The sequence below is a fragment of the Megascapheus bottae genome, chromosome 24 (assembly GCF_031878675.1).
Source record: "Megascapheus bottae isolate mThoBot1 chromosome 24, mThoBot2.hap1, whole genome shotgun sequence".
NCBI lineage: Eukaryota > Metazoa > Chordata > Mammalia > Rodentia > Geomyidae > Megascapheus > Megascapheus bottae.
The window spans coordinates 4,767-126,662 of record NC_143532.1 but is presented as its reverse complement, the minus strand read 5'-3'; the positions used below and the strand labels follow the sequence as shown (position 1 = coordinate 126,662).

At 48.7% G+C, this 121,896-nt stretch overlaps 2 protein-coding genes and 2 pseudogenes across 11 annotated transcripts; 3 read left to right on the top strand and 1 right to left on the bottom strand.

The window, feature by feature from the left end:
• Positions 1-12,538: 12,538 nt before the first annotated feature.
• Positions 12,539-21,025, top strand: LOC150046721 (mitochondrial inner membrane m-AAA protease component AFG3L1-like; annotated as a pseudogene). Its single transcript, XR_016539518.1, has 7 exons — positions 12,539-12,808; positions 13,700-13,826; positions 16,710-16,820; positions 19,342-19,457; positions 19,941-20,141; positions 20,225-20,416; positions 20,595-21,025. The product of XR_016539518.1 is annotated as a mitochondrial inner membrane m-AAA protease component AFG3L1-like (transcript).
• Positions 21,026-23,527: 2,502 nt separating this feature from the next.
• Dbndd1 (dysbindin domain containing 1) lies at positions 23,528-34,376 on the bottom strand. Of its 3 annotated transcripts, none has more exons than XM_090357107.1 (4): positions 34,281-34,376; positions 26,596-26,727; positions 26,099-26,239; positions 23,528-24,731 (listed from the first exon to the last, which is right to left on the bottom strand). In XM_090357107.1, the coding sequence occupies exons 1-4, from the start codon at positions 34,309-34,311 to the stop codon at positions 24,574-24,576; spliced, it is 462 nt and encodes a 153-aa protein (XP_090213233.1). In that variant the 5' UTR covers positions 34,312-34,376; the 3' UTR covers positions 23,528-24,573. The 3 variants fall into 3 exon arrangements, with proteins under 3 accessions (XP_090213233.1, XP_090213231.1, XP_090213232.1); XM_090357105.1 differs by lacking the exon at positions 34,281-34,376 and adding an exon at positions 33,328-33,514; XM_090357106.1 differs by lacking the exon at positions 34,281-34,376 and adding an exon at positions 33,761-34,077 and having other exon boundaries at positions 23,530-24,731.
• Positions 34,377-44,857: 10,481 nt separating this feature from the next.
• Positions 44,858-67,974, top strand: Drc4 (dynein regulatory complex subunit 4). Of its 6 annotated transcripts, none has more exons than XM_090357069.1 (11): positions 44,858-45,049; positions 48,806-48,892; positions 51,585-51,782; positions 52,168-52,374; positions 54,882-54,936; positions 56,944-57,149; positions 58,284-58,451; positions 58,786-58,872; positions 63,864-64,073; positions 66,870-66,935; positions 67,697-67,974. In XM_090357069.1, exons 1-11 carry the CDS (start codon positions 45,047-45,049, stop codon positions 67,844-67,846), a joined length of 1,437 nt encoding a protein of 478 aa, XP_090213195.1. In that variant the 5' UTR covers positions 44,858-45,046; the 3' UTR covers positions 67,847-67,974. The 6 variants fall into 6 exon arrangements, with proteins under 6 accessions (XP_090213195.1, XP_090213196.1, XP_090213197.1 ...); XM_090357070.1 differs by lacking the exon at positions 44,858-45,049 and adding an exon at positions 45,653-45,702; XM_090357071.1 differs by lacking the exon at positions 44,858-45,049 and having other exon boundaries at positions 48,805-48,892; positions 51,527-51,782.
• Positions 67,975-99,577: 31,603 nt separating this feature from the next.
• On the top strand, positions 99,578-107,175 carry LOC150046718 (ubl carboxyl-terminal hydrolase 18-like; annotated as a pseudogene). The gene is made up of 8 exons (XR_016539468.1): positions 99,578-99,587; positions 100,767-100,846; positions 101,058-101,204; positions 101,788-101,881; positions 102,354-102,524; positions 103,619-103,750; positions 104,423-104,472; positions 106,673-107,175. The product of XR_016539468.1 is annotated as an ubl carboxyl-terminal hydrolase 18-like (transcript).
• The last annotated feature ends 14,721 nt before the right edge of the window (positions 107,176-121,896 follow it).

Here is a 121,896-nt window from a genome sequence, read left to right as displayed (position 1 = left end):
AATATGATCTGGTTTGGGTGTGCAATACCATTAATTGGTATCAGACAGACTAAGACTGAGCCTGCTCTCATAACATGTAAAGACATGGCCTGATTACTCTGTCTCTATCTGAGGTCTCGTGATTCCAGAAGCATTTGCACCGTGCCTCTCTTCTTTCTCTTTGCCTCTCTCTTTTTCCTTCCTCTATTTTCCTATTAATTTTTTTTCTGAACTTCAACAGATTATAAAAGGTAATTACAACTGAATTTGTCCATCTAATTGTCCAGTGGCTTTTTGTTTTGTTCTGTGCTAGTAATGGGGCTTGAACTCAGGGCCTCATGCTCTATGCTTAGGTTTTTCACTCAAGGCTGGCTGGCCCTCTACCACTTGAATCACAGTTCCACTTTTGCCTTTTTGTTGGAGATAAGAGTCTAGGATTTGTCTTCCCCAGGTTGGCTTTAAACCATGATCTCAGCTTCCTGAGTAGCTAGGATTAGAGATGTGAGCCACCAGCACCTGGCTCTCTCATGCTTTTTGTTCAGTCATTTCCTTTTTTTTTTTTTCTTATTGTGTAAACCAATGGGCTTTATGATTTTCATACCTACATATAATGTACTTTGATCATATTCATCTCCCATTACTGTCTCTTATCTCGCTACTGACCCTATTCCTTCTTCCTTCTACTTTCATATCTATTTTTAATAAATCTAGAATCTGACATAATTGAATAGAACTTTTGTTTTCCCCTGATGATACGACAGTTTGAACTCAGAGCCTCATGATTGCTTGGCTGGCACTTTACCACTTGAGCTACACTTCCACCTCTGATTTTTACTGGTTCTTTTGGAGGGTCTTGTAGACTTTTCTGCTCAGACTTCTTTCATACTGTGATCCTATCAGCTTCTTGTGTAGCTAAAATGAAAAGTATAAACCACCGTATTTGGCCTGAATAGAGGTTTCTACTGAATAGACTTCAGGTAAACCATCAATACCCCTTTCAAGTTGGATTCAAAGTTGAATGGAGATTGGGAATGTGGCTTAGTGGTAGAGTGCTTGCCTAGCATGCATGAAGCTCTGTGTTTGATTCCTTCGTACCATATAAACAGAAAAAAGCTGGAATTAGCATTGTGAGACTATGAAGTGGTAGTGTTAGCTTTGAGTAAAAGAACTCAGGGATGGTGCCCAAGCCCAGATTTCAAACCCCAAGGCTGGCAAAAAAAAAAAAAGTTGAATGGGCATGGTGGAGCACGTTGGAAATCCCAGAACTTGGAAAGTAAGGCAGAATATTCACCAGTTTAAAGATAGCTTTGCTACATAGGGAGACTCTAAAAAACAAAAATTATAAAGCTGATAAAATAATATACTGTGACTCTATGTCTTTCTCTGTACTGGCCCACACATAGACAATGGGAGGTAAGTCTATGTAGGGCAATGTGGGGGGGGGTGTTTGGGGTGCTGGTATATCTAGGAGGATGTAATAGTTCCCCCTTTTAGGTTTTAAGTTTTTGTTTTTGTTTTTCAGCATTTTCATTTTGGCAAATTTAGATTTATAGAAAAATTGTGAAAACTGCATTGCTCATCTCCTGGATTCTCTATATGTTAACATGTTGCTGTACTTGCTTTATTCTTTTTTTTTTTTTTTTTTTTTTTTTTGCCAGTCCTGGGCTTGAGCTCAGGGTCTGAGCACTGTCCTTGGACTTTCTCAAGGCTAGAGCTCTACCACTTGAGCCTCAGCACCACTTCTGGCTTTTTTTCTAAGTAGGTGGTACCAAGGAATCGAACCTGGGTCTTTGTGCATGCTAGGCAAGCACTCTACCGCTAGGCCAAACTCCTGGCCCCCTACTTTATTCTTTTTTATGTATATTCTCCAAAAATTTGATGTTCACCATTCAGACACTGCCTCTTTACTTACTACTTTACTTTTATTGATTATGTTCCAGTATTGAGGATTGAACCCTTGCTAGACAAGCCATCTACTACTTGAACCATGTCCCTAACACTTTTGTTTTTATTTTGCTTTTCTGAGATAAGGTCTCACTAACTTGTGAAGGCTGGTCTTGAATTCCTGCCTGATTCCTGAGTAGCTGGAATTACAGGCATTAATCATTATACAGGGCGATCCCTTTGTTTCTAAATGCTTATGGGTATTCTTTACTTTAAAGGGATGTTGTGGCTCACACCTGTTATCCTGGCTACTCAGGAGGCTGAGATCTGAGGATCAAGGTTCAAAGCCATCCCCAAGCATGGGTGAGACTCTTATCTCCAATCAACCACCAGAAAATGGAAAGTGGCCCTTTGGCTCAAGGGGTAGGGTGGTAGCCTTGAGCTGAAGAGCTCTGGGATAGCACCCAGGCCCAGAGTTCAAGGGCCACAATGATGACCAAAGAAAACGAAAAAGATGTGGGGTGTGTGTGCGCATGTATGTGCATGTGTGTTGGTCCTGGAGCTTGAACTAAGAGCCTGGTTGTTCTTCAGTTTTTTCACTCAAGGCTGGCACTCTACCAATTGAGCTACAGCTCCACTTCTGGATTTCTGGTGGTTAATTGGAGATAAGAGCCACATGGACTTTTTTGCTTGGGCTCGCTTCAAATAGCAGTCCTCAGATTTTAGCCTTCTGAGTAGCTGGGATTACAGACATGAGCCACTAGTACCTGGCAAAATATCTTCTTTCATGGCCACATTGCAACTATCAAAGAAAACTACATGTGGAATGACTTACCTGAGTATATGTATTTTCTTTTATTAGAGATGCCTCTTCAGGGCACAACCTTTAAATGTGAGTACTTGGAAGTGGAGATGTGGCTTAAGTGTTAGAACACTGGTCTTGAGCAAAAAAGTTATACAAGAACTTGAGGCCCTGAGTCCAATCCTAATACTAGCAAACACATGCACAATTTAGCAGTTAAAATGTGGTTGTTGGCTCATATTTTCTTAGTGTCAACTGCCCCTCCTTAAGTGTACCATTTTGCATTTTCATTACCAACTTGTCAGTTAATTTTCTGGTGGCAGTACTGGGGTTTGAGATCAAGGTCTCATGCTTGCTAGTCAGGTTTTATACCACTGAGTCATCCCCCAGCCCATATCAAAGTTCTTGCTACTCCATAGCCTCACCAACAGAATGTGTTGTCATGTTTATTATGCATATGTATGTGTGTATGTGTGTGTTATCCTGGGCCTTGAACACAGTGTTTCTGCTTGGTAGGCAGGGGCTATTGTCACTTGAACTGTGGACCTAACCATTTTTTGTGTCCATTATTATTATTTTTTTGTTCGGTCGTGGGGCTTGAACTCTGGGCCTGGGCTCTGTCCCTGAGCACTTCAACTCAAGGCTAATGCTCTACCACTTGAGCCAGTGCCACTGAATGTGTCTGGTGGTTGACTGAAGAGTCTCACCGAACTTTGTGTCTGGGTTGGCTTTGAACTGAGATTCTCAGCTCTCAGCCTCCCGAGTACCTGAGTAGCTAGGATTACAGGTGTGAGCCACTGGTGCCCAGCTTGCTTCCATTGTTTTTTGGGTAGGGTCTTGCTTTTTGCTAGGGCTTGACCATGATTCTAAAATGATAGAATGCTACCATGTAAAAGCTCAGGGACAGTGCCTGAGCTCAGGGACAGGCCTAGGGTTTAAGCCCCGTAACTAGCTGATGTGTGCGTGTGTGCGCACGTGTGCACGCGTGTGCGCGCATGTGTGTGCATGCATGCATGCATGTGTGTATATACACACAGAGGCATTTATTGCCAGTAATGGTATGATGTATATCTGCTATCTCAACTACTCAGGAGGCTGAAGCCAGAAGATTGCTTGAGCTTGAAGTTCAGGGTTAGCTGGGCAGCATAGCTAGATTTCATCTCTAAAAGAGGAAAAAAATAAACATTTTCCCATGTGTTTTTGTAGTACTTACATGATTAAATTTAGATTCCTGGTCAGTTTAGCATTTATTCTTACATGTAGTATGGATTTCAATTTTATCTTTCTCTAAATCAATACACAGTCATTTGATTATCACACTGTTTCACTTACAGGACTTTGTAGAGATCCCTAGTGTCTGGAAAGGCTAGTCTCACCTGTGTAATTTCTCTCTATTTATTTTTGTTAGTCCTGGGGTTAAAACTCTGGACCAGGGCTTGGTGAGCATTTTTGCTCAAGGTTAGGGCTCTACCTCTTGAACCCCAGCTCCATTTCCATTTTTTTTTGTGGTTAATTGGATATAAAAGTCTCACAGTTTTTCCTTCTTTGGCTGGCTTCAAACTCTGATCCTCAGATCTCAGCCTCCTGCCTAGCTAGATTTATAGGCATGAATCACTGATATCCAGGCACAATTTTTTGTCTTTAAATTTTTTTTTATTACTGGGGCGAGGAGTGTAGACTAGTGATAGAGTGTTTGCTTGCCTAGCATGCATGAAGCCCTGGGTTTGATTCCTTACTGCCACATACGCAGAAAAAGCTAGAAATGGCACTGTGGCTGAAGTGGCAAAACACCAGCCCTAAGCAAAAAATGTCCAAGGACAGTGCTCAGGCCCTGAGTCCAAGCCCCAGAACTGGCCAAAAAAAAAAAAAGTTTTTCTTTTATTGGTAGCTGGTGGCTCATACTTGTAATCCTAGCCACTCAGGAGTCTGAGATCTGAGGATCATGGTTCAAAACCAACCCAGGCAGGAAAGGCCCAGAAAACCAGAAGTGGTTGAGTCACAGAAAACTGTGACTCAAACTGGTAGAGCTCAGAGATAATGCCCATGGCCTGAGTTAAAGCCCTATAACTAACAACAAAATTTGCTAGCAGGGCACTCTAATCCCAGCTACTCAAGAGGCTGATAGCTGATGATCATAGCTCAAGGCTAGCCTGGGAAGAAAAGTCTATAAGACTGTTAATTCCAATTAACCAGCAAAAAGCTGGAAGTGGAGGGTGTGGCTCAAATGGTAGATTGTTAGCTTTGAGGGAAAAGGGCCAATAAGAACATGAGGACAGCCCCAAAGGGAGAAAGGCTTCCTGTTGTCTGTCTCTTCTTGTATGTGATCATTTTTTTTTTTGCATTTTTTATTGTAATTAGTAAAAGGGTTACATGATATTTGCCAGATAGAAGGTGCATTACTTCACGTACATTGATACCCTTTCACATGTCTTGGAATATGTGATCTTTTAAAAGCATGGATTTAGTTTAAATAAATTTTGATGGCAGAAGGGGATACTCCACTCTTGGTTATAGACTGAAACAAGCTAGAATCATTTCTCCATGGCCACTTCTCATTGCACAGTCCACAGTTCATTCATGAATTTTCTTTTTTTTTTTTTTTTTGCCAGTCCTGGGCTTGAGCTCAGGGCCTGAGCGCTGTTCTTGGACTTTCTCAAGGCTAGAACTCTACCACTTGAGCCTCAGCACCACTTCCTGCTTTTTTGTATATATGTGGTACCAAGGAATCAAACCCCGGTCTTTGTGCATGCTTGGCAAGCACTTTAACCACTAGGCCAAACTCCGGCCCTTTTTTTTTTTTTTTTTTTTTTTTGCCAGTCCTGGGCTTGAGCTCAGGGCCTGAGCACTGTCCTTGGACTTTCTCAAGGCTAGAGCTCTACCACTTGAGCCTCAGCACCACTTCCGGCTTTTTTCTATGTATGTGGTACCGAGGAATCGAACCCGGGTCTTCATGCATGCTAGGCAAGCACTTTAACCACTAGGCCAAACTCCCGGCCCCTCATGAATTTTCTTGACACTCAATTTCCATTTATCATTTGGGATGTTATCCCTAAGACTTTGCAAATTGGCCTCAAAAAGAAGGCTGCTGGCAATTCTCCTGTAGTCAATTGTGGTCTACTTTCCTCATCTTACAGACTGTTTCAGCTTCCTTATCCCTGTCCCAGCTGCACAACTGGTCCATCTCAGCCTCTCCAACCTCTTTGAGGATTACATTCTTGTCCAGAGTCATAATGTCTTTGATTGTGTAACAGTGTATCTCTTTTGTGTCTGGCTAAATCTTCCTCTACTTACTGTTGCTGTTGATGGTTTGAGCTCCTCTCAAGCTACTGAAACACTGTCCAAAGCATTCATGTTATAATTTCTCGAAAACATCTGGCCTGACCATAGTGTGTCACCACCATTCGTTACTTCTATATTATGCTCAAAGGTCTTTTCATTAGTGTGCTTCGAAGATTGAGGCTACATCTTGATCTGTGGATTGGATTGAGTCAGCAGAACTTTTGTGAATATACTACATTGTTGGAAAAGATTGCTCAAATTTATTGGGTGGCATGACATATTGTCTAGAATGAACAATGCTTTTTGTTGGTGAGACTACTCTTGGCATAGTATTTTTCAGTGGCAGGAGCAAAAAAAGTATGTGAACCATCTGTGAAAGATGCTCTGGTGGCTAAAGTTTTCTTGTTTGCATGTCAAATCATAGGTAAATTGTGTTTTTTAGTACCAGAAAGGGCTTCCACTTAAACTCAGCAGCATTTCCACCAAGAAGCAGCATGAAACGATCCCTGGATGACTTAAACCATGGCTCATTTTTCTGTTCTGTGGATACAAACCCTCCTTTAGGCATTCTCTTTCAATAAAGCTCAGTCTACATTTAAAATTGCTGGGAAGCTATATTCACCTTGTGCATTATGTGTGTGTGTGTGTGTGTGTGTGTGTGTGTGTGTGTGTGTGTGTGTGTGTGTGTATGTGTATGTATACAGGGCTCTCAAGGGAGTAACTACTTGTGAACTTGCCAGTTTTTTCCCCTCGATTATTTAGAATGGTTGCCATTGTAGAGACAGTAAGGCCTACGGTCCCTGTGTGTGTGTGTGTGTGTTGATACTGGGATACTGGGGCTTGTACTCAGGGCTAGGGTGCTGTCCTGGGGATTTTTCCTCTCAAGGCTGGCACTCTTCTGTTTTACCACTTGGAGCCACAGATCCACTTCTGGGAAACTGGACATAAGAGTCTCAAGGACTTCTTCCCCGCAGACTCCGAACCGGGATTCTCAGCTTCACCCACTGTGGTGGGTCTTAATGCTTCTAATTTGACGTCATTCTCTTGCACTAGAGACAGTCACATTTAAAAATCTTTCCCCAAATATTTTTGCTTCTGAAAATGCAAGTCACACTGGCCTCGGCGGCTTTAGGAAGGCTGTGGTGTGCTCCCGAGCAGACCTCGGGGAAGGGGAAAACACACTGACCCCCACACTGACCTCACACTGGCCTCATGCTGACCACACACTGGCCTCACGCTGACCTCACGCTGACCACACATTGAGCACACATTGACCTCACACTGGCCTCACGCTGACCTCACATTGACCACATACTGACCACACACTGGCCTCACGCTGATCTCACACTGACCACACATTGACCTTACACTGGCCTCATGCTGACCTCACACTGACCACACACTGGCCTCATGCTGACCTCACACTGGCCACACACTGACCACACTGGTCTCACACTGACCACACGCTGACCACACACTGGCCTCATGCTGACTTCACACTGGCCTCATGCTGACCACACTGACCACACACTGACCACACTGGCCTCACGCTGACCACATACTAACCACACACTGGCCTCACGCTGACCTCACTCTGACCACACACTGACCATACTGGCCTCACGCTGACCACACACTGACCTCACGCTGACCACACACTGGCCTCACGCTGGCCTCACGTTGACCGCACGCTGGCCTCACGTTGACCGCACGCTGGCCTCACGCTGACCACACGCTGGCCTCACGCTGACCACACACTGGCCTCACGCTGACCACACGCTGGCCACATGCTGACCGCAAACTGGCCACACGCTGGCCACACGCTGACCGCACACTGGTCTCACGCTGACCACACACTGGCCACACACTGACCACACACTGGCCTCACGCTGACCACATGCTGACCTCACGCTTACCGCACACTGGCCTCACGCTGAGCTCACGCTGACCTCACGCTGACCACACACTGGCCTCATGCTGACCGCACACTGGCCACACACTGGCCTCACGCTGACCGCACGCTGACCTCACGCTTACCGCACACTGGCTTCACGCTGACCACACACTGACCTCACGCTGACCACACACTGGCCTCACGCTGACCACACACTGGCCTCATGCTGACCGCACACTGGCCACACGCTGGCCTCACGCTGACCGCACACGGGCCACACGCTGACCGCACACTGGCCACACGCTGGCCTCATGCTGACCGCACACTGGCCTCATGCTGACCGCACACTGGCCACACACTGGCCTCACGCTGACCACACACTGGCCTCATGCTGACCGCACACTGGCCACACGCTGACCGCACACTGGCCACACGCTGACCTCACGCTGACCCCACACTGGTCTCACGCTGACCTCACGCTGACCTCGCACTGGTGTCGTTTTCTGAGGCTCCCGAGGATACCGGTAGCCAAACCAAAGCTCAGGAAGCAGAGCACTGCGGCAACACGCCTGGTTCCTTTATCCTCCCAGCTCCTCCAGGGGACTCGGCGGGGCGGGGCGGGGCGGAGCAGGGTCAGGAGGGGCGGGGCGGGTGGAGACTTGACACCCAAGGAGGACCCCTCGACGTAGGTGTCTTGGGAGACGCCTGCAGGCTCTGGGCGTCCACGGGCGTTCCTGCCAAGTCTGCTACTGGAGTGCGCGCGCGTAAGGCAGAACGACAAGCAATCAAGCCCTTAAGTGGACACCTAAACAAGGCCCCGACCCAGGGGTGCGGCTCTGCTGCACACGTGCAAGTCCTGCCGGGCCCCTCGAGTACGGGGGTGGGGCGCACTGTGACTCGTAAGGTGCGCATGCGCCCCCGGAAGGCGCGAGGTTGGGGAGGACGTGTCGCCCTGCCTGTAGGCGGCCGCTCGCCGTGCTGTGGCGATGCGGTGGCAGCACCGGCAGCAGTGGGACAGTCGGGACCCACATAAGGACGCAAGGCACCGCCTGGCAGGTGAGCGGGAGACGTAGCTCGACCTGGCTGAGCGGAGGGGCGAGGGGCTGTGCTTGGTACCGCGGTGACGCTATCGGTCCGCGCCAGCCGGGTTGAAGCGGCCACTTCCGGATCTCAGCCTTCGGCGCTGCGGTGACGCCATCCATCCGCGCCAGCCGGGTTGAAGCGGCCACTTCCGGGTCTCAGCCTTCGGCGCTGCGGTGACGCCATCCGTCCGCGCCAGCCGGGTTGAAGCGGCCACTTCCGGGTCTCAGCCTTCGGCGCTGCGGTGACGCCATTCGTCCGCGCCAGCCGGGTTGAAGCGGCCACTTCCGGGTCTCAGCCTTGGGCATGGCTGCGACCGCTAGCTGCCTTCCGCGAGGTGTGGTGCTTTCTGCGGTGCCGTGCCGCCTCCCGTGGCGCGCGCCGCCCGCCGCCGGTGCCGTGGCCCCCTGAGCGCCCGCCGTTGCTCTCCCTCTGTCTTCCCTGTCTCCTGGTCCCGCTGTGTCCCTTGTTTGCACACGCCTGTCCCCAAGCGCGCTGATCGGGTTCTGGCAGCCTCTCCAGTTATCTCCGGAGCCGGATCTTGAGGGGTTTTCCTTTGAATTTCTCTCCTCCTCGGAGCCCTGGGTTCTCAGACCCCAGCGGCAGTGAAGCGCGTCTGACAAATCTGAGGCTTACACCTGATTCACCACCCATCCCTGTGTGTGGCTCAAGTGGTAGAGAGCCACCCTTGAGTGAAAAACACTCAAGAACAGGATGAAGGCCCAGTAAACCCCAGACTCCGTTTAAGGTGATGACCCCGCAAACTAACCCTGGTTTCATAACCATCAAATATGTGCTTATCAAAGTTTCACAAGGTTTCTCAAAAGTAAGCTTGCTAACCAGTTTCACGAGGAGGCAGAAAAGAACAAAAACAGGGAAGAACAGTTTGTACGGAACACGTCTGTGGCTTTGGTCCGAAACTTCTGTCCCTGCTTACTTAAGCAGCCGTTTGTGGTTTGTGGTTTAAAAAGACCGTGTGAGACGTGACTATTAACTCCTCCCAGCCTCGCTGCGTCGAGGGCCTGAGGACCAGGTCCTGCCTGGCCTGGATCTCGCAATAAAACCTTGCTGATTGCATTTCGGGCACCTCGATCTCTGTGGTCTTCTTTGGGGGACCCTCCTCTGGGCACAACATTTGGGGGCTTGTCCTGGATCCCCCAGGAGCCCCACCCGAACCCTCTGGAGCCCGAAAGGTTTGTTGCCTTCTGACCGGTAAGAGCGCTCACTTGCCTACTTCCCGTCTGTGTCTGTGTCATTGTCCTTTTACTTTCGTTTTGTAGCGGTTGGTAGGCTCTCACTAGGGCAGACGTGTCTGGACAGTGACCCTGGAGGGAACGGGAGACTTCCCGATCCCCACTTTGGGCAGGGGTCTTCTGGACCCTAAGCAGAGGTGTCCGTCTGGTTTGATGACACTCCCCAGGGAGGGGAGGAAGGAGTCTCTCTGATTCCTCTTCGCACCAAGTGTATTTGGGCAGCTTCCAATCATGAGGAGGCGCCGTTTGGAAACAAAACCCAGGGACTTTCTGTCAAATTTGTTTGTCTAAACTTGTTTGTACTTTTTTGTATTATGTGTGGTTTTGGTTTGACTATATTTTTTGAGATGGGAAATACTGCTTCTACTCCCCTTGATTTAACTTTTGCTCATTGGCAGGATATACTGGAGACCGCCAGCAACAACAGTGTAATCATTAAGAAAAAGAAATGGGTCACATTCTGTTCCACTGAGTGGCCCATGTTCAATGTTGAATGGCCGGCTAGTGGCTCCTCTGATTTAGACACCATCCGAAAGGTTCAGGAAATTACCGTCTGCCCCGGAACAGGACACCCTGATTAAATCCCATATATAATATGGAGAGGATTGATAGAGAAAGGGGGGAACCCTACGCCTGGGTTAAGTCATTTTTGCCTCCACAGGTGTCTAATTCAACTGTTCTGGCCACTCGGACCAAGAGATCACACATTCGTGCTCCCATTCTCCAAGGAGGCACTAGCCTCCTTGGAAAATGGGCTGAACTCTTTCCCCCTCCCTATGGCCCCCTACAGGTTCCAATAGCTCTGGAGGAACCCGCAGCCCCAAGTTCACAGGGCTCAGATGAGGGCCCAGCTCCCTCCACCTGGAGTTATTTTTTTTTTTATTTTTTATTTTTTTGCCAGTCCTGGGCTTGAGTTCAGGGCCTGAGCACTGTCCTTGGACTTTCTCAAGGCTAGAGCTCTACCACTTGAGCCTCAGCACCACTTCCGGCTTTTTTCTATATGTGGTACCGAGGAATCGAACCCGGGTCTTCATGCATGCTAGGCAAGCACTTTAACCACTAGGCCAAACTCCTGGCCCCTCCACCTGGAGTTCTATACTGCTGGCCTTGTCTGTAAGTATTCAACTTCATAAGTATTACCTTGGCACAAAGTCATGTGATTCCCTACTAGTTTTTGTCTCTTCCAGCAAGACTCCCAATTGTTCCTTTCCTGAGGAAGGCTGCACTTAGGCAGACATGGACGGTGTTCAGTTTCTAATCACCTGAAACAGCAGGTGAGATGGGTGCATTCTCCTGCCTTCTAGCAGGAAGTGAGTTGCCTGGAGTGAAAACCTCCTTGCTTTGAGGTGGGAGAATAGGTCGATGTTGCATAGAGGATGGAGTGAACACTGCTTTGCTCTTTAAGAAGCATCGCCATTGTCCTGCCACCCCAGAGTAATTCTAGGCAAGACTGTGCCTTCATAGGATGTGTCTAGGTGTTTATGCTAGTTTTTGTACTTGGAAAAGATACCACTGATCCTTTGGAAAATTTTATTATCTCTTTGGTTTCAAGTTTGTATTGAGATCCCTTATACCGTCCCAGGTTTTAATTTTGTCAGGAGAAGGTATATGATTAGCTTGCAGTTGTACTTAGCTGTGGTCTATCATGGTGAAAGGACATGAAGTAAAACTAGCCAAAGGGGACAGCACACAGGGAGACCTGATATAGCTGTTGAAATTACCCATCCCCAGTAATGAGCTGTGACAGTATATGTTAGGGTAGTGTTAATCAGAAAGCTCATAACAGACCCAGTTTCCCTATGTTTTCCCTGGGAGCTGATCATTGACGGTACCCTCTGTTTGGCACAGATCATGTTCCAGTGTCAGAGACACGTCTGTGCCTGCTCCAGTCATTCTCAGAAGTAGACCTTTTTGGGGAACATCTTATACCTGATGTCAGAGACATTTCCATACCTGCTCACATAGTTTATTGACTTTAGTACCCAACATAATTAGGTTATTGCTGTGCTCTCTTCTGGAGAGCAAACCGTGGTGAGGAGAGGGATGTGGACACCTAGCCAATGTCGTTGTCCCTTTCCCATAGATGAGTTTCCCTGTTCTCTGCATAGTCCCTTATCTGTCTCATCTAGCTATTTTCCCTGGATCCTGCAAGCCTACTAAGAACTTGGGTGGTTGGAACCATTGAACACTGAAGGAGCAGAGAAAGTGCCATGTGATGTAAGGCTAGTAAGAACCATTTGTGTATCAGGATGAAGGATGTGCCCTGGGACTCATCTGTTACCCTAGTCCCAGGCTGTAAAGTTCCACATCAGCCACAGAAGGTCTGATTTCCTTCTGTGAACCAGAATCAGGCCTCTGTGAGTTGAATCTTCCTGGGCCAGAGCAGTTGGGCAGTGTCTCATGCCTGCTTTATGATCTCTGAAGTAGGGTCAGCACAAGGTAGGTGGAGCTGATATGAGCCCTGACCTGGCATATACAGAGAGATATTGGTACCTGCTTGGGCTTTCAGATTTACCTGCTTTTTATTGTTCAGGGTTTAATTCTACCACCAATGTGGTGGTGCTGGCACCAACCGCCCTGACATCCTTGACCTAGATTTGACAAGGCCTGGCCGGTTTGATCATCAGATATACATTGGTGAGTACATTTTGCTTAGGTACTCATGTTTGGGCCCCAATTTCTGGGATTAAAAGTTTGAAAAGAACATTGGTTATGAGTTTCTGGGAGATTTTGATAGGACTTTTGAAGTAAACAACATTGTGAGAATATGGAGATCCCTGAACTACCCATGTTGCTACTGGGCTCTACAGTTGAGTTCTGTCACAATATTACTGCAGTGCATAGCTGTGGGAATGAAGCAGCAGATGTTTCCTCCAGGTTTTATTTCCATACAGTTTTTTTTTTTTTTTTTTTTTTTTTGGTTGGTCATGGGGCTGAAACTCTACACCTGGGCACTGTCCCTGAGCTCTTCAGCTCAAGGCTACTGCCCTACCCCTGAAGCCACAGCACCAGTTCCTGTTTTCAAGTGGAGAGGTGTCTCATGGTCTTTAGTGCCTAAAGGCTCGGGTTGACTTTGAACCACAATCCTTAGACCTCAGCTTCCTGAGTAGCTAGGATTATACACATGAGCCACTGTATCTGGCTTTCATACAGTATTATAGAAACTTGATGATTTAGAATTTGTCCCTTCTCCTTGTTGGTCTTTCCCTGATGTTTTTCCATCAGAACACCTTGGTCCTATGTGAATAACCCGTGCTGTTCAAAGCAGTGCTGTTTTGCTTGCTCTTGGTTCTCATGGTCCTAGGAGTGGACTTTATATTGGTTAAGTTGTTAGGAAGTGTTTTAATGTGCTACAGAACTCAGCTTATGTGCACTTTGGCCTGGATTGCCATTGAGCCCTGACTCTGGTCAGGTAGTGGTCAGGTAGTACTCTGCTATTTGTCCTTGTAGTTTTCCAAAGCGGTGGTACTAAAGGATGACACCCTGTTTTAAAGTCCTACAGAGCACAGATCTTGTGTGTTTCATTAGGTCCCCCTGACATCAAAGGTAGGTCCTCCATCTTCAAAGGTCCATCTACATCCACTCAGATTGGATGAGACCCTCAGTAAGGATGTCCTAGCGCAGAAGCTGGCAGCTCACACTCCAGGTTTCACTGGTAAGTTGTGCTCCTTACCTTAACAGGAGCTGAAGATACTTAGTTGTCTGTAATTGGTATGTGATTGCTGTGCCTACCCATTTGGTCCTGGTAAATGTCTACCTTGTAGAACTTTGAGCCTCCTGAAATGTTTCAAAGGCCTCAGAGACCTTAGCTCATAGTCCTTTTTTTCTGTCCGTCTGTCTGTCTGTCTGTCTGTCTGTCTGTCTGTCTCTTTCTTTTTCTCTCTCTCTTTCTCTCTGGTTGAAACTGTTTGATTTTAGGGCCTTGCACCTGCTCAGCTGGCATTCTACTACTTGAGCCACACCTCCAACTCCTAAAGTCTATTTGTACCCATTGGATTTTCTGGTGTTTTCTTGTTTTTATGTTTTTATTTTCCTTGCCAGGCTAGTACTCTACCACTTGAGCCACAGATCTATTTCTGGGGGGTTTTTTTGGTGCTTAATTTGAGATAAGCATCTCACACACTTTCCTGCCAGTCTGTCTTTGAACCATGAGCCTCAGATCTCAGCCTCCTGAGTAGCTAGGATTACAGGTGTGAGCCACCAGCACATAGCCCTTCTCTTTTTCTTATATCCAGCATTAGATATATCCATATTTATCCAGTATACCCATGATTGGAGATAATCTCATGGGGACTTTTCTTCCCAGGCTGGCTTCAAACCACAAGCTTCACATCTCAGCCTTCTAAGTAGCTAGGATTACAGGTGTGAACAACTAGCACCTGGCGTCCTTTTTAATTTTTTTCAATGTTAGAGCCCAGAACCTCATGCCAAGCGCTCTACCAATGAGCCCCATTCAAGCCCTCTCTCTCCTTCAGTTTTGTTTAAAATTATAATTTGCATAAATTAATTGCACCAAGGGTTTGTGATATTTACATACATGTACATGATGAACTTTGATCAAATTTGCCCCATCTATATCCCTCTTCTTGCATGTGTGCAGTACTGGGTTTTGAACTAAGGGACGCATGCTTGCTAAACAGGTACTGTACGCTAACCCGTAGCTCAGGCCTGCTTTTTGCCAATGAATTTTTGAGTTAAGATCTCTCTTTGTGCCAAGTGCATGCTTGGACTGCATTATGCCTATATGAAGTATCCCATCATTTTTGGGATGATTTTCTGCCGTGGTTGGCCTGGAACTGCAATCATCCTAATATCTCTACTGCGGTTAGAATAGTTTCATAACTTGCATGTAAATAGACTCCTGAACTCTGCAAGGACAGATAACAAAGAACAGGAAGAACATTCTGAACAGGAGATTGAGATCCTTCACATGCTAGCCTGGAAAGAACACATCATTCATCACTGTTCCACAGACACAGGTAAACTTCTGTATGACTACAACCAGCCCAGTGTTGGGCCGGAAACTGCATGGAGCCAGGGCAATAAGGTTCCACGGTAGAAAGACCCGTGGGCAGTAGTAGTAGGTCACTATAGGTCAGAGTTCCTGTGAATGACTCAATACAGTGACCGTGAGGCACCAGTGACTCCTGAAGGGCTGTTTAGGAGGGATATGTACATCAGGAAGCCATTTTAAAGGTCCCACCCACTCAGAGGGTTCAGACCATTCTGGTAAGCAAATAAACATGCTAGGAATTAGAGAGTGGGTTCTTAGTAGAAAAACAAGTAAAAGAATTGCTCCTGCTAGGAGCTCAAACTCTGACTACAGATTAATATAACTCATCCCTACCTCAAGTGCTGTTTTGGACCTGCCACAAGTCGGAACAGAATTAAAACAGAAAATCAGGGCCGGGAGTTTGGCCTAGTGGTAGAGTGCTTGCCTACCATGCACCACATGGGTTCGATTCCTCGGTACCACATACACAGAAGAAAGCCAGAAGTGGTGCTGTGGCTCAAGTGGTAGAGTGCTAGCCTTGAGAAAGCCCAAGGACAGTGCTGAGGCCCTGAGTTTAAGCCCTAGGACTGGCAAAAAAAAAAAATAATAATAAAAATAAATGCTAGATTTGGGCTGGGAATGTGGCTTACTAATAGAGTGCTTGCCTACCATGTAAGAAGACCTGGGTTCCATTCCTCGGTACCACATACATAGAAAAAGCTGGAAATGGTGCTGTGGCTTATGTGGTAGAGTGCTATGCTTAAAAAAGCCCAGGGACAGTGCCCAGGCCCTGAGTTCAAGCAGCAGGATTGGCCAAAAAAAAAAAAAAAAGAGTCTTAATGGAGGATGGCTCACATTTGTAATCCTAGCTACTTAGGAGGCTGAGATCTGAGGAGCCTGATTCAAAGCCAGCCCAGGCACTAAAGTCTGCGAGACTCTTATCTCTAGTTAACCTCCAGAAAACCGGAAGTAGGGCTGTGGCTCAGAGGTAGGATGGTAGCATTGAGCTGAAGAGCTTAGGGCCAACGCCCAGGCCCAGAGTTCAAGCCCCACGATCTACCAAAAAAAAGTCTCAATGGCCTTTCCTGCCTGAGCTGATTTCAAACCGCAATCCTCAGAACTCAGCCTCCTGAATAGCTAGGATCCCTAAGCTCCCAGCACCTGGTACTACTCTATACTTTGAAGAGAATTGGAAGTGAATATTCAGATTTCTGCATACATGTACATAGCGTGTTTGATTTTTTTTTCTTTAGCTTTTCTGCTGGGCTTAAACTCAGGGCTTTTCTTGCTAGATTGTGGCAATCATTAACATTTGTAGAAAAAAATCAGTATTCATTAATGCTATGTGAATTATTGCTCAGTAAAGTTGTGTAACCAGAAAATCTGGCTAAAACTAATGTTGGAGCAGTTCCTTCCTCTTTCCCTCTGGTTCTCTGCTGAAGTTTATATAAAATTCTGCTAGAGATTTCCCCTTCAGCAAACTGACGTGGTACAACTCTGGTGTTCAGGAGTACTAAATTGACTCCTTTTCTTTTCCTGGGTCAGGTGCAGATATTTCTAATGTGTGCAATGAAGCAACCCTGATTGCGGCCCGCCACCTGAGCTCTTCTGTCCAGGAGCAGTACTTTGAGCAAGCCATGGAAAGGGTCATTGGAGGTAAGGTTGTAGCCCACGGAGAGGAAAGGCATGTTGGAGTGGCCCAGTCTCACTTTTGCCATGGAAACATGATCAGTATTCCAAACCAAAATTTGGGAGCAGTCACTCCCAGCAGTTTTTGGTGCCTTGTAAGAGTTATATGTAGTCCATTCAAGGGCCTTAGGAAAACAAGAGAGTTAGGGTTGGCTGTGTAAAGAAAGGGAATTCTCCAAAGGGAGAGAGGGAAGGAAGGGAACTGGGGCTACTCAGGAGGCTGAGAGTTGAGGATCTTGGTTCACAGCCATCCCAGGCATGAAAGTCTGTGAGACTCTTATGTCCAATTAACCACCAGAAAACCGGAAGTGGTGCTCTGGCCTTGAGCTGAAGAGCTCAGGGACAGCACCCAGACCCAGACTGTAAGCTCCAAGACTGACCAAAAAAAAAAGAATGAGCGTGATTGAACTTTCATTTTGGTGGTACTGGTGTTTGAGCTTATGTTCAGTAGGTGCCACTACTGGGTCTTGAACTCAAGGCCTAGGCACTGTCCTTGATCTTCTTTTGCTCAAGGTTAGCACTCTATCACTTGAGCCACAGCACCACTTCCAACTTTTTCTGTGTATGTGGTACGTAGAAATTGAACCCAGGGCTTCATGCATTCTAGGCAAGCACTCTACCACTAAGCCACATTCCCAGCCCCCCTGCTAGTACTTCTTCTTCTTTTTTTTTTTTGCCAGTCCTGGGCTTGAGCTCAGGGCCTGAGCACTGTCCTTGGACTTTCTCAAGGCTAGAGCTCTACCACTTGAGCCTCAGCATCACTTCTGGCTTTTTTCTATATATGTGGTACCGAGGAATACAACCCGGGTCTTCGTGCATGCTAGGCAAGCACTCTACCACTAGGCCAAACTCCTGGCCCACCCTGCTAGTACTTAAAAAAAAAAAATAAGGACCAGGAGTATAGCCTAGTGGTAGAGTGCTTGCCTAACATGCATGAAACACTGGGTTTGATTCCTCAGTACCACATACACAGAAAAAGCCAGAACTGGCACTGTGGCACAGGTGGCAGAGTGCTAGCCTTGAGTAAAAAGTGTCCAAGGACAGTGCCCAGGCCCTGAGTTTCACCCCCACAACTGGCAAATAAAATAAAATAAAAATATATATGTAATTTTATTAATATTAAGGTGTTGTACAAAAGGGTGACCATTTCATAAGTCAGGTAATTAATACTTTTTTTTTTTTTGCCAGTCTTGGACTTGAACTCAGTGTCTGAGCATTGTCCTTGGGTTTTTTTAAGGCTAGTGTTCTACCACTTGAGCCACAGCACCACTTCCAGCTTTTTCTATGTATGTGGTAGTGAGGAATCAAACCCAGGTCTTCATGAATGCTAGGCAAGCAGTCTACCAATAGGCAATACTCCTGGTCCATGAATACAATTCTTTTTGGACAATGTCAGCCCTTCTTTCACTTTTTCCTCCCCATCCCTGTCCACAAGTTGCATAATTCTTTTTGTTTTGTTTTGTGGTGGTACTGGGGTTTGAACTCAGGGCCTGGGCACTGTCCCTGAGTTTTTTTTTGCTCAAGGCTAACATTCTACCATTTGAGCCACAGCTCTGTTTCCAGCCATGTCTAGCTTCAAATCATGATCCTCAGATTTCAGTCTCCCAAGTAGCTGGGATTACAGGCATGTACCACAAATGCCCAGCTTACTTAGTCTCCTTTAGCTTAGCTATCTTCAGGTTCCTAGCTAGGCCAAATAGGAGGGACCTGGAATCTGTGGTGGGTTAGGGTCTCCTGCCACATCAGGAAATGTTAGATATTGTATTGGATGATCTAGGCTCCTTCTGTTGCTGTTCCTAAAGATGAGGTTTAGGCTGGTAATAGGCAATAGCTGACATCCAGCCTCACCTGAGCTTCAAACTTAGGTAGGCCAGAGGTAATCCTAGAGTTTAGTCTTTCAGTTTTTTGAAATAAAATATCTGGGGAAATAGATACAATGCTAACTCAGTTGCCCAGAGCAAAAGTCACCAGAACTTCTTGAGAGGAGAGCCAGCCATCTGGGGCTTTACTGAGCTGATTATTCATTCCGTGGTAGGCCGACATAGTTAAGCATATGCTGCTTGTTCTTGTCCTGTATCTTTTTGTAATCTGTGGTTAAGACACTGGGAGTTGTTCTTCTTTTGTCATGTTTGGGTATTGCTTCTTGTTATGCCACAGAAAATGATAGGTTCCTCTGACTCATATGTAGCTGTTTTATTGGCTTAAAGTATCCTTCTGAAGCACTGTATATGAGAGCTGTCTGAGTGGGTCATGGGCAGAGTGGATGAATGGGAAATCCTCTAGAGCTGGGAGATAGAATTTACTATAGAACATAAATCATCATGGAGCCAATGGGTCTTAACCCTTTCTTCCCTCTGATATATCATAAGAGATGGGCTTTTGGCTGAGCCTTTGGAATTGACAGTGTGACAGTAGATCCAAGCTTTCAGTCTATGAAGGGGTAGATTTTGAACCCTACCTCTTACTACCCTGGAAATGTGGTTTATAGGTCTTGAAAAGAAGACCCAGGTCCTACAGCCCAGTGAAAAGACAACTGTGGCTTACCATGAAGCTGGCCATGCAGTGGTAGCCTGGTTCTTGGAGCACACAGATCACCTGGTGAAGGTCAGTATTTCACACTGATTGGCCTTGCCAACTTCCAGGCTTGTTCAGGTGTCACCACATATGGGCACAGTATTTTTTTTTAACCGGTCCCAGAGCTTGAACTTAGGGTCTGAGTGCTGTCCTTGGGTTATTTCAAGGCTAGAACTACCCTTGAGCCACAGTACCACTTCCAGCTTTTTCTATGTATGTAGTACTGAGGAATTGAACCCAGGTTTTCATGCATGCGAGACAAGCACTCTACCACTAGGCCAAACTCCCAGCCCCAGGCATCGTATATTCACGGTCATGGGCCTTTACTTTTCAAGGATTATGTAGATCTGGAATTTGTCAAAGTTGCCTTTAAGAGCAAGGGGTGTTAGTTTCAAGCAGGGCTTTTCTTCCCTTCTACGCTTTTGAGCTGATCTTGAAGTCATCTCTTCTAGAGCTGGGCAAGGTGGGTCTGTATACACAGACCTGATGATGATGTCAGCTTCTGTCTTACAGGGATGGATCATCCCCTGGGGTTAGGGGCTTGGCTCTGCCCAGTATCTTCCCTGGGAGCAGTACCTACACACGAGGGAGCAGCTCTTGGACTGCATGTGCAAGATGCTAGGGGGCAGAGTGGCTGAGCATCTCTTCTTTGGACGAATCACCACAGGGGCTCAGGATGACTTGAGGAAGGTCACTCAAAGTGCCTATGCTCAGGTAAGGAACAGTTGTACCAGTGCATGGCCTCCAACAGCCATATATATCCTCTATGGCTCACTGGGGCTTCTCATGTACTTCAGATTGTGCAGTTTGGAATGAGTGAGAAGTTGGGCCAGGTGTCCTTTGACTTCCCCAGACAAGGTGAAGCTCTGGTAAAGCCTTCCAGCGAGGCAACTGCCCAACTCATTGATGAGGAAGTTCGGTGCCTCGCCAGCTCTGCTTATGGTCGGACCTTGGAACTCCTTACCCAGTGCTGGGAGCAAGTGGAGAAGGTGAGTTGCACCACCAGGGACATGAGTCATAGGTCAGTGTGATCAGGCCATACTCGTACTAGTGGGCCTGCTGAGGTTTAGGGCTGGCCTATGGCAGGGCCATTAAGCACAGCTCTGTGCTGGGCTTCAGTGCAAGCAGGCCCTTCCTAGTAGTTTAATGGGTAGCCATCTTTTTCAGGTGGGCAGGCGGCTCCTTGAGAAAGAAGTTGTAGAGAAGGCTGACATGGTGGAGTTATTGGGCCCTCGGCCCTTTGCAGAGGAGTTTGTGGAGGGCACTGGCAGTCTTGAGGAAGACACATCTCTTCCTGAGGTCCTACAGGACTGGAATCAGGAGCAGGAGGGGGTAGTGCTAAGCAGCACTTGCAGGAGAGCCCAGCATAGCCTATGCCAGGCAGCCTAGCTTGGGACTCAGGTGACCTCTAATACCTAAAGCCTTTCACTGCAACTGCTAGAATAACTGGAAAACAAATTAAAACAGATGAGCTCTCAGGAGACCCTGGACCCTGTTTGTTAAAGTTAGTTGCTAAAAGGAAGCACCTAAGCTAAACATAGATACCTGCAAAGTTTTGTTATGTTTTGTTTTGTTTTTGGTGGGTCATGGGGCTTGAACTTGGCCTGGGTGCTGTCCCTGAGCTCTTCAGCTCAAGGCTACTGCCCTACCCTCGGGCCTGGGTGTTGTCCCTGAGTTTTTCAGCTCAAGGCTACCCTTGAGCCAAGCCCTACTTCCCGTTTTCTAGGAGTTAATTGGAGATAAGAGTCTCAGGTCCTTTTGTGCCCCGGCTGGCTTTGAACCTTGATCCTCAGATCTCAGCCTCCTAAGTAGCTAGGATTACAGATGTGAGCCACTGTGTTCGGCTGATGCCTACAAAGTTGTCTGAAAAATTAAGAGCTGGCACTGGTGGTTCATTCCTGTGGTTGTAGCTATACAGGAAGCTGATACCTTGAGGATCATGATTTGAATCCAACTGGGGCAGAAAGCCCATGAGACTGTCTTCCATTAACCAATAAAAAGTTGAGCTGGAGGTTTGGCTTAAGTGGTGGTAGAGTGCCAGCCATGAACAAAAAAGTTCTGAGTTCAAACCTCAATATAATAATAATAATAATAATAATAATAAATAAAGTTGGGAAAAACAACCCACAAAACTGTCAGCTAATTGTCACAGGTAGACTAGGTTTTTAAAATTATTATTACTATTATTTTTGTAATACTAGGGTTTGAACTCAAGACTTTTACACATGTTAGGCTGGTGCTCTAACACTTAATCTATGCCTGCAGCCCTGCGTTTTGGTGGTTATTTTGGAGAGTCTTGTAAACTTGAAACTTTTCTGTCCAGGTTGGCCACTTACCACAATTCTATAGATTCTAATCTCCTAAGTAGCTAGGATAATAGGCATGAGCTATTAGTACCTGGCTTATTAGGCTTAGGCTCTTAGGTTCTTTGGATGAGAAGCTGACCAGTTCTTAAGAAGGTAATCTACGGCCGGGAATTTGGCCTAGTGGTTAAAGTGCTTACCTAGCATGCATGAGGACCCAGGTTCGATTCCTCGGTACCACATACATAGAAAAAAGCCGGAAGTGGTGGTGAGGCTCAAGTGGAAGAGCTCTAGCCTTGAGAAAGTCCAAGGACAGTGCTCAAGCCCTGAGCCCAAGCCCAGGACTGGCAAAAAAAAAAAAAAAAGAAGGTAACCTATTACCACTCTTGGCTAAGGATGGACTCAAAGGGCATCTATGACAGGGCACCAGTCCTATGTTGTTCTACTCACCTAGGAAATCTCTTGCTTTGGTAGTGAAGGAACTTACAGAAGGTGGGAAGGACCATGCTTTTCCCTGGCCTCAGAACACAGCACAGCTAAGTTTGGCAGCCTGGTCTATTTTTCTGTTTTGTTTTGGTGGGGCATGGGGCTTGAACTCAGCCAGGGCATTGTCCCTAAGCTCTTCAGCTTAAGGCTACCATCTTACCCTTGAGCCAAGCCCCACTTCCCGTTTTCTAGAAGTTAATTGGAGATAAGAGTCTCAGGTCGTTTTGTGCACAGGCTTTGAACCTTGATCCTCAGATCGCAGCTCCTGAGTAGCTAGGATGGCAGTTGTGAGCCACAGGAGAGAGCCACTGCGTCCGAATTTTTTTTTTTTTTCCAGTCCTGGAGACTGATTTCAGGGGCTAAGCACTGTCCTTAGGCTTTTTTTCAAGGCTAGAACTTTACCACTTGAGACATAGCACCACATCTGGCTTTTTTCTGTGTATGTGGTACCAAGGAGCCAAACCCGGGTCTTCGTGCATGCTAGGCAAGCACTCTACCACTAGGCCAAACTCCTAGCCCCTGGTTGGTATTTTGAACCTGCTTGCCTCCCATCTCCGAGGGGAAAGGAAGCGGAGAACGGTGTGCACAGAAGCCAGTACCTGCTGAGACTGTGACCCCTGCCATAGGGGCAGCTGCAGGCTTCTAGGCAGGCAGAAAGCAAGTCACACTTGGCTGTTCTACATTTCACAGGTGAGAAGCAAGTAGGCTTCGGACCTCTCTGTGGCTTCTGGGCCATGGAGCTCTGTTGGGAAGAACTTTCTCCCTGGGCTTATGTCACCTTTGTGGGCTACTATGAGCAATAATTTGATTAGAAAATTAGCAATTTGAAATCTAGGGTACTTGTCTCTAAAAATGTATCACAGAATAGGGTAGTCTAGAGCACAGCACAGCAGATCCCCCATGACATCCTGGTGTCAGCTAGAAAGAAGAACCGTGGTCAGACCTTCAGTTGGTGGTGAGGCTCTAATCCCATTCTATAAATGCCTTTTATGGTAGCTGCGGCAGGAGGTTGGACTGGGGACTTGGGGATGGGAGAGACCTTGCTAACAAGAGTATGGCCAGGGGCTTACAGCTGCCATGATGAGATTGAAAGAGACAGCTGCTCTGCTGTCTTAGAAACCGAGATGGTTTTTGTTTTAGGATAATTGGTCAGGCAGGAACTGGACTTCTCTTCAGAAAAAAGCCTCCTGGATAGCCACTGCACACAGCCAAAGCCCGGGGCATCTCTGCAGAAGAGTCCAATGAAAATGAAGATCAAGAACCTCTCTTCCTTCTCCAGAAAGGCTTTAGTGGAGAGAAGAGTAGAGAAGATTGGCTGGGCACAAAGAGCAAGCTTAAGCCTTTATTTCAAAACCACTTTCTGATTATGATCATATCTGCAGTACCCTTTAAGCCCATAAAAAAGCAGTATTGGAGAAGGCTTAGCTGGGTATCCTCACATCTTACCCCAGAGTGAGCAGCTGGTTGGTCCTGCTTCCCCTATGCATCCTTGGATTCCCACGACACAGACCCTCAGTCTCAAAGCCTCCTATTGAGTACTTTTGACAAACTGGGTGGGCCATACAACTGGACAATAGGGGACAGGTATGATCGAGCATGTGCCTTATTACAATAGGAAAGGGTGAGGGTGGACCCTGCCCCGCTTGCCCCCCACATACAGTAGGTTAGGAGCTGTCACTGAGGTTCTGAGGCATTCTGGCGGTATTTGGTGTTCTGAGCGAGGGAGGAGGTGGGCCAGGCCTGCAGCTCTCAGCTGTCATACACAAAACTAGGAGAAGCAGGACTAGGAGAAGCAGGCCTGGAACCAGTGGTACTTGTCTGTAGCACAGGAAGAGGGCAAGATTGAAATTAAGCTGGAAAGTTTGGGAACTGAACCCACCCTCCCACATGCCTGGTTGGACATCAGAGCATGCCATAAGCCATACCAAACCCACTTCCCTCTTCCAAGCTTAGGTCTGAGGAAACACATTGGTGAAGTATCCCTCACAGGCTTTTGTCTCCTCAAGCTAAACCTGAATTGGGAATCTGTGGCATACAAGAGCACTGGTCCTACATTTGAGTTTCCAGAAGGCCCACCATTGTCTATTCTGGGTTTTATCTCAGAGCAGTAACTCCATGTGTTGTGTTGTCCCTGATCCAGGGCTCAGGAACCAGCTGTACGTAAGGCCACTGGGCTGTACTTGTGCTGGGGTGCCCAGAGGCCTGCATTTGGCACCCGGACCCTGATCTGGCATCAGGAGGTAAATGGCTGGAGTCTTGGGTAAGAGGAGTATGTCCCTGGGGTGAGGACTGGCCAGAGTTGCCATCACAGTGGTGGTCTGGCCCGGTCCTATGGCTCCAGGGAAGGCTGAGACAGCCTAGTCCTCCTTGGGTCCCTCCACAGTGAGGAAAGTGTCTACAATTGCAGTCTGCCGCTCCAGATCTCCAAGAGACTGCTTTTCAAGGTTCTGTTCAGCCCTTGTTCTTGTCCAGGAGGGGGAACGCAGGCAACCTGCCCGGGGCAATGGGTGTAGACCTGGTGGGACACAGAAGAGGTGAGAGGCTGGGGTGAATACATGGTGGCTCTGATTCACATGCTAGCCTCCTGGGGGTTTCTGTGGATGCAATTATTTCCCCTTCTCCATGTGAGCCAAGGTTTGGCTCTGTGGGATCTCCTCAGGACCCCCTTCAGTAGTCAGCTTCTGAGCCCCCACCCTGTCACAGATATCAGTCATATTAAGGTATGGACTATGTGCGGTTGGGCCTCCTCCCCCTCCTGCCTTCCCCCACGCCCAGCAGCTGGGACAAGGGTGCTCATGAGGGTCTACCTGCTTCTGTCATACTCAAGCTCCCATACAGCATGCCTCTCCCCCCACCCCCACCTCATATACTCTCACAGGGAACATGTGAACAGTTTGCTGATGAAAGGCTCTCCTATTTTGTGAGTCCTCTGTGTGTGTGTGTGTGTGTGTTTGAGAGGGGGGGAAGAGAGAGAGAGAGAGAGAGAGGGAAGGAGGGAGTTATCCTGTGCTTTGTGCCATTAGGGTCTATCCTGGGCCTGGAGGCTAGGGAACAGAGGCTGAACCAGGCTATCTGATGAGGTGATGAGGAAGCTCAGCTCATTTTTTTTTTTTTTTGCCAGTCCTGGAGCCTGAGCTCAGGACCTGGGCACTGTCTCTGAGCTTCTTTAGTTCAAGGCTAGCACTCTACCCTCTTGAGCTACAGTGCTACTTGTGGCTTCTTCTGAGTATGTGGTACTGAGGGATCAAATCCAGAGCTTTATGCATGCTAGGCAACACTCTACTGCTAGGCCACATTCCCAGCACTGAGGCTCAGTTTTTTGCTCTCCCTACCCCAGCCTGAGGCAGACTTTGTCATGTTGATGTCTTTTACTTGTAGACAGACAACAGACTACAAGTAAATCCTGTTCTCTTAACTAGAAAGATTGTGGAAGAAGCATGAAAAGACAATATGTAAGGGTTTTGCTTGAGTGGAGGTGAATTGGAAGGGATATTTCTAGGGCTGGCTTTTTCTCACATTCATTTTGGAACTCTGGAAAATGGCAATGCTTCCTGGGGAGCCACAGAGGGACTTAGACTGGTCATCATGCTTGGCCTAACTGAATATTCAGTGCTTCTTTTAAGGGACAGCAGCTTTGCTTCTTATTGCTCACTTGTGAAGTAAGGTCAAGGAGAGTTACATGTAATGGGCGAGAAATTCACATTGGGAAACTTGTAATGTAAAAAATTCATACTGAAGTATATGGTGTAATAGTGAAAAGTACTTATTTAAACACATTTGGTGTGAAACTTTTCCATAGTGAGGTCTTGAGGGAGCAGAGGCTTAGCACTTCCTCAGGCCACCTCCTATACCTTCCTCCCCCAAGCCCTATGCCAGCCTCACCTGCTGAGGGTTCACTGGTAAAATTCTCATCATCAGAGTCTGCAAAGACCTCAGCCAGTTCCTGGTCAGACATGTCAGTCAGCTCAGTGAGATCTAGGAGGTCGAAGTGGACCTCCAGAGAGGAGACACTGCTCAGGGGCTCTGGAGGAATGGAAGAAGGAGATATAGTCACTCCACAGTGATGTGCTGCTCTGAAGCCCCAGGTGCGCCTTCTCACAAGCCAGCGGGTGGATCAGAACTTTCTCTGTAAAGCCAGCACAGCCTAAGACCGGAGGAAACCTAGAGTCCAAACAATCATCTCTATACATTCGATATTGGAGTGCTTTCTGGGTTCTTCCATTGTGCAGATGGTATAAGATTCACAGCTGTAAAAGTTCTGGGCTCAGCACTGAGCTGGTCTACTCTCATGTGGCATTGTTGCCATCCCCACCCTGGCTGTGTCATTCCCTGGGGAGACGGGTCCCCATAGGATGCTGGGGTTGGTTGATGATACTTACGCCTCCTCTCTGTGACCTGCAGGAGCCCTGGTGCTGGTATTGGGATTCCTGTCTCCTCCTCAGTCACAGGCGTATGGCAATTGTCTCCTGTACTGTGGGCTGAGACACCCAGGACAGCCTCTTTAATAATCTCTGCAACCAACAAATGGTGTCACCTTGAGTCTCACAGGACTACCCCCCCTCCAAGATCAAGGAAGTCTCTGAAGGGCCTGAAAACTTGCCCATTATTGGGCAATGACTAGAAAGTCACTGGTCAGACCTGGTGCCAGGGCCTCAGAAAAGGGGACAGAAAGCTGCTTCTTCCATTCAGGCCTCCCTGGAATGAAGGAAGGGAAATCTGAGAATATATTCATACCACCCTTAGTACTGTAGCACCAGGGTGCTGTGCTTTTGGGATTCCATACCAGTAAGTTTTGGTCAGCCCAGGGCCCAATGCTAGTTTATTCATGTTTCCTGTCCTTCGTCTGGGTCTAGTTTTCCCTGTTAAAAACCTATGCTACGGGGCCAGGAGTTTGGCCTAGTGGTAGAGTGCTTGCCTAGCATGCATGAAGACCTGGTACCACATACATAGAAAAAAAGCCAGAAGTGGCACTGTGGCTCAAGTGGTAGAGCTCTAGCCTTGAAAAAGCCCAAGGACAGTGCCCAGGCCCTGAGTTCAAGACCCGGGACTAGGGGAGGAATCTATGTTAAGAAGAGCTCTGGTGGCTCATTCCTATAATCCTAACTATGTAGTAAGCTGAGACCTGAGCAATGCAGTTCAAAGCTAGCCCAGGTAGGAAAGTTCAAAGGACTCTTATCTTTAATGAAGTACCAAAAAGCCAGATGTGGCACTGTGGCTCCAGGGGTAGAGCATCAATCAGCTTTGAGAAGGAAAAAACACAAAGCCAGTGAGTAGTGCCCTAGTCCTGAGCACATTTGAATTCAGAGTGAAGAGATACAAAATTAAGTACAAAGTGGCAGCATGGTAGCCCTGTCATTCTACTATCCCTCACCACCAGCCCCTCCTCACACTGGTTAATTTTTTTTTTTTTTTTTGGCCAGTTCTGGGGCTTGAACTCAAGGTCTAAGCACTGTCCTTGAGCTTTCTCAAGGCTGGAGCTCCACCACTTGAGCCACAGCACACTAACATCTTTTTCTGGGTATGTGGTACTGAGGAATTGAACCCAGGACTTCGTGCATTCTGGGCAGGCATTCTACCACTAGGCTACATTCTGGGCCAGGTTGAATGTTCTATGTTATTTTTCTTTTCCTTTCTTTTTCTTTTTTTTGTCAGTCGTAGGGCTTAAACTCTGGTTCCGGGCACTGTCCCTGAGCTCTTCAGCTCAAAGCTAGCGTCACTTCTGGTTTTCTGGTGGTTAATTGGAGATAAAGAGTCTCATGGACTTTCATGCCCAGGTTGGCTTTGAACCGTGATCCTCAGATCTCAGTCTCCTAAGTAGTTGGGATTTCAGATGTGAGCCACCGGCACCCACCTCTTCCACATTGTTTCTATAAAAAACCTGACCAAATATAATTGCTCCTCTCTCGCTCGCTCGCTCTCCCTCTCTCCCTCCTTCCCTCCCCCCCCCCTTTCTGTTTTTTGTCAGTCGTGAGGCTTGAACTCTGGGTCTGGGCACTGTCCCTGAGCTCTTCAGCTCATCTTTCACATTTAACTTTTTCTGTCTTGCACACATGCAGACTGAGCCCTTTGGTCTTGCACAAAACACCAGAATCACCTTTCTTTCCCTTGCCTAGTAGACTCTCCATCCACAAATTATGCATCTGTGAAAGCAGGTACGTGTGTACTGGAGCTTATACTCAGGGTTTTGAGTGCTTGCTTGTCTCTTTTGTGCAAGGATGGGTGTCTGACCTCGACTCCCTGATTCTTGCTAATTAATTGGAGGTAAGAATCTCATGGACTTTGCTGTACAGGCTGGCATAGAACAACAACCCTTAGACCTCAGCCTCCTGAGTAGATAGGACTACAGGCATGAGCCACCAGCACCATGCACAGCAGGGTATTTTAAAGTCAGTAACTCCTCGAGAGAATAGACAGAATACTTGCCTTCCCATTATCCATCCTACTCATTTCCCTTTTCCCAAGGACCCCCCTCCAGCTTCCTCCACTGCTGGTGTCTAGGCCCTTCATGGGAAGGGTGTCCTTGACTCTGACTTCACTGAAGAGGGTACTCAGTGTGAATCAGAGTGAATGAAGCCTTGGATGGCTGCTTGAGGCTTGGTTGCAGAAGAGCACTGTAGGGTGGATTTTGGCAGCCTTGGCTGCATCCAGAGGATGGCATGCATGAGGGATGCACCAAGGGGGAGTAGACCAGGTCTGCAGTGTTGATGGTCACCTGTTGTTAGGGATTAGCCTGCCATCCCCTTTGACAAAGGTCTAGGAATCTGCAAGGTGCCAGGCAAGACACATGGGTTTGTAATTGTTAGCTAAGCTGAGAAAGATAAAGAAAGAGGGTCATCTTGCAAACTGAAAGCCTGTTGGGAAATTCCTGGGATGCAGCCCATGACTTGACCTCTAGAGGACTCTACATAAAGAGGAGTCCTCTGAAGCTGGGTAAGAGCTAGGCAATACCTGCCTTAGAGTAGATGCAAAAGTTCTAGAGGGAGAGTGGATTTCATCTATGGCACAGCCAAGTGGCATTGAGATAGGACCAGATGATAGAGGATGAGGCAGAGTGACACGGACAAGGATGTGTGTAGGTCATATGGACATTCCCAGGACAGATTCTACTGTGTAGCTGCTGAAAAGTTCTGAGCTAAAAGGGACAGTGTACTTTAAAGTTTATTGGAAGGCAGGTAAGAACAACATGTAGGTGGAAGATTGCTGGCACTGACCTTACTGTACTCCATCTAAGTCCCTGTGTTTGTTCTGAGATGGAGTCCTACACAGAACCTTAGCCAAAGAGCAAGCTGTGTCTCTATCTTACACTGGGTTTAGGGGAGGGGGAAGGGCTTTGCTGGAATACCAGTTCTGGGATCATGTGGGATATCCCTGGGACAAACTTCCGGTGTTCAGGGCAAGGTTGCCTTGTTAAAAAATAATTCTAAAGTGCTTGCCTGGCATGCACGAAGACCTGGGTTCGATTTCTTGGTACCACATATATAGAAAAGCCGGAACTGGTGCTTTGGCTCAAGTGGTAGAGCACTAGCCTTGAGGAAAGCCCAAGGACAGTGCTCAGGACTGGCAAAAAAACAAAGATTCTAAAAGTGAGGAGCAGATGGCTCGTGCCTATAATCCTAGCTACTCAGGATGCTCAGATCTGAGGATTGCAGTTAAAAGCTAGCCCAAGCCAGGAAAGTCCATGAGACTCTTATCTCCACTTAACCACCCAGTAAGGCTGGAAGTGAGGCTAGGAGTTTGGTCTAATGTGCTTGCCTAGCATGCACAAAGACATGGGTTCTGTTCCTTGGTACCACATACACAGCAAAAGCTGGAAGTGAAGCTGGGTGCGGTGGCTCACACCTGTAATCTCAGGAGGCTGAGATCTGAGGATCAAGGTTCAAAGCCAGCCTGGGCACAAAAGGACCTGAGACTCTTATCTCCAGTTAACCACCAGAAAACTGGAAGTGGGGCTTGGCTCAAGGGTAGGGCAGTAACCTTGAGCTGAGGAGCTCAGAGACAATGCCCAGTCCCAGGGGTAGTGGGGTAGCCTTGAACTGAAGAGCTCAGGGATAGCGCCCAGGCCGAGTTCAAGCCCCGTGACCCCCTCTGCCCCCCTCCTAAAAAGCTGGAAGTGGTGCTGTGATTCAAATGGTAGAGCACTAGTCTTGAAAAATCTTACAGGCAGTGCCCAGGCCCTAAGTTCAAGCCCCAGGATTAGTGCACACACACAAGACAGAAAAAGATTTTAAGAAGCATTGAGGCTTGAACTTAAGGCCTTATGCTTGCTAAGGCAAGCACTGTTCCAGTTGAGTCACACCCCAGTCCTTTCTGCTTCCACTTTTCCACAGAATATTCCACATATTCCTAGCCAGTCTAAACTGTGATCACCCTATTTATGCTTCTTGAGCTTCCTATTTATGCATTCCCTGTAGTTAGGATGACAGGTGCCTACCACTGTGCCTACTTTTTCATTGTTTGAGATGGACTCTCAAACCTTTTACTTAGAGTGGCCCTATCTCTGTTTCTCCAGTAACCAGGATTATCTTCATGAGTCACTGAGCCCAGTTCTTTTCATATTTTAGTAGTTGATACTATCAGAGAATTGAATGGATCAAGTATCTCTCAACTTTTTCCCTCTCTCCCTCTCCAGTATACATAGTGGTGAAGATGACACAATTTTGTGACTAAGAAACCTGAGTTGTATACTTTTAAAGGGTTTTTATTTATTTGGGTAGGTACAGAGGCTTGAACTCAGGGCCAGAGTGCTGTTCCTGAGCTTTTTCTGCTCACGGCTGGTATTCTATCTCTTTGAACCACAGCTCCTTTTCGTTTTCTAGTGGTTAATGAGCGATGAGTTTCACAGACTTTCCTGCCTGAGCTGGCTTCAAACTACAACCCTCAAATCTCAGCCTCTTGAGTAGCTAGAATTATGGGCAAGATTCACCAGTACCTGATTACTTTTGGCTTTTTTTTTTTTTTTTGGCCAGTTCTGGGGCTTGAACTCAGGATCTGAGCTTTATTTGCTCAAGGCTAGAGCTCTACCACTTAAGCCACAGCACCACGTCCAGCCATTTCTGTGTATGTGGTACAAAGGAATCAAATCCAGGGCTTTGTGCATGCTAGGCAAGTACTCTACCATTAGCCCACACTCATGGCCCTACTTTTTGATGGTTAATTGTAGGTAAGAGTCTTATGCACTTTCCTTTTCTAGACTGGCTTTGAACTGCAGTGCTCATAGGATTACAGGCATGAGCTATTGGGACCTAGCTAAAGGGTTAATTTTTTGATAAGTGAATTATATCTCAGTGAAAACCCTCAATTTGAAAAAAGGCTGATGTTGGCTGGAGTTAATGGGTGAGTGCTGTGCACTCACCATGCATCAGACACCACGGGCCAGATACCATTCAGGCTCAGGCATTAGAAGTGCACATTCTAGGAGAAAACTGTCTTTGTTTCCTGAATTCCTAAGACTACACTTGGTTCTAGAGTATATCATATGCAAAATAAGTGTTATTGAATGAGAGGATGGTGAAGAAATGACTCCAAGGCTCTCCAGTAAGTGACTGGTTTGAGAAATCACCTAGGCCTGTCTATATCCTTGTGGCAAGCCTTCAGAAAAAGAGATTCTCCTGTGCAAGACCTGCTGTTCTTCCTAGGGTAGGAAGCAGAGCTGCCATGGCATGAAGGCACTGTGGAATGGTGCTGGCTAACTGACTGAGCTCAGGGGCTTGACAGAGCAGACGATGCCCCACAAAGGACCTCACAAAGTACTGATCCTTATCCCTACATTGCACATACTGAAAGGGGACTCCCAAGCTCCTCAGGGGCTCCTGCTGACCTGACTGGTGAGTAGAGATGGGAACTGTCCTGCCCACCAAGGCATCCCCAAGGATGCTTGTACTGCTGCCACTTGTACTTTGCCGACCTATTTTCAGCACATGTATCACTGAACAACTTGGCCCAAATCTCATGTTCCCTGCTGTGCTCCCAGGACCTGACTGCTCTAAACACCACTGAACTAATGAAGTGAATGGATAAATGTAAAAAAAAAAAAAAAATCAAAGGGAGGAAGAGATGGTCAAAGAGGTAGGAGCTGCATTTACATACTTTCCCAGCCCCTTTGTCTCTGAATCAAGATTTTCCTTCTAGAATTTGAAGGAGGCTAGGGACACTAAGACTCAACTTCCTAAGGGCAGGGTCAGGGTCATAGCCCTGCTCTTCTCTTCCTAAAGACTCTCCAACAGACTTTGAAGGAGTGTTAGCGCTCTGGTATCCAAACGCTTACACCTGTAATCCTACCTACTTAGGAAGAAAAAATCAAGAGGATCCCAGTTCAAGACCAATTTTGGAAAAAGTTCATGAGGCTCCTTCTCAACCAATAAGAAGGCATGGTGGCATGTGCCTGTCAACAGGAGGATGGGGACACAGACCGGCCCGTGAAAAAATTAACTAATGAAAAATGGTGGGGAGAATGGTTCCAGAGGTAGTGGCCTCTGAGCTTAGACCCCAATACAGCTTCCTAAAAAAGTTAAGTGCAAAAATGGTAATTTTTTTTTTTTTTTTTTTTTTTTTGCCAGTCCTGGGCTTGAGCTCAGGGCCTGAGCACTGTCCTTGGACTTTCTCAAGGCTAGAGCTCTACCACTTGAGCCTCAGCACCACTTCCGACTTTTTTCTATGTATGTGGTACCGAGGAATCGAACCCGGGTCTTCATGCATGCTAGGCAAGTGCTCTACCACTAGGCCAAACTCCCGGCCATAAAATGGTAATTTTTTTGTGAAAGTTACTTTTTAGAGATAATTTCTTAGATGACTATTGATCAAATAATGTATGTAAACTGCTTCAAAATCCTCCTGAAGAGAGGCTGGCATGGCCTGCAGGAGCCAGGCCGGTTGTGGGTTTGGGGCTGGGAGGTGATACGTGGAGCTTCATCATATTTGTCCATACTTTTGTATGTGCTTCCCAGTCTTCAAAATAAAGTTTCCACAGTAAGTAACCCAAATTGTGACCATCATAGTTACTGATGTGGGGCTCATGAAATCCCACAAAGCAGAGGTCAGCAGCTCACAGTGCAGAAAGCCAAATAAGGCTCAGGGTATTGAGTTCAGATCCCACGGTCCCCAGCTGCAGGCACCTAGTAAATAACTGCGCTGGTCGTCACACATTCTCGCTCAGTCCTGAGAAGCTGCAGGGAAACCCTCTCCGCCGAGGAGAAGACACATTGACCTCTCGCGAATGCCTGCTCCCTTCCGGGGAAAGGATGCCTCCACTGAGGAGCAGGGACGGGACGCAGGGGGGGACGCAGGGGCGGGTGCGCGCGTGGCCTGCCAGCGTCTCACAGCCACCTCCTGGCGTCCAGGAAGCCGGTCAGCAGCAGGACGGCCGGCGCCCCTCCCAGTGACAGGACTGAACTCCCTCCCTAGCGGGGAGGCGTGCCTGGTGCTCGGAGGAGAGTGAGGCCCCCGGTGGACCTCGGATTCCCCAGACACCTGCTGGCCCTCCAGGGATCCAGGCGGTGCGGGGCTGGGCAGGCAGCGGGGGGTTCAGTTCGCATCCAAGTTACTCACTCGGCGACGGATCCTGGGAAAAGCCTCTGGAGAGCCGCGGGGAGCAGGCCCCTTATCACCCCCTTCTTGGGGTCAGATCTGGACGGGGTGTGGCCGCTGCCCTCCGGGGGTGGCCGCGGTCGGGACGGGACGGGAGGCGCTGCGAGCGGAGGGGCGGCGCCGACCCCCGCCACGCGGCCTCGGGGGCCCGGCGCGCACCGTCCCCCGCCCCGGTCCTCACGGAGCCCGGGACGGCTCCGCTCCCGGCTCCCGAGTCGTCTGAGGCGAACAAAGCCGGCGCGCGACCGGGCGGGCGGCCCCGCCGGCCGGGCCCCGGGCCCCGGTCCTTCCCAAGCCCTCCCCGCCCCAGGCTGGGCCGGCGGGGCGCGGGACGGGCCAGGGGGCGGGGACTCGCTCGGGGAGCCCCGTCCCGGCTCCCGCCCGTCCCGGAGGCGTCCGGCCCAGGCTCCGCCCTCGTCCGCGGCCGCCCGCCGGTCCTCCGGCCGGGGCGCGGCCGGCCGCAGGGCGGGTCCCCACTCACCTCCAGCTCCGGCGCCCTCCGAGGGCTCCATGGGGCCGGCGAGATCCGGAAGGTGCACGGGCGGCGGCGGCGGCGGCGGCGGCGTCAGCCGGCTCGGGCGCCCCAACAGCTGCGGCGGCGACTCGGCCCGGGTGACGGGCGCCGCGCATCAGGGCGGCAGCCGGGGGGCCGCGGCGGCGGCGGCGGCGGCGGCGGCGGGGAGGAGCCCGCGGGGCGGGGCGCGCAGCTGCTCCTCCGGGGCGCAGAACCCCTCCCCACGTCTCCCTGCAGGGCCGCCGCACAGGTGCAGCCCCGCCCTTCCCGCGCGCGCCCCGCCGCGCCCGCGCCCGCGGGACCCCACCCCCGCCCGACCCCTGCCCCTCCTGCCCGGGGACCCGACCCCCGCCCGGCCCCCTGCCCCTCCTGCCCGGGGACCCGACCCCCGCCCGACCCCTGCCCCTCCTGCCCGGGGACCCGACCCCCGCCCGGCCCCTGCCCCTCCTGCCCGGGGACCCGACCCCCGCCCGGCCCCCTGCCCCTCCTGCCCGGGGACCCGACCCCCGCCCGACCCCTGCCCCTCCTGCCCGGGGACCCGACCCCCGCCGGGCCCGTCCCCCGCCCGGTCCGCTGCCCCTCCTGTCCGGGGACCCGCCCCCGGCCCGGTCTGCCGCCTCCCACCCGTGGAACACGGGCCACTCGTCCACCCGCAGGTATTTGTGCTGAGCCAGCTACGTTTGGCGTGATGGGGCTCAGGGCGGAGGGGCACAAGCTGGGCCACAGTGGCACCAGCACCCTAGGCCCAGTAAGTAAGCCTGGAATTGCAGATCACGATTCACGCTGTGTGAAGCCTAGAGAAGGGCGCTTGGGAAAAGAGAGGGCCTGGGCCTGCGGAAAGCAGAGACCAAAGGCACACACAGGCGTGTGATGTGAAGGCTCAGGATGCCTGCCTTTGCGGTAGTATCTCGGTACCTCTCCCAGTGATTTCAAGAAGATGGTGTCCTGGCTTTCCAGGTGAAGAAACTAAGTACAGAGATGATGGATTAACGTGCTCTAAGTCACACAACCAGAGCCAGAAGTTAGGCCTTACCATGAGCCTTTTTATTTTCACAAAAATGAAACAGGGCTGGGAATGTGGCCTAGTCATAGAGTGCTTGCTTAGTATGCATGAAGCCTTGGGTTCGATGCCTCGGCACCACATAAACAGAAGCCAGAAGTGCTGCTGTGGCTCAAATGGTACAGCTCTAGCCTTGAGAAAGCCCAAGGACAGTGCCCAGGTCATGAGTTCAAGCCCAAGGACTGGCAAAACAAAATCACACAAAAAAAAAACAGCACAGAGAGAATTGTTATGGAGGAATTGGTTTTAGTGGACAAGGCAGTAGAGGGCAGTGCATGCATCAATGGACTTTAAGAGTGGCAAATAGCTGTCCAAACAGCCTCAGCCTGCCAGACCCCAGCCCTTACTCAGCTTCTTGCTCAGCTTCCAGCGCAAAGCTCTTGACCCTTGAGCCTGATCAATCCCCCAGGCTAATAATACCCCCTTCTAGTTTACAAGACTAGCAAACAACCTGTCTAAAGTGATTTCACAGCCCATTAAAGCAACTGAAAGTGTAGCCTCCTTGATGAATCAGAGCTTTCCTCCTAGGAAAAGATGATGGCCGAAGGGTGTTTTGGACAAAAATATATCAGTGACCTCCTTGGAGACTGGGGGGGAAGGGGTGGGCTTGGACCACTCCCCACTCAGCTGTGGCACTGTGTTCTCTGGAATGATTACAGCGGTTTAAAAAATAAAAGCCGTAACAGTATTTCTTCTGGAATCTTTCATTCCTATCAGAATACTTTTGCTTGAGTGTTAGCAGGATTGTGATGGCTTTTATCCATAGTGTGACAGATGTCATGTGACTTCCAAGGCTGAGTAATAAGAGAAGTTCAGCCCTTGGGAAGGCTCACAAAAGGCCATCTAGGTATGCTTTGGTTGTTGGCCTACCTGAGCTGGCTTCCATTACTCTCAGGCAATCCTATATCTTGTCTTTAAGTTATTCAGGAAGAGAACCCAAAGAGCAAGGGTTTGAAACAGTTGCCCTGCTAAGTCAAGTTCAAATTTCAAAGTCATCAGGAATCAGGTCACTGTATTAAGCCATCGCATTTCAGGATTTTCTTTTTTCTTTTTCTTTTTTCTTTTTTTTGTGGGTCATGGGGCTTGAACTCTGGGCTTGGGCACTGTCCCTAAGCTCTTCAGCTCAAGGCTACCATCTTACCCTGAGCCACAGTACCATTTCTTGTTTTCTAATGATTAATTGGGGATAAGAATCTCATGATCTTTAATGCCCAGGCTGGCTTTGAAAGGTGATCCTCAGATATCAGCCTCCTGAGCAGCTAGGATTACAGGTGGCTTGAGCCACTGCGCCCAGCTTTTTTTTTTTTGCAGGGGGGGGGCAATCCTGGGGCTTGAACTCAGGGCCTGAACACTGTCCTTGGGCTTTCTCAAGGCTAGAGCTCTACCCCTTGAACCACAGCACTACTTTTAGCTTTTTCTATGTAGGTACTGAGGAATTGGACCCAGGTCTTTGTGCATGCTAGGCTAGCACTCTACATGAGGCCCCTCAAGATTTCTTTTTATGCAGACAAGAACTACTAGTAGGCTGAGGAATGTAGCCTAATAGTAGAGTGCTTGCCTCAAATGTACCAACCCCTGAGTTCAATTCCCCAGAACGACATACACAGAAAAAGCTGGAAGTGGGGCTGTGGTTTAAGTGGCAGAGCACTAGCCTTAAGCAAAAAGTGTCCAAGGAACAGTTCTCAGGCCATGAGTTCAAGCTCGACTGGCAAAAAAAAAAGGAACTACTAGTTTACTCGTAGCAATTGACCATCACCATCATTTGAAAGATGAATAAATTATACAGGCTTTGACTTTGACAGACACCAGTCAGGCCCTAGGACTGGCACCAAATAACAATAACAATATTATTTTTGAGGGCAGTGGGAAGTCTGTATCTAGTTTATCTTGAACTTTCTATTAAGGATATTCAAATACATTTGTGGAAAGGCACCATTAAACCCACTTATCACCCTGATCCAACATGGCCAACTCATAACTGGTATCCTCTCTCCTTAGTCATTCTTCTCTGCTGCTAGATTCTGTTGAAGCAAGTTTCTATATACATTGACTCATTTCATTTTTCAGTATTACAATATTTACCCCTCAAACAAAGGGCAAGACTGTTGTAGGTGGCTCATGCTAGTAGGGACATAATCATGACTATTAAGACTTCAAGTAAGCCTGGGCAAAGAGGTTTAGAAGAGGGGCTGGGAGTTTGGCCTAGTGGTAGAGTGCTTGCCTAGCATGCATGAAGACCTGGGTTTGATTCCTCCGTACCACATATATAGAAAAAAGCTGGAAATGGTGCTATGGCAGAAGTGGTAGAGCTCTAGCCTTGAGAAAGCCAAGGACAGTGCTCAGGCATTGGGTTCAAGCCCTCAAACTGGCGAAAAAAAAATAAGGTTTAGAAAACCTAATCTCAACAGAAAAATCTGGTGTGCTGGTTCTTGCCTGTCATCTCAACTATAGTGGGAAACAAAAAGGAGGATCTGGGTCAAGCAAGGCCCAAGCAAAGAGTGTGATCCTGTAAAAAAAGAACCACAGAAAAAAGGGCCAGAAGCCTTCAAACAGAGAGCACCTACTTAGCAAGCACAAACCCTGAGATCAAACACCAGTGCTGTCCCAAAAAAGGCCAGGGGTCAGGAGTTTGGCCTAGTGGTAGAGTATTGCCCAGCATGCACAATGACTCGAATTCAATTCCTTGGCACCAAAGACATAGAAAAAGCCAGGAAGTGGTGTTGTGGCGCAGTGGTAGCACTCTAACCTTGAGAAACCCAAGGACAGCAAAAAACAAAAAATACCAAACCCAAGACTGGCAAAACCTACTCAGGAGGCTGAGATCTGAGGATCAAGGTTCAAATCCATCCTGGGCATGAAAGTCTGTAAAGTTCTTTTTTTTTTTTTTTTTTTTTTTTTGGTCATGGGGCTTGAACTCTGGGCCTGGTGCTGTCCCTGAGCTCTTCCCCTCAAGGCTATTGCCCTATCCCTTGAGCCACAGCCCCACTCCCATTTTTTAGTGATTAATTGTATATAAGAGTCTCACGTTCTTTAGTGTCCCCCCCCAGACTACCCCCCTGTTTGAACCTAGATCCTCAGATCTCAGTCTCCTGAGTAGCTAGGATTACAGCCATGAGCCACCGTGCCCGGCTGAAAGTCTGTAAGATTTTTTTTTTTTTTGCCAGTCCTGGGCTTGAGCTCAGGGCCTGAGCACTGTCCTTGGACTTTCTCAAGGCTAGAGCTCTACCACTTGAGCCTCAGCACCACTTCCGGCTTTTTTCTATGTATGTGGTACCAAGGAATCGAACCCGGGTCTTCATGCATGCTAGGCAAGCACTTTAACCACTAGGCCAAACTCCCGGCCCCAGTCTGTAAGATTTTTATCTCCAATTAACCACCAGAAAATTTCATGTGGTTGCTGACCCTCAAGTGGTAGAGCACTAGCTTTGAGCTGAAGAGCTTAGGGACCAGCGCCCAGGCCCAGAGTTCAAGCCCCATGACTGACCAATAAACAAAAAACAAAAAAACACTAGACCAAATTACCAGTTTGTATCTATTTAACACTTACTCAAACATTTTACAGGAAAGTTTATTATTACTACTGTTGTTATTGTTATTTGGTATCAGTTCTACAGCTGAACTCAGAGCCTGAGTGCTGTCCCTGTGTTTTTTAGCCCATGGATGCTACTCTACCACTTGAACCACAGCATTACTTCTGTCTTTTTGGTGGTTAATTGGAGATGAGTGTCTCACAGATTTTTACTTTCTTGGCTGGCTTCAAACTGCAGTCCTCAGATCTCAACTTCCTGAGTAGTTAAGATTGCAGCAGCCACCAGCCACCAACACTGGCTTTTGCTTCCTTCTCTTCCTCCTCCTTCTCCTCCTCTTCCTTCTTGTGATGTACAGAGGAGTTACAGTTAAGTCAGAGTACATTTCTTTTTGGCAATGTTGCTCCTTCCCTCATTATTACTTTTAATTAAATAGTTATACAAAGGTGTTTCAATTCCACAAGTTTGTCTGGGTTTCTGAGCTGCGCAGCTTGCTGCTGTATGAAAGGCATACATATGAAGAAAAGGTTTTTTTTCCTTAAAAAGCAGAACTCAAGTTCAAGATGAAGATCAGAAATCACCATGATTTTTGTTTGGAGCACAGGGTGTCTGCAGCCACCATCCCCTGAAATATTCCTCTCTGCAATACACTGCGATATCAAGCTGTGCTATTGGTTTGTGACAAAATGCAAGCCCTGTCCAGTATTTCTTGAACTAACCCTCCTTTTCTTTCTCTGTTTATTGAAAGTAGTTTTGGTTAGTGTGTTTATTTAATTCAAGACTTCCTGCCACACTTATCTAAAGCAAAATGTATGAACCATGAAGCACATTGGGTCTGTTAAATAAATGTTAAAAGCTGGGTGCCCCTGGCTCACACCTATCATTCTAGCTATTCAGGAATCTGAGGATTGTAATTCAAAGCCTGCCCAGACAGGAAAGACTGTGAGATGGGTATCTTCAATTACCTCCCCCCCCCAAAAAAAAAAGCCAGAAGTGGTGCTGTGGCTCAAGTTGTACAGCACTAACCTTGAGCATAAAAGCTCAGGGACAGTGTTCAGGCTCTGAGTTCAAGCCCCAGGATCATTACAAAAGAAACAAGCAAGAAAGCAAACAAACAAGAAAGATATTAAATGAAAAAAATTTTAGCCTTGTTTCTCTGTTCAGTTGTACTGTCTGTTCTGCCACATCTTCTCTGGGAGAAGCTGAATAACTCCTACTACACTTGCTTCAGGTGTCCCTACCAGAGACCAGTGGTCTGACACAGTGGTGCTGGCTCCTGGTCTCATGCTCAGCCGTCAGTCAGACCTCACAAAGACTTTGGAGGTTATTACAAATAAACCATGACTAGGGATTTGTGCGTGAAGAGTTCATATGGTCCTTGTAAGTACCCGCAACTCTCCCAGAAAACTGAGGGTGTAGATGAGTAAGCTCATTATTAACGTTTTCAGATCCTTACCATTGAACTAACCCAGTTCTCCTGGCTGGATGGGCCCGAGACCACTTGATCCTTCCTTTATCATTGCCTCTAACAGCTTTCCAGAATGATTAGATTATGACTCTTCATCCCAAGAGTAGATGGGAAAGCAAGACTTGCTGCAAGGCCATTTATTTTTTTATTGTGTTGGGACCAAACCCAGAGTCTTGAGCCTGCTAGGCAACTGCTGTACCACTGAGCTATGTCCCTAGCTTTGTAAGATATTTTTGTCTGTGCTAGTCCTGGGGTTGAACTCAGTGCCTGGGTACCTTCACTGAGCATTTTGGCTCAAGGCTAGTGCTCTACCACTGGAGCCATAGCTCTACTTATGGATTTTTTTTTTTTGCTTAATTGGAGCTAAGAATCTCAGAGATTTTTCCTACCTGGACTACCTGTGACCCTCATATGTCAGCCTCCTTAATAGCTAGCATTACAGGTGCAAGCCACTGGCATTCTGCTCTATTTGATCATATTTTTAAGAACACCATAAAGAGCTTAGGAAAAAGTGGTGTATGGGACAGGTACCTGCTGATGACACCTATTGGCTGATGTAGAACCTTATGTGTAGGTAACAGGGTGGTTTCAGGGACTAGAAAGTTGCTTTGGGAATTGTACAGTGGTTAGTTTCTCTGGAAATCTCTGATGGATGTTTCCACCTTGTCCTCTTTCAGCAGCCATTTCCCTTCCCCGCTCTCTTTAGAGTGTGTGGCAACGCTGGGGCTGGAACTCAGGGACTTGTGTTTCGGAGCTTTTTTTCCCTCAGAGCTGGAATTCTGCCACGTACATCTTAGCTTTTTGGCTTAAGCACTGTGGTTAGGGGCTGGGAGTGTAGCCTAGGGTAGAGCGCTCGCTTAGCATGCACGAAGACCAGGGTTCGAGTCCTTGCTGCCCATCTGCGGGAAAAGCCAGAGGTGGCGTCGGAGGAAAGCGCCCAGGCCTGGAGGAGGGAGCCGAGGAAGAGGCTTGGCTGAGAGCCCCATCTCCTGGACCATCAGCTCTCCCTCAGGCGAGGGCCCTGGAGGAGGGGGTGACATGACACAGAGCCCGTCTCCTGGACCGCGGCTCTCCCTGGAGGAGGGGTGACATGACACAGAGCCCGTCTCCTGGACCGTGGCTCTCCCTCAGGCGAGGGCCCTGGAGGAGGGGGTGACATGACACAGAGCCCCAGTCTCCTGGACCGTGGCTCTCCCTGGAGGAGGGGTGACATGACACAGAGCCCCAGTCTCCTGGACCGTGGCTCTCCCTGGAGGAGGGGTGACATGACACAGAGCCCCAGTCTCCTGGACCGTGGCTCTCCCTGGAGGAGGGGTGACATGACACTGAGCCCCGTCTCCTGGACCGCGGCTCTCCCTGGAGGAGGGGTGACATGACACAGAGCCCCGTCTCCTGGACCGTGGCTCTCCCTCAGGCGAGGGCCCTGGAGGAGGGGTGACATGACACTGAGCCCCGTCTCCTGGACCGTGGCTCTCCCTGGAGGAGGGGTGACATGACACAGAGCCCGTCTCCTGGACCGTGGCTCTCCCTGGAGGAGGGGTGACATGACACAGAGCCCCGTCTCCTGGACCGTGGCTCTCCCTCAGGCGAGGGCCCTGGAGGAGGGGTGACATGACACTGAGCCCCGTCTCCTGGACCGTGGCTCTCCCTGGAGGAGGGGTGACATGACACAGAGCCCCGTCTCCTGGACCGTGGCTCTCCCTCAGGCGAGGGCCCTGGAGGAGGGGTGACATGACACTGAGCCCCGTCTCCTGGACCGTGGCTCTCCCTGGAGGAGGGGTGACATGACACAGAGCCCGTCTCCTGGACCGCGGCTCTCCCTGGAGGAGGGGTGACATGACACAGAGCCCCGTCTCCTGGACCGTGGCTCTCCCTCAGGCGAGGGCCCTGGAGGAGGGGTGACATGACACAGAGCCCCGTCTCCTGGACCGTGGCTCTCCCTGGAGGAGGGGTGACATGACACAGAGCCCGTCTCCTGGACCGTGGCTCTCCCTGGAGGAGGGGTGACATGACACAGAGCCCCAGTCTCCTGGACCGTGGCTCTCCCTGGAGGAGGGGTGACATGACACAGAGCCCGTCTCCTGGACCGTGGCTCTCCCTGGAGGAGGGGTGACATGACACTGAGCCCCGTCTCCTGGACCGCGGCTCTCCCTGGAGGAGGGGTGACATGACACAGAGCCCCGTCTCCTGGGTCGTGGCTCTCCCTCAGGCGAGGGCCCTGGAGGAGGGGTGACATGACACTGAGCCCCGCCTCCTGGACCGTGGCTCTCCCTGGAGGAGGGGGTGACATGACACAGAGCCCGTCTCCTGGACCGTGGCTCTCCCTGGAGGAGGGGTGACATGACACAGAGCCCCGTCTCGTGGACCGTCGGCTCTCCCTGGAGGAGGGGTGACATGACACAGAGCCCCGTCTCCTGGACCCTCGGCTCTCCCTGGAGGAGGGGTGACATGACACAGAGCCCCATCTCCTGGGTCGTGGCTCTCCCTCAGGCGAGGGCCCTGGAGGAGGGGTGACATGACACTGAGCCCCGTCTCCTGGACCGTGGCTCTCGCTGGAGGAGGGGTGACATGACACAGAGCCCCAGTCTCCTGGACCGTGGCTCTCCCTGGAGGAGGGGTGACATGACACAGAGCCCGTCTCCTGGACTGTGGCTCTCCCTCAGGCGAGGGCCCTGGAGGAGGGGTGACATGACACAGAGCCCCGTCTCGTGGACCGTCGGCTCTCCCTGGAGGAGGGGTGACATGACACAGAGCCCTGTCTCCTGGACAGTGGCTCTCCCTCAGGTGAGGGCCCTGGAGGAGGGGTGACATGACACAGAGCCCCAGTCTCCTGGACCGTGGCTCTCCCTGGAGGAGGGGTGACATGACACAGAGCCCGTCTCCTGGACCGTGGCTCTCCCTGGAGGAGGGGGTGACATGACACAGAGCCCGTCTCCTGGACCGCGGCTCTCCCTGGAGGAGGGGGTGACATGACACAGAGCCCGTCTCCTGGACCGTGGCTCTCCCTCAGGCGAGGGCCCTGGAGGAGGGGTGACATGACACAGAGCCCTGTCTCCTGGACAGTGGCTCTCCCTCGGGTGAGGGCCCTGGAGGAGGGGTGACATGACACTGAGCCCCGTCTCCTGGACCGTGGCTCTCCCTGGAGGAGGGGTGACATGACATAGAGCCCCGTCTCCGTGGCTCTCCCTGGAGGAGGGGTGACATGACACAGAGCCCCAGTCTCCTGGACCGTGGCTCTCCCTGGAGGAGGGGTGACATGACACAGAGCCCGTCTCCTGGACCGTGGCTCTCCCTGGAGGAGGGGTGACATGACACAGAGCCCGTCTCCTGGACCGTGGCTCTCCCTGGAGGAGGGGTGACATGACACAGAGCCCTGTCTCCCTCGGTGAGGGCCCTGGAGTTGGGGCCTCCGGACGCCTCTGCCTGGGCTGGCTTGGCACCGGGGCTCTCCGCCTCAGGGTCTGGAATGCGGGCCAAGCGTGGCCGCTCTGCAGACCGAGTGTGGCTTAGAAGCCACGGAAGGAGGTTCTGGACACTCGCCTGGCCGCCGCGCGGCTTCCTCCGAGGGAGTCAGGCGGCCGCGGGAGGAGCGGGGGGGGGGGGGGGGGGGGGGGGGAGGAGGAGTGGGAGGGCGGGGGGAGCGGGAGGGGCGGGGGGAGCGGGGAGAGCGGGGGGGGCGGGGGGGGAGCGGGAGGGGCGGGGGGGGGAGCGGGGAGAGCGGGAGGGCGGGGGAGCGGGGGAACGGGAGGGGCGGGGGAGCGGGGAGCGGGAGGGCGGGGGGAGCGGGAGGGGCGGGCGGGGGAGCGGGGGAGCTGGGGGGAGCGGGGGGGGGTGGGGGAGGCGGGGGGGTGGGGGAGTCGGGGGGGCGGAGGGGGGCGGGGGGGACGGGGGGAAGCGGGTGGGAGCGGGAGGGGGTGGGGGGAGCGGGGGAACGGGAGGGGCGGGGGGGGCGGGAGGGGCGGGGGGCGGGGGAAGCGGGGGGGGAGGGGGTGGGGAGCGGGAGGGGCGGGCGGGGAGCGGGGGGGGCGGGGGGGGGGAGGGGGTGAGGGGGGAGCTGGGGAGGAGCGCGGGAGCGGGAGGGGTGGGGGAGGCGGGGGGGCGGGCGGGCGGGGGGAGCGGGGGGGTCGGGGGGGAGCGGGAGGGGTGGGGGAGCGGGGGGAACGGGAGGGTCCGGGGGGGGGCGGGGGGGGGCGGGGGTCGGGGGGGAGCGGGAGGGGCGGGGGGAGAGCGGGGGGAGCTGGGGGAGGGGGGGAGGGGAGGGGTGGGGGGAGCGGGAGGGGCGGGCGGGAGAGGGAGGGGCGGGGGGGTGAGTGGGGGGGGAGCTGGGGGGGCGTGGGGGGAGCGGGAGGGGATTGGGGAAGACGGGGGCGACGACGTCAGCGTCCAGGGCAGATCCTCCGCACCCGCGGTCGGCGGCGGCGGCCTGGCCCTGCCTCCACGCCCTCGGCTGCGGTACCTGAGTAAACGAAGTAAACGCCCCCGGGCGGAGCCGGGGAAAGCGAGCGCGGCGCCCCGGCCTCCTCTCGGGCCCGGCCTCCGCGGGCCTCCCCGCGGGCGCAATATCGCGAGACCCTCCGAGACTCGGCGGGGGCGGCGCCCGGTTGCCGGGAGACGGGCGCGGCGCGCTCGGGGCCGGTGCCTTCGCCCGCGGGCCGCCGGGGTTCGCGTCGCCGGCGTCATGGTGAGGCGGGGCAGGGCTCCCGGGTGTGGGGTCCGTGTAAAGCCGTTGGTTCACAGACGGGAGGAGCGGGGCGGCCCCTCCAGTCTCGTGTGCTCGGAGACCCCCGAGCGGAGGCGAGGCCCGGCGCTCCGCCGCCCGGGTCCCCGCGGGGCTCTCCGAGGGCCGCGGAGCCAGACCAGGCCGGGGCCCGACTCGCACAGGCCGTGCTGCGGGCCGAGGCCTGCCGGGTCGCGGGGACCTCGGGTCTGACTCTGCACCCTGAGGGAGGCGGCGCACCGAGGGTGGGGGGCCGTCCTGGGACCCCCGGGTCTCCTGGTGCGCTCGGCACCGCCGTGGAGTGGGGGACCGCGGCGTGGTCACAGAGCGGCGGCCCGGGTGCGCTCGGCACCGCCGTGGAGTGGGGGACCGCGGCGTGGTCACAGAGCGGCGGCCCGGGTGCGCTCGGCACCGCCGTGGAGTGCGGGGACCGCGGCGTGGTCACAGAGCGGCGGCCCGGGTGCGCTCGGCACCGCCGTCGCCGTGGAGTGCGGGGACCGCGGCGTGGTCACAGAGCGGCGGCCCGGGTGCGCTCGGCACCGCCGTGGAGTGCGGGGACCGCGGCGTGGTCACAGAGCGGCGCCGGAGTGGAGAGCTTCCGAGCAGAGCTTTAGCAGGTCTTCCTCCTGCGCCTTTCCGGCGGCGAGGCCTTCCTCTTTTAGTGACCGAATTTCTGATCAGCTGTGCTCTACTCCTCAAGGGAAGAGTAAGGGGTTGGTCTGCAAAAGAAGCAGCCAGGTCCCTTCAGTTGGCTGGAAATCTCCCAATACTAAGGGGTGCTCAGTCTTCTTCCAAGGCCCTAGGACCTTCCATTGAGGTTCCCTTGTCGTTGTACAACTAGAAAAGCAGTTTGTTACTAGAAAGCAGTTTATTAGGAGTTCAGTTTACGGTGGTTGGGTCTTTTGAAAACTGACTGGGAGAGTAATAAAACATTTAAATATATGTTTATCACTAGCTTGTGGAAAATAGGCAGTTTTTCCCCCTTCTTTTTTTTTTTTGCCAGTCTGGACTTGAGCTCAGGGCCTGAGCACTGTCCTTGGGCTTTCTCAAGGCCAGAGCTCTACCACTTGAGCCTCAGCACCACTTCTGGCTTTTTTCTACGTATGTGGTACCAAGGAATCGAACCCGGGTCTTCATGCATGCTAGGCAAGCACTTTAACCACTAGGCCAAACTCCCCGCCCTACCCTTCTCTTTTTTACTTGCTCTCCTCTTCTCCTTTCTCTCCTTCCTTCCTTTCTTCCCTCCTTCCTTTCATTTCCCCCATCCTCCCCCTCCCCCTCCTCCCCCTGCCTCTCCCCCCTCCTCCTCCAGCAAGGTCTTGCCACACTGCTCATGCTGGCTTTGAACTCTTGGGCTCCAGTGGTCTTCAAGCCATAGCCTCCCAAGTAGCAGGGACTATAGGCGTACATCATTGCACCTGGCTCATTTTCTTCTTTAATCTTATGTTTTCAAGCATTTTCTTGTAAAATTGGTAATTACATATATATATATATATATATATATTTTTTTTTTTTTTTTGCTAGTCCTAGGTCTTGAACTCAGGGCCTGGGCATTGGCCTTGAGCTTTTTTTTTTCTCAAGGCTAGCACTCTACCACGTGAGCCACAGCACCACTTCTGGCTTTTTCTGTGTATGTGTTACAGAGGAATTGAACCCAGGGCTTTGTACATGCTAGGCAAGCACTCTACCTTTAGGCCACTCTTCTGGCCCAATTATAAAAATTTTATAGAGATATGTAGAACATAAAATTATAGGCTGGGCGCCGGGAGTTTGGCCTAGTGATAGAGTGCTTGCCTTGCATGCACGAAGACCTGGGTTCGATTCCTCGGTACCACATACATAGAAAAAAAGCTGGAACTGGTGCTGAGGTTCAAGTGGTAGAGCTCTAGCCTTGAGAAAGTCCAAGGACAGTGCTCAGGCCCTGAGCCCAAGCCCAGGACTGGCAAAAAAAAAAAAATTATAGGCTGGCTGAGTACTAGTGGCTTAGGCCTTTAATCCTAGCTACTCAGGAGGCTGAGATGTGAGGATCACAGTTCAAAGTCAGCCTGGGCAGGAAAGTCTGTGAGATTCATTTCTAGTTAACAACCAGTAAAACAGAAGTGAAGCTGTGGCTCAAAGTGAAAGAGCACTAGCCTTGAGCAAAAGAGCTCAGGGATAGCACACAGGCCCTGAGTTCAAGCCCCATGACTGATACAAAGTAAAAACAAACGTCAACTTCCCCTCCACAAGAAAAACAACATAGACTGGAGAGAGTTGGGAATTGCTAAGGCAGATGGATAGTTTGGAATGTAGATATCTATTTGAATGGCTTAAGGAAGTGAGTAGGACATAAAAATTCTCTCAACCTAATCAAAGCTGTTAAAGTGAAGCTGGACTCCAAGAACAGTATAATCTAGTAACCCATTTATGGAGTACCCACAATGGGTGCCGCTTGCTCAATCTTTCTTGATAGGGTTTTCTGAAGGGGGTTTTATTTTTGAGAAAGGAGGCCTTACGTTGTCAGTACTGATTCTTATAATGGAGTCTTTTCTTCATGCCTTTATTAAACAATTTTGATTGTAGGTCCTTTTATGGTAGGTGCTAAGCATTATAGCCATCATGTTAATTTCAGTAGCGTGTACTGGAGATTCTGCTTTGTGACCCCAAGTAAATTTTGCAATCATACCAAAGAAGTCTTTGTCCTATGCCAAGGAATGAATGGGCTGGGCTTGGGGTGGATTTCTCTTCTCTTCCTAGATACAGATGAGGAGAGAGGGGAGTATTTTTCTGAAAATTCTTGTGTTGTCTCCAAAGGTGTGTTTTTTTTTGTTTTTTATTTTGGTTGGTCATGGGGCTTGAACTCGGGGTCTGTGTGTTGTCCTTGAGCTTTTCTGCTCACGGCTAGTACTCGACTATGTTGAGCCACTGTTCCACTTCTTGTTTTCTGGTAGTCACTTGGAGATAAAAGTCTGACAGACTTTCCTGCCCAGGTTGGCTTCAAACCTTGATCCTCCGATCATGACCTCTTGAATAGCTAGGATTACAGGTGTCAGCCACCAGTGCTCGGCTTTCCATACGTTTTAATGGTGTGTGTGTGTGTGTGTGTGTGTGTCTGTGTCTGTGTCTGTGTCTGTGTCTGTGGTTAAGAATGGGAAAACTCATGGGCCGGGAGTTTGGCCTAGTGGTAGAGTGCTTGCCTAGCATGCTCGAAGACCTGGGTTCAATTCCTCGGCACCACATACATAGAAAAAAGCCGGAAGTCCGGAAGTGGTGCTGAGGCTCAAGTGGTAGAGCTCTAGCCTTGAGAAAGTCTAAGGACAGTGCTCAGGCCCTGAGCTCAAGCCCAGGACTGGCAAAAAAAAAAAAAAAAAAGAATGGGAAAACTCAGGCTGGAAGTGTGGCCTAGTGGTACAGTGCTTGCCTAGTATGCATAAACACCTGGGTTCAATTCCTCGGTACTACATACATAGAAAAAGCTCGAAGTGGTACTGTGGCTCAAGTGGTAAAGCTCTAGCCTTGAGAAAGTCCAAGGACAATGCCCAGGCTCTGGGTTCAAGCCCCAGAACTGGACAAAAAAAGGGAAAACTTAGAACAATACTCCATGGGGATCAAGAGGACAATACTCCAATGGGGGTAGAGCCATTTGCTCTCAAATACTCAAAGGAGCCAGTGAAAGCCAGTCAAGAATTGGAAGCCATTAGGCAGAATAGCCTTTACTTAATAATTGTTTTTTACATAAAGGCACCCAAAAAGAAAGGGAAGAAAGGCAAAGCCAAAGGCACTCCTGTCGTTGATGGACTTGCTCCGGGGGATATGAACAAGGAACAGGTACGCAGAACCTATGTTGTTCAATCTTAGTATGGGGCGAGCCGTACGTGGGCAATGCACAAAGCAAGGGCTGGTCACTGTGGACTGTACATTTGAGGCACAGACTTGGAAGCCTACAGAATCTGGCAGGAGAGCTGGGATTAAGGGAGATCTGGAGGCTTACACCCCTATAGAACACTGCTGCCATCAGTTCATGATGTGGTTGCCCTGTTTGCACTGGACTCCAGTGCTCTTTCTTCTCTGAGTTTTCAGGAGAAGTTAGAAATTGGGATATTTATAAGAAGTCTCAGTATCTCCCGGTGGCAGATTAACACCATGTAAACGAAATAGAACATGAACCCTGTTTTTAATGAATGTCCATGATGGAAAGATGTTGATTGTTTTGCTGAGGTACTGGTCAGGTTCTGATGAGCTCCTGGAGGGAACACATCTGCCCAGTGTTCTCAGCTCAGAGCCCTTTGTCTGGTTGTTTTATCTGTCAAGGGAAGTGAGATCCCCCAAGAAAGATAGAATCCTGTCCTACTTTTCTCTGTAACCTACTTCCAGAGTTGCAATTGGCCTTAGCTTTGGATCAAAGTCTGTTGAGTGTTAGGAGTCTCTCTCTCTCTCTCTCTCTCTGGTCCTGGGGCTTGGAACTCAGGACCTGGGCACTTCCCCTGAGCCTTTTCACTCAAAGCTCTATCACTTGAGCCACATCTCTGGCTTGGAACTCAGGACCTGGGCACTTCCCCTGAGCCTTTTCACTCAAAGCTCTATCACTTGAGCCACATCTCTGGCTTGGAACTCAGGACCTGGGCACTTCCCCTGAGCCTTTTCACTCAAAGCTCTATCACTTGAGCCACATCTCTGGCTTGGAACTCAGGACCTGGGCACTTCCCCTGAGCCTTTTCACTCAAAGCTCTATCACTTGAGCCACATCTCTGGCTTGGAACTCAGGACCTGGGCACTTCCCCTGAGCCTTTTCACTCAAAGCTCTATCACTTGAGCCACATCTCTGGCTTTTTTCCCCCCAGTCCTGGGCTGAACTTGGGACTTGGGCATTGTCCCTGAGCTTTTTTGCTGAAGGCTAGTGTTCTGCCACTTGAGCCACAGCTCCACTTCTGGCTTTTTTGGTGGTTAATAGATGAGTCCTGCAGACTTTCCTGCCTGGGCTGGCTTTGGACCATGATCCTCATATCTCAGCCTCCTGAGTAGCTTGGATTATAGGTGTGAGCCACTGGTTCCTGCTGTGAAATTTCTATTTTCAAGTTGCTTTTTTTTTTGTCAGTCCTGGGGCTTGAACTCAGATCCTGAGCACTGTCCTTGGGCTTTTTCCTCAAGGCTAGCGCTCTACCACTTGAGCCACAGCATCACATCTGGCTTTTCTGTGTATGTGGTACTGAGGAATCAAACCTAGGTCTTTGTGCATGCTAGGCAAGCACTCTACCACTAGGTCAAACTCCTGGACCCTAATTTGGAATTTTGTTGAAATGTTTATATCCCAATATACCATGTCCATATTTTGGATCATATAATGTTTCTTCTAGTTGATACAGTCTTATTTTTTTCTACTAAATTCCTGTTTAAATTGTCCTAGATTATTTCCTATTTAGTTTTTTTTCCACTTACAATAATGGTGAGACTATTATCTATGAGTAAAAAAGTTTTTTGTTTTTTTTTTTCTTGTAGGGATTGATCTCAGGGCCTGAGTTTTGGTGCTCAAGGCTAGCACTGTAACATTGAGTCACAGTGTTACTTGTGGTTTTTTAGTGTTTAATTGGACATGAGAGTCCCATGGACTTTCCTGCCCAGGCTGGCTTCAAGCCACAATTCTCAGATCTCAGCCTTCTGAGAAGCTAGGATTACAGGTGGGAGCCACCAGCACCAGGCTCATGTTTCTTTTTGAATATGTACCGGTACCAGGGTTTGGATTTAGGGCTTCGCTGTCTCACTGGACTGTATTACTCATGTCTGGCACTGAATTCTAGCATTTGGATAGTTTATAAGAAAATGGAATCTCACAAACTTGTCTACCCAGGCTGGCTTTGAATGGCAGTCCACTGGGTCTCATCCTCCTGCATAGCTGGATTACTGGCATGAGCTACTAACATGTAGCTCTGTGTTTCTTTTGAGAAATATCTGTAGTATAAATTGGGAGGATAATATCTGGGTACTGATGGCTCATGCTTATATTCCAAGCTACTCAGGAGACTGAGATCTGAATTGTGAATCATATCCAGTACAGGCATTGAAATTGGTTAGATTCTTATCTCTAATTAACCACCAAGAAGCTGGGCTCAGAACTGTGACTCAAGTGGTAGATCACCAGCCTTGAACAGAAAGCCAATTGAGAGCAAAAGGCCCTGCATTCAAGCCCCAGTACAAAAAAACCCAAACAAACCAAAAAAAAAACAAAAAAAACACAAACAAAAAAAAACCCCACATATACCAGCACAAAAAATAAGTACATAAACAATTTCCTGAGAATTAAGATATAATTGTTCTATGATTATTGTCTAGATTTAAGAGAATTCTGAGGTTTGCTGAATGTATACTGTCCCTGGAGCCTTTCTCACATTTAACTTTTAACTTTTTACTTTTAGCTCTTATTTTGTGGTCCCTCCCTCTCTTCCTTGCTTCTCTTTGCCAAGACAGCCCAGGTGTTAGATGAGCTCCTGATGGGTGATTGACCTGATGCCCTGTGCCTGGTCAGGTGGAGGAGCATGTCAACCGCATTCGGGAGGAGCTGGACCGAGAGCGAGAGGAGCGCAACTACTTCCAGCTGGAGAGGGACAAAATCCATACCTTTTGGGAGATCACAAGGAGGCAGCTGGAGGAGAAGAAGGCCGAGCTTCGAAACAAAGACCGGGAGATGGAAGAGGCAGAGGAGAGGCACCAGGTGGAGATCAAGGTAAGTGGGGCTGGCCTGCCCTTTTTTTTTTTTTTTCTAGGGTCATCCTGCAACAGCACAGAAATAGCACATGATGGTGGGGTGGGGATGATTTCTTTCCTTGTTTTGGGATCACAGCCCTTTGTACCCTTTATGCTGGATGCGATTGTTCTAAAGGAGCCTGATGGAAAGAAGTTTCACTGAAACTCCTGGGGCAGGAGAGACCTCTCAGGCCCTCCATGTTTGAATCTCAGCCTCCATAATATGACTGGAGCATGGGGCTCTGAGGTCAGGCTGACTTCCTCGCAACCTGACTGCCATTTAGCTCCAGGCGAGCCGGGCATGTGTCTCCTCCTATGTACCTCGGGTGTGCGTGTAAGAGGTGGTGCTTTCCACTGCCCTGTAGGTGTACAAGCAGAAGGTGAAGCACCTGCTGTATGAGCACCAGAACAACCTCACTGAGTTGAAGGCAGAGGGCACTGTAGTCATGAAGCTGGCCCAGAAGGAGCACCGTACGCAGGAGGGTGCACTGCGCAAGGATATGCGTGCACTAAAGGTGGAGCTCAAGGAGCAGGAACTGGCCAATGAAGTTGTGGTGAAGAATCTCCGGCTGGTAAGTGTAGAGAGGGGACTCAGGTTGACAGACCATGAGCGCATAAGGCTAGCCTCCTGATTATTTAACTGCTAGGAATTCACCACCATGCAAAGTTACATTTTTGTTGTTGTTGTTGTTGTTTGTGTTTTTTCCAGTTCTGGGGCTTGAACTCAGGCACTGTCCTTGAGCTTTCTCAAGACTAGTGCTCTACCACTTGAGCCATAGCACCAGTTTTGGCTTTTTTGTGTATGTGCTATCAAGGAATTGAAGCCAGGGCTTCATACATGCTGGGCAAGTACCTACCACTAGGCTACACTCTAGTCCTTGGTCTGTAACTTTTTTTTTTTTTTTTTTTTTTTTTACAAAGATTCCAGGAACATTTCGTTGAGATGGGAACATTTTGGCAAAGCTGGAAGAAAGTAGGTGATCAGGTGAGGCAGAATAGACCAGAAGAATAGCCGTTGGAACTTCCCATTGGAAGAAGCAAGAAATGAGGAGGCTGTAGGAGCAAGGAGGAAAGAGGCTGATGGGATGGGTCAGAGCTTGCCAACTTAGAAACCACTGTGAGGAGGACTTCGACCAGAACCAGTTGGGAGCCTTCTGAGAATTTAGGAGGAAGGATATTTCTTCTGATTTTAGTTTCAAAGGTTCTTTCTAGCTGATAAACATTTGCCTCAGGCCTGGAAGCAGTTCACCTTTAGCTGTCTGAAGATAAAACTTAGTGGCATTGTAGACTGCAGTGAAATATGAGGGTGCTGAGGTCTCCAGCTTATCTAGTCTTTTCTGAAAAGCATAACATGGCTAGTTTCAAATTAATTCAGTGATAGGAGGCGGTCTGCTTAATGTAAGGCTTGGGTATGGTGTTGTTACCTGATCAAAGTATTCCATTGAGCATTCCCTAAAAATAATTAAAAGTTTATTCAAAAATTTAAATATAGGGGCCAGGAATTTGGCCTAGTGGTAGAGTGCTTGCCTAGCATGTACAAAGACCCAGGTTTGATTCCTCTGTACCACATACACAGAAAAATCTGGGAATGGTGCTGTGGCTCAAGTAGTAGAGCGTTAGCCTTGAGAAGCCCAAGGACAGCGCTCAGGCCCTGAGTTCAAGCTCCAGGACTGGCAAAATTTTTTTTAATCTATAGCTGCTTATTAAAAAGTGTGTATGTGTGCGCATGCTGGTCCTGGGGCTTGAACTCAGAGCCTAGGTGCTGTTGCTAAGCTGCTTTTGCTCAAGGCTAGTGCTCTACCACTTGAATCAGAGTTTTGCTTTTAAGGGGGTAGTTTATGGTAGATAGTGTCACAGAGCCAGGCACTGGTGGCTGATGCCTGTAATCCTAGCTACTCAGAAGGCTAATATCTGAAGATCATGGTTTGAAGGCAGTCTGGGCAGGAAAGTCCATGAGACTCTTATCTCCAATAAACTACTCAAAAAAGCTATAATTGGCAATGTGGCTCAAGTGGTAGAGCAGTAGCCTTGAGTACATAGAGGCTCAGGGACAGTGCATAGTCCCTGAGTTCAAACTCCAGGACTGACAAAAAAAAGAGAAAGAAACCAAAGACTCTTACAGACTTTCTTTTCCTTTCCTTTCCTTCCCCTTCCCCTTCCCTTTCCTTCCTTCCTTCCTTCCTTCCTTCCTTCCTTCCTTCCTTCCTTCCTTCCTTTCTTTCTTCCTTTCTTCCATCCATCCTTCCTTTCCTTTCCTTTCCTTTTTTTCTTTTTACCAGTCCTGGGGCTTGAACTCTGGGCCTCAGCATTGTCCTTGGGTTTTCTCAAGGCTAGAACTCTACCACTTGAGTCACAGTACCACTTTTGGCTTTTTTCTTTTCTCTCTCTTTTTTTTTTTTTTTTTTTGCCAATCCTGGGCTTGGGCTCAGGGCCTGAATACTGTCCTTGGGTTTTTCTCAATGTTAGAGCTCCACCACTTGAGCCACAGCATCATTTCTGGTTGATTTCTATGTATATGGTACTAAGGAGTCAAAATTGGGTATTCAGCATGCTAGGCAAGCACTCTACCACTAGGCTAAACTCCTGGCCTCTTTACTTTTTCCCACAAATTTTATTGACCAGGTTAATTTCAAACTGTGATCCTCATCTGAGCCTCTTGAGTAGCTAGGATTGTAGTCATGAGCCACTGGCACCAAGCTCAATTAAAATAATTGTTGAAAGCTGCTCTGAGCAACAGTAAGGTAGGTTATGAGGTTAGTAGAGAAAGCCATATCTCTGTAGGGAAGACTGAGTATGGAAACCTAGCTAAGTTCAGTGCTCTTGTCTATTAATGTCTCTCAGGCTTAGAAATAACCTCAGTGAGGGAAGTATGTTATGAATGTAGCGGTTACCAAAGCTATGTTACTGTGGACACATTCCATGAACTTGGAAGAGAGGAAATCAAGCAACCAGCCATAACAGCATGGTGTCAACTGAGCTGAGTTTTTCCACAATGGTGAGGAATTGTTTTGACTGAAGAGGAGTGAGAAAGGTGTATTCAGTCTTCCTATGTAGTAATGTACCACTCTTACCTGTGCAGAAACATGCTGAGGAGATCACCAAGTTGCGGAATGACTTTGAGAGGCAAGTTCGAGGTCAGTCTCCTTCCCTTCCCCTAACCTGTCCTCCTCCTCCTCTCCCACTGTCCCCCTCCTCCTCCCCATCTCCCCTTTCTCTGGTCATGGGACTTGAACTCTGGCCTGGGCATTGTCCCTGAGCTCTTCAGCTCAAGGCTATTACCCTACTCCTTGAGCCACAGTGCCACTTCTGGTTTTCTGGTGGTTAACTGGAGATAAGAGTCTCATGGCCTTTTAGTGCCTGGGCTGGCTTTGAACCGAGATCCTCAGATCTCAGCCTCCTGAATAGCTATGCCCTGTAGCTTTTTCACTCACCATGCTAGTATTGAATCACTTGAGCCACAGATGTTACTTATTTGGAGATAAGAATCTCTCAGCACTGAGGCCCAGACTTCAAGCCCCATGACCCACCAAAAAGATAAAGAATCTCTTAGATTTGTCTGCCCAGGTGACTTCGAACTTTGATCCTCAGATATCAGCCTCCTGAGTAGCTAGAGAATGTTTCAGGACAACATCTTAAGTCCCGAGTTCAAGCCCCAGATCTGGCAACAACTGAAGTATTTAAAAACAACAAAATAACCTGTAAATACAGTCCAGAACACTGACTAGAGTCAGTAAAAAGACTGTGTGGGCAAGGTTTGCCAAACTCCAGGTGAAGTAAAGGTGCAGATTTTCTGCTTATCATCACAGGTGATGTATTTAGCACACAATTCTTTTTTGTTATTGACCAGTGTAACCAATCAGTACCTGGACTGGAACTTCTAACACTGTCAGCTACTCTCAGTGGATACTAACCAAGGCCTATGTGCCTAACCTGCTACAGATTGCAGGGCTTAATACTAAACCAGATGGATTCTGACACTGGATCCTTCTCTAGTCAGGAGCTATGGAGAAGAATATTGTAAGAATGCTGCTCACAACACTGAATAAGAACTGCCTGCTGTTAACTGTGGATTTTAGAAAGGGGGCATATGGGCTTTTTTGGGGGTGGTGGTGTCATTGGGCTTGAACTCTAGGCCTGGGCACTGTCTCTGAGCTCTTTAGATCAAGGCTACTGCCCTACTTTCTGTTTTCTATAGATTAATTGGAGATAAGAGTCTCATAGAACCTTGATCATCAGATCGCAGCCTCCTGAGTAGCTAGAATTACAGGTGTGAGCCACCGCGCCTGGCTTTTTTTTGGGGGGGGGGGAGAATGTGTTGTTTTTTTTTTTTTTTTCTTTTTTTCTTTTTTTCGGTCGTAGAGCTTGAACTCAACACTGTCCCTGAGGTCTTTGGCTCAGGGCTACCACCCTATCCCTTGAGTCACAGTGCCACTTCTGTTTTTCTGGTGATTAATTGGAGATAAGAGTCTCATAGAGTTTAGTGCCCTGGCTAGCTTTGAACTACAATCCTCATATCTCAGCCTCCCGAGTAGGTAGGATTACAGGCGTGAGTCACCATACCTGGGTTTTTGTTTGATTTAGTGTTGCTGGTACTGGGGCTTGAACTCAGGGCCTCTGCTCTTGTTTGGCTTTTTCACTCATGGGTAGCACTCTATCACTTGAGCTATATAGATCGCCCTCTGGCTTTTTGGTTGTTAACCTGGGCTGGCTTTAAAACAAGATCCTCAGATTTCAGCTTTCCTAGTAGCTAAGACCTACAGGCGTGAGTCATTATTGCCCATCTGTATTTATTTTTTCATTTGCTTTACATTATTTTTTCCATCTTGGATAGTTCTGAGGTTTTAACTCAAGAGTTCACACTTGCTAGGCAGGTGCTTTAACACTTGAGACATATCCCCAACGCTTTTTTGCTTTAGTTATTTTGTAGGTAGGTCTCACCCCACCTGGGGTGGGCCTCTGATAGGGTTTTTCCTTTCTGTGGCTTCTTCCTAGCTTGAATTACAGGTATACTTTTCCATATCTAGCTTATTGACTGAGAGGAGATCTTGAAAACATTTTTTTGCCCAGGTTGTCCTTTCACTAAGATCTATCCTGAGTAGCTGGTCCTTTGCCAAGCTGCTGTGTATGCTTTCGCCTTTCAGAAATTGAGGCCAAGTATGATAAGAAGATGAAGATGCTGAGAGATGAGCTTGACCTACGGAGAAAGACTGAAATCCATGAAGTGGAAGAGAGGAAGAATGGCCAGATCAATACATTGATGCATCGTCATGAGGAGGCTTTCACTGACATCAAGAACTACTACAATGATATCACACTCAACAACCTGGCCCTCATCAACTCCCTCAAGGTTCTGACATGGGCCAGGAGACATACTCTATCTGCCCTAAAATGTCTAGAGAGCAGAGGGGATGCAGTCAAAGCCCTAAACCCTGTCAGACCTAACTCTGTTTCGTAGAAATAAAGTTCATTGCCCCTCTACTATTACTTAAAATTCATAAACCATGATGCTTTCCTAACTGTAATTTAGTGGAGTAGATGCTAATGTCAAGGGTATTTTGATGTGTGCACACCCAGGAAGAACTGCAGTGGATGCCGTGTGGTGCCTATATGTGTAATTGAACACAATCAGGGTGTTTCCCTAACTGTACTGAAGAGGGGAAGATATAACCTAGAAGGCACTCTGACATGTGCACTCCCAGGCAGAACTGTAGTAGGCACTGCATGGTCCCAGTGTATCTGCAGTGGGTAGTTGTTAGTTAGTAGTCCTCAGTGCTGTAAGTGGCAGGGTTTCCTACAGGGGAGAGTGGCTTTTGATGCAATCTTTTTTTTTTTTTTTCCAGTCCTGGGGCTTGAACTCAGGGCCTGAGCATTATTCTTGGGCTTTCCTTAAGACTAGCACTCTACTACTGGAGGAGCCACAGAACCACTTCTGGCTTTTCTATATATGTAGTACCAAGGACTCAAGCCCTGGTCTTCATGCATTCTAGGCAAAAACTCTACCCCTAGGCCAAACTCCTGGCCCCAATTTGATGCATTTTTTTTTCCGCTTGATGCAGTCTTGAACAGAAAATTCAGAATGAATTAAAACTATAAAAATACTGTCAGCTAAGTGATAGTGGCTCATACCTGTAATCCAAACTACTCAGAAGGTTGAGATATGAGGATTGTGGTTTGAAGCCAGTGTGGTCAGGAAACTTTGTAAGACTCTTATTACTGGTTAACCCCCACACACATACACTCAAGAGCCAGAAGTGATACTGTGTCTGAGGTGGTAGCACAGTAGCCTTGAACAAAAAGCCCAAGGATAGCACCCAAGGATAGTTCAAGCCCTAGCACTAGTAGACACATAAAAAATACTGTCTTTATGTACAAGAAGTCTAGATCTTTAGCATACTTTGCTGGCAGGACCCATTTGTAGTCTGATGGTTACCAGGGTTTGCCCTCAGGCTGAGCCTCTGCTATACTTGCATTGTAATGGCAGGAGCAGATGGAGGACATGCGGAAGAAGGAAGAGCACCTAGAGAGGGAGATGGCAGAGGTGTCTTTGCAGAATAAGCGCCTGGCAGAGCCTCTCCAAAAGGCACGAGAGGAAATGAACGAGATGCAGAGGAAGCTTGGGAACTATGAAAGGGATAAACAGATCCTGGTTGTGAGTTCCTTGTTAAATTCCTCTGTAATACACTCTTCTTGGTCTCATGAAAAAAGGGTCTGAGTGAGCATGGACCATCCTTTAGAAAGGGAGATCTGGGAATCTGGACCCTCTATTTCTTCTGGGGCTGTTAATTGGGTAGTAGGAGACAAGACCCTAGCTTTCCATGTATTCATATACTTCTGTGTAGCTGAGTAGGCCCCACTGGGGTCTCTGGTATAACTCCTAGGCATTCTTCCCAGTATCTTTCTGGCCTTGCAATCTACCATAAGCCTGTTACATATGGTATGTGGAGTCCTGAGTTCTTTCTGAGCCTCTTCCTATTTTCTTGCAGTGTACTAAAGCACGTTTGAAGGTTTCTGAGAAAGATCTGAAAGACCTGCAGTGGGAGCATGAGGTGCTAGAGCAGAGGTTCATTAAGGTGAGCAGTATGGATATGGTATAGATGTATAGATACTGTGTCTTTAGGTTTGGGTCCACCTTCTTGGTGGACCTTGTAGCATTTTATTTTATTTTTTTTTGCTAGTCCTGGGGCTTGAACTCAGTTCTTGGGTTTTTTCAAGTACTGAGGTTTTTTGTTTTTTTTTTTTGTCGTCAGTCCTGGGGGCTTGAACATAGGGACTGGGCACTGTCCTTGGTCACTGTCCTTGCTCAAGGCTAGCACTCGACCACTTGAGCCACAATACTACTTCCAGCTTTTTCTGTGTATGTGGTACCAAGGAATCGAACCCAGGGCTTCGTACATGCTAGGTGAGCACTCAACCACTAGGCTATGCCTTGCAGCATTAAAAAAATTTTTTTTTTTTAAAGAGACAAGGTCTCACTCTTGCCTTTCCTGGTCTTGAAGTTATGGGCATAAGCCAACCTGTCCACTCAGCTCCCTCAGTAGCTGAGAGTGCAAGCACACATGCCAACAGTTTTTTGTTTGTTTGTTTTGTGCCACTCTTGGGGCTTAAACTTAGGTCTTGGGCTCTGTCCTTGATCTTTTTTGCTCAAGACTAGTGCCCTACCACTTGATGCACAGCTTCACTTCCGGCTTTTTGGTGGTTAATTGCAGATAAGAATTCATAAACTACAGGCCGGGAGTTTGGCCTAGTGGTAGAGTGCTTGCCTAACATGCACGAAGACCTGGGTTTGATTCCTTGGTACCACATACACAGAAAAAAACCAGGAAGTGATGCTGAAGCTCAAGTGGTAGAGCTCTAGACTTGAGAAATCCCAAGGACAGTGCTCAGGCCCTGAGTTCAAGCCCAGGACTGGCAAAAAAAAAAAAAAAAAAAAAAGAGTTCATAAATTTTTCTGCCCAGACTGGTTTGGAACCATGATCCTTAGATTTCAGTCTCTTGAGTAACTAGGATCACAGGCATCCAGCTCAACATGTAGATGTTTTTGTTTTTGTTTCTGTTTTGCCAGTCCTGGGGCTTGAACTCAGGGCCAGAGCATTGTCCTTGGGCTTTCTCAAGGCTAGGGCTCTACTATTTGAGCCACAGCACCACTTCCAGCATTGCCCCGAAAGCACTCTTTACATCTGTGTGTGTACTTTTTTTTGTTATTGGCCTATTATCTGCTCATTTGTAAAGATGTTATGAGACCCTTCAATATGACTCAGGGAAAGTCCTCAAAAGAGGAGAGACAGTTTCATGAGATTCCTTCGAGGCTTCTTCCTATGTTCTAGAGTAGATGTAACTTCATACTTTACAAGAGTGGAATACTGACATTTTAATCTCATAGTGTATCCTGGTTGCATATAGAAAGCAGCTTCATTCTTTGTTTGTTTTTGCCTGTCCTGGGCTTGAACTCAGGGCCTGAGCACTGTCCTTGGGCTTTCTCAAGGCTAGTGCTATACCACTTGAGCCATAGTACCACTTCCAGATTTTCAATGTATATAGTACTGAGGAATTGAATTTAGGTCTTTGTGCATGGTATGCAAGCATTCTACTACTAGGCTAAACTCCCGGCCCTAGCTTCATTCTTTTTAACAGCTGCCTGGTACTTATTACATAAATCTCTGATCATTTGTTTAGTTAGTTCCCTTGATGAACAATTTACAGTTCTTTGCTGTTATAAGCATTGAGCCACAATTACCCATTTGGATTTGTCTCTGTCTTTGTGTATCTCTGTGTGAGTCTTTTTTTTTTTTTTTTTTAAGGAAGTGCTGGGGCAGAGAGTTAGTGATTAGTGATCAGAATTCTGATAGTCTGGGGTAGTGGTCGGGGGCGAAGAAAGTTAGTGCTCAGAAATCTGATATTCTGGGGGGGGGAGGTGGGGCTGAAAGACACTTCCTACTCTTCTTTTTTTGCACTGGATACGATACATGTAAGAGGCTTTGTATGGTTGGGTAGATAATGTGTTATTTGTATTTCTGAGATTTCCCATGAATGGTAGAGATACAGGATTCTCCTCTGTCTTGCAAATGCCCTTTCCAACTTCTTCTTTTCGGTTGGTTGTGATCCTTGAACTCTGGGCCTGAGCATTGTCCCTAGCCTTAATCTCAAGATTATCCAAGTCAGGTGCAGTGACTCGACAGTAATCCTAGCTAATCCTAATCTCAGGAGGCTGAGATCTGAGGAGTGAGATTCAAAGCCAGCCTGGGCACTAAAGACAGTGAGACTTTTATCTCCAATTAACTACTAGAAAACTGGAAGTGGTACTGTGGCTCAAGGGGTAGGGAAATAGCCTTGCTCTAAAGAGATCAGGGACAATGCTCAGACCCAAGGGTAGGGCGGTAGACTTGAGCTAAAGAACTCAGGGATAGCACCCAGGCCAGACGAGTTCAAGCCCCATGACCTACCACACACACACACACTTCTATCATTTGAGCCGCATCACTACTTCTGGTTTTTCTGGTGGTCGATTGGAGATAAGAGTCTCATGGACTTTAATGCCCAGGCTGGATCGGAACCGTGATCCTCAGATTTCAGGCTCCTGAGTGGCTAGGATTGCAGGTGTGAGCCACCATACCCGGCTGTGGAGGATGGGGCTTTTTGCTTATGACCCAAGCATTACATCTGTGAACCATAGTCTCTAGAATATAAACACATGCAGACCAACAATGTGATTGGCTTTTGTTCTTCAACGCAGGCTCCTCAGACATATCCTATCCAGATGTCCAATCTATGTTTGCTTTTTAATGCCCCTTTCACCTACAGACTTGTGCAGACAGCCTGACTGGAGCTCAAGGGTTTTTCATATATTTAACTTTGAGTCATATATAAGCCTTTTTCTTTTTGGTGGTTATGAGGCTTAAATTCTGGGCCTGGACACTGCCCCTGAACTTCTTTTGCTCAAGGCGAGTGCTCTGTCACTTGAGCCACAGTACCACTTTTGGCTTTTTTGAGTAGTTTATTGGAAATAAGAGTCTTACAGAGTTTCCTGCCTGGTTTGGCTTTGAAGTGCAATCATCAGATCTCAGCCTCTTGAGTAGCTAGGATTACCGGTGTGAGCCACTAAAGCCCAAACTTCCTGTCATTTTAAGACCAATGTTACTTTGAATGAGTAAAGCAGAGACATACCAGGGTTGCAGTTTGTGTTATCTGCTACATTTTCATTTCACTAGATATACTATCTGTGACTTGACTTAATGATTCATATTTATTACTAAAATCTAGAGGCCAGAAGGCACTGGCAATCTATATGCCTGTTGACAGTGAATTGGATATAAGAAAATCTGCCAAACTGTACAGTACTTGGAGAGGATACCAATAATGTATGCACTTCCTTGGGAAAGTGGTGTAATGTATGCAGGCAAAAGCTTCAGTGTGTTTGGGTATCGTTGTGTACCATTGTAATTTCATCTACTAAGGAGGCATAGATTAGTTAGGCTTTTAGTCTGAGGCCAGCATGAGAAAAAAAGTTAGCAAGACCCCCATCTCAGTAAATAAAGGGGTATGATATATGCCTCATAATCCAGCTACACAGAGGGGACATAAGTAGTTCTGAAGCTAGCACTAGGAAAAAAATTGAGACCTTATTTTCAAAAATAGCTAAAGCAAGTCGGTGGCTCATGCCTGTAATCCTAGCTCCTCAGGAGGCTGATATCTAAGAATCTTGGTTCAAAGACAGTCCAGGCACTAAAGTCTGTGAGACTTTTATCTGCAATTAACCACCAGAAAACCGGAAATGGTGCTATGGCTCCAGGAGTAGAGTGGTAGCCTTGAGCCGAAGAGCTCAGAGACAGTGTCCTGGCCCAGAGTTCAAGCCCCACGAGTGACAAAAAAAAAAAAAAAGGCTAAAGCAAAAAAGGGCTGAGAATATGGCTCAAGTGGTAGAGCTTCTGCCTAGCTAGAATGAGGCCCTGAATTCAAGCCCTCATACTCTAAAAGTGGCAGGGATGGGGAAGCTTCTATGTAATAGTGGGAACCCCACTTCCTTCCTAACAGTATTATATGTTTCTTCTTTGTGCGGAGAATATTCTGGAAAGGGACACACCAAATGATCACCGGGACCTCTGGGAGCTGGGCTGAAAAGGTGTTTACTTTTTACTGGAAAATCCTATTTTTTTCTTAAGTTTTAGCAAGGAATTATTTTTGTTTAACAGGATTAAAGTAGGGAGAAATAAAGGAGAGATAAACATTTCCTGTTCCTTATGGAGGAATTAAAGGAATTAAGAGTTAAGACTTTTTTTTTTTTTTTTTTGCTAGTCCTGGACTTAAACCCAGGGCTTGAGTGCAGTCCTTGGGCTTTCTCAAGGGTAGAGTTCTACCACTTGAGCCCACCGCACCATTTCTGGCTTTTTTCTATGTATGTGGTTCCGAGGAATCGAACCCAGGTCTTTGTGTATGCTAGGCAAGCACTTTACCACTAGTCCAAACTCCCAGCCCGAGTCCCTACTTTTATTTTTATTATATTACATGTTATTAAGGTAAGGAGTAGGAAATGGGGAAGAACAATCTTACTGGTTGACAGGCACTTGATGCATGCTGTAGAGGAGCAGACCTGCGGTGCATATTAACAGCATGCAGTGCCTTCCAAGGCCCCCTGCCGGCTGGCCATGCAATACATTGGGGGATGGGGGATGCATTTCCTCTGTGCCCATAGCTCTAACTGCGTCAAGGCTGGCTATAACTTATCCATGGAGCAGCTATCGGGGTGAGACTGCTCCAGTTCTTACTGGGGCACCCCATTGCTTCCTGGCAGGACTCATACTAATGTCTCATTCATGCCTTTCACTGTGTAGTCAGCTGCCTACCTTCTGTTCTTTGTGCAAAAGGTACATTGCATGTAGTGTGAGCCCGGCAGGCACAGAAATCCTTGTGCGTGGCACATAGACCTGTAAGCTATGAGTATGGCACTAATGTGGCACTAGTATAATTCTGTAGAGTCAGGGGTTCCAGCGGGAGTGAAATGTGGCTTACCCTCTGAGATGTCTCCAGTTGAGAGGCCTGGCCACCTATCTCAACATCATCCCCACAGGTGCAGCAGGAGAGGGATGAGCTCTACCAGAAGTTCACCACAGCCATCCAGGAAGTGCAGCAGAAGACGGGCTTCAAGAATCTGGTGCTGGAACGTAAGCTGTTGACATTGACTGCTGCTGTAGAGAAGAAAGAAGTGCAGTTCAATGAGGTACTGGCAGCCTCCAACCTGGACCCTACAGCCTTGACTCTTGTATCTCGAAAGCTGGAGGTAAGTCCCAGAAGCCTCCCTGGGAGACCATCTGTACTTCTGCCCTAGCATGTGGCCTTAATACTGAGATGTAAGATCTTTCATTGGCTGCAAGTGCAGTCTGTCAGGTGCACCCATGTGTGTAATATTAGTCTGAAACCACAGAGGATTCTGGGCATGGACAACTGGATCTAAGAGAGTCCACTCTGTCAGAGAAGGAACAAAATGCTAGAGAGGGAGCAGGTAGACTGGCTCCTGTTTAGAGAGAGGGTAAGCCAGGCATGGTGGCTCAGGCCTGTAATCCTAGCTATTCAGGAGTCTTAGATCTGAGGATCTCAGCTCAAAGCCAGCCTGGCCACTAAAGACCATGAAACTCTTATCTCCAAGTAACCACTCGAAAATGGGAAGTGGAGCTGTGGCTCAAGGGGTAGGGTGGTAGCCATGAGCTGAAGAGCTCAGGGACAATGCCCAGGCCTAGAGTTCAAGTCCCACAACTGACCAAAAAAAAAAAAAAAAGAGCAGAGGGTGTCAGAGCTTTCAAGAGTCTCATTCAACAAGACTCACTCCTGATGGAGGAGGGTATAGGAGGGTCCATGTTTCTGGCTGAGGAGATTCTGTGTTCACTCACCAAAGGAAAGTAGTGGGTCCTGGACCAGTGGGGAGTAGTGCCTAGAAGACCCAGATTAGATGTGGGATCTCGGGCCTGTGATAGTGAAGCCACACAGGAGGACTTGTTGGTGCTGGTGGCAATGTATAGCCCTGGGATTGGAGGTTCGTCTCTGTCTGGGATCTTCCTATCCCAGGAAGGGTGGGCTGGTTCAAGCTGGATATGTGGCTCAGAACTTCCCTTCCCTTCTCTTCCCTTCCCTTCTCTTCCCTTCCCTTCCCTTCCCTTCCCTTCCCTTCCCTTCCCTCCCCTCGCTTGCTTGCTTTTAAATTTTTTTTGGACCAACATCTCTGGTCATAAAAGAAATGCAAATCAAAACAACGCTAAGATTCCACCTCACTCCAGTTAGAATGGCCAGGATCAGGAAAACTAATAACAACAGATGCTAGAGGGGATGTGGCCAGGAGTGATCACTACTACACTGTTGGTGGGAGTGCAGACTCGTTCAACCACTATGGAAAGCAGTATGGCAGTTCCTCAAAAGGCTAAACATAGAGCTCCCCTATGACCCAGCAATTCCACTACTTGGCATTTACCCAACCATCCAGAAAATAGGGCATACTAAATCCACTAGCACAACAATGTTCATTGCAGCATTAGTCACCATAGCAAAGATATGGAACCAACCTAGATGTCCCTCAGTTGATGAATGGATCCACAAGATGTGGTATTTGTACACAATGGAATTCTATGCTGCTGTCAGAAAAAATGACATCGCCCCATTTGTTAGGAAATGGAAAGACTTAGAAAAAATCATATTAAGTGAAGTAAGCCAGACTCAAAGGAAACTAGGCTCAATGGTTCCCCTCATTTGTCTTAATCAGTAGAAACCTTGGGCTCTCCTAGCAGAGATCTGCAATAGAGCAATACCTTGATACATAAGGCCATATAGTATGAAGCTAATTGAAAGGACCTCCAGGATATTGAAACAAAAGCCATATAATGAATGATTGTTGTCCTTAATGTACTATGTTATCTCTCATCTCTTTTGCTGTCCTGTGGTTATATCATATTGTTACAGTATCTCACTTTGTTATCTAATATATTGGATATATTTGTATTTGGCTATTTGAAATTGGATAGGGAAGGGGGAAAAACCAAGATGGGGGGGTGGGGGGGAGGGCAATGGGGACCAAGACATGTGAAAGGGTATTAATGTATGTGAAGTAACGCACCTTCTATCTGGCAAATATCATGTAACCCTTTTATTAATTACAATAAACAATAAAAAAAAATAAGGTAGTGAAGTTACCTAAAAAAAATAAATAAATAAAATTTTGTTGGAGGGTACTGGTGCTTGAACTCAAGCCATTCTTGTTTGACTTTTCAGGTTATGGCTGGCATTCTACCACTTGAGTTACACCTCTAATTTCAGATTTTTGCTGGTTAATTGGAGATAGAGTCTCTTGGATATTTCTGCCTGATAGGGCTGCCTTCAAATTGTGATCCTCAGGTCTCAGCTTCCTGAGTAGCTAAAATTTATAGATGTGAGTCACTAGCCCTGGCTCCGGTGACTGGACTTTACACTACCAGAGCTGTGCTGCTTTACTTTTTATTTTTCCTGTCGGTCATGGGGCCTGGGGGCTATCCCTGAGCTCTTCAGTTCAAGGCTACCACCCTACCCCTGGGTCTGGGCATTGTCCTTGAGCTCTTCAGTTCAAGGCTGCCACCCTACCCCTGAGCCTAAGTGTTGTCCCTGAGCTCTTCAGCTCAAGGCTACCACCCTACCCTTGAGCAAACCCCACTTCCTATTTTCTAGGGGTTAATTGGCTAATTGGAGATAAGAGGTCCTTTTGTGCCGGGGCTGGCTTTGAACCTTGATCCTCAGATCTCAGCCTCCTGAGTAGCCAGGATGACAGGCGTGAGCCACCACCCAGCTCCTAAGTCAATTTTATAACTGCATCTTCATTTTTGTAGCCTGGAGCTTCTTTATGGAGATGTAGGTAGTACAAGAAAGGCTCATCTCTAGGTTGCTTTTCACCATGCAGCCTCTGCTTGCTGACAATCCTGTATGGATGGATGCTGGAGTCAAGCCAGGCCATTACTCACTGTGCCTTATCAGGACCACTGAGGGAGTCCCTAGACAGTCATTCATCCTATTTTTTTTGGCAGGAAATGAGTCTCAAACTCCCCTTTGCCTTTTTCCTCAGGATGTTCTGGAATCTAAGAACTCTACCATCAAAGACCTACAGTACGAGCTGGCCCGGGTCTGCAAGGTATGAATGTGGCTTTTGTACCCTTCCTTTCTTCTTGCTCTTGGTACCAGGGTGTGAACTTGGGGTTTTGCACTTGCTAACCATGCTCTCCACCACTTCAGCCAGACACCTACCTAGCACAGCCCTTTTTGCTTTATTATTTGTTTTTATTGTTTGTTAGTTGTGGGATTTGAACTCTGGGCCTGGGCATTGCCCCTAAGCTCTTCAGCTCTAGGATACCACCCTACCCCTTGAGCCGCAGAGCCACTTCCAGTTTTCTGGTAGTTGATTAGAGATAAGAGTCTCATAGACTTTAGTGCCTGGGCTGGCTTTAAACTGCAATCCTCAGATCTCAGCCTCCTGAGTAGCTAGGATTACTGGCGTGAGCCACTATGCCCGGCTAATTTTCTTTTAAAGGTCTTGGGTTTAGGCTCGGGGCTGCCTGGACTGTTAATACTAACCCTCCTGTTTATGCTTCCTGTATAGGTAGAATGACAGGCACATATTGCCACACCCAGCTTTGATTGGTTGAGATTTTTTTTTTTTAATTTTTGCTCAGGTTGACTTAAACCACAATTCTTCTAATCTCTGCTTCCCAGGTAGCCAGGGTTATAGGCAAGAATCACTGTGCCTGGCCTGTTTGCTTTATTATTTATGTGTGGTGACAGCTCCACCCTTTTTGTCCTTCTGATGCTACTCTTGGGTGGGTCACAGCATGGTGACCATGATGCCCAGGTCCACATATATCCATCTACCTCCCTGACACTGCTTTTTCCCCACAGGCCCACAACGACCTGTTGCGCACATATGAGGCGAAGCTGCTGGCCTTTGGGATTCCACTGGATAATTTGGGTTTCAAGCCCTTGGAAACAGCTGTAGTTGGGCAGATGCTGGGCCAGGGCCCTGCAGGACTTGTGGGTACCTCAACATAGCTGCATCCCCAGCTGCAACCCATGTTGCTGGCCTGGTACCACTTTCTAGAAGATACCCCTTTTGTATCAATGAGAAAGGTTTTGTTTTGTTGACTTCATCATCAGCAAATGAAGATTTTTCCACATTTCATTTGTGTCTTCTTGCGGAAGAGCCACTTGCAGGGCAGTTGCCAAGAGCTTCTTGGTTTGCCTCCTTTCTTGGTGTGTGTCTATTTTGTCCCATTCCTTTGAGTTTTGCCTCTGCCCTCAGTGTCTTCTTCTCTGAGGGGACTTGAGGCAGCAAGAGCAGAGCTCTAGCTGCACACACATTGTCCCCAGTCCCAGTGAAGGGAGTAGATTTGCATATGTCAGTACTCATTTAGCATTTGAGTTAAAGTTATTCACTGGAAAACACCAGGGCAGCCAGAACCTCACCCAGGAGAGTAGTGACTCAAGTGCTTGTAATGAGCAAAAAACCCACTCTTAAGGTCCATCAGAATGGTGTCCTAGGCTCTAGCTCCCTTGGTAGGTGGTGTAGAACCATGGATTCATCACCAGAGGCACATGGAACTTCTGAGTCTCCAGAAACACCCGAGAAAAACAGAGAAGATACCAGAGGATAGTGACATTGCAGTGAATGGACTACCTGGCCTCAGCAGTCCCTGGAGGAATTCATTAGTCTAGGCAGTGTGGATGGGCCAGCTGGGGCCTAATGGTGCCTGGTGGTGCCCCCAAACCATGCTGTCTCCCCCACTTTGGATCCCTGTTAGCTGAAGAGAGGTCCTTTTGTGTGTTTACTCCCCCACCCTTCAAGTGCTGTGAGGAGAAAATGTAGATAGTCTCGGAACTTTGAATGGTGACTGTTTTCTCTGTGTGTACAGCTGAGTGAAAGACATGCTGGGTGGACCCCCAACAGAATTAGGGGGGGGATTAGGGTTAGGGTTTAGGATTAGGGTTAGGATTGGGTTTGGGGTTAGGGTTGGTATTAGGGTTTGGGGTTATGGTTTAGGGTTAGGGTTACTTTTTATATTAAGGTATGCATTTGGATACTTGTAAGGATAACTGTGGTTTAGAGTATATATCTGGGTCCCTGTTACCATATCTGTTAGTATAGTATGGGTTAGGATATATGTCACGGTATGTGTTTGGTCCATTTCTAGGTGCATGTAGGGTATGTGTTAGAGTACTTGATGGGATTTGTTAGGGTTATGGTATAAAGGTAGGTGATAGGGTATGTGTTTGGGTGCTTGTAAGGATACCTGTGTGGTTTACAGTACTTGCGAGTACATGTTCAAGTGCATGTTGGCGTACATGTTAGAGTAAGGTACATATTAGGGTATGTTTAAGGTGCGTGTTAGTGCACATGTATGGGTACTTGTAAGGGTACTCGTATTTTCAGAGTATATGTAAGGGTATTTGTTATTGTGGACGTTAGGGTTAGGCTATGTATGTGTTAGGGTACCTATATGGTGTACCCCTGAGCCACAGCCCCACTTGGTGTAGAGTATGTTCCTTCATGTATTAGGATTTATAGTACATGTTTGTGTATGTGTTATGATACATGTTAGGGTTAGGGTATGTGTTAGAGAATGTGTTAGGGTTAAGGTAACATGGATTAGGGTTTGGGTTAGGTTTAGGGCCCGTGTTAGGGTATGCATAGGGGTATATTTAGGAACATGTTAGAGTGCATGTAAGGTTTAGCATATATGCTAAGATACTTGTTGCTGTATGTGTTAGTGGTTAGGCTATATGTTAGTATATATGTGATGAGTTAGGCCATGTGTTAGGGTTAGGTTACTTTTTAGGGTTAGGGCATTCATGAGAGAACATGTTAGGGTTAAGTCATGTGTTACAGTATGCTTCTGTTCATATGAGGTACTTGTTAGTGTACATGTGAGGCTTAGAGTTTAGAGTGGTTAAGTACATATGTTGTGGTAAGATACGTATTAGGGTAATTGTTAGGGTTTGGCTTAGGGTTCCAGTGTATTTTAATTTATCTGTAGATATGTCTTGGGTGCTTGTTAGGGCACATGAAAAGTTTGGAGCACATGATAATGTTAGGGTACATGTTACTATGGTAGCTAGATTTAGGCTTTGGCTTAGGGCACATGTTAGAGTACACATACAGGTAGGATACCTGTTTAGAATACATGAGGGTACATGCTAGTGTTTAGAGCATGTGTTAGAGTGCATGTTAGGATATACGTTAGGGTATGCATGAATTAGGGTGTAAGGGTTTATTTGGGGGTACATGTAAGGGTAGCTGTATGGTTTAGAGTACTTGTTAGGATACTTGCTAAGTTGCACTAGTGTTTAGAGTATGAGGGTACATGCTAGTGTTTCGAGCATGTGTTAAGAGTGCAGTTATATACATTAGGGTAGGCATGTATTAGGTTGTGAGGGTTTCCTTGAGGTGCATGTAAGGGTAGCTGTATGGTTTAGAGCACTTGTTAGGATACTTACTAAGTTGCATTAGTGTTTAGAGTACATATTAGGGTTCTTATTAGGATACATATATGTTTAAAGATACAGGTTACTGTACTTGTTAGGGTATGTGTTAATGGTTACAGTATGTGTTAGGATACATGTTTGGGTACAGATTCTATGTTAGAGTTAAGACACATGGTAAAGTATGGGTTAGGGTTAGGGTTTGGGTTAAAGTTAGGACACGTATTAGGGTGTATTAGGATACATGCTAGGAAACATGTAAGGATACTTGCATAGTTTAGAGTACATGCTAGTGTACCTCTTAGGACACGTGTTAGTGTTTATAGTATTTGTTAGCATAAGTATTAGGCTTATGGTGTTTGTGGGTACATGTTGTAATGTGTGTTAGGGTTTGTGGTAGCACATATGTTAGCCTTTGGATTAGTGTTAAGGTATGTCTGTGGTACATGTTTGGGTATATGTAAGGGTACCTGTATGGATAAGAACATGTGTTAGGGTAATTGTCAGTGCATGTGTTAGTGATTAGGGTTGAAGCATATGTGTTAGAGCACCTGTACGAGTTAGGGTTATGGTTAGGGATCTGGTGAGGTTAGGGCTAGCACTTGGATTATGGATTAGGTTTGGGTTAATGTCAGGGAAGGGCATAGGGAATATGGTAGACAAAAGGGTGAGATTGGAGATGTAGTTGAGGAAAATGTTAGAATAAGGGTTTGGGAATGGTTGAGAGTTAGGGAATGTGAGAGGAAGAGCTTTGTGAGATGGGTTAGGGCTATGGATGTTATAGAGTGGCCTTCAAAGTGGGTTATAGAACAGATGATGATTAGGGAACTTGTTTGGAAAGGGGTTATGCAGGTTTGGGAAGTGAGTAGGTTAGGGTTATAGAAAGGGCCAGGCATACAGTCATGTATGAATATGGGTTAGCAGATGGTTTAGGGTAAGGTATAAGATTAGTGAGTGGTGTAGGGTGTAAGTTTGATTTAGGGCACATGTTAAGAGTATGAGTCAGAGTTAGGGTGTATGTTTGGGTACATGTTAGGGAACGTGTTAAGATACAGTTTGGTTTAGGGTGCCTATTATGGCTAGGGTAAGTGGGTTTAGTGTACATGTTAGCGCATGCGTATGGGTAGGTTTTGGGTACATGTTAGGGTGCATGTAGGGGCACCTGTACAATTTAGAGTGCATGTTAGGGTACTTGATTCTGTATGTATTTAGTTTTTAGGGTATACATTAGGATACATGTTAAGGAATGTTAGGATTAAGATACCTGTTAGGGTTAGGAAACATGTTAGAATATTTGTTAGGGAACACGTTAGTGTGCATGTAAGGGTGGTTTTGAGTACTTGTTAGGCTACATGTTAATGTTTAAAGTACATTTTAAGGTTAGGGTACCTTTTGAAGTACATGATAAGGTATGGGTTAGGGTAAATGTTAGGGTGTGAGTATGGGCCAGATTTAGGGTATATGATGGAGTATTTGTTAGGGAATGGGATATATTAGGGAATGGGTTAGGAAACATATGGTTAGGGCAAGTTCTAGGGTATATGTTGCATTAAACATTTTGGGTACATATTAGGTGCATGCATGGTTTAGAGTATGTGTTAGTGGTTAGGGTACATGTCAGGATAGGTATTAAGGTTAAGGTACATATTAGGTTATGTGTTAGGGTCTTAGGTTTAGTACATGTGGTTAGGTATTGATTAGTATTATGGTTTTGGTTAATAGGGCACACTTGGGTATGTGTTGGGTTGCATTTGGGTACATGTTAGTGTGCTTGTCCTTACAAGTCTTAGAGTACATTCTAGGGAACTATTTAGGCTATGGGCTGATGTTTACATGTTAGGGTTAGGGTACATGTTAAGGTATGTGTTAGGTTTAAGACATATGTTAGGGTATTGATTTGGGTTAGTGTTAGAGCATGTGTTAGCATACATTGGGGGTACATGTTAGGGTACATGTAAGGGTACCTGTATGTGTTAGGGTATTTATGACTGTATGTGTTACTGGTTAAGGTACATGTTGTATACATGTTGAGGTTAGGGCATGTGTTATGGCATGTTGAGCGTATTGGGGTTTGGGTTAGTTTTTGTGTTAAGGTATGAGTTAGGGTACATGTAAGGGTAACTATGGCTTACAGTATATGTTACAGTCCTCATTACCATGTTTGTTAGTGTTTAGATTGTGGGTTAGTGTATGTGTTAGATTATGTATCAGAATATTTGTTGGGGTACATATTAGGGCATATGTTAAAGTTAGGGTCATTGATAAGGGTTATGGCCTGTGTTAGGGTTAGGGCACATGTTAGGCTATGTATTACAGTAAATTGGAGTACCTGTTAGGGTGCATGTAAGGGTACTTGTGTGGATAGAATACTTGTTAGGATATGTTAGGGTACATAATAGGATTAAGGAACATGCTAAGGTATGCTGGAGTACATGTTAGAGTATATGTATGGATACTTGTATTTATCAGGGTACACGATAGGATACTTGTTAGAGTACGTGCTTGTAGTTAGGGTATGTTAGGGTGCATAAGTTCATGTCAGGATTAGATTTAAGGTTAGAGTATGTTAGGGTACATTCAGGATGCATGTAAGGGTTATTGTATGGTTTATAGTTAGTACGTGTTAGGGTACTTGTTACTATATATGTTACTGTGTAGAGCATCTTTAGAGTGTTTTAGTGAAAATACTATTTGGTTAAAATACATGTGGATGTTAGGATATCTATTAGGGTATACTTAGGTTACTTTTTTACAGTGCCTATAAGAGTACTTGTTTGGTTTTGAGTTTATGCTAGGGTACTTGTTAGGATATGAGTTAGTGTTTTGAGTATACATTATGAAACCTTAAGGGCACATTTGAGACACTTGTTAGGGTACTTGTAACAGTACATACATGACTTGTAGTATATCAGAGTATTTGTTAGGAGACATGTTACATATAAGGTACTTGTTTCAGCATGTGTTAAGGTATGGTTATGGTTTGGGTTAGGCAACATGTTAGGCTGTGTGATGGCATAAGTCTAGGGTTCTTGTTAGGGTTTTTGTAAGGTTCAGAGTACATGATAATGGTGAGGGTATATGTTAGAGTATCTGTTGAATTTTATTTTCCAGTAAGGATATATATTAGGGCTATGTTTGGGGTACATGCTAGGGAACATGTAATTGTACCTGTATGGTTCAAAGTAAATGTAGGAGTAATTGTTGCTGTGGGCCCTGGCGGCTCATGCCTGTAATCCTAACTATTCAGGAGGCTGAGATCTGAGAATCACAGTTCAAAGCCAGTCCCGGCATGAAAGTCCATGAGACTCTTATCTCCAATTAATCACTAGAAAACTGGAAGTGGTGCTGTGGCTCAAGTGGTAGAGCACTATCCTTGAGCTGAAGAGCTCAGGGACAGGGCCCAGGCTCAAAGTTCAAGCCCCATGACTGACCAAAAAAAAAAAAAAAAGGAAGAGTAATTACCACTCATGTTAGTGTTTAGAGTATATGTTATGGTATCTGTTAGAGTAAGGGTAAAGTCTATGGTACGCGGCAGGGTTTGTGTAACAGTTAATGTACGTGTCAGGGTTAAGGAATGTGTTAAGATGTATCTTAAGGACACATGTTAGAGTATGTGTTCAGATACAAAAGACAGAGATGTATGTCTTGGTGTATGTAAGAGTGCCTGTCTGGTTTCAAGTATGTGCTAGGGTAATTGTTACTGTACGTGTTAGTGATTAGGGTACATGTTAGGATATGCATCGTTAGGATATGCCTTAGGGTATGTTTGGAGTACATTTGGGGTATATGTTAGCATGCATATAAGGGATGCTTGTTTGGTTTACAGTACATGTTTGGGTACTTGTTAGGGTTTGGGTACATGTTAGGGTAGCTCTTAGGGGTTATGATTTGGGTTAGATTTAGGACATGTTTGAAGTACATATTAGTGCTGATGATTCCAAACTTGTATGGTGTAGAGTGTGTTTTAGGCCACTCTGATGGCCTTCAGCAGTGGTGGGGCCTGTTTTGCTCAGATTCCTTGCCCTACCACAATTGATGGTGTGAGACCCACTCTGCCTAACTTTGGGGGAAACTGCACCACAGAGGGGAGGGTGGTGGTGAGCATTCACCCAGAGCACGCTAACTCAAATCAGTAGCATAAGTGTGTTCCTAACATATTTCAGCAACCCCAAGCCATCCCTCAAAGCTAGGGGAGGAGCAGTAGGCTTAAGGAATAGTGTTTTTAGTGTCAGTGGTGATGTTACATGGTTAGGGTTGTTAGGGCTACCGTGTTTAGGGTTGGTATGATTGAGGTTAGGGTTCAGGTGTAGGGTTGTTGATGTGAAGGGTAGAGTTAAGGTTGGGTGCTATTGAGGTTACTCAGCATGGGAGTTAGAATGAATTTTGTAGTCATGGTTCAGAAACAGGTTTGAGTAAGTAGTGGGTTTTGTGTTATCCTTACATAGCAGGTTAGTAAGTCGGGGTTAGTGTTAAGTGTTACAGAACAATAGGGAATTATGTTTAGTGAATGGGTTAATGTGATGGATCTGGTCATTGTGGTGGAAAAGATTAGCATTTGGATTGTGGAACAGGTCAGGTTTAGGGTTGTGGCAGAGTGTAGGGAATATGGTAGGCAAAATGTGAGGTTGGGGATGTCATGGAGGAAAATTCTCTAATAAGGGTTCAGGAAAGGTTGAAGGTCAGGGAGCGTGTGAGGAAGAACTTTATGGGATGGGTTAGGGCTTGAATATGTTATGGAACGGTCTTCAAAGTGTGTTAGGGGACAGGTGAGGAGCAGAGAACTTGTTAGGAAAGGGGCTATGTAGGTTTTGGGAGTGGGTTAGGATTGTACAAAGAGTGAGTTATGCAGTTACATATGGATTGGGGCTAGAAGATGGTCTAGGGTGAGGTAAAGATTGGTGGGTGCATTACGGTAATTTGTTAGGGTATGAGTTTGGGTTAGGGAACCTGTTAAGATGTGAGTGTGACAGAGTTAGAGTGTATAGCGGGTACATGTTAGGGAGCATGTGAAGATAATGTTTGGTGTAGGTTTTGGGTACATGCTAGAGTGCATGTAAGGGCACCTATGTGATTTAGAGTGTGTGTTTGGGTACTTGATTATGTATTTCATGTTTAGGGTATATGTTAGGGTACATGTTACAGTTATGGTACGTGTTAGGGAATGTTAGGATTAAGGTACCTGTTAGGGATAGGACACATATTAGAGTATATGTTAGTGTACACTTGGGGTACACGTTAGGGTGCCTATAAGGGTGGTTTTGATTACTGCTAGCATACTTGTACTTGTTAGGCAGGGAGGTACATGTTAATGTTTAAAGTAAATTTTAATGTAAAGGGTACATTGTGAGGTACATGATAAGGTATGGGTTAGGGTTCATGTCAAGGTGTGAGTATGGGCAAGAGTCAAGATGCATGATGGAGTGTATGTTAGGGAACATGTTAGGATACATATTAGGTTTCGGGCAAGTTCTATGATATGTGTTACATTATGCCTTTGGGGTACATGTTAGGTGCACATATAGTTTAGAGTATGTATTAGTGGTTAGGGTACATATCAGCATAGGTATTATGTTTAGGGTACACGTCAAGGATATATGTTAGTGTATTGTTTACATTTAGTACGTGTTGTTATTGTATTGGTTAGTGTTGTGGTTTTGGGTTAATATTAGTCATGCTTGGGTATGTGTTGGGTTACATTTGGGCACATGTAGGGTGCTTGTAAGGGTACCTAGTCTTAGAGTTCAGGCGAAAAAACTATTTAGGATGTAGTTAAGGTATGCATTAGGTTTAGGACATATGTTAGGGTATTGGTTGGGGTTTGTGTTAGAGGATGTGTTAGAGCACATCGGGGGTACATGTTAGGATGCATTTCAGGGTACCTGTATGTGTTAGGTTACTCATTACTGTATGTGTTACTGGTTAGGGTACATATTGGATACATGCTGAGGTCAGGGTATGTGTAAAGATATTAGGGGTTGCATTAGGGTTAGGATATCAGGGTTTGTGTTGAGGTGTGAGTTAGGGTACATGTAAGGGTAACTATGGCTTACACTATACATTAGGGTCCTCATGACCATATCTGTCAGTGTTTATAGAGTATGGGTTAGGATATGTGTTAGAATCGGTGTCAGGGTATGTGATGGGGTCCATGTTAGGGTATGTGTTAGAGTTAGGGACATTGATAAGGGATCTTTGAAGGTTAAGGTCTTTGTTAGGGTTAGGGCACATGTTAGGCTATGTGTTACAGTACATTGGGATACCTGTTAGGGTTCATGTAAGGGAACTTGTGTGAATAGAATACTCATAAGGCTATGTTAGAGTGCGTGTTAATGCATGTTAGGATTAAGGAACATGTTAGGGTATGCTGGAAGTACATGTTAGGATGTATGTATGGGTACTTGTATTTATCGGGGAACATGTTAGGATACTTGTTAGAAGACCTATTTGTGGTTAGGGTTCATGTTAAGAGTGTGTGTATTTGTGTCAGATTATGTTTAAGGTCAGAGTGTGTTAGGGTACGTTCAGGGGGCATGTAAGGGTTACCTGCATGGTTTATAGTTAGTATGTGTTAGGTACTCATTACTATATGTGTTAGCGTCTAGAGCATCTTCAGCGTGTTATAGTGAAAATACTACTGGGAAACCTGCTGCGGTTAAAATACATATTAAAGGTAGAATGCCTATTAGGGAATACTTAGGTTAGTTTGGAATACATATTACAGTGCACATAAGAGTAGGTGTATGGATTTGAGTTTGTGTTAGGGTACTTATTAGCATATGAGTTAGTGTTTTGAGTACATGTTAGGAAACCTTAGGGCACATTTGAGACACATGTTAGGGTACCTGTCATGGTACCTACAGGAATTGCAGTACATGTTAGAGTACTTGTTAGGGCACATGTTAAGTTTTACAGTGCATGTTTAGGGTACATTTTTGGGCATGTTAGGGTGCTAGTTGTGGTTTGGTTTAGGCAACATGTTAGGATGAGCATCAGTAGAAGTTGAGGATACTTGTTAGGGTATATGTTGTTATAGTCTACCTTCAGGGCACATGTTAGACTGTGTTAGGAGACAAAAGATGTGGATGTATTGGTGTATGTGAGGGTTCCTGTATGGTTTAGAGGATGTGTTAGGGTAGTTGTTGCTGTATGTGTTGGTGATAAGGATACGTGTTAGGATATGTATTAGGGTTAGAGTATGTTAGGGTACATGTTAAGAGTATGTGTTAGGGTACATTGGGGGTTACATGTTAGCGTGTATGTAAGGGATTCTTGTACAGTTTACAGTACCTGTTTGGGTCCTTGCTAGGTTTTGAGTACATGTTAGGGTTAAGGAACATGTTAAGGTTAGCACACATGTTAGAGTATCTCTTTAGGGTTATGACGGGTTAGAGTTAGGGCGTGTTTGAAGTACAGGTTAGTGTTCATGATTCCAAACCAGTATGGTCTTCAGCAGTTGGGGTTGATTAGGTCATAGTCCTTGCCCTACCACACTTGATGGTGTGGGCCCCACTCTGCCTAACTGGGGGAGACTGGAGATTGGAGCACATAGCTGTGCTTTCACTCTGTTGACACATCAGCCATGTGGAAATGTGTGAGGGTATGGAGGGGATCAAGTACTGTGCATCTCTGTTTGGAAGCTTGGACCCACCTTAAGCAGGTTCCAGAAAAGAAGGCCATCCACGTCCAGGGATGTGAGACACTGTGGTAAGTGCCAGGTAAGTTGGAGTTGGGATGTGGGTTAAGGAACTAAGGTGGTTAGGGTTAGGGGTTAGGGTTTAGGGGTTAGGATTAAGGTTAGGAGTTAGGAGTTAGGGTTAGGAGTTAGGGGTTAGGGTTAGGGTTAGGGGGTTAGGGTTAGGGTTAGGGGGTCATGGTTAAGGGGTTAGGGGGTTAGGGGGTTAGGGTTAGTTTCTTCCAGATTTACCACTCTCCAGACAAAATTTTAGAAATTCTTGTACAGTCTAATTTTAGCAAACACTTCCCTGCCTATTGATTTTGATAAGAGTTGTCTTTCCTCGTAGTGATACAATCATAGAATACTCACTTGAAAAATACTAATATTACAACCATAACTGTAGCCCCTTTTGACATTACCCTAAGAACAAAATACAATCTAAAAACGCTAATACTGGAACTTGAGCTCAGGGTCTGACACTCTGGCTTTCGCATTTCTCTCAAGGCTGGCACTCCACCACTACAGTCAGGTCTACTTGCAGATATTCCTCTTGAATGGAACTAAGAATCACCCAGGCCGGATTGGAAGCTCAAGCCAGCAATTTTAGACCCCAGAGGAGCTAGGACTCTATTCATTAGCTACTGCATCTGGCTTTCATTGATATTTTCAGGGTAGCTTGTCAGAATAGAAGATGCCTGCCTATAGAACTGGAATCTTATTCTAGATTGGTCATTTTCTACAAACATCAGTCTCTAAGCTTCCTCATGTTTCACAGAATTCTTGGTTGTTACTCATTAGCATCAGATGAAATACAGTGAATTTATTTGTTTATTTTTGCCAGTTTACGGTCTTGAACTTAGGGCCTGGGCACTGCCCTTGCACTTTCTCAAGGCTGGTGCTCTACCACTTGAGCCACGGCACTACTTCCAGCTTTTTCTGTGTATGTGGTACTAGGAATGGAACCCAGGGCTTTATGCATGCTAAGGAATCAATCTGCCACTAGGCCACATTCCAGGCCCCTTATTTTATCTTATTTATTTAATTTGCTGTTCATGGGTCTTGAACTCAGGGCCTGGGTGCTATCCCTGAGCTTCTTTGTACTCAAGACTAGAGCTCTACCACTTGAACCACAGTGCTACTTCTGGCTTTTTCTGAGAAGTTTATTGCAGATTAGAGTCTCACAGATTTTTTTCTGTCCAGGCTGGCTTCAAACTGATCCTCAGGTGTGAGCCATCTAGCATCAGGCTGGCTGTGATTTGTGCTAACTAACAAGAGCATAGAAGTGACTATTCTACGTCACTGATGAGATGGATGGTAGGTGATGGGTAGATGACGATTTGCCAACTCACAAGAGCGTAGAAGTGACTTTCCCAAGTCACTGTTTTCTCTCCCTTGATGAGATGGGTGGTAGGTGATTGGATGAGAACTTGCTCCACTAGCCTGGAAGCTTGCTGACCCTCGTTCCTGCTGTCCTTTCGCCGCAGATGTTTAATTTTACTGTGCTTATAAATCTCTCTCTTTAGGCGGGAAACTGCATGTCTTCTGGTTTATATGAAGAGTGGAGGCAATGGACATACTTCAGACTTTCAGAGACTGACACGTTCATTTCCTTTTCTGTCCTGGGATCTGCTAAGTCTTCTAGGAGACTCTAAAATGAAGAAAAAATAATTTAAACAATTACATAATAATTTAAATCTTAAGTTATAAGCATGAGTGATTGCTGATGTGATTTGAAGGAGGGTTGTCTCTCAAGGTCATGTGACAGGAGCCTGGTCCCTTGTATAGCAGTGCTGTGGGGCATAATCTTGTGAGCGGTGAGGCTTGTGCAGGGCACCTGGCTCATGCTTGTAATCCTAGCTACTCAGGAAGCAGAGATAGTTCAAAGCCAGATAGGGTAGAAAAATCCATGAGACAGACTTTCAACTGACAACAGAAACAAAAAGCTGGAAGTGGAGCTGAAGTGGTAGTGGGCGAGGCTTGAGTGAAAAAGCTATAGGACAGCACCTAAGCCTGAGTGCAAGGCCTAGTGGTGTGACCCAAGTGAACAGTTTCTTTCAGCTAGGCCCCCCCCCCTCTGGAGCCTCGAAAACCCTTGAAAATACCACCACCATCTGGAGAGTAAGCATTCTTCACAGGAGCCTGTGGAGGACATAACTTATTCAAACCATCTCATTAGTGAAATAGGCACCATACGCAAATAAAGTTGTTTCTCTCAAAAGGAGTGTAGAGTGTACAGCTTAATATAGGGGTAATGACAACACATAAGATGCAAATGATTAGTGCTATAGAAAGTGGAAAGAAGGGCCGGGAATTTGGCCTACTGGTATGGTGCTTGCCTAACATGCAAAAAGACATGGTTTCGATTCCTCAGTACCACATACATAGAAAAAACCCAGAAGGGTGCTTAGGCTCAAGTGGTAGAGCTCTAGCCTTGAGAAAGTCCAAGTACTCAAGCCCTGAGTTCAAAGCCAGGACTGGAAAAAAAAAAGATAAGAAATTGGAAAAAAGCTGGGATTCCTTCTTTAGTAGAAATCTTGAGGCTGTAGGGAGGTCTAGGGCTTAGGATAGTCCATAGACTCAGAAAATACGTTCAAAGACACGGCTGAGAAGGTCACAGAAATCCACAAACCTAGGTTAGGGTGAGAGAGTCAAGTCACAGAGGAGAGGACGGTGAACACAGGCCCAGCACGCCCTCTGGTGGTAAGTGGACCTCGCTGCACCACGGAGGGGAGTTTGCCCTCTTGTGGTAAGTGGAGGTCACTGCACCACAGATTGGTCTAGGGCTGTGAGCATTCACCCAGAGCGCCCTCTGGTGGCAAGTGGAGGTCACTGCACCACGGAGGGGAGATTTGTGAGCATTCACCCAGTTTGCCCTCTGGTGGTAAGTGGCGTCACTGCACCACGGATTGGTCTAGGGCTGTGAGCATTCACCCAGAGCGCCCTCTGGTGGCAAGTGGAGCTCACTGCACCACGGAGGGAGGTTTGTGAGCATTCACCCAGTTTTCCCTCTGGTGGGTTGTGGAGCTCATTGCACCATGGGGGAGGGGGAAGGCAATGACCCTTCATGCAGAGCGCCCTTTGCTGACAAGCGGAGCTCACTGCACAACGGAGGGGGTGAAAGGTAGTGAGCATTGACCCAGAGCGCCTTCTGGGGGTAAGCGGAGGTCACTGCACCATGGATTGGTCTAGGGCTGTGAGCATTCACCCAGAGCGCCCTCTGGTGGGAAGCGGAGATCACTGCACCACGGATTGGTCTAGGGCTGTGAGCATTCACCCAGAGCGCCCTCTGGTGGGAAGCGGAGGTCACTGCACCACGGATTGGTCTAGGGCTGTGAGCATTCACCCAGAGCGCCCTCTGGTGGGAAGCGGAGGTCACTGCACCACGGATTGGTCTAGGGCTGTGAGCATTCACCCAGAGCGCCCTCTGGTGGGAAGCGGAGGTCACTGCACCACGGATTGGTCTAGGGCTGTGAGCATTCACCCAGAGCGCCCTCTGGTGGGAAGCGGAGGTCACTGCACCACGGATTGGTCTAGGGCTGTGAGCATTCCCAGAGCGCCCTCTGGTGGCAAGTGGAGGTCACTGCACCACGGAGGGGAGATTTGTGAGCATTCACCCAGTTTGCCCTCTGGTGGTAAGTGGCATCACTGCACCACGGATTGGTCTAGGGCTGTGAGCATTCACCCAGAGCACCCTCTGGTGGCAAGTGGAGCTCACTGCACAGCGAGAAGGCGGGGAAGGCAGTGCTCATTCACTCAGAGCGCCCTCTGGTGGGTTGTGGAGCTCATTGCACCATGGGGGAGGGGAAGGCAATGACCCTTCATGGAGAGCGCCCTTTGGTGACAAGCGGAGCTCACTGCACCACGGGGGGGTGGTGGTGAAAGGTAGTGAGCATTCACCCAGAGCGCCCTCTGCTGGGTAGTGGAACTCACTACTACACGGGGGGGCGGGGAGGTGGTGAGTATTCACCCAGAGCACCCTCTGGTGGGTCGTGGAGCTCATTGCACCACCAGGGAAGGGTGAAGGCATTGACCCTTCACGTCGAGCGCCCTCTGGTGGCAAGCCGAGCTCACTGCACCACGGAGTGGTGAAAGGCGGTGAGCATTCACCCAGAGCGCCCTCTGGTGGCAAGCGGAGGTCACTGCATGACAGATTGGTCTAGGGTGATGAGCATTCACCCAGAGGGCCCTCTGGTGGGAAGCAGAGCACACTGTACCTCGGATCTGTGTAAGGCAGTGATGATTCACCCTGAGCGCCCTCTGGTGGCAAGCGGAGCTCACTGCACTACGGAGGGGAGGAGGGTGGTGAGCATTCACCCAGAGCGCCTTCTGGTGGTAAGCGGAGGTCACTGTACCATAGATTGGTCTAGGGCTGTGAGCATTCACCAGAGCGCCCTCTGCTGGGTAGTGGAGCTCATTGCACCATGGGGGGGGCAGTGACCCTTCACGCAGAGCGCCCTCTGGTGGCAAGCGGAGCTCACAGGTCCATGGAGGGGTGAAAGACAGTTATCATTCACCCAGAGCACCCTCCTTGGAAGCGGAGCTCATTGCACCATGGAGGGGAGGAGGGCGGGGAGGATTCACCCAGAGTGCCCTCTGGTGGCAAGTGGAGCTCACTGCACAACGGGAAGGCGGGGAAGGTGGTGAGCATTCACCCAGAGCGCCCTCTGCTCGGAAGTGGCGCTCACTGCACCTCAGAGGGGTGTAGGGTGGTGAGTATTCACCCAGAGCGGCCTCGGGTGGCAAGCGGAGATCACTACACCACGGAGGGTGGCAGGGTGTCGAGCATTCACCCTGAGCATCCTCTGGGGACAAGCACAGCTCACTGAATCATGGAGGAGAGGAGGGTGGTGAACGTTCACTCAGAGCGCGCTGTCGTGGCAAGCGGAGCTCATTGCACCATGGAGGTAAGGAGGGTGGTGAGCATTCAGCAGAGCGCCCTCTGGTGGGAAGCGGAGCTCACAGCTCTACGGAGGGGTCGAAGGTGGTGAGCATTCATGCAGAGCTCCCTCTAGTGGGAAGCCCAGTTCACTGCACCACGGAAGAGAGGAGGTTTGTGAGCATTCACCAGAGCACCCTCTGGTGGGTAGTGGAGCTCACTGGAACACGGGGGGAGGGTGGGGAGGCAGTGTGCATTCACCCAGAGTGTGCTGTCATGGCAAGCGGAGTTCACTGCATCATAGAGGGGAGGAGGGTGGTGAGCATTAACCCAATCCGCCCTCTGTTGGGAAGCAGAGTTCATTGCACCACAGGGTATGGGGGAAGGCGATGAACATTCGCCCAGAGCGCCCTCTTGTGGAAATTGGAGCTCACTGCACCACGGAGGGTAGGAGGTGGGTAAGCATTCGCCCAGAGCACCCTCTGGTGGGAAGTGGAGCTCACTACACTAGGGAGGGGAGGAGGGTGGTGAGCAGGGGTGTAGTGTGCCCTCTGGTGGAAAGCAGAGCTCACTACACCACAGAGGGGTGGAAGGTGGTGAGCAGGGGTCCAGCGCGCCCTCTGGTGGGAAGCGGAGGTCATTACACCACGGAAGGGAGGAGGGTGGTGAGCAGGGGTGTAGTGTGCCCTCTGGTGGGAAGTGGACCTCACTATACTAGGGAGAGGAGGAGGGTGATGAGCAGGGGTCCAGCACGCCCTCTGGTGGGAAGTGGAGCTCACTACACTAGGGAGAGGAGGAGGGTGATGAGCAGGGGTCCAGCACGCCCTCTGGTGGGAAGTGGAGTTCACTACACTAGGGAGAGGAGGAGGGTGGTGAGCAGGGGGTCCAGCGCGCCCTCTGGTGGGAAGCGGAGGTCATTACACCACGGAAGGGAGAAGGGTGGTGAGCAGGGGTCTAGCGCGCCTTCTGGTGGGAAGACGAGCTCACTACACCACAGAGGGGAGGAGGGTGGTGAGCAGGGGTGTAGCGTGCCCTCTGGTGGGAAGATGAGCTCACTACACCACAGAGGGGAGGAGGGTGGTGAGCAGGGGTGTAGCGTGCCCTCTGGTGGGAAGCGGAGCTCACTACACCATGGAGGGGAGGAGGGTGGTGAGCAGGGGTCCAGCACGCCCTCTGGTGGGAAGACGAGCTCACTGCACCTTGGAGGGCGTCCTCTGCTGTTCACGTGGGAAATGTCAATGTGGCATGTGAAGACCATGTGTGGAACAGTGTGGTGGTCACACATCCATAGTTTTCCTTACATTAATTCTGTGTGTGTGTGTGGGCACACACTGTTCATAGAGTTTGAATATAGGGATTGGGTGCTGTTCCTCAGCTTGTTCACTTAACATGGTGCTGCAGTACTTGAGCCTCAGCCCCTCTTCTGGCTTCATATTGTCTAAATGTGTGTATCTATGGGTGTGTGCTTTGTCTCTCTGTGTTTTCCAATGTGCATATCGTTCTTTAAGCTCTTCTAACTCTGTTGGATTGAGGGAAGGAAGAAGACAGGAAGAGAGGGAGAGAGGGAGAGTGCAAGCTCATCTTCTCTCCCTTTTTCACTCGTGTTTGCAGTTTATGAGGGAGCATGAAATAAAATAATAAACAAATACACTAATCTTGGATGGAAGCTGTGAGACAGCGCTTGTTGTCTCTGAACACGTGGCTGCTGTGTCTCCCTGTTTTAAATTTTTGAAGGAAACATTGTTTGAGGCAGAAGATGGAATGTTTTCATTTAAATTCATCTTTTACCAACTGGATTCTGTAAAGGTTTATTTTCCCAGTCCTAACTGAAAACTGGAAATATCATCAATTCAGCCTGTTTTTTCTTGACTTGCTTTGCTCTCTGGTCTACTTTCCTCCATGTTCTCCACTCATCCCCCCCCCCCAACATACTGATAATCTGGGATGCACGAGAGAGGCCACGCAAGGCCCTAAGTGACTGTCCCTAGTAATTGTCTGTGGAAGGTCTGGGCCTGCCTGTCCCATTGGCTCTCCAGTTCCAGTGTCAGCAAAGTGTTCCCAAACGCTCGTGGGCTGCCGCACAGTCAGGGGTTGATCTCAGGTCTTCTGCTAGGCAGGCAGGTTGGCAGGCAGGCAGTGAAGCGGGAACCTCCTTGGGGGAAGAACCGGGCTGGGAGGGGAGGCCGTAGACAGGGCTCGTCTTCCTCTGCCAGTACTGAGCCTCCAGGCCGTCTGGAGGGGCTGTGGGGTTTCAGACACTGGACAAACATTTCTTCCCACCAGGTGCTCACAACCTGGGTCCCCTTGCTTCCCTGGGTAGAAGTAAGCAGCGGCACTCGGCCTCAGGATCTGGAGCCCTCCAGGGACCCTCCACGCCCACCCCTGGGCAAGCAACCTATACCTCCCCACCACCCCAGAACGGACAGCGGATCCCCCCATGCCCAACCCAGAGCACGGACTCCAAGCCCTGTCCATGGCCACCAAAGCAGACCACCCCTGGAAACTGTCCTGGTTCACAGGCTGCTGCTCTGTTCTCCCCGCCAATCCAGGTGGGAAGGGGAAGAGGCAGAGCTGAGTGGAGAGCAGCCAGAGGCAGTGGGAAGCACAGCCAAAGAAAAAGGCGGGCTGGAGCCGGAGCGGGGCTGAGGCTTGAGAAGGGCGGGGCTTGTGGGGGGCTGAGCGCCAGGGGGTGGGGCCAGGAAGAGGAAGGGAGGTGAGTGGTCTAGGGCGGGGCTTGGAGGGAGAGCTCCAGGGTAGTGGTGCCAGGGCACGGAAGTCATGGTCTGGGGGTGGGGCTTAGAGGGTCAGAGCCCCAGAGCGGTGGGGCTGAGCGAGGACGTGAGGGGTCGGGGGCGGGGCGAGGACGCTGAACTGGTTTGGGGCGGTTCTGCCTGGGACCAGTCGGCCCGTGAGAGGCTCCAGTGCGGCCGCCTCGCCTTCCCCAGAGAGAGTGGCGTTTGTTCTGGGGCCTACAGAGCTGGGTGGGGCACTCTCAGCCTGAGGCTGTTGTCTGTTCACCCGTCCTGTAAGGTGCCAGCAGCGTTTCTTCGTGGGGAAGCGCCTGAAGGAGGCTGCCTCTACCCAAACACAGCCTGTGTGTGTGAGGAAGGCCATGTTAGGCCTAAGCCAGGCCTCCGGAGCCAGCTCCCAGTCAGAGGTGTGCTTTTTAGCCCAGGCAGGCCTGGGGCCTGGGTGTGTGGTGGCTGTGAAAGTGTGTGAAGTGGGGACTGCTGCTTCATTTTTCCTCTTCCTGAAGGGGCTTTGGCCAAGTTAGGCCTAAGCCAGGCCTCCGGAGCCAGCTCCCAGTCCGCGGTGAGCTTTCAGTGTAGGCTGGGGTCTGGTCAAGAGTGGACAGGAGTGGCAGCCCACCCGCTGCTGCCTCCTCTTTTGTTTTATTTTCCTCCCTCCAGGCCCGGGGATGGTGCCGCCATGGGAGGGAGTGGTCAGTGCAGATGGGGCCTAGGCTGCTGCCCCTCCACCTTGAGGACGTGAGGGGTCGGGGGTGGGGCTTGCGGGGGTCAGAGCCTGAGAGGGGTGGGGCGGTTCTGCCTGTGAGAGGCTCCAGTGCGTCCGCCTTCCTCTAAGAGAGCGGCATTTGTTCGGGGGCCTACAGAGCTGTCCTGAGGCCGGGCGTCTGTTGCCTGTTAGCCCGTCCTGGAAGGTGCCGGCAGCATTTCTTCATGGGGAAGTGCCTGAAGGAGGCTGTCTCTACCCAGACGCCGCGTGTGTGTGAGGAAGGCCATGTTAGGCCTAAGCCAGGCCTCCGGAGCCAGCAGCCAGTCAGAGGTGCGCTTTTTAGCCTAGGCAGGCCTGGGGCCTAGGTGTGTGGTGGCTGTGAAAGTGTGTGGAGAAGTGGGGCGGGCAGCTCGTTTTTCCTCTTCCTGAAGGGTCTTCGGCCATGTTAGGCCTAAGCCAGGCCTCCGGAGCCAGCTCCCAGTCAGCAGTGAGCTTTCAGTGTAGGCTGGGGCCTGGTCGAGAGTGGATAGGTGCGGCAGCCTGCCCACCGCTGCCTCCTCTTTTATTTTCCTCCGTCCAGGCCCAAGGACGGTGCCACCACGGGAGGGACTGGTCAGTGCAGATGGGGCCTGGGCTGCTGCCCCTCCTCCTCAAGGACGTGAAGGGTCGGGAGCGGGGCTTGCGGGGTCAGAGCCTGAGGGGGTGGAGCGGAGTGAGGACGTGAGGGGTCAGGGGCGGGGCGAGGACGCTGAACTGGTTTGGGGCGGTTCTGCCTGGGACCAGTCGGCCTGTGAGAGGCTCCAGTGCGGCCACCTTGCCTTCCCCAGAGAGAGTGGCGTTTGTTCTGGGGCCTACAGAGCTGGGTGGGGCACTCTCAGCCTGAGGCTGTTGTCTGTTCACCCGTCCTGTAAGGTGCCGGCAGCGTTTCTTTGTGGGGAAGCGGCTGAAGGAGGTTGTCTCTACCCGGACGCAGCCTGTGTGTGTGAGGAAGGCCATGTTAGGCCTAAGCCAGGCCTCCTGAGCCAGCTCCCAGTCAGAAGTGCGCTTTTTAGCCCAGGCAGGCCTGGGGCCTGGGTGTGTGGTGGCTGTGAAGGTGTGTGAAGTGGGGACTGCTGCTTCATTTTTCCTCTTCCTGAAGGGGCTTTGGCCAAGTTAGGCCTAGGCCAGGCCTCCGGAGCCAGCTCCCAGTCAGCGGTGAGCTTTCAGTGTAGGCAGGCCCAGGGCCTGGTCAAGAGTGGAGAGGCTTGGCTGGCCACCTGCCGCCACCTCCTCTTTTATTTTGTTTTACTTTTTTCATTCCAGGTCTGAGGACGGCGCTGCCATGGCAGGAAGTGGTCAGTGCAGACTGGACCTGGGATGCTGCGCCTCCACCGCCTGACTTCCGGGCTCTGTCTGCTCTGGTAATGCTCCCCCACCCCCACTTCCTGCCTCTGTCTGCTCTGGTAATCCTCCCCCACCCCCACTTCCTGCCTCTGTCTGCCCATGTAATGCTCCCCCACTTCCGGTCTCTGTCTGCTCCCATAATGCTCCCTCACCCCCACTTCCGGTCTCTGCCCCCTGTAATGCTCCCCACCCCCACTTCCTGTCTGTCTGCTCCCATAATGCTTCTCCACACCCACTTCCGGTCTCTGCCCCCCCTAATGTTCCCTCACCCCACTTCCGCTCTCTGTCCACTCCCATAATGCTCTCTCACCCCCACTTCCGGTCTCTGATTCCATAATGCTCCCCCACCCCCACTTCCGGTCTCTGTCCTCTCCCATAATGCTCCCCCACCCTCACTTCCGGTCTGTGTCTGCTCCCATAATGCTCCCTCACCCCCACTTCCGGTCTCTGCCTCCTGTAATGCTCCCCACCCCCACTTCCGGTCTATCTGCTCCCATAATGCTTCCCCACACCCACTTCCGGTTTCTGCCCCCCCTTAATGTTTCCTCACCCCACTTCTGCTCTCTGTCCACTCCCATAATGCTCTCACCCCCACTTCCGGTCTCTGTCCGCTCCCATAATGCTCCCCCTCCCTCACTTCCACTCTGTGTCCACTCGTGAAATGCTCTCCCCCTCACTTCTGGCCTCTGTCCACCCGGTAAAGGTCCCCGGCTCCTGTCCCTCCTCATCTTCTGTCCCCCCTCGTCTCCTGTCCCCCCTTGTCTCTTGTCCCCTCCCCATCTCCTGTCCCCTCCCCATCTCCTGTCCCTCCCCATCTCCTGTCCTCTCCTGTTCCCCCCTGCCCCTTTCAGAGCCTGAGGACTGATGGTTGGGAACATCACTCATTCTCCAGTGTGGACGTTGTTGGGGACATCATTCATTTATCCTCCAGTATGGAGGGCTCCTTCACATTTTATTGGGCATATCAGGATTTTGTCTATATTTTGGAGCATGCCTCCCCAGCCAGACAAGCACCTTGATGCTGAGCCATGTCCCCTGTTGGTCTCAGGAAGCCATCATTGCCTCAAGCCTGGCCTGGGATCTGTCTCATGAGGAACTTGGTGGGGTAGTAGAAGGTGGGAGCAGAAAGTGTGGTCTACATGGCTTTTTCTTTTTTTCCTTCTGTCGGCTCTACCCCAGATCCTGCTCAGCAGAAGAGAGGCCTCAGGATGCTGAGCCTCTGTTCTTCAGAGACTCCTTTCACTTTAGGTGCTGTGATGAGATAAGATGAAGAATCCAGAACTTTTGAATCAAACATAAGTGTAGGATCTGGGTGTACACTGAAATGTAGGATGTAGGATCTTGCTCCCAGCCCACATCTTGCATAGGGCATGGGGGTTAGGGTGTGAGGGGATTTGTGGAAAGCATTGTTTTCTTTTTTGCCAGGTCTTGGTGGTCTGTAATCCTAGCTGCTAAAGAGTCCAAGATCTGAGGTTTGCAGTTCACCCCTAGCCCTGGAAGGAAAGTTCTTGAGGGTCTTTGTCTCCAATAATGGGTAAAAAAACTCTAAAGTAGAGCTCAAGTAGTAGAACGCTGGTCTTGAAAAAACATTTGTCAGGAAGAACACCTAGGTCCTAAGTTCAAGCCCCAGGACCAGCACAGAATGATTTTTGTTTTTATTGTATAGGTCCAATACACATTTTATTAGACACACAAAGATATTTTAATTTCTGTTTGGTGAATTCCTGGGATATTGTGTTCCAGGGTCTCTCACAAGCTGGGCAAGCACCTCAGCCTTTGATTTTCACAATTTCCAGCCTTTGCTGTATGTTGTGTTCCCTTGACTATAGACACTTTGAGAAGAAAATGCACAGAGTCAGGGTAAAATGTGGAGAGACTGGAAGCTTGGGATTGTGAATACAGGTTTAGTGGGTATGGCCCAACGTAGAATGGCCTGGATGGACTTCATTTGAACTTGTTCCGGTGAACTCATGCCTTGCCCAGGCCTCTGGCCTGTCTCCAAGTGTCATCATGTTTTCATCTATACTTTGATCCTCTTGGGGCCTGGAGAAGGGGGTGAGGGCATGTGTGAGGAAGGGTAGTGTCTCCCTCCCTGCTTGGTGAGTTGGTGCTTGTCAGGACAACTTTGATGACCCTAGGCCCCTACTTAGGTCTCTGAATCGTCATCATGATTTCACTTCTGCTTTTGGTCATGTCCTTCTCAGTGCCTGTGGGTTGGGGCTGAGGGAATGCAGGAAGTTTCATTTTTAATTATATAGGTCATATACACATTTTGTTCAACATATCAATGCATTTAAATTTCTTTTGGTGAATTTAAATTTTATTCTGTTTCATGGCCTCCTACCACCTAGGCAAGCACCTCAATACTGAGCCTCACCCCTTTCTGTCTAGTAACTCAATCAGTTCCTTTAGACTGGTGTTATATGTCAGTTTTCTAGTAGGAGTTTCTGTGTGACTGTTTCCATTTTGTCTTCCTCTGTCAGTATACAGGACCCCACCGATCTGTGGAGCAGTTCTAGCATCTTCACCGTTCGTTGTGTGTTGATTTCTTCTGACCGTAAGTACTTTGGGGGCAAAACTTGCTGAGTATCAGGAAAAAATGTGTAGTCCAGACACTGGGAATTGTGTGTCAAGAATTTGATTTTGTGGTCTAATGTTGAAGTGGCCTGACTGACACATCCTACCCCTAACCTGCTTTCATAGACTCATGCAAAATTTAGGTCTCCAACCTCGTGTCTTAAGTCTGTACTAGGTTTTTTATCCATGCTTCCAGTCATATTCATACCAAAGCCTGGTGAATGGAATGAAGACACGTGTGAGGAAGGGCAGTCTATACTTCCCTGCTTGTTAAGTTGGTACCTGTCAGAACACCTTTTGCCACAGCAGGCTTATCCTAAGTCTGTATCCTCAGCTCTGAGTCTTCACTGAGCTTTTAGCAATGTCCTGAATAGGGCATGGGGGTTAGGGAGAGAGGGCATGTGTGTTTATGTTGTCATTATATACACCTTAAATACACTTTTATTAGGCATTTCAAGGTATTTCAATTTGCATGGGTGAATCCCAGTGGTATTATGTTCAGAGCTCTCCATAGGCTAGGTCAGCAGCTCCACACGATGCCCTCCATTTTATGCCTCAGAAGTGGGGTTTTGTCAAGTTTCTAATAATAATCTTTGGAGAGAAGCAGAAGGCATATCGTAGTACTTTTCCTTCTCTGTCAGACCTTCCAGGTCTTATGTATCCTTAACCAGGCTCCTGGATGCCTAGCCTTTCTGGTGCATTGCCTTCCTCTGCCTGTGTGCACTCTGAGGAGAAAATGTTCCCAGTGTCAGAAGACCAACTGGAGAGGGGCCAGGAGCCTGGCCTAATGGTAGAGTGCTTGCCTAGTATACACAAAGGTCTGGGTTCAATTCTTTGGTACCACACTCAGGAAAAAGTTAGTCTTTGGTACCACAGACAGAAAAAGCCGGAAGTGGTGCTGTGGCTCAAGTGGTAGAGCACTTGCCTTGACAAAGCCCAAGGACAGTGCTTGGGCTCTGCGTTTAAGCCCGAGGACTGGCCCCCAAAAAAGGAAGTGGAGGAAAAGAGAAAGAAGAAAGGAAGAAAGAAGGAAGAGGGAAGAAAAGAAAGGTAAAAGGAAGGAAGAAGGAAGAAGAAAAAAGAATGGATGAAAGAAGGAAGAGGAAGCAGAGGAGGGAGGAGTAGGAGCAGGAAGAAGGAGGGTGGAGGAAGAAGAGGAAGAAGTAGAAAGGAAGAGGAGTAGAAGGAGCAAGAGGAAGAGAGGAGGAGGAGGAGGAGGAGAAGGAGAAGAGTAGGAAGAGAAGAGGAGGAGGAGGAGGCTACGGCGGCAGAGATGATGACAATGATAGTGACAACGATGACCACATTGGAGCATCTTCAAGTTTTCAATGGTGAGCGTAGAATCTGGGTAGACAGCCCAGTACCTGCTTTGGTGGACCGAGGTCCAACTTAGGCCTCCAGTGTTTTTGCTTTTGGTACATAGAGAAAAGGGGGTGAAAGCATTTATGAGGAAGGGAGGCCTACCCTTTCCTGCTTGGTAAATTGTGAACTGTCAGACTGTAGTCCCCAACCCAGCTCTCTGTCCTCAAATCCATACGTTCACTGTTGCCTAACACATTTATCAACTCTTGACCTACTCTGTTCATACACCTGCCACGTGTACATGTGTGAGGATGAGGGTGTGGGATAGAGTGCTATGTTTCTCTGTAATATTGGACAAAAGAAGACCACCTACCTCCAAGGATGCAGGGCACTGCGCTGTCAGTTACGTTGGGGTCGGGATGTAGGTAAAAGAGTTAAGGTTGTTTTCTGGGTTGGTGGTAGGGGTTAGAGTTGTTAAGGTTACTATCGTTAGGGTTGGTATGGTTTAAGTTAGGGTGCAGAATAGATTTGTTGATGTTCATGGTGTGGTCTGGATTTGTTTAGGGGATCTATAACCTTAACATGTATCATAAGCCACCCACCAATCCTAGGCCTTATCCTAAACCATTTACTAACTCAAATCAGCAGCATAAGTGTGTTCCTAACACAATTCAGCAACCCCAAGCCACCCCTCAAAGCTAGGGGAGGAGCAGTAGGCTTAAGGAATAGTGTTTTTAGTGTCAGTGGTAATGTTACATGGTTAGGGTTGTTAGGGCTACCGTGTTTAGGGTTGGTATGATTGAGGTTAGGGTTCAGGTGTAGGGTTGTTGATGTGAAGGGTAGAGTTAAGGTTGGGTGCTATTGAGGTTACTCAGCATGGGAGTTAGAATGAATTTTGTAGTCATGGTTCAGAAACAGGTTCGAGCAAGTAGTGGGTTTTCTGTTATCCTTACATAGCAGGTTAGTAAGTCAGGGTTAGTGTTAAGTGTTACAGAACGATAGGGAATTATGTTTAGTGAATGGGTTAATGTTACGGATCTGGTCATCGTTGTGGAAACGATTAGCATTTGGATTGTGGAACAGGTCAGGTTTAGGGTTGGGGCAGAGTGTAGGGAATGTGGTAGACAAAATGTGAGGTTGGGGATGTAGTGGAGGAAAATGCTCTCATAAGGGTTCAGGAAAGGTTGAAGGTCAGGGAGCGTGTGAGGAAGAACTTTATGGAATGGGTTAGGGTTTTGGATATGCTATGTAGCGGTCTTCAAAGTGTGTTAGGGATCAGGTGAGGAGCAGAGAACTTGTTAGGAAAGGGGTTATGTAGGTTCTGGGAGTGGGTTAGGATTGGACAAAGTGTGAGTTATGCAGTGACATATGGATTGGGGCTAGAAGATGGTCTAGGGTGAGGCATAAGATTAGTGGTGCATTACGGCAATTTGTTACAGTATGAGTTTGGGTTAGGGCACCTGTGAAGGTGTGAGTATGGTAGAGTTAGAGTGTATAGCAGGGTACATGTTAGGGAGCATGTTAAGATAATGTTTGGTGTATTGTACCTGTTTAGGGTTAGGGTAAGTGTTAGGGTTTAGTGTGCATGTTAGGGTATGCGTTGGGGCAGGTTTTGGGTACATGCTAGGGTACATGTAAGGGCACCTATGCGATTTAGAGTGTGTGTTCGGCTACTTGATTCTGTATGTACTTCATGTTTAGGGTATATGTTAGGGTACATGTTACAGCTATGGTATGTGTTAGGGAATATTAGGATTAAGATTCCTGTTAAGGATAGGACACATATTAGAGTGTATGTTAGTGTACACTTGGGGGTACACGTTAGGGTGCCTGTAAGGGTGGTTTTAAGTACTGCTAGGATATTTGTACTTGTTAGGTAGGGTGGTACATGTTAATATTTAAAGTACATTTTAATGTTACAGTATGTTGTGAGGTACATGATGAGGTATGGGTTAGGGTACATGTCAAAGGTGTGAGTATGGGCAAGAGTCAAGATGCATGATGGAGTGTATGTTAGGGAACATGTTAGGATACATATTAGGATTTGGGCAAGTTCTAGGGTATGTGTTACATTATGCATTTGGGGTACATGTTAGGTGCATATATAGTTTAGAGTATGTATTAGTGGTTAGGGTACATATCAAGATAGGTATTAAATTTAGGGTACATGTTAGGATATGTGTTAGTGCATTGGTTACATTTAGTACGTGTTGTTAGGGTATTGGTTAGTGTTGTGGTTTTGGTTAATATTAGGGCATGCTTGGGTATGTGTTGGGTTACATGTGGGTACATGTTAGGGTGCTTGTAAGGGTACCTAGTCTTAGAGTTCATGCTAAGGAACTATTTAGGATGTGGTTAGGGTACATGTTAAGGTATGCATTAATTTTAGGACATACGTTAGGGTATTGGTTAGGGTTAATGTTAGAGCATGTGTTTGGGTACATCGGGGGTACCTGTATATGTTAGGGTACTTATTACTGCATGTGTTACTGGTTAGGGTACATATTGGATACATGTTGAGGTCAGGGTATGTGTAAAGATATTAGGGGTTGGATTAGGGTTAGGATATTAGGGTTGCGTTAGGTACGAGTTAGGGTACATGTAAGGGTAATTATGGTTTACACTATATCTTAGGGTTCTCATTACCATATTTGTCAGTGTTTATAGAGCATGGGTTAGGGTATGTGTTAGAATATGTGTCAGGGTGTGTGATGGGGTACATGTTAGGGTATGTGTAAGAGTTAGGGTCATTGATAAGGTATCTTTGAAGGTTATGGCCTTTGTTAGGGTTAGGGCACATGTTAGGCTATGTGTTACAGTACATTAGGATACCTGTTAGGGTACATGTACAGGTACTTGTGTGAATAGAATGTTCGTTAGGATATGTTAAAGTGCGTGTTATAGCACATGTTAGGATTAAGGAACATGTTAGGGTATGCTAGAAGTACATGTTAGGATACTTGTTAGAATATGTATTTGTGGTTAGGGTCCATGTTAGGGTGTATATATTCGTGTCAGGTTTAGTTTTATGGTTAGAGTGTGTTAGGCTACATCCAGGGGGCATTAGAGAATACCTATTAGAGAATACCTTAGGTTCAATTGGAATACATGTTACAGTGCATGTAACAGTACGTATATGGGTTTGATTTTGTGTTAGGGTATTTATTCGCATATGAGTTAGTGTTTTGAGTCCATGTTAGGAAACCTTAGGGCATGTTTGAGACACATGTTAGGGTACCTGTCATGGTACATACAGGAATTGCAGTACATGTTAGAGTACTTGTTAGGGCACATGTTAAGTTTTACAGTATGCATTTAGGGTACATTTTGGAGCATGTGTTAGGGTGATGGTTATGTTTTGAGTTAGGCAACATGTTGGGTTAGGCATCAGTAGAAGTTTAGGATACTTGTTAGGGTATATGTTGTTATAGTAAATCTTCAGGGCATATGTTAGAGTGTGTTAGGATACAAAAGGTGTGGATGTTTTGGTGTATGTAAGGGTTCCTGTATGGTTTAGAGGATGTGTTAGGATAGTTGTTACTGTATGTGTTGGTGATAAGGATACATGTTAGGATATGTATTAGGGTTAGAGTATGTTAGGGTACATGTTAGAGTATGTGTTAGAGTACATTGGGGGCTAAATGTTAGTGTGTATGTAAGAGATACTTGCTAGGTTTTGAGTACATGTTAGGGTTAAGGTACATGTTAGAGTTAGCCCTCTTCTCTGGTGGATGTGTACACAGTCACATCCTTCAGCTGTACTCAGTTTCACTTCCTTTCTTGATCTCCTGCCTTCCCCGAGGTCCTTTGCAGCCAGCTGGAACCTTTCTGTTGCCCCTCTTGAGATGCCGGCCATCCCACTTGCCCACTTGGTTGGTATTATCCTGTTTTCTGCTGATCGATTCTGCCTGCCAGCATTCTTACTTTAGTTAAAGTCCTATAGTTTGAGCTTTGTAAGAGGAACAGTGGTTTACAACTATATTTAAAATATTTATTGGATATTTTAATTTGCACATGAATTTATTTTAAGGAATCTAGTTTAATATTTCAATAATTTTGTACAATGTGGATGATCAGGCCAGGGTAACTGGCATTTCTATCACCTCAAGTATTGTTCTACTGCACTGGAAATATTAGCTGTTTTGAAATATGCCACTTACTGTGCTATAGAATGTTAGAAGCTATTGGACCTAGCAGTGCCTTTTCCTCACTAATAATCAATCACTCCTCACCCTCTATGCTTTCCAGTCTCTGGTAACCTCTGTTCTGTCCTTTGGAGACATTAGTTTTTTCTTTTTAGCTTTTACATATAAATAGTACTTTAAGTATTTGTCTTTCTGTACCTGACTTATTTCACTTAGTATTATGTCATCTAGAATTATCTACATTGCCACAGATGACAGGAGTTCATTATTGTGATCACTTAGTAATCTATTTCATTGTATATCCTTACTACATTGTCTTTATCTGTATCTTTGCTGAGTAACAATGTCAAAGCCCCATGTAGGGCTTTCATGTGTCAGTCCAAAGTCTTCATACCATGGGTAGCATGTATGTAGACGTTGTGTGACTTTCCATGTCTTCCAAAGGCAGGAACTGTATCGGGACTTGGTCATCTGTAGGTGTATTCCAGGCAGCCCATGGTGTGGAGAGCAAGGACTCTGCCAGCAGCAGTAGTCTGGTGTGATAGACAGCCCTTATGATTGGCAGGGTTTGAGTGTGAGGAACATGGATACAACTCTGGTCTGGACCCTATGGCTAATGTTGGAAGTGGAGATACAGGGGTGGGAGGGTGGTTCAGTGTTAGGAAATGGCAGCTCATTCTGAGCAGGAACAAATGGAAATGTGAGGGTCCAAGGCCTGGTGTCCAGCCTGATGGTATTTCCAAATTTAGAGTTTTGTGCTCCAGCTCCTCACAGGGGCTACCCTCTCTGAGAGCCAACTCTTTGGGAATCAGAACTGAATGAAAGATGTTGTCCTTACCTCTCTGCTATATGTTTTCACAGAAGTTCCTCTGTCCCTGGCTCATGGAAACCCTTGCTGGTGGTAAAATTGTGGTGTCTTGAGTACCAGCCAGGCATCCTTGGCCTGGGGATTTTAGGGTGATTACTAATGGGCAAGGTGTTTGGGTTCCTGAGGAAGAATTGCCAGTCAATCCTGGCTGAGTCTCAGCATTGCCCAGGAGAACTTAACGAGGCAGATGAAGACAGCAGCATGGAGAGAAAGAAGAGTGCAGCTAAGAGAACCTCTCAGACCCTGGGACTACCCTCACGGTCAGGAGAGCCTCATTTCTTTGTTTCTCACTGTGCAGCAACATTTTTCTCACTGACAGTACTCTGAAGCCTCAGAGCCTGTGATTAGTAGGTCCTTGTCTCCTGTACTTCAATTTCTATGTCTGAAATGGAGCTGACAGTTTCTAGCCTAGCAGGTTGGAAGAACTGAGTGAATTAACCTGTGACATTGCTTTCAATGAATGTGTGGCAGACAGTAGCCATCCTGTTACCTGTGGGCAAATCCCTTTAGATGCAAGGTGCTCCTGCTGACTTGGGAGCTGGAATCTGATTTGGGAGCTGTACTTCCCCTTGCTTTTCACATTTTTAAAATTTAATTTAATTTTACATTTTTTATTAAATAATTTATTAACATTGATTTTTACGTATTTCAAATGACATATTTAATAAATAAGTATTCAAGAAGGGAGTCTATATACAATCAGTGGCACTTAGATTTTAGAACACAATTAAAATTAGGCTAAGGGTTTGTATGTCATAGATACATATTAATCTATGTAATACAACATTATGTCTATAGAGTCATAGTTATGTCTATGTAGTTGTGTTTATATTTCCAATACTGTGTCCATAGCATTGGGGATGCAAATATTGAGTCTTTGCTCTTGTACTGTTTGGATCTAATAGCCACATATTAAGCTTTTCACATTTTTATGTCTTCCTCTGATAGGCACAAAAGCCCTTTCCACAGAAATTTTGAGATCACCTGCATTCTCCCCCTTTTTCTTTTCTTTACTTTTTTCTTTCTTTTTTTACATTCTTCCCTTTTTCAAGGGCACATCTTTGAGAGCAGCTGAGCTTATGGCTGGGAGATTGGTTGCTAGTGTGTCAGGTTTGCTAATAACCCCTAAAGTTGTTTTTGGCTTTTCATCACTTGACTAGAAATGTTGTAGCAGGTGAACTTTCCTCACTCAGAGCTGTCCTGTTTGTTTGTTTTTTCCTTCCTCTCCCTCCCTTCCTTCCTTCCTTCCTTCCTTCCTTCCTTCCTTCCTTCCTTCCTTCCTTCCTTCCTTTCTTTCTTTCTTTTTTTTTGTGGGATATGGGGCTTGAACTCTGGGCCTGGGCACTGTCCCTGAGCTCTTCAGCTCAAGGCTACCGCCCTACCCTTGAGCCACAGCCCCCTTCCTGTTTTCTAGAGGTTAATTGGAGATAAGAGTCTCACTGTTTTTAGTGCCCAGGCTGGCTTTGAACCTTGACCTTCAGATCTCAGCCTCCCTAGTAGCGAGGATGACAGGTGTGAGCCACTGTGCCTGGCGTTCTTCCTCCCCATCTCTGTGGTGGGGACTCTTCCACTGGAGTTAGATACAGACAGGCTGACATTTCTCCTGTCCCAGAGCCCCAAGGACCCAGGAATCCCTCAGATAAGCATTCAGTAATTTTTTTTGCCAGTCCTGGGTCTTGAACTCAGAGCCTGGGCACTGTTCTTGGGCTTTCTCAAGGTTAGAGCTCTACCACTTGAGCCACAGCACCACTTCCAACCTTATCTGTGTATGTGGTACTGAGGAATTGAACCCAGGACTTCATGCATGCTAAGCACGCACTCTACCACTAGGCCAAACTCCCAGCCCTAATGTTTGCTTTTTTAATTTTCTCTTTCTGTAAATGCTTGCACTACTTCTTTGCAGTTAATAATACTTTTTGTGATATCTGTTTTTGTCAAACTTACCTCATCAGTTCGCATTCCAAAGTTTCATACTTGATATCTTCTCTCCTAATTATTTAAAGGTTCCCTAGTGAATTCTTTGTATCTCAGAGAGAATTTCACATTTCATGGCTTTAGTAAGCTCTAGAAAAACATCTGATTTTTGATGAATTCTTTATCTTTCCTTTGGCATTATTTCCTTGCTCCTTTCCAGGCCCAGTTGGTGTACTCAACATTGGAGAGACTTGTTGTCCTCACGCCCTGATTCAGGTATTCATTATGAACCTGGACTTCACAAAGATACTGAAGAGGTAAGACTTTTATTTGTGGTCATAAAATTGTGGATTAGTTTATTTTTTCATAGTGACCTGGACTTTCAGAGATTTCTGTCATAAATTGCCAGAATAGGGAAATACTTTCCTGCATATTCTGGGCTACAAATTAGAATCACTTAAGGGCACGTGCGCACACACACACACACACACACACACACACACACACACACACACACACGTGTGTGTGTGTGTGTGCATGCGTGCATGTGTGCATCTGTCTGTCTGTCTTGGGGCTTGAACTCAGAGCCTGGGTGCTGCCCTTGAGTGTTTTTTGTGCTCAAGGTTCCTGCTCTATCTAGCTTTCTTGATAGTTAATTGTGCTAAGAATCTCACAGACTTTCCTGCCTGGGATTGACTGTGAACCACGATTCTCAGGTCTCAACCTGGCAGGAGTGTTTAAGAAATGTACAAATGCTTGGTGTCATCTTCAGTTATCTATGTTCAGGTGGCCTGGGTTGGGGTCTGGACATTTGCTCCTTTCCTTTCTCTTCCCCTCCCCCTTCTCTCCTTTTCTACTGCCTCAGTCTGCCAAGGCAGACATACCTTCTATGCCTACCTGCTGGTACTTTAGAAACACTTGGTTGGGGATTTTAACCTACAGCTTTAATTTTCAGCACTGGTTTGATAAAAAGGGAGTTGGGACTAGAGCAATACTGCAGAAAGTCATTGAGATCAGTGTGTGTATGTGTATGCACAGACAAATTTCAGCAGTCTTTCTCTTTGGCCCTGACTTATCTCCTTTTCTCCACTTAATAAAGAAGTGAGGGATGCCCATAAGTAAATGAACCACTGCCCAAATACATTGTTATTCTTTTTTGTTGTCCTTTCTCTCCAGAACCTAACTTTGCTTTGTCAGCCTGAGTGCTTCAGGCTGGACTTATTGCTGCTTGCTATATATGTAGGCCCAGAATCTTCTGAAAAAGATTCTTTTTCTGGAATTTCTGAAAGGCCTTTATAAGTTCAAGTCACACTGGGCACATGGCCTAGTGGTAGAGTGCTTGCCTAGCATGCGTGAAGTCCTGGGTTCCATACACAGAAAAAGCTGGAAGTGGTACTGTGGCTCAAGTGGTAGAGAGCTAGCCTTTAGAAAGCCCGAGGACAGTGCCCAGGCCCTGAGTTCAAGATCCAGGACTGGAAAAAGAAAAAAAAAACAAGTCATTGTAAAGAACTGGATATTCAAGGCAAATATTAATAAATAATGAGTTAATTTATTTTCTTCTCATTTTAACCTTTTTTTCCCCCTGGGTCACAGGGCTTGAACTTGGCCTGGGTGTTATCTCAGAGCTCTTCAGCTCAAGGCTACCGCCCCCTTGAGTCTTAGGTCCTTTTGTGCTTGGGCTGGCTTTGAACCTTGATCCTTAGATCTCAGCCTCCTGAACAGCTAATATTACAGGCATGAGCCACGTGCCCAGCCATTTCAACCTTTTTATTAGTGTATTTTCATTGTACAAAAAGGTGTCATTATGGCATTACCATACTTAATATACTTTGGTCAGATTTACCTCTTTTATTCCTTTTCTTATGCCCTCCCTCATTTTAAACAATAGCAGGCTTCCTTACTCTCTTTTCATACATTCACAGACACCAGTTTGCCTGGACTTGCCCTCCTTCACACTGTCCCTGCCCCCCTCTGCCTGTTCCCACTCTGCTGGTCCTGTTTTGCACTTTTCATCTCAGCTGCCAGTTTAACAGATCCTTCAGAGCATGTAGAGTGGATGGGTTGCAGACTTTGAGCCCTGTTCCATTCTGGTGTCATAAGTTTAAGAGGAACTGTCCAATTCAGGACCAAGAATACTTTTCGTGTCCTCAGCAGCTCATAGGTAGTACATACTGACCTTTGGCAGAGTTAGGGAAAGAGAGTAAAAGTCAAGTGGTGAGTGTTGGTGCAGTCAGGGCGTCTGGTCCTGGGACAACTCCAGTGCCCTCACTACTGTGCTGTTACTTCTTTCTAACCAGTGTTTGTCCAGCATGACGCCGCTCAGCTTTACCTCACGTTCTGGAACCTAATTAAGGATCAAATACCTGATATGGACTTGGTAAGCGCCTGAAGCTGGAGCAGTCAGAGGACCCGTAGAAGTCTCTCCCCATTGTTTATGCCACGTGCAGTGAGGGTTCCTCAGAAACCCGGTGTTCTTCCCCCCAACCCACTGCACCCTTGTGTGCAGGGCAACCAGCGTGAGGGGCCAGGCAGTCTAACAGGTCTAGCTCTGGACACCAGCCTAACCTGTCCTTGGCTCCTTCTTACAGGTGGAGAAGCTGCAGTCCCTGTACACAATGCAGGTCAAGGATTCCTTGGTCTGCCACACCTGTAGTGGAGGGAGCAGTAGGACCAGCTGTATGCTGACCCTTCCTCTTCCCCTGTATGACATGGACTCAAAACCTCTGAAAACGCTGGTGAGACCTGGTGAATCTGCACACTCCACTTTGCCAGTGCCCTGTTGTTTGCGTCACTTCCCCTTGATATCAAAAATAATTCTGTTTCACTTGCATAGCTCTAGAGGGTCAATTTCATTGACCAGAAAAAGTTCTCTCTCCTATTTCTACTTTTCTTTTTTTCTTTGCCAGTCCTGTGGCTTGAGCTCAGGGCCTGAGCATTGTCCTTGGGCTTTCTCAAGGCTAGCACTCTACCACTTGAGCCACAGCACCACTTCTGGCTTTTTTCTATGTATGTGGAGTGCTGAGGAATCGAACCCTGGTCTTCGTGCATGCTAGGCAAGCACTCTTACCACTAGGCCAAACTCCCAGCCCCGTATTTCTACTTTTCTTATACTGTTCTACTAACAAGGGCCCCTCCGGTTTTTTTCCCCTCCAATTCATGGAAGATCCTGGCACATGTAGCAGTAGAGGTGGGGGCTATTTAGAAGACTGCAGGGGAAAGTGGAAGCAAAGCTTGAACCCTCACCGTCGGGGGCGGGCTGCTTTCTTGATGGAAAGGGTCTGCTAACATTGCCTGTCCCTGTTCCCCTCCACCGGGCAGGAAGACACCCTGCGGTGTTTTTCCACCCTAGGGAGTTAGCCAACAAAAGCAAGTGGTTCTGTGATAACTGTGGATGAAGACACATGGAAACTAGGTACTCACACCTCAGATTCAAATACTTCCATTGTGGGTTTCCTGGCCAAGGCTTCTCAGACACCTTCAGTGCCCTTCACGATGTGTGGTGGGTGGGGTCTGGGTGGGGCTGGTGCCAGGATCCCTGGGCTTCCCATGCAGCTTCACCAAGAGTGGAAGGGCAGGGAGAATGTGGGGCCAGGTGGTGGTGGGTGGGTGGCGGGTGGGGTTTTCTCTCCAGTTTTAGACCAGCTCCCTATGACAGACGCCTGCTCCTAGGGTTTCAAGGGCCTGTGTGCAGCCCTGGGAAGCTCATGGCTTTTGTCTGAGATCTGCAGTTCTGTGTCAGTCAAGTGTCACTTGAGTCTTGGAGGAGCTGAACAGAGTCCCCGGTGGGAGCCTTTAGCCCTGCAGTGTGTGTCCTACACACCTCTTCCTGGGAAGAAGAGTAAACCACCAGCCCTGGCATTTCACAGTGATCTTTGCTTTTGCAGGTCTTGAAGATGATGCATTTGCCCCAAACTTTGACCATTCACCTTATGCGATTCTCCATTAGAAATTCTCAGACTGAGAAAATCTGCCACTCATTGCATTTCCCTCAGAACTTGGATCTCAGTCATGTTCTCCTGACTGAGCAACAAGACCTCAGTGAGGCCACGGAGCAGGTGAGGTAACCCCACCTTTCTGGATCCATCTCACCAGACAGGACTTCCTTCAGGCTCAGCTGCTGTAACCCCTCAGCTGTTAGATGGTACCTACTCAAGAATTCTCCAGGTCCAGGTTCTTACCAGCCAAGGCCAGTGATTGGGTCTCTTCCTGGCTTCCACTGTGGGGTGAGGTGAGCAGCTGTGCTGGGTGCACACTGGCTGAGGAAGGGCAGCGTCTCAAGCAGTGAGGTCTGCCTCCTCTGAGCACTGCGCTCATCTGAGAATGGATGCTGATTGCTGGCCAGGCCAGGGGAGTACCGAGGAAGACAGGTGGTCCTCAGGTTGTTGTGAGTCACAGGAGCGAAGGTGCATTTCAGGCAGAGTATTTGTTTATTTATTTATTTTACCAAGCATAGTGGCACTGCCAGTTGGGAGTCACAGGCCAGAGGATCATTGGTTCAAGGCCAGCTTGGGTTACATGGTAAGACCTTGTCTCACAAGAGCAGAAAGAAAGCGGCCAGAAGTGTGGTGTGGAGAGTGCTGGCCCATCATGCACAGAGACCCTGGTTTGATTCCTTGGTTCCACCTCCAGAGAAAAGGCTGGAAGTGGTGCTGTGGCTCAAGTGGTAGAGCTCTAGCCTTGAGAAAACCCAAGGACAGTGCTCAGGCCCTGAGTTCAAACCCCAGGACTGGCAAAAGAAAAGAAGAGACCAAGATGAAACAAAGGCTCCAAAATTCCCTCCCTAAACCCTTCCTCAAACAAAACCAAACCCAAACCAAAACAAAACAAATTCCCTTTTTATCCACCCTTTTCTTGGGGGTTAAAACAGGTCTTTTCTTGGGGGGTTTCCACGTTCCTCAGGGGACAAAGATTGACCAATCCCTACTTACCGTATGCATGTATCCAATATAGAGGAAGTCATTATAGTTCTGGTTTATAAGGTTTCCTTTTAAGTAGCTATGAGATTCTCCAGGTCAAGGACTTTTCTCTAGGACCTTTGAAGTACCAGTGCCTAGCACAGAGCAGTAACAAATGCATGGCAAAACATGCTTCCTTCAAGACTAGGGCTGGGGAAGGCAGGATAAATCACTGAGAGCCTTGTCTCTTCCAGCCTGAAGGGCAGTAGCAACACTTTGCTGTGATCGCCCATGTTGGGATGGCCGACTTTGGTCACTACTGCGCTTGTATACGGAATGCAGTGGATGGAAAATGGTTCTGCTTCAATGACTCCAGTGTTGGCTGGGTGAGGCTTATCATCCACATGTTCTCTTGTTCTGAATTAGCCATCGCTAGTAAATCCTCAGCACAGTTGAAGACAAAGTATGGCCTTTTATTTTGTGTGTAGGAGCTGGGGAGTTCTATGGTTCAAAACTGTTCCTCTGTCTAGATTTATTGCTTTTTTTCTAGTCCTGGGGCTTGAACTCAGGGCCTGGTTGCTATCCCTAATCCTCTTTGTGTTCAAGGTTAGCACTATAGCACTTGAGCCACAGTGCCATTTCCAGCTTCTTCTGAGTAGTGTGTTAGAGTCCCACTGACTTTCCTGCTTGGGTTGGCTTTGAACCACAGCCTCCTGAGTAGCTAGGATTACAGGCCTGAGCCACCAGTGCCCAGCTGGTTTATTGCTAAGAGTCTGCTTCCTTCAGTGTTTAGGTTTCTGGCCCAGTGGGTCCAGTGCCTTGATGTTTTATGCTGTATAGGAAACGTATGAAACCAGAAATTAGAAAGATGCAAGATAAAACTCTGGGGGAATGAGGACATTACAGAGGGCATTGATATACAGGGCATCGTGTCACCAGCTGTCATCACAGTGGGCTTCTTTATAGGAGTCTAATGGGCAGATTGCAGAGCCCTGAATTCCCTGAATACTTCCTAGCTACCAACTAGCTGCTGCTGTCATCTGTGTGTGTTCTTCCAGGTGTCCTGGGAAGACATCCAGTGCACGTATGGGAGTCATCACTCCTGCTGGTAAGAGAAGCACATGCATGACGGGGTGCGTTGGGTTCTCAGAGCTTTATGAAAGTTGCATGGATGAATTATTGCCTTTCTTCTGAGCATTCCCTAGTTACTAAACCACTCTGTCCACCATTCAACATTCATCCCATTGCACCATACTTCTCAGAGAATAAAGGCTCCAGTAGTGCTCAGGTAGAAGTATCTTCTATAACCATACACATGTGGTTTCTGGCCTCTGTTACCTCGTCCTAATTTAACCTCTGAGCAAACGCCTACTCGTGCTTTCATAAGCATGGCCTTCTCTACTGTGCAAAGCCTTTACAGATGCACTCAAGCAGATTGTTAAGAAATCTTATTTTTTTTTGCTTTCATTGCTTCTTGAGCATGCCTCCTTTATTATTTCCAAAATTTTTTAAAAAATTATATGACTCCCCCCCCTCATTAGACCATGTACTCTTTTTTTTTTTAATTTTTGGTGCTGGTTCTGAGGTTTGAAGTCAGTCCTGGGCATTGTCCCTGAGCTTTTAAGCTCATGCTAGCTCTCTACCACACGTCCTGCTTTTGGGTGGGTAATTGGAGATGAGGGCATTAAAGACTTTCTTGCTTTGCTGGCTTTGAACATAAATTCTTAGGTCCAAGCTTCCTGAATAACTAAGATTACAAGTATGAGCCATGGTGCCTAGCAGACCAGGGGACAGGACCACTCTTCTCATCTTTCCCAGTCTGGCATAGCAGCATGCACTCACTAAGCATCAAGACATACTTTTAATGGCTACGGAGGTGAAACTAGAGAGAAAAGCTGAAGAAAGTTAAGGCAGAGAGGTTTTATGTGTGCCCATGGTGGCACCGGCGGTGGTACTGGAGGACATACTCAGCCACAGAAGGAGGCTTGATTAATTCAAAAGTAATGGATTAGGTGGTGTTTATGTTTGATGCTCTCCTCTAACCTACTTTTCCTGTTATTCTTTCATTTGTCCTGAGCATTTCTCTTAGGTACCTGTTCTTAGCCCATTTTGGCTCATTGACTCCTCTGTGATTTAGAACAGGGGTTAGCACACTTTACATGACCATGGCTAGAGAGAAGGAACTTCAGAGTTTGTGGGGCACAGTTTTTGTAGCTGTTACTCGCTTTGGCCTTGTAACACATCACTCGCTTTGGCCTTGTAACACATCGGATGCCATAGACAGTACAGAAATGCGTAAATGAATATAATTGGCTGTGTTCCAATAAAAGTTGTTTTCCAAAAACAGGGTTGGAGTTGGCTTATACTTCCACTCTCATAATTTGCCTGTCCCTGATTTATTATTTTATTTATATATTTATTTGTTTATTTTTGCCAGTTTAGGGGCTTGAACTGAGGGCCTGGGCACTGCCCTTGCACTTTCTCAAGACTAGGGCTCTACCACTTGAGCCACAGCGCCACTTCCAGCTTTTTCTGTGTATGTGGTACCGAGGAATCGAACCCAGGGCTTTATGCATGCTAGGGAAGCACTCTGCCACTAGGCCACACTCCAGGCCCCTTATTTTATCTTATTTATTTAATTTGCTGGTCATGGGTCTTGAACTCAGGGCCTGGGTGCTATCCCTGAGCTTCTTTGTACTCAAGACTAGAGCTCTACCACTTGAACCACAGTGCTACTTCTGGCTTTTTCTGAGTAGTTTATTGCAGATTAGAGTCTCACAGATTTTTCTGTCCAGGCTGGCTTCAAACCCTGATCCTCAGGTGTGAGCCATCTAGCATCAGGCTGGCTGTGATTTGTGCTAACTAACAAGAGCGTAGAAGTGACTATTCCAGGTCACTGTTCTCTCCTTGATGAGATGGATGGTAGGTGATGGGTAGATGAAGATTTGCCAACTCACAAGCGCGTAGAAGTGACTTTCCCAAGTCACTGTTTTCTCCTTGATGAGATGGATGGTAGGTGATGGGTAGATGAAGATTTGCCAACTCACAAGAGCATAGAAGTGACTATTCCAGGTCACTGTTCTCTTCTTGATGAGATGGATGGTAGGTGATGGGTAGATGAAGATTTGCCAACTCACAAGAGCATAGAAGTGACTTTCTCAAGTCACTGTTTTCTCCTTGATGAGATGGGTGGTAGGTGATTGGATGAAGACGTGCTCCGCTAGCCTGGAAGCTTGCTGACCCTCGTTACTGCTGTCCTTTTGCCGCAGATGTTTAATTTTACTATGCTCATAAATCTCTCTTTTTAGGCGGGAAACTGCATATCTTCTGGTTTATACGAAGAGTGGAGGCTAATGGAAATACTGCAGACTTTCAGAGACTGATACATTCATTTCCTTTTCTGTCCTGGGATCTGCTAAGTCTTCTAGGAGATTCTACAATAAAGAAAAAAATAATTTAAACAATTACATCATAATTTAAATCTTAAGTTATAACCACGAGTGATTGCTGATGTGATTTGAAGGAGGGTTGTCTCTCAAGGTCATGTGACAGGAGCCTGGTCCCTTGTATAGCAGTGTTGTGGGGCATAATCTTGTGAGCGGTGAGGCTTGTGCAGGGCATCTGGCTCATGCTTGTAATCCTAGCTTCTCAGGAAGCTGAGATAGATCAAAGCCAGATTGGGTGGAAAAATCCACGAGACAGACTTTCAGCTGACAACAGAAACAAAAAGCTGGAAGTGGAGTTGAAATGATAGTGGGTGAGGCTTGAGTGAAAAAGCTATAGGACAGCACCTAAGTCCTGAGTGCAAGGCCTAGTGGAGTCACCCAAGTGAACAATTTCTTTCAGCTAGGCCCCCATTCTAGAGTCTCCAAAACCCTTGAAAATACCACCGCCATCTGGAGAGTAAGCATTCCTCACAGGAGCCTGTGGAGGACATATCTTATTCAAACCATCTCATTAGTGAAATAGGCACCATACGCAAATAAAGTTGTTTCTCTCAAAAAGAGTCTATGTACAGCTTAATCTGGGGGTAATGAAAACACATAAGATGCAAATGATTTTTGCTATAGAAATTGGAAAGAAGGGCCGGGAGTTTGGCCTACTGGTAGAGTGCTTGCCTAGCATGCACAAAGACACGGGTTTGATTCCTCAGTAACACATACATAGGAAAAACCCAGAAGGGTGCTTAGGCTCAAGTGGTAGAGCTCTAGCCTTGAGAAAGTCCAAGTACTCAAGCCCTGAGTTCAAAGCCAGGACTGGAAAAAAAAAAAGAAATTGGAAAAAAGCTGAGATTCCTTCCTTAGTAGAAATCTTGAGGCTGTAGAGAGGTCTAGGGCTTAGGATAGTCCATATACTCAGAAAAATACATTCAGAGACACGGCTGAGAAGGTCACAGAAATCCACAAACCTAGGTTAGGGTGAGAGAGTCAAGTCACAGAGGAGAGGACAGTGAGCACAGGCCCAGCACGCCCTCTGCAGCACAATCTCGCTGCACCACGGAGGGGAGTTTGCCCTCTGGTGGTAAGTGGAGGTCACTGCACCACAGATTGGTCTAGGGCTGTGAGCATTCACCCAGAGCACCCTCTGGTGGCAAGTGGAGGTCACTGCACCACGGAGGGGAGATTTGTGAGCATTCACCCAGTTTGCCCTCTGGTGGTAAGTGGCGTCACTGCACCACGGATTGGTCTAGGGCTGTGAGCATTCACCCAGAGCACCCTCTGGTGGCAAGTGGAGCTCACTGCACAGCGAGAAGGCGGGGAAGGCAGTGCTCATTCACCCAGAGCGCCCTCTGGTGGGTTGTGGAGCTCATTGCACCATGGGGGAGGGGAAGGCAATGACCCTTCATGGAGAGCGCCCTTTGGTGACAAGCGGAGCACACTGCACCACGGGGGGGGGGTGAAAGGTAGTGAGAATTCACCCAGAGCGCTTCTGGTGGTAAGCGGAGGTCACTGCACCATGGATTGGTCTAGGGCTGTGAGCATTCACCCAGAGCGCCCTCTGCTGAGTAGTGGAACTCACTACTACACGAGGGGGCGGGGAGGTGGTGAGTATTCACCCAGAGCACCATCTGGTGGGTCGTGGAGCTCATTGCACCACCAGGGAAGGGTGAAGGCATTGACCCTTCACGTCGAGCGCCCTCTGGTGGCAAGCCGAGCTCACTGCACCACGGAGTGGTGAAAGGTGGTGAGCATTCACCCAGAGCGCCCTCTGGTGGGAAGCGGAGCTCACTGCACTACGGAGGGGAGGAGGGGGTGAGCATTCACCCAGAGCGCCCTCTGATGGGAAGCAGAGCACACTGTACCTCGGATTTGTGTAGGGCAGTGATGATTCATCCTGAGCGCCCTCTGGTGGCAAGCAGAGCTCATTGCACTACGGAGGGGAGGAGGGTGGTGATCATTCACCCAGAGCGCCTTCTGGTGGTAAGCGGAGGTCACTGCACCATGGATTGGTCTAGGGCTGTGAGCATTCACCAGAGCGCCCTCTGCTGGGTAGTGGAGCTCATTGCACCATGGGGGGGGCAGTGACCCTTCACGCAGAGCGCCCTCTGGTGGCAAGCGGAGCTCACAGGTCCATGGAGGGGTGAAAGGCAGTCATTCACCCAGAACACCCTCCTTGGAAGCGGAGCTCATTGCACCATGGAGGGGAGGAGGGCGGGGAGGATTCACCCAGAGTGCCCTCTGGTGGCAAGTGGAGCTCACTGCACAACGGGAAGGCAGGGAAGGTGGTGAGCATTCACCCAGAGCGCCCTCTGCTCGGAAGTGGCGCTCACTGCACCACAGAGGGGTGTAGGGCGATGAGTATTCACCCAGAGAGGCCTCGGGTGGCAAGCGGAGATCACTACACCACGGAGGGTGGCAGGGTGTCGAGCATTCACCCCGAGCATCCTCTGGGGACAAGCAGAGCTCACTGAATCATGGAGGAGAGTAGGGTGGTGAACGTTCACTCAGAGCGCGCTGTCGTGGCAAGCGGAGCTCATTGCACCATGGAGGTAAGGAGGGTGGTGAGCATTCAGCAGAGCGCCCTCTGGTGGGAAGCGGAGCTCACAGCTCTACGGAGGGGTCGAAGGTGGTGAGCATTCACGCGGAGCTCCCTCTGGTGGGAAGCCCAGTTCACTGCACCACGGAAGAGAGGAGGTTTGTGAGCATTCACCAGAGTACCCTCTGGTGGGTAGAGGAGCTCACTGGAACACGGGGGGAGGGTGGGGAGGCAGTGTGCATTCACCCAGAGTGTGCTGTCATGGCAAGCGGAGTTCACTGCATCATAGAGGGGAGGAGGGTGGTGAGCATTAACCCAATCCGCCCTCTGTTGGGAAGCAGAGTTCATTGCACCACAGGGTATGGGGGAAGGCGATGAGCATTCGCTCAGAGCGCCCTCTTGTGGAAATTTGAGCTCACTGCACCACGGAGGGTAGGAGGTGGGTAAGCATTCGCCCAGAGCACCCTCTGGTGGGAAGTGGAGCTCACTACACTAGGGAGGGGAGGAGGGTGGTGAGCAGGGGTGTAGTGTGCCCTCTGGTGGAAAGCAGAGCTCACTACACCACAGAGGGTAGGAGGTGGGTAAGCATTCGCCCAGAGCACCCTCTGGTGGGAAGTGGAGCTCACTACACCACAGAGGGGTGGAGGGTGGTGAGCAGGGGTCCAGCGCACCCTCTGGTGGGAAGTGGAGCTCACTACACTAGGGAGGGGAGGGTGGTGGTGAGCAGGGGTGTAGTGTGCCCTCTGGTGGAAAGCAGAGCTCACTACACTAGGGAGGGGAGGAGGGTGGTGAGCAGGGGTGTAGTGTGCCCTCTGGTGGAAAGCAGAGCTCACTACACTAGGGAGGGGAGGAGGGTGGTGAGCAGGGGTGTAGTGTGCCCTCTGGTGGAAAGCAGAGCTCACTACACTAGGGAGGGGAGGAGGGTGGTGAGCAGGGGTGTAGTGTGCCCTCTGGTGGAAAGCAGAGCTCACTACACCACAGAGGGTGGAAGGTGGTGAGCAGGGGTCCAGCGCGCCCTCTGGTGGGAAGCGGAGGTCATTACACCACGGAAGGGAGGAGGGTGGTGAGCAGGGGTGTAGTGTGCCCTCTGGTGGGAAGTGGAGCTCACTACACTAGGGAGAGGAGGAGGGTGGTGAGCAGGGGTCCAGCGCGCCCTCTGGTGGGAAGACGAGCTCACTACACCACGGAGGGGAGGAGGGTGGTGAGCAGGGGTGTAGCGTGCCCTCTGGTGGGAAGCCGAGCTCACTACACTAGGGAGGGTAGGAGGGTGGTGAGCAGGGGTCCAGCTCACCCTCTGGTGGGAAGACGAGCTCACTACACCACAGAGGGGAGGAGGGTGGTGAGCAGGGGTCCAGCGCGCCCTCTGGTGGGAAGCAGAGCTCACTACACAACGGAGGGGAGGAGGGTGGTGAGCAGGGGTCCAGCGCGCCCTCTGGTGGGAAGCGGAGCTCACTACACAACGGAGGGGAGGAGGGTGGTGAGCAGGGGTCCAGCGCGCCCTCTGGTGGGAAGCAGAGCTCACTACACAACGGAGGGGAGGAGGGTGGTGAGCAGGGGTCCAGCGCGCCCTCTGGTGGGAAGCGGAGCTCACTACACAACGGAGGGGAGGAGGGTGGTGAGCAGGGGTCCAGCGCGCCCTCTGGTGGGAAGCAGAGCTCACTACACAACGGAGGGGAGGAGGGTGGTGAGCAGGGGTCCAGTGCGCCCTCTAGTGGGAAGTGGACCTCACTATACTAGGGAGGGTAGGAGGGTGATGAGCAGGGGTCCAGCGCGCCCTCTGGTGGGAAGTGGACCTCACTATACTAGGGAGGGTAGGAGGGTGATGAGCAGGGGTCCAGCGCGCCCACTGGTGGGAAGCGGAGCTCACTACACAACGGAGGGGAGGAGGGTGGTGAGCAGGGGTCCAGCGCACCCTGTGGTGGGAAGTGGACCTCACTATACTAGGGAGGGTAGGAGGGTGGTGAGCAGGGGTCCAGCGCGCCCTCTGGTGGGAAGCGGAGCTCACTACACAACGGAGGGGAGGAGGGTGGTGAGCAGGGGTCCAGCGCACCCTCTGGTGGGAAGTGGACCTCACTATACTAGGGAGGGTAGGAGGGTGGTGAGCAGGGGTCCAGCGCACCCTCTGGTGGGAAGTGGACCTCACTATACTAGGGAGGGTAGGAGGGTGATGAGCAGGGGTCCAGCGCGCCCACTGGTGGGAAGTGGAGCTCACTACACCACGGAGGGGTGGAGGGTGATGAGCAGGGGTCCAGCGCGCCCTCTGGTGGGAAGATGAGCTCACTACACTAGGGAGGGTAGGAGGGTGGTGAGCAGGGGTCCAGCGCGCCCTCTGGTGGGAAGATGAGCTCACTGCACCTTGGAGGGCGTCCTCTGCTGTTCACGTGGGAAATGTCAGTGTGGCATGTGAACACCATGTGTGGAACAGTGTGGTGGTCACACATCCATAGTTTTCCTTACATTAATTCTGTGTGTGTGTGTGTGTGTGTGTGTGTGTGTGTGTGCGCGCGCACACTGTTCATAGAGTTTGAATATAGGGATTGGGTGCTGTTCCTCAGCTTGTTCACTTAAAATGGTGCTGCAGTACTTGAGCCTCAGCCCCTCTTCTGGCTTCATATTGTCTAAATGTGTGTATCTATGGGTGTGTGCTTTGTCTCTCTGTGTTTTCCAACATGCATATCGTTCTTTAAGCTCTTCTAACTCTGTTGGATTGAGGGAAGGAAGAAGACAGGAAGAGAGGGAGAGTGCAAACTCGTCTTCTCTCCCTTTTTCACTCGTGTTTGCAGTTTATGAGGGAGCATGAAATAAAATAATAAACAAATACACTAATCTTGGATGGAAGCTGTGAGACAGCGCTTGTTGTCTCTGAACACGTGGCTGCTGTGTCTCCCTGTTTTAAATTTTTGAAGGAAACATTGTTTGAGGCAGAAGATGGAATGTTTTCATTTAAATTCATCTTTTACCAACTGGATTCTGTAAAGGTTTATTTTCCCAGTCCTAACTGAAAACTGGAAATATCATCAATTCAGCCTGTTTTTTCTTGACTTGCTTTGCTCTCTTGTCTACTTTCCTCCGTGTTCTCCACTCACCCCCCCACACCCCACCCTAACATACTGATAATCCGGGATGCACGAGAGAGGCCATGCAAGGCCCTAAGTGACTGTCCCTAGTAAGTGTCTGTGGAAGGTCTGGGCCTGCCTGTCCCATTGCCTCTCCAGTTCCAGTGTCAGCAAAGTGTTCCCAAACGCTCGTGGGCTGCCGCACAGTCAGGGGTTGATCTCAGGTCTTCTGCTAGGCAGGCAGGTTGGCAGGCAGGCAGTGAAGTGGGAACCTCCTCGGGGGAAGAACCGGGCTGGGAGGGGAGGCCGTGGACAGGGCTCGTCTTCCTCTGCCAGTACTGAGCCTCCAGGCCGTCTGGAGGGGCTGTGGGGTTTCAGACACTGGACAAACATTTCTCCCCACCAGGTGCTCACAACCTGGGTCTCCTTGCTTCCCTGGGTAGAAGTAAGCAGCGGCACTCGGCCTCAGGATCTGGAGCCCTCCAGGGACCCTCCACGCCCACCCCTGGGCAAGCAACCTATTCCTCCCCACCACCCCAGAACGGACAGCGGATCCCCCCATGCCCAACCCAGAGCAGGGACTCCAAGCCCTGTCCATGGCCACCAAAGCAGACCACCCCCGGAAACTGTCCTGGTTCACAGGCTGCTGCTCTGTTCTCCCCGCCAATCCAGGTGGGAAGGGGAAGAGGCAGAGCTGAGTGGAGAGCAGCCAGACGCAGTGGGAAGCACAGCCAGAGAAAAAGGCGGGCTGGAGCCGGAGCGGGGCTGAGGCTTGAGAAGGGCAGGGCTTGTGGGGGGCTGAGCGCCAGGGGATGGGGCCAGGAAGAGGAAGGGAGGTGCGTGGTCTAGGGCGGGGCTTGGAGGGAGAGCTCCAGGGTAGTGGTGCCAGGGCACGGAAGTCATGGTCTGGGGGCGGGGCTTGCAGGGTCAGAGCCCCAGAGCGGTGGGGCAGAGCGAGGACGTGAGGGGTCGGGGGCGGGGCGAGGACGCTGAACTGGTTTGGGGCGGTTCTGCCTGGGACCAGTCGGCCTGTGAGAGGCTCCAGTGCGGCCACCTCGCCTTCCCCAGAGAGAGTGGCGTTTGCTCTGGGGCCTACAGAGCTGGGCGGGGCACTCTCAGCCTGAGGCTGTTGTCTGTTCACCCGTCCTGTAAGGTGCCGGCAGCGTTTCTTTGTGGGGAAGCGGCTGAAGGAGGTTGTCTCTACCCGGACGCAGCCTGTGTGTGTGAGGAAGGCCATGTTAGGCCTAAGCCAGGCCTCCGGAGCCAGCTCCCAGTCAGAGGTGCGCTTTTTAGCCCAGGCAGGCCTGGGGCCTGGGTGTGTGGTGGCTGTGAAAGTGTGTGAAGTGGGGACTGCTGCTTCATTTTTCCTCTTCCTGAAGGGGCTTTGGCCAAGTTAGGCCTAAGCCAGGCCTCCGGAGCCAGCTCCCAGTCCGCGGTGAGCTTTCAGTGTAGGCCGGGGCTTGGTCAAGAGTGGATAGGAGCGGCAGCCCACCCGCTGCTGCCTCCTCTTTTATTTTCCTCCCTCTAGGCCCGGGGATGGTGCCGCCATGGGAGGGAGTGGTCAGTGCAGATGGGGCCTAGGCTGCTGCCCCTCCACCTTGAGGATGTGAGGGGTCGGGGGTGGGGCTTGCGGGGGTCAGAGCCTGAGAGGGGTGGGGCGGTTCTGCCTGTGAGAGGCTCCAGTGCGTCCGCCTTCCTCTAAGAGAGCGGCATTTGTTCGGGGGCCTACAGAGCTGTCCTGAGGCCGGGCGTCTGTTGCCTGTTAGCCCGTCCTGGAAGGTGCTGGCAGCATTTCTTCATGGGGAAGCGCCTGAAGGAGGCTGTCTCTACCCAGACGCCGCGTGTGTGTGAGGAAGGCCATGTTAGGCCTAAGCCAGGCCTCCGGAGCCAGCAGCCAGTCAGAGGTGCGTTTTTTAGCCTAGGCAGGCCTGGGGCCTAGGTGTGTGGTGGCTGTGAAAGTGTGTGGAGAAGTGGGGCGGGCAGCTCGTTTTTCCTCTTCTTGAAGGGTCTTCGGCCATGTTAGGCCTAAGCCAGGCCTCCGGAGCCAACTCCCAGTCAGCAGTGAGCTTTCAGTGTAGGCTGGGGCCTGGTTGAGAGTGGATAGGTGCGGCAGCCCGCCCACCGCTGCCTCCTCTTTTATTTTCCTCTGTCCAGGCCCGAGGACGGTGCCACCACGGGAGGGACTGGTCAGTGCAGATGGGGCCTGGGCTGCTGCCCCTCCTCCTCAAGGACGTGAAGGGTCGGGGGCGGGGCTTGCGGGGTCAGAGCCTGAGGGGGTGGGGCGGAGTGAGGACGTGAGGGGTCAGGGGTCAGGGGCGGGGCGAGGACGCTGAACTGGTTTGGGGCGGTTCTGTCTGGGACCAGTCGGCCCATGAGAGGCTCCAGTGTGGCCACCTTCCCCAGAGAGAGTGGCGTTTGTTCTGGGGCCTACAGAGCTGGGCGGGGCACTCTCAGCCTGAGGCTGTTGTCTGTTCACCCGTCCTGTAAGGTGCCGGCAGCGTTTCTTTGTGGGGAAGCGGCTGAAGGAGGTTGTCTCTACCCGGACGCAGCCTGTGTGTGTGAGGAAGGCCATGTTAGGCCTAAGCCAGGCCTCTGGAGCCAGCTCCCAGTCAGAGGTGCGCTTTTTAGCCCAGGCAGGCCTGGGGCCTGGGTGTGTGGTGGCTGTGAAAGTGTGTGAAGTGGGGACTGCTGCTTCATTTTTCCTCTTCCTGAAGGGGCTTTGGCCAAGTTAGGCCTAGGCCAGGCCTCCGGAGCCAGCTCCCAGTCCGCGGTGAGCTTTCAGTGTAGGCCGGGGCCTGGTCAAGAGTGGACAGGAGCGGCAACCCGCCCGCTGCTGCCTCCTCTTTTGTTTTATTTTCCTCCCTCCAGGCCCGGGACGGTGCCACCATGGGAGGGAGTGGTCAGTGCAGATGGGGCCTAGGCTGCTGTCCCTCCACCTTGAGGACGTGAGGTGTCAGGGGCAGGGCTTGCATGGTCAGAGCCTGAGAAGGGTGGGTGGAGCGAGGACGCTGAACTGGTTTGGGGCGGTTCTGCCTGTGAGAGGCTCCAGTGCGTCCGCCTTCCTCTGAGAGAGCGGCATTTGTTCGGCGGCCTACAGAGCTGTCCTGAGGCCGGGCGTCTGTTGCCTGTTAGCTCGTCCTGTAAGGTGCTGGCAGCGTTTCTTCACGGGGAAGTGCCTGAAGGAGGCTGTCTCTACCCAGACGCCACGTGTGTGTGAGGAAGGCCATGTTAGTCCTAAGCCAGGCCTCCTGAGCCAGCTCCCAGTCAGAGGTGCGCTTTTTAGCCTAGGCAGGCCTGGGGCCTGGGTGTGTGGTGGCTGTGAAGTTGTGTGAGGTGGGGCCTGCTGCTTTGTTTTTCCTCTTCCTGAAGGGGCTTCAGCCATGTTAGGCCTAAGCCAGGCCTCCGGAGCCAGCTCCCAGTCAGCGGTGAGCTTTCAGTGTAGGCAGGCCCAGGGCCTGGTCAAGAGTGGAGAGGCTTGGCTGGCCGCCTGCCGCCACCTCCTCTTTTATTTTGTTTTACTTTTTTCATTCCAGGTCTGAGGACGGCGCTGCCATGGCAGGAAGTGGTCAGTGCAGACTGGACCTGGGATGCTGCCCCTCCACCGCCTGACTTCTGGGCTCTGTCTGCTCTGGTAATGCTCCCCCACCCCCACTTCCTGCCTCTGTCTGCTCTGGTAATCCTCCCCCACCCCCACTTCCTGCCTCTGTCTGCCCATGTAATGCTCCCCCACTTCCGGTCTCTGTCTGCTCCCATAATGCTCCCTCACCCCCACTTCCGGTCTCTGCCCCCTGTAATGCTCCCCACCCCCACTTCCTGTCTGTCTGCTCCCATAATGCTTCTCCACACCCACTTCCGGTCTCTGCCCCCCCTAATGTTCCCTCACCCCACTTCTGCTCTCTGTCCACTCCCATAATGCTCTCTCACCTCCACTTCTGGTCTCTGCTCCCATAATGCTCCCCCACCCTCACTTCCAGTCTCTGTCCTCTCCCATAATGCTCCCCCACCCTCACTTCTGGTCTGTGTCTGCTCCCATAATGCTCCCTCACCCCCACTTCCGGTCTCTGCCTCCTGTAATGCTCCCCACCCCCACTTCCGGTCTGTCTGCTCCCATAATGCTTCCCCACACCCACTTCCGGTTTCTGCCCCCCCTAATGTTCCCTCACCCCACTTCCGCTCTCTGTCCACTCCCATAATGCTCCCCCACCCCCACTTCCGGTCTCTGTCTGCTCCCATAATGCTCCCCCACCCCCACTTCCGGTCTCTGTCCGCTCCCATAATGCTCCCCCACCCCCACTTCCGGTCTCTGTCCGCTCCCATAATGCTCCCCCACCCTCACTTCCGGTCTCTGTCTGCTCCCATAATGCTTCCCCCACCCCCACTTCTGGTCTCTGTCCGCTCCCATAATGCTCCCCCTCCCTCACTTCCGCTCTGTGTCCACTCGTGAAATGCTCTCCCCCTCACTTCTGGCCTCTGTCCACCTGGTAAAGGTCCCCGGCTCCTGTCCCTCCCCATCTTCTGTCCCCCCTCGTCTCCTGTCCCCCCTTGTCTCTTGTCCCCTCCCCATCTCTTGTCCCCTCCCCATCTCCTGTCCCTCCCCATCTCCTGTCCCCTCCTGTTCCCCCCTGCCCCTCTCAGAGCCTGAGGACTGATGGTTGGGAACATCACTCATTCTCCAGTGTGGACGTTGTTGGGGACATCATTCATTTATCCTCCAGTATGGAGGGCTCCTTCACATTTTATTGGGCATATCAGGATTTTGTCTATATTTTGGAGCATGCCTCCCCAGCCAGACAAGCACCTTGATGCTGAGCCATGTCCCCTGTTGGTCTCAGGAAGCCATCATTGCCTCAAGCCTGGCCTGGGATCTGTCTCATGAGGAACTTGGTGGGGTAGTAAAAGGTGGGAGCAGAAAGTGTGGTCTACATGGCTTTTTCTTTTTTTCCTTCTGTCAGCTCTACCCTAGATCCTGCTCAGCAGAAGAGAGGCCTCAGGATGCTGAGCCTCTGTTCTTCAGAGACTCCTTTCACTTTAGGTGCTGTGATGAGATAAGATGAAGAATCCAGAACTTTTGAATCAAACATAAGTGTAGGATCTGGGTGTACACTGAAATGTAGGATGTAGGATCTTGCTCCCAGCCCACATCTTGCATAGGGCATGGGGGTTAGGGTGTGAGGGGATTTGTGGAAAGCATTGTTTTTTTTTTTGCCAGGTCTTGGTGGTCTGTAATCCTAGCTGCTAAAGAGTCCAAGATCTGAGGTTTGCAGTTCACCCCTAGCCCTGGAAGGAAAGTTCTTGAGGGTCTTTGTCTCCAATAATGGGTAAAAAACTCTAAAGTGGAGCTCAAGTAGTAGGACGCTAGCCTTGAAAAAACATGTCAGGAAGAACACCTAGGTCCTAAGTTCAAGCCCCAGGACCAGCACAGAATGATTTTTGTTTTTATTGTATAGGTCCAATACACATTTTATTAGACACACAAAGATATTTTAATTTCTGTTTGGTGAATTCCTGGGATATTGTGTTCCAGGGTCTCTCACAAGCTGGGCAAGCACCTCAGCCTTTGATTTTCACAATTTCCAGCCTTTGCTGTATGTTGTGTTCCCTTGACTATAGACACTTTGAGAAGAAAATGCACAGAGTCAGGGTAAAATGTGGAGAGACTGGAAGCTTGGGATTGTGAATACAGGTTTAGTAGGTATGGCCCAACGTAGAATGGCCTGGATGGACTTCATTTGAACTTGTTCCGGTGAACTCATGCCTTGCCCAGGCCTCTGGCCTGTCTCCAAGTGTCATCATGTTTTCATCTATACTTTGATCCTCTTGGGGCCTGGAGAAGGGGGTGAGGGCATGTGTGAGGAAGGGTAGTGTCTCCCTCCCTGCTTGGTGAGTTGGTGCTTGTCAGGACAACTTTGATGACCCTAGGCCCCTACTTAGGTCTCTGAATCGTCATCATGATTTCACTTCTGCTTTTGGTCATGTCCTTCTCAGTGCCTGTGGGTTGGGGCTGAGGGAATGCAGGAAGTTTCATTTTTAACTATATAGGTCATATACACATTTTGTTCAACATATCAATGCATTTAAATTTCTTTTGGTGAATTTAAATTTTATTCTGTTTCATGGCCTCCTACCACCTAGGCAAGCACCTCAACACTGAGCCTCACCCCTTTCTGTCTAGTAACTCAATCAGTTCCTTTAGACTGGTGTTATATGTCAGTTTTGTAGTAGGAGTTTCTGTGTGACTGTTTCCATTTTGTCTTCCTCTGTCAGTATACAGGATCCCACTGATCTGTGGAGCAGTTCTAGCATCTTCACCGTTCGTTGTGTGTTGATTTCTTCTGACCGTAAGTACTTTGGGGGCAAAACTTGCTGAGTATCAGGAAAAAATGTGTAGTCCAGACACTGGGAATTGTGTGTCAAGAATTTGATTTTGTGGTCTAATGTTGAAGTGGCCTGACTGACACATCCTACACCTAACCTGCTTTCATAGACTCATGCAAAATTTAGGTCTCCAACCTCGTGTCTTAAGTCTGTACTAGGTTTTTTATCCATGCTTCCAGTCATATTCATACCAAAGCCTGGTGAATGGAATGAAGACACGTGTGAGGAAGGGCAGTCTATACTTCCCTGCTTGTTAAGTTGGTACCTGTCAGAACACCTTTTGCCACAGCAGGCTTATCCTAAGTCTGTATCCTCAGCTCTGAGTCTTCACTGAGCTTTTAGCAATGTCCTGAATAGGGCATGGGGGTTAGAGAGAGAGGGCATGTGTGTTTATGTTGTCATTATATACACCTTAAATACACTTTTATTAGGCATTCCAAGGTATTTCAATTTGCATGGGTGAATTCCAGTGGTATTATGTTCAGAGCTCTCCATAGGCTAGGTCAGCAGCTCCACACGATGCCCTCCATTTTATGCCTCAGAAGTGGGGTTTTGTCAAGTTTCTAATAATAATCTTTGGAGAGAAGCAGAAGGCATATCGTAGTACTTTTCCTTCTCTGTCAGACCTTCCAGGTCTTATGTATCCTTAACCAGGCTCCTGGATGCCTAGCCCTTGTGGTGCATTGCCTTCCTCTGCCTGTGTGCACTCTGAGGAGAAAATGTTCCCAGTGTCAGAAGACCAACTGGAGAGGGGCCAGGAGCCTGGCCTAATGGTAGAGTGCTTGCCTAGTATACACAAAGGTCTGGGTTCAATTCTTTGGTACCACACTCAGGAAAAAGTTAGTCTTTGGTACCACAGACAGAAAAAGCCAGAAGTGGTGCTGTGGCTCAAGTGGTAGAGCACTTGCCTTGACAAAGCCCAAGGACAGTGCTTGGGCTCTGAGTTTAAGCCTGAGGACTGGCCCCCAAAAAAGGAAGTGGAGGAAAAGAGAAAGAAGAAAGGAAGAAAGAAGGAAGAGGGAAGAAAAGAAAGGTAAAAGGAAGGAAGAAGGAAGAAGAAAAAAGAATGGATGAAAGAAGGAAGAGGAAGCAGAGGAGGGAGGAGTAGGAGCAGGAAGAAGGAGGGTGGAGGAAGAAGAGGAAGAAGTAGAAAGGAAGAGGAGTAGAAGGAGCAAGAGGAAGAGAGGAGGAGGAGGAGGAGGAGGAGAAGGAGAAGAGTAGGAAGAGAAGAGGAGGAGGAGGAGGCTACGGCGGCAGAGATGATGACAATGATAGTGACAACGATGACCACATTGGAGCGTCTTCAAGTTTTCAATGGTGAGCGTAGAATCTGGGTAGACAGCCCAGTACCTGCTTTGGTGGACTGAGGTCCAACTTAGGCCTCCAGTGTCTTTGCTTTTGGTACATAGAGAAAAGGGGGTGAAAGCATTTATGAGGAAGGGAGGCCTACCCTTTCCTGCTTGGTAAATTGTGAACTGTCAGACTGTAGTCCCCAACCCAGCTCTCTGTCCTCAAATCCATACGTTCACTGTTGCCTAACACATTTATCAACTCTTGACCTACTCTGTTCATACACCTGCCACGTGTACATGTGTGAGGATGAGGGTGTGGGATAGAGTGCTATGTTTCTCTGTAATATTGGACAAAAGAAGACCACCTACCTCCAAGGATGCAGGACAGTGCGCTGTCAGTTACGTTGGGGTTGGGATGTAGGTAAAAGAGTTAAGGTTGTTGTCTGGGTTGGTGGTAGGGGTTAGAGTTGTTAAGGTTACTATCGTTAGGGTTGGTATGGTTTGTTAGGTTGCAGAATAGACTTGTTGATGTTCATGGTACAGAATAGATTTGTTGATGTTCATGGTGTGGTCTGGATTTGTTTAGGGGATCTATAACCTTAACATGTATCATAAGCCACCCACCAATCCTAGGCCTTATCCTAAAGTATTTACTAACTCCAATCAGTAGCATAAGTGTGTTCCTAACACATTTCAGCAACCCCAAGCCACCCCTCAAAGCTAGGGGAGGAGCAGTAGGCTTAAGGAATAGTGTTTTTAGTGTCAGTGGTAATGTTACATGGTTAGGGTTGTTAGGGCTACCGTGTTTAGGGTTGGTATGATTGAGGTTAGGGTTCAGGTGTAGGGTTGTTGATGTGAAGGGTAGAGTTAAGGTTGGGTGCTATTGAGGTTACTCAGCATGGGAGTTAGAGTGAATTTTGTAGTCATGGTTCAGAAACAGATTCGAGTAAGTAGTGGGTTTTCTGTTATCCTTACATAGCAGGTTAGTAAGTCAGGGTTAGTGTTAAGTGTTACAGAACGATAGGGAATTATGTTTATTGAATGGGTTAATGTTATGGATCTGATAGTTGTTGTGGAAAAGATTAGCATTTGGATTGTGGAACAGGTCAGGTTTAGGGTTGTGGCAGAGTGTAGGGAATGTGGTAGACAAAATGTGAGGTTGGGGATGTAGTGGAGGAAAATGCTCTCATAAGGGTTCAGGAAAGGTTGAAGGTCAGGGAGCGTGTGAGGAAGAACTTTATGGGATGGGTTAAGATTTTGCATATGTTATGCAGCAGTCTTTAAAGTGCATTAGGGAACAGGTGAGGAGCAGAGAACTTGTTAGGAAAGGGGTTATGTAGGTTCTGGGAGTGGGTTAGGATTGGACAAAGTGTGAGTTATGCAGTGACATACGGATTGGGGCTAGAAGATGGTCTAGGGTGAGGCATAAGATTGGTGGTGCATTAGGTAATTTGTTAGGGTATGAGTTTGGGTTAGGGCACATGTTAGGATGTGAGTATGGCAGAGTTAGGGTGTCTATTGGGGTACATGTTAGGGAGCATGTTAAGATAATGTTTGGTGTAAGGTTCCTGTTAGGGTTAGGGTTTAGAGTACGAGTTAGGGTAAGCGTTGGGGTAGGTTTTGGGTACATGCTAGGGTGTATGTAAGGGCACCTATGCGATTAAGAGTGTGTGTTCGGGTACTTGATTCTGTATTTCATGTTTAGGGTATATGTTACAGTTATGGTATATGTCAGGGAATGTTAGGATTAAGGTTCCTGTTAGGGATAGGACACATGTTAGAGTATATATTAGTGTACACTTGGGGTACATGTTAGGGTGGCTGTAAGGGTGT

What these genes read in the sequence shown, in the direction of transcription:
- Dbndd1 (XM_090357107.1), bottom strand. Translation starts at nt 34,311, where the DNA reads ATGGAGCCCTCGGAGGGCGCCGGAGCTGGAG. An exon ending in GCAGGTCACAGAGAGGAGGC is followed by an intron (nt 26,240 to 26,595) that starts GTAAGTATCATC and finishes CCATTCCTCCAG; the next exon opens with AGCCCCTGAGCAGTGTCTCC. An exon ending in TACCAGTGAACCCTCAGCAG is followed by an intron (nt 24,732 to 26,098) that starts GTGAGGCTGGCA and finishes GTGTCCCACCAG; the next exon opens with GTCTACACCCATTGCCCCGG.
- Drc4 (XM_090357069.1), top strand. An exon ending in TAGAGCAGAGGTTCATTAAG is followed by an intron (nt 58,873 to 63,863) that starts GTGAGCAGTATG and finishes TCATCCCCACAG; the next exon opens with GTGCAGCAGGAGAGGGATGA. An exon ending in TTGTATCTCGAAAGCTGGAG is followed by an intron (nt 64,074 to 66,869) that starts GTAAGTCCCAGA and finishes CTTTTTCCTCAG; the next exon opens with GATGTTCTGGAATCTAAGAA.